This window comes from Phalacrocorax carbo, chromosome 1 (genome assembly GCF_963921805.1).
Source record: "Phalacrocorax carbo chromosome 1, bPhaCar2.1, whole genome shotgun sequence".
Classification (NCBI taxonomy): Eukaryota; Metazoa; Chordata; class Aves; order Suliformes; family Phalacrocoracidae; genus Phalacrocorax; species Phalacrocorax carbo.
The window spans coordinates 77,034,201-77,178,379 of record NC_087513.1 but is presented as its reverse complement, the minus strand read 5'-3'; the positions used below and the strand labels follow the sequence as shown (position 1 = coordinate 77,178,379).

Genomic DNA, 144,179 nt, shown 5'->3' with positions numbered 1-144,179 from the left:
GGATTTATGAAAGAAGACATGTCAAAACTAAATCTGGTAATTCTTAGGAGGCAATGTTAATTTGGACATAGCACAGCCTATGTGGAACTCAACTTGGTACCCTGGCCTAGAGGTCAGAAACCAAGTTCTGATCCCAGCTCAATCTCTGACCCTGAGGGATCACACATGTCAAACCTCTGCTCTTTGTCTTGTTTCGTTTATTTCCCAGAAAACTCTTCAGGACCAGTGGTGTTCCTCACATATCACAGAGAGCACACCTCCATTATGGATCCAGAACATAACTCACTCAGTTGTGTCACATAAAAGCGGTGAAATCCAAAGACAATAAGGCATAAAATAAAGCGGCAGATGACTTAGTGACTAGTGGAAAATCCTAGAAACACTTTTTATTGAAGGGCAAGAACAAGAGTAAGAGCTGCAGAAGGACAACCACAGAAGAAAGTAACAAATGATCTAGAGGTTATCACAACACATTCGGTCTTGACAGTGAGCTGTAGTAAATTACTTGGAGAGTACAGAAGACAGAAGAAATCTAATTCAGAAGAGCATAGGAAGACTAGCAACACCGGCAGATACAGGCTGCATGATGTACAGCCTGATGTACATGAATATTCACAGGTTCCTGTTGGAGGAAATGCCAGACATGTTTTAGGCTGTCCGTCTGCTTTCAGAAGAAATTCGCTGAATCCTTCTTGTCCTGGATAAGTATTTCATGCAAACTTTCCACACTGTTGTGCCAGTGGGTGCAAAGTTCTTAAACGGCATTTTCCTTTGCCAGCCAGATAAACACAGCCCTTAAGCAAGTTTCCCCTGTCAACAGGTATTCCCCAAACTTTCTTTTAAATTATGCACTTTCAATTAGTTTCCTTCTAGAAATCTTTCTAGAAAAGACCATGAACATGACATGAGCAAACAAAGCAGAACAAATGCACTTCAAAACATGTGAGTATTAGTAAAATGATTTTCATTTAGGTAGGGGAAAAAAAAGGCAGGCAGGTGACATATTTTATGTATTTATGCTGTAAGCTGCAACACTGTACGGAGCCATCCAAGCTCACTACAACGGCATTATCTTAGGTCTTGCAAGCCCTCCACCAGCCTGGTGCACAGCATGGGGTAATTCCCCTGCCAGCAGCAGAAGTGGAACCAGCCTGCTTTGAGATCCCTGTTACTTCATTCAGGCTGCGAGCCCATGAACTGCTTAGCTGCCAGTGGTCTGAGTTGACACCAGGTTAAACAATATTGGTTTTTTTTCTTTTTTTTGCTTTTAGTATGAACACTGATAGGTGAGCAGTTGAGCAAGTGATGAGATAATCCACCAAGTCAGTGGAAGCAAGAGGCTGTTAATCCCCACTTGTGTTGAGGAGGAGTTTCCTTGCTGTTTACAAGCAGTGAGAAAAGTTTTCCCCCAGCTCAGCATCAGCTGGAGCCCTCCTGGCCCATCTCTCAGTGAAAGCTTGTCATCTCTGGGTTACATCACACAGGATGTGACAGACATGCCCCAACTCTCCATTGTGCAAAGCCTTAAGTACTTTCAAAAGCAAGAGGTGGCTTGCAATATTTCTTGAGCATTAACCTTTGTTAAAATAGAGCCTTTAACCTAAACCTGCATTTTTCCTTTCAGGTCCATGCTAAGGCCTTGTGAGGGTGGTAACCTTGTGCTTCCTCTCATCTCCGGTGGGCTGAGTGCTCACCCTTTCATGGCCCCACTGACACAGACCGAAGATTGCACTCAGCCCACGGGGGTGGGAGCGTGCGCAGGTCAGACCACACTTACTCTATCACACCCACACAGAATCTCTGTTCCAGGCTGAACTATCAAAACCTTCTTTTTTCTTACAGAAAATTTGTGAAACTGTTTTCCCAGTAGCTTTAAAAGCCCTGCGTTCCTTAGGAGGGCCCAAAGTGTATTCAGTCACCCCTGGCATACCTTAACCAGTATATACACATTAGAATAATGTCCTATTTAAAATAAAAAATGGCCATAACCTGCAGGTGTAGCTCAGAATGAATAAGAATAGTGCTGAAACCATCATTACAGGATAGCATGTTGGCTAACGCTATAAAATGTCATTGTCACATTTTGAAGTGTTTGCTCATCCCTGACTGTCCTATTAAGGATGAGAAACCAAGAAGTCAGGGAAAAATCTAGTGAAAGCTGCTGATTTAGAAAGCTTAGCTGTACAGGAAGTCCTAACAGCTCTAGTCCCTATATCATCTCCTCATGAGGAAGCAAAACAGTGACCTTGTAATGACACGCAGTGTTCGGAAAAGAGTAAAAAAATCCGTACAGACAAGAATTTATGTCATGGACAAGAGGATGAAAAGGGTCAGGTTGTCAAGGAAGCTCAGTAAAATATTCTTTTGTGGAGACCAGCTAATCTCCTGTGCTAGTAAATTTGGAAAGGCTGATAGGTAATTTTGGTAGGCGAGGATGAAGTGGGTGCACTACTGCCAAGGCGAAGACCAGAGGTCTCACCTAATGTTCGTATGTCTTCTACCTTTTCTAGTTATCATGATTTTAGATCTCATGTCTTTAGTTCACAGAAGCTGAGGGATGTCTCTTTTTTATTTTTTCCTCTTTTTTAAAAAAATTTCTTTTTAGAAAATTTTAATTCTACCTAGTTGCAACCAGTTTTAATACCATGATCAGATGTTAAGTCCTTCAGGGGGAGGTTTCTGTATTAAACAAGCTAGTCTAATGCTCAAATGAATAAGCACAGAGAATCAATCCAAGGTGTCAATATTTAAGAGGCTTGATGGACTGCACTTTTGGTTATTAACTCTGCCTGACTGTGGAACAAGTTGTTTTTGTTTAAGAAATTAGCACATGGCTTTCAGCTTCTCACACATCTCAGTATATTTTTTTTTCCCCAAAAAAACATTATTTCCTTTCTATACTGACGAGGTGGAAATTCCCCCTCATCATTCCCATAAATCTCTGAAATTATGACAATATTGTAGTACAATGGCATGTAGAAATCAAAGCTTCAACCAGGGCCTCGTTGCAACAATCCCAGAGTATTCACAAAGTTAAAAATATTCCGTTAAAGCCTAAGTATAGGAAAGAAGGAAAAAGGAGAAATAAATCACCTCATTTTGTAGCCAAGGAATCAAAGCTCCAGGACATTCAGAAGCAGCCTCCTGGAGCCAGTTGACATTTGTAACATTCTTCAAACAAGATTCAGTCTTATGTGACAAAATATCCAAAAAATGCAGTTCAATTTTTAGGCATTTCCATCCCACCTAAACCAAAGCCACTCACTGAGTCCCTGAGCTGAACACCTTTTCTGTCCCTCAACCCTATCCAGTATATTAGCTTCAAAGTGGTTTCCCAAATATATTTCCAGTGTGCCACGAGCAATTACTGGAAGACATACTAAAGTTTTTTAAAAATCTCTACCTCAAATCTTTTTCCTTCTGCTTTTTCCTTCTCATTTTCAACAGGTCTGTCAACTTGCCCAGGCTCATCTATCAGTCCTTTGATCCTCAAACCAGCAAAATGCCCAAGTTTGTATCTATCCCTGTTCAACCAAGCAAAGCTGTACACATTTCACATTAATGTTTTGCTTAAATTCTGTAGGTCTCAATATCTTCAGAATGTGTTAGACAAGCAATAAAAGCTTGACCTTTTCCTTATTAATGACAGATAGTTGAAAAAAGATTATGACTAGTAAATAAATGCATTACAAGGATTCCTCCTGTTTTTATCAATAGTAGAGGTGATGATGCCTGACTGTCCTTATTAAAAGGTGTTCCCTGACACACAAATTCATTGAACATTAAGCACTGGAGAGTAAGCTCCTGGACTGCTTTTTGAATGCAACAAGAATAATGATGTTCTTTAGCATACGTTGGGGCCGGGGGGGGAGCATTGCTTTGCCACTTAAAGTTTTTCAAAACTGTTTTACTGAGAAATCGCTGAGACCCCATGATATCACACATAGTTTGAAGGATGATATTAAGAATTTTCAGAGGTTATTCCAGTATTTGGCAATGCCTTTGCCACTCTGGCAAAACATTATATTAACTTAGCTAATAGCACATCACTGAATACAATAACTTAGACATATATAGAGAGTTTGGCACCCACATTCCATAAGTATATAATTTATTCTTGGCTTACTCTGTTATAGGCTTGCAAAGGAAAAGCCAGCTTTCCTACCTGCACTTCTTTTCCAAAGCACAAAGTGTTGCATAGTCACATAAGGAGCTGAGACGGCATGACTAGGGACACAGGCATGTAAGGATGCTGGAAGGGTCTCCAGCATCATCAAGACTGTTGCTGCCAATGTTATACGTAGTTTTATAGCTGACCAACCTCCATCTCAAGAATAGCTTTTCCTCCACTACCCTCACAGGAAGGTTACTTCAAAGTCTTATTTTTCTGGCAGCTGGACAGCTTCTAATTTTCAGCCACAGTACATGTATAGCTAACAAACACCTATTACTTTTTGCATTACTCCTCTATTAGCACAAACAGCTCTTTTCCATCCTGCTACTCCTCCATCCCCAGACAGATAAATGCTCCCAACTTTGTGCCAGCAACTTTGTTCCATTAATGCATTTTTACTTTTTCTGCCTATATCACTAAATAAAGGGTTAAATAAAAATAATTACAAAAGCAACAAAGGAAGTCTAGTTTGCCTGTTTTCTTTCAAAACACCCTATCACCTCCTCACTCCTGCTCTCTCCAGGACAACACCACAAGAACATACCCAGATTACCTTCCTCCTTGTGCACCAATCTTTAAGGCCCATTTACACCCTGGGGTTCCTCCTCAACAATGACATCACACAACATTGCTTATACAAATATTTTGAGCAACATTGCACAATTTTGCTGATAAACTGGAATGGCTTTGGAAAAGCACTGCAAGATATCTTTTCTCAAGCCCAAACCATTCCTTAGAGATAAATAGTTGTGTGTGACTGCATACATTCCTTCCACAGGCCAAGAAATCAAAGACTCCTCCAAGTGTCACTGATTACATACACATCCATTGGGCAGAGGTATATTCATCACATTATAGTTTCAGGAATGTCATCAACTAGCTGCCTTAGCAACCATGAAAATCACAGGGTCAGATAATTTGTGCTGATCAGACACCCAATCAGTTGATTAGCTCCAATTAATTTGGAGTTTGATTTCTTAATTTTTCAGCCACCTGTTCTCAGGGAGATTTTAACACTCCTCATGTTCCTCAACAAGAAGTAGCTCATCTAATACCACAGAATTTTGCATAAATCTCTTCCTCTCGGGAATTAAGATCTGCACTGCTTATTACATATACAGGAGGAAGAAAAAATAAGAAAACGCATGTGCAAGGGTCCTTGGGCGCAGCAAATCCTCTTGGAGGAACTACAATATAGTGAATGCTGCAGCAGCACATGAAGTTCCTGGGCACACTGAGTAGAAAATGTTTAACAGTATATTTTTTTAACCAGTAATTTTTCATCCTCTGCTCTTGACCAATTAAAAAAAACCCGAAGAGCTCTATGTATTTATTAATTTGACCAAATGCTGTTTTGCCATGCTTTGCATTCAGAAACGAACTCTGGTTGAGCTTTGTTGGAACTTTCCTTATCCTCACCTGTCTTTCCAGTGGAAACAATATATGATTTCTGCAGGCAAAATTTCAAAGCTACAGCAGAGAAGTAAAAACAAGCAAAGAAGCCAGAGAAGTATTAGAAGGTTGACATTTTTTGTCCTCTTCTTCAAACACTTCAAAATAAGCTTAATCAGTTCAAACTCTGCATGGTCCAATAAACTGCCAATGATCAAATAGTCACAAACTCCTACAATGACGATTCTAAATCTTGCATGATTCCCTCTGTAATATGTTACAGTCCTACAATAAAAGGAGATCATCCAGGAGAGGTTCATTTTTGGCTCATGTCTGTACACATTTCTTAAGATCATTACATTGAAAGTGATGAAGCTGTTTCAGGCATATACACAGCTGCCATATACCAACTCTTGGCAGCACTGCTCATTCTTGTGGGGTTTAAAAAAAAAAAAAAAAAACAACACAAAACTACTATGGGTATTTCAGCAAGTTTTAAACACTAATTTGTAGAGAAAGTAGCAATGATTCATAGGTCATTAGAGAGAAATGCTCTCAGATGCAACCTGGCATGGGGAATATAAGGTGAAGCTAACCTTGGAAATGCACAGCTAGCTGGGCTACGATTGCTTATCTGTGAGGTCTGGATGGTGGTTCCTCAGCTCGTGGTGGTGAAGAACCACTTGCACAGGCTCCCACTGAGTCCAGTATTGCCTTTTGTCAGCAAGTCACATGAGTGAGGAAGGAGGTATGTTTTAATGCACTGAATTCACTCAGGACTGAGAGAATTCAGCTGGCAAACGCTGATTAGCCTCTGCTGGTAACGTACAGACTGCAGCAGAGCTAGGACAAGCTCAGAGTACAGCCTTGGTACAGCACTTTTCTCACCATTAAATGTTAAACCATCACTTCACACTGGGTGAGGCAGAATGTCTCGAGCAAACAGATGTTAAGGGGTTTACCATGGGCAAAAGCTAGACATTCTCCTTTTTCTCCATGCTTGAGAACAGCAAAACCCTTTTTGCTAAAGCTTTCCCACAGGGCTTAGAGAGGGGCTGACACCAGGTTTGGGAAATATCCCCGCCAGCAGCTGCAGCCTCACCAGGCTGTGACCAGCTTAACGCAGCGCCCACACAGAGACACACTGACAGCTTTATACGCAGGTGGCACTACCTGCTTTAGCTAATACATGTACCTAATAGTTAATTGAAGCTGTTTATAATAAAGTGAATACACTGGGAAGGAGGCTTTGCCAACAGAGCCCCAGTGGTGAAAGTTTCTAAGACAGAATAAGAATCCAGGTAATTTTTCTCAGGATTGTGCCTCACTCAGTAGTTAATGCAACTGGCTTGTTGTCTTTCTAACAGCAACCCTCTGCTAACACCTAAGCTTTCCATATCACATGATCCACTGCCTTCCAGTTTGTCACCCAGCACAAAAGCAGAGACCCTTCAACTTTCCACTTGCTGTCAGAGAAGTCAAAACATGGCTGCAGATCCCACGAGAAGAAAAAGAGTAGGAAAAATTAGACATACTACTGTCAACATTGCCCCCTCTTGTGAGGAGACACCACTCAAAGCTTCTGCTACTTGCAGTCAACAAAAGTTGTTTTTAAAAGTTATATGAGAAAATGGATGGACACTTATTTCATTTATTTCATTCTCAGAGTGGCAGAAGGGTACATGATGCCCAGTAAAAGGCATGGGTATTAAGGGAATGAAGACCATACTCACATAGAATACCAGTGTTTAGGTACCTCTATAAAAATCATTCATTTATATGATTTTGCTTTGGGTCATGGTAAATTTTGAGTTTGACAGAGGCTGGAAGCTACTGTCTCTCACAGGTGTGAGATGCCACCAATTTCCTGCCTGGCTGTATCCTGCTTCATTTCTCTTGCTACATTCCCAAAATCAGCCCTTAGTCTTTTTCTTTTTTAGCTGAAACAGTTAGGAGTATTCTGATGTTCATGGCATACCTCCATGGAACATCCTATTTTCAGCTGCATCTACATACAGATGCAGATAGAAATAATTCAGGAGGGCAGAGTGACCAAAAGTTTCCTTAAAGAGAATCCACAAAAACTTTTTTTTTTTAAAATGACGTAATGTACAAGTTTAGCATACAACTTAAGCACTGTAGTCATAAATACATGCATATGCCAAAACACCACCTACACATGAAGACCACTGGCTGCATGCTGTTAACAGACCCTTGATAATATATACATCTGAAAACAGATAACTTGTTCCTGCTATCTCAGGGACAAGAAAAGCCTTTCATTATCAGTGAGAGGCCTGCCTGTGCTCGCTGCTCAGGCAAGTGCATGCCAGAGCATCTTTGTGGAGCTGACTCCGTGTTATTCCCATAATATTGAGTTTTCCCTGCCTGCTCGCTATCAGAGATGTGACGATGGCCCTACCATATAATGTTTTCAATTGTGCCATGTGTAATAAGGGTTATGTAGTAACTGTCCTCTGCAAGAAATATTGTCCTAATTAATGTGTAAACCATATAATAATTTTAAATAATATTCTAGTGTGATGTTCTTGATTTTTAAAATACATTAATGCATTATGCAAAATACATTATGTCCAAGCACTAACTTCTCCCAGTAAATAACGAACACACACACACAAAAAAAAGCCCACATTTATGATATCTTTAGGACCAAAGTACACTGGACCTTGAAATAGCTGTGATATTTACATGGAAAAGTCAAGAAAAGCATATACGGTTTTGAAAGGATCTGTCATTTGACCCAGAAAGAAGTGATGCACTCTGAGAAAAACTCACAATAAGAGCTCCCAACTGTAAGGGCTTCTGTATGAAAAAATAATGAGACCCCAATTCCTCCTTCAAATACCCCGTCAAGCTGTACAGCACCATAGTGACAGGAGCTGCTTTCATGCCATAGTCACAGGCAGTGTGTGTGCAGTGGCTTGTGTGAACAGAAGGCTGAGTCAGGATTTTAGAGGAACCACTCACACTTAAAACCCCCGTTCATGCTGCTAACTGGAAGGAAAAAGCATCCATCTCCCCTCTAACACCACACATACTCTTCAGACACAAACCGAAGCTTGTTGGGGGCAGATACCCTCTTGGGACACACCTCACTTTCAGCTCTCCAAAGTCCCTGAGCAAAGCCATAAAAGCAGATGGTTCCTAAGCTTATGACAGCATAGAATTGAACATTACTATTTGTGAAGTGCTTTTAGGTGTCTGAGGGAATCACCCAGCCAATGTTGGATTATGTATAAGATGGAGGTACCACCACCACCACCACAGGTAACCTCCTGCCTATTTGCAATTCCATTAGAAAGGAAGTTAGGAAAGATATATAGAAATACAAATATTTTCTGACTTCCTGCCAGTTAAATGCATGAGGATGTTTCAAATAAATTTTTGGACAAGAATTCCTGCAATATTGTGGGAGGACTTGAAGGAAGATGACTGCTACTCTTGATTTAATTTCAGGAAAAACATATGCTAAATTGTAGGAATTAATTTTCCCAGCTAATATTTTGACATTTCTACAATATGGCCAAATTAAAATGATAATAACTGTGTTTGGCTTGTTTATCCTGCATGTCTGAATGTATACTGGTGGGAGGAGTGTTTGTATGTTAATTAGTGCTAATTTGCATGAGATGAAAGCATCGGTTCTGTAGAAGCCATGAGATACAGATTAGAATCTTCTTACCAGCCTGATTTTTAATTCATCCAGATTAATTAATAGTTGTGTTTGTCACTAAGACCCTGACTGAAAGCATAATAGCTCCATCTGCATCCAGAGTTACATGAACTCACTTTGGTGTTGATGTACACAAACGTGCATCAGATGAGGAAACACGGACCAACACCTGATGGCATCTAGAGCTCAGTAAAGGGTGTTAGTACTTAAAGGGAGGCTCTGCTCTGAAGACATGGCCATTTTACCCCCTTGTTCAGCAATATCCACATCATTTCATCAAAGGAAGCCTATTTTCTTCTAATTACGAGGCCTGCACATGCAGGCTTGGGTATGAAAAACAAACAGTACTCCTTCCTTTTCAAATTTATTTATACAGTAGCCCATGTGGCAAATTAGAGGCTATTTTATGCCTGCATACAACCATCAGTTTAAATCTCTAGCTTTGACCCAAGCAGAATGGTGCAACAGCTCCAGGCCAGGGTTCAGGTTGGTACTAACGCTGGTCTTTCCTACGGGTTTGTTTCAAATTATTACTCCAGCTATTTTGCCCTCCTTGATATATTGATTCAGCAGGTGTGACCTCTATTAAGACTATACTCCCTCATCTTTACTCATGCAAATAACACATGATTTCAGTCGCTTAACTAAAAATAAGATCACAGATTAGAAAAGAAAAATGGTAACAGGACAAAATAACTGCCAAAAATACCGCCACAAGCACTGGTCTGGTTCCTTCTGAAGCCCACAGAAATGCTGGCATGTATACTCAAAGCTAACTCAAACATTCCAGAGCAACAGTCTGTCAGTCATGTACCCTAGTTCGAGAGAAGCTGCTCAGCTTCTCTAGAGGGTTGCTGAAGCGGCATGACTGAAGTGGCATGCTTTTGACTTTACATCCTACGGATCTGACTGGCACAAGGATCTGTTGACTCCCACACAGAAATCTGTACAATGTCTTGAAGGGATTATCACCTTTTCTTAGGAAACTGTCAGGCCTGGCTGCCCAGGTTCACTTTGGGTTTTTCTTTATTTGATACATTTATAAAGTTATTTTTAAAAGTAACAGACATAATTGAGGTCCATCCCATCATCTTCCAAATTAGCAACCCTACCCCTAGCCAGCACAGTCTGTTTTCTATCTAGTCTTACCCAATAGCCAAAATATTGTGTGTTAGCACTACTGGATAAAGGTAATAATCTGATGCCCACTCAGTTTGTTTTTAAAGATTAAACCACTTATAAAACTAATTCTACCCTATAACCAATAATAATTAGGTCAAGATTAAAACTCATACATATATCATACAACTCACTTTCTTCAACCGGTCCCACAAGGCCCAAAGAAATACACAGCAAGGAAATGTAAGTAACAAAAAAATGAGTTTCCATCACTGACACGAGAAGACACACCGCCAACAACACAACATCCATTGCCGAAGGGAATTGTCATATTCTGCCGTGAAGTCTGTAGAACTTTTAAAGACTATGCAGATGCCAGACTAAACCAAAAGAAGCAGCAGAAATCAAATTCTGCAAGTATTGAATTATATCTCGTGACTGCCAGCCAGCTGCTGCTTGTTTTCAGATTAATAGGCAGTATGGCAACGCTCAGGCATCCAACCGCGTGTGAAAACCAAAGGAAACAAAGTTTGTACAGCAGGTGACTGAAGGAAGCGTGCATGCTGTGAGTTCTAATTCACTTTTTTTGCAAGTGGCTTAAAGATATTATACTCTTCGCTCATGATTTTAGACAATGCATACATTTTCAGCCATCATCCCACACCCTTTCAAACCATACAAAGAGCTGCAGCATGTTATAACCACTCTTTAAGTTAGACATACACTGAGAAGCAAAGGATAGTTCACATCATCACAGCATGTTGCAAATAAGATTCTAAACTGGCAGCTGTTTAGAATGTGGCAATGAACAATTCATATAACACATGTTAATATACAATCTGCTCGACCTAAATGGTCCACAAGGTCCTGGAAGCGTGCTAACTGCAATGTTTTATCCCATTTTAAATATGCCCTATTTTTTTTCATAATTTAGGCCCAAACCTTTTTTAAAAATTACCAAAACACCACATGAGGGCATGACCGTTGACGGGTGCATGTCAAGGTTTACTCTTTCTAAAACTTCTGGCAAGAGTATCTCTTGCGAACGGCAAACTTTTCATTCTTTAGCAGATCATGTAGCAACATCCTGGCACAGAACTAACCATACCCAGGACAGTAAATTATCATTTTTTGCACCCCATGAAGTTAAAAGCAAGTATTAAATCCAGGTCACTCCTGTAAAAACTCTTCTTTAAGTTCACTACCACCTCTGATTTGATGTCTCAGGTAGATTCTCCCTGACTGAACACAGTCTAAGTTCATTTTAATTTGAAAATGGCTTTAAATATTTTCTATATTTCCTCAAGCTAACACTTTCCTACCTTAATGATAGTCTTATGTCTAATGCGTGAAAGAAATATCAGGAGATACACACCTTCTCCTTTGTTGTGTCTGGGTAGTGTGACTTTTAAGTGACTCCAACCCATTTTAAAAGCTGTGCTACCTACAGACAGCTGGGGTGAAGGAGGCTTTTAAACTTGATCAGAGCCTTCTAAAAGTCATTATCCCAAATCACTGAAGAGCTGGCTGAGGCACGTTTTAGGTCAGCATCTTAATGCTGTAACTCCTGCCAGAACTCTTGAAAAACTTACTTTAACTCTGATATTTGAAATCCCACCAAACCAGTGCCCTGTCCCAGTCCTGGGGGGGGCTGAGGGGCAGGGTTCATGCTTTCTTCCCTGGAACTGTGCTCTCTGGGGCTCCCACTTCTTAGGGGCAGCTCAGGGGCATGCAGCCCCATCCCTGGGCTCGCCAGCTCCTAGCACCAAAGGACGGAGGAGTAGCTGGCAGGAACCCAGCCAGCTCTGAGTAACCAGGCACAGGATTTATATGACAGGTGTTAGCATTAGGATCAGAGAAAGCAGAGGCAGAAGAAATGAAAGAACCATCACACAACTCTCTGAGGGGTAATGAAACAAACCGATTCCTCTGGGAAAGTGGCTGAGTGTTTGTGCCAGCACGTAATCCTCTACAGCTGCCAGACCAGAACCAAAGGCTCCAGACATGGGGGAGAGATGTTGTGCAGCAGGCTCACAGGGGGTCATCCACTGCCAGCACGCCAGGTAAACCTGGCCACAGATAGCAGAACAGGGTAGAAAAATGTTCAAAGGAAGATAGGAGAGCTGAGGAAAACGCGCTAACATCTAAAGCATATTTTTTTTCCTCATGAGATGCAGTATGAGCAGCAGCCAACACATTATTTGTTTTAAAACTAGTAGCATAAGGAAGCAGACTCTGCTACCCTCAACTTGGTTGAGTAGTCCTTATGCCTATGTAGTCCCAGTGAAATTAATTATTCTTTTCAGAGAGCAAGATGTTACTTTGCATAGGAAAGCCAGAATCAAAACCTTGGTAATTTTCAAACATTGTACAGTGACACACACTATCTGCCCTGGTATTAGAAGAAAAAAAAAAAATGGATTAACAGTGATATTCATGAGAAAATGTATTTGCTTGCCATGGACAACATAATCAGAGGAGAGGGAAGAAGGCAACCGCTGACACTTCTTAGCTGCTTTACGAGGTAAAAAATGCCTGGCAGCAGAATACTGCACTGTGACAGTCAAAGCAGCAATTCTCTTTATCTAGCTCCCAGGAAAAATCCATTTGCCCTAAGGAATGCGGCAAACAGAAAATTATGATATGATAACGATAAGGCGAGAATTACTGAGAAGGCAGACCAACCTGCAGACAAAGTTAATACTTTGTCTTTAATTGAAAGGCTAGAGACTATTAGATAGTCATGAAGCTCTGCAATTTAAATAAAGCTGCACGTTGTGAATGTTATCTGATATCAGTTGTTGACAAAGGGGCAGCAGAGGTTCATAGAAGCAAAAACTTTCTCTGTGTTAGGTGCATTTCAGCGTGGAAAATTAGACAAGTCAATATCTAATTTGGTATTTAATATACCATTTGAACATTATAAATGTAAGCGAATGTTGGCATTCAGGGATGATAGTGGCAAATGAAAGCAAAAATTACTTGTAGCGGAATGCTGCTAATTTGCACATCATTAATCTTCATGCCCCGTAATTCAAATGCATAATAACAGTATTCTCTCTACATGTCTCAGCAACAGATGAATAATGGTGCTGTACTGTAATCTCACATTATGCATTCAATTCTCTTGGAGGCAGGGCTGATAATACCAACTATTATTGAAATTGCTTAGCATTGCCTGCATAGTGCCATGCTTGTGGTTGCTTACAGAACTGTGCCTCGCATTACCATCTAGATGGATGTTGAGTGTCTTCCTTAAGGAGATTTTTTTTTTTCAGATTAAAAGCATGACAAGATAATTTACTTTCTTCTGAAAATGTGGGCTTGTGAATGGGAGATGTGTTTTTCTCTGCTGATCTTTTTGGAAAACTGCTACTTTCTGCGTTAGGGTGGCAGCTTGAACAGGGCAGTAGGTGCTTCTTCATGATTCCATATTGTTCTTGCCATCAGCAGAACAGCTACGATGTGAGAGCTAAAAAGTTACCAAAGTCTCTGCCTCATCGTGTCTCACGGAGTTTCCAGGTCTGAGCAACCAACACGTGCACCATCTGCTTGGTGCCACCAAGCGCGTTCCCACCTCGGGAAGGCTTTACGCCTTTTGGCGGAGGACAGCTGGGCCCAAATGTGAAGTCTGAGATCTGGAGCCTAGGGTGGGCTAGGTAGGAATGAGATTGTCAGCAGGAAGGCAGAGATGGACCAAAAGAGGGACAAGGGGGAGGCAACAGCAGAGAGGAGTCAACCACTGGGGAAGACCCAAGCGCGGGTACACTTTAAACCATGATTCCCTCCAGCACAAGGGGTGGAAGCATAAGTCCCAGGCTTGCCGTTTTCTAGTGAGCATATCTCATCCCTCACCGCTTTTGATTCACATGAAGCGTAACCACCCACCACTGCTACTGTTTGTTACCATTGCATCGTTAGCCCTAGAGCTCTCTGTGGTGGACCCTTAGCCCTGCTGCTGGTCTGCATCAGCATCATGCTGAGGCTGGATGAAGGAAACAGCTTCATTTTGTTTTCCACAACTTCAGATAATACACACAAACTTACTAAAAATGATTTTATAAAAGTCAAAGAAGAAGGTGGCCCGCAGCTGGAATGTGTAAAACTCAGGGCATAGAGGAATCTGAATTCAACTCCCTTACACATATACATGAAGACACAGTCTTTAAATATCTGATCGCATGGAGGTTTTCCACAGGGTGCCTCCAAAGGCTTCTGCATGCAGGAGGCCCCGCACAGGCAGCCCTCCTGCTTCCTCTGCCACTGCCCCAGCTCCATTTACTACCTGCTGCTCGCAGTTTCTTCTGAAACCAGAGCAATTAGCTTTCATATGGGGTCTCTATGACATTATTGCCAATGGTACTGTATCTATTTTAAAATAAACAGCCTCTACCCAGTGAATGAATAAAAAAATTAATATACACACAGAGTAGCCTGACTCCAGCTGTGCTCAGTGTATCTGCAAATCCAGATACCAGGGTCTCACATGAGGACACAATCAGTGATCACCTCTGAAAAGCCATCTTTACCTGACCAAGTATCAGGCAGGAACAGACCTGAGCAAGAAGCATATTTTCGTTCTTACTATTATTATCGTCATCATCGTCGTCGTCATCGTTATTATAATCATCATCATTATTATTATTACTACTACTACTATTATTATTATGCCTTAGTGGCCAGAGCTAGGTTTTCTATACATAAAGCAATATTATTTGCTTTATCCAAAAAAGATATACAAATTTTTTCAACAAGCAAACTGAACTTCTGGTCAAACTGCACTATTTCTTCCCAACCTATTCAATTTTCTGTCAGGATAATTATTTTACAGGCCTTCTTAATGTAATTTAGTAAATGACAATTTTTAAATGAAAATACCATTTAATACTAAGAAGTCAGTATTTCATTTCAGAAATTATGGAAACCAAGCTCATACAGAGTTTTGCCATGAGAAAGGCGAGAAGCCGTATCTCCAGGACTGTCCTGCTTAGGCAATCACCTGTTCATTCACTACCCAACAAATGCACCAGCGACATGTGGACAGTAACTTCTGTTGCTGAAGTTCTACAGCAGGGGGAAAAAAGGCTTATGTGATAGTGACAGCCTTTCTGTTGTTTGTATGCAAAAACCAGCATGTTGATTGAGCAAGCTTTATAAGCAGCGGCACTCTCTGACTTCGAAATCTTAAGAGTTTTTGTTCTTAAACCCAGTTTGGTTGCAGCTTTCTAATGAACTCTGCTATTTCTCATAAAGAGTCTTGGCTAGTTCTATTCTGAAGCAATTTTTTATCTTATGGGTAATATTTAAATATTAGACTCTCAGAATGGAGGTAAAAAATGTTATCACAGTTCCCAACAAAGCCACAGCACAAGAACGAAGCATGGCTTGATGTCTCCATCAAAGGATGCTCCGCAACCTTCAGCAACAGCACAGGTTTCTGATACTCAGACTCTCTTCTGTGCCTCAGGTGACCACAGGCTCAGTGTGAAGGCAGCCAGGGAAAAGAACAATTAGATGCAACTATAAAAACTGAAGTCAAAAGACTCTTACATTCCTACCAGGCTGAATATCACTGCCTCTTTTTCAACCTCTGTAACCTAACACACCACACCTGTTCCAAAATCTCGCTACTTTCACAGATTTTTTTTCAGAAAAATTCATATTGATCTTGTATATAAAATATCACTTCTATGTATTTGTACACACATATGTATACTATATATGTACGAAATACAAGCATGCATAAATAAATAAATAAATATGAATCCATGTTTGGTCACACACAAACTGCATAAAGGGCATGCCATGGATTGTCATGTTCACCCTTAATCTCTAGATTAGGGGCATGATCATCTGAATGACCATCAGGATTCACTGAACAGACTGTCACGCTGACCATGAGTGCCTGAGATTTCTACTGATCATTACAGTGGTGAGGAGACCCGGAGAATTCAGGGTGTGAAATGACCCAGAGCCATCTTTTGATGCCTGAGGCTCCCAGTTTAGAGTTTGTAAGATTGTCATGATATCTGTCAGTATTCAAAAATTTCATTCCTCCTTCCAAGACATTTCTACAGAAAACTGAATCAGAATAGAGAACTAAACCAAGGTATTATTTCTGTGGCACATTTATAAATACTCAATTCCATAAGACAGCAGATTCAGAAAGCACTCCAAAGGATTGTCCTCATTAAGACATAAAACATCATCATGGAAATATGCCTTTTGCTGTTGAAGTGATTTCCCTGGATTACAACAGAGCGTACGCCAACGAGTTGGAAGGGTTCCCATAGCATGGGAGTGAAGTGTTTGAGGCATGCAAAGTTATGCTTTAGCACATGTTCCTGCCTAAATATACTCAAAAGGGAGTCCTTCTAGAGATGCAGAGCGAGTGTTATTGATAGTACTGCAGTGGTAGTAAGTAATCATCATTTGTTGAATACCAGCAATACTTTTCACTTTTATCCAAGTTATATGAAAATTAGAAACTATAGACAAAAAGTGAGTTGCATGTAAATAGTTTCTGATGTTTCCTGAAAAAATCTCAAAAAAAATAAAAGTCAGAAGTAGCTCGAACTGCTAACACCATCCTGAAGGTCTATCAGTTCATTCATTTTACAAGATAAGCAAATTGAAGTACCTGGGGTTTTTTCCCACTAATTTACTGCAATTTAGCAAAAGAACTGGACAGAACACAGTCCCTAAACCCTTGAGAGTGAACAGGCTTTGAGAAAAGCCTTTTATTATATCTTTTTCACTACAGAAGCTGAGCACCGGAGAAAACAGGACCAGACAGGCAGACTCCTCGGGTCATTGGCTTTGATTAGGTTTAGATCGTTTTTTACTTTTGCCTCTGCTAATGCTGTAGTCAATAAGGGTAGAAGTCTGTTTTAAACAGATATTGGAGAAAATAGCTATTTGCATGAGAAATTTGATGAAGTATCATGATTAACTCAGCTGTAATAAGTGATTGCAATTCCAGGCACATTTCAGCCTCACTGCCAAGGTGATTTCTCTCTGTAGAACAGATTTATTCTTCTGTTGCACTAACAACAACAAAAAAAACCAGAAAAAAATTAGTAAAGGATTAAGGCACTGTAAGGCCTTAAGGTGTCTTACAGCAATCCACTTCAAAATCCTATTTCCAGCTAAATTAGCTGTAATTTCATAATTAAATAGTCAATCACAGACTTTCATTAAAAAGAAACAGTCCCCTAACCTCTTTTTTTTTTCCTTTCTTTTTAACACTCCCAGTTATTTCTCTCTCATTTATGAATTCCTCGCCATCAGTTGGCAGGTGACAATAACACATGCAGAATTAAAATTTTTTCCCGCTGTGCAAAGTCTTTAGCACCACGTCTGTGTGCAAACTCAGCCCACCCAACTACCTTGTGTACCGTAAGGTGCTGTTTCTCTTCCATTAGACAAACCAAACCCCTCTCATGGGTATCAGTGGGTGCCACACATAAATATTCAACAGGTTACTTGCAGCTCCCTCAGATCTATATTGCAACATGCCACCAATGACCTTTCCAGCAGGTGTTCAGCGCAATTCTTGTCCTGTTATGTAATTTAATATCTCTAGTTACCCTTCGCTATTCTGAGAATACATCTTTTATAGCTCCCCACCTCTTAGACATCACACTTGAAGTACAAAGTCTCCAATGAAATATCAATAAAATCACAGCAAGAAAGTTTTGGAGAAAGGGGCAATAGCAAGTTAAAGTCCTCATGGGGCTGGTTTCTTAAGGAAAATTAAGGTAGCTAAATGTGTTGGTCTTGCCCAAGAAAAACTAAAAAGCATGGAAAGTAACTTTAAAGATAAACATTGGAGAACTGCAAAGAGGAATATCACTAGAGGAAGTGGAATGGAACAGAGCAAAAGAAAATTTTGGTAAAATACCAGATTAAAAACAGAACAAGAACAATGGTGCAGTTTCCCCCATGAAATGGCTCTGCTGCCTTGCCTCAAACATCTAGCACAGGGCAGCTCAACAGACTCTGTCAGGGGACAATTCTGTCATGGTAAGGTAAAACATATATAGGTATGTGTATATACATGTCAGGGGAGGGGTGTATATAAATTTAATCTATGAGGAAGTTCTCTAAGCAAGCCACATTCAGAGGTGAAAAGCCCTGGAATAAGCTCAGTGAGTAGAAGATAGGTGTTCCAAGCATCTCTACTTAAAAAAAAGTTGTGTAGGGTACAAAAGCAGTGTAACTTGAATAAAAGGTAGAGGGAGAAGTAGGTACAATAATAGTCTGTCTTTAATGGGTTGCTAACAAATTCCATGGACATAATATTCATGACCTACCTTATGGAAAAAACCGTGCAGATCAGTTAACCAACATTTCTGAAGCACTTTAGGGGCCTCAGAAAAATGGGATTTATTATGTAAAATGCTTGTGTTTGGGAATTACTAAACAAATATAAATTATAATGGGGAGCCTGGCAGTGGTTAGCCGCTCCAGGGAGTCCTCCATCCTTGCCATTTGGATACTGAAAACAAGGACTCTAAATGGGAGCAAATGAACACACTTGTAATAGAAGAGGAAAACGCATATGCTAATGAGCCAGCAAAGCCTCAGCAAAGCCAAGGGGAGCAGTGATGTGTGGCTCAGTGACTGCCACAGCATGGCAGGGGCTCGCTGGAGAAACTGGCCTTGTACTATGCCAGGAAGAACCAACTCTGAAGAGCTGCCATGGGCCCTAGAAAAAGGAGAGCATTGCTCAGTAATTAATAGAGATAGCTCTCATTCTACATGGAGGATTTGGACTGATGGGGGAAGCTCTTTGAGTCCCCAGCAGTCCTCTGGCAATAAAATGTGCCAAAAGATCTTCTACAATTCCTTGCTGGAGGCAACTTGTTCTCTGGGATTTTTCCTCTGTTCTGCAAGGTAGCAGGCCATATTCCATGTCCTTTGTCCACATGGGCTTGGGAACCTGACTCTGAAGTAGGTATGCAGAGTGAAATGGCCTTTTCTGTTGCTTTTTAATAAGGTAATGACGGAAAACCAGCGGGAGACAGGCACCATCCGATGATGATCATCAAGTCTCGTTTATTGGCAATTAGCAAATATCTTTTATACCGTTCGTTAATTAGCTCATACATATTGCAAAAGCACAGCTCATCATTGGCTGGGAGGTAGATGCCAACTCCTCCCATGCTTATCTCTTGTGTTCAGCCTTGCAATTAGCAGTTACTTGTTTCTCACACTCCTTTACCGGTCAACAACAGCTGGGCTCAAGGTCGCTCCGACCCTGAGCCTGTCCTTCTACTTCAATGCCCGCTTTCTGCTAGCCATTCCCGGGCTAGAGTCTCCCACATTTCCCCCTTTTTCTTTTGTTCCTTGAGAAAGGAACACGGCACTCATACTTCTTTCCATCATTTGTTGCATACATTGCGATATACAAGGGACACACATTAATATAATAATAAACAGTATAAATATTATTAATCCCATCTGCAAAATACTCTTGATCCCATTGCCAATGCCCCATCCATTAAACAAGCTGTTAAACCAATGCCATGGATCATCCTGTCTTACAGAGTCTACATCTAGTAATAAGTCAGATAATGCCTTTGATGTGGCATTTGTTTGCTTAGCTAGCCAACACCCTAGCTTGTTTAATGTCGTGAGGCTTTGAGCAACACCAACTCCAGGAGCCAAGAAGGAAACAGCTATGATCTTTGTAGGATTCCAAGATTCAGCTGTAGAGTCACAGTTATCCTCAAACTTATGAGTGCTCCTTTCGCTTCTCATCTTTCTATGATGTTGATAAATCATTGAAGTGTTAGGGGTAAGAAACGTTAGGCGACCTATAGAGCAAGGCCCTCCCTTTATATGTGACGGGATGCCAGGCCAAGCCCGATCTCCACAAATTAAAAACAAACCTGCAGGTAGCGCAATAGGCATATTGTTAGAGCGTGATATATTTACAGAGGTATAGTTACACCAAGCAGTAGCATTAAGAGAGCCCGCAAGGGCAAGCTCTTGTGGTTCTGGGCCTACGGGGAGTACATCATCCCAGATATCATACTCAACAAACACCGAAGGGGCGTCACGCCACTTAAAGGGAAGCTTCCGAGTTATATTATGCTGCTGTTGCAGCTCCGCTACGGACTGAGTAAAAGTCATAAAGGTTGCATTACTTAAAGGCACCCCAATAAGACATGTGATAAATGGGGAGTCGGGCGTTGCTAGGCTGGCACAAAAGCTAGTTGTATTCAATGATCTAGCTAGCGTGACCCAGATATTTTCTCGTGGGTCAAAAACGTTAGGCACAAGGGCAGTGTTACATACACTTAAAAGGGCTAATACCCATAATTTCTGTTCAGCAGAGCTCATTATCAGTCCGCCTTGTATTCTCGGTCGAAACCAGACCAAACCTCGGGCGCTATGCACCCTCTGGGACCTTTGTTCCTCCTGGACCATGGTTATTCACTGGTGAGTGCTACACAGCGCTCCTCTGGGTTCCTTCCGCTGATCCCAACCGTTCAGGTGCCGCTTCGGCTGGTGCCGCGGTGGGCAACTGTTCTGCGTCGCGCTGTGTGGGGGAGGTGGCGGGTCTGGCACATCTAGCTGGAATCCATTGCGGCCCTGTAGGGGTAGAAACACAGAGATACCCCCTCCCCCAATATAAAACCTCCACAGGCCCTAACCATACACCCGTACGCGGGTCTTTGTATTTGACCCAAACTCGGGGTAGCTCCCGTTCGTCTTTATTCTGTCTATAGTGAACGATGACAGCAGGCACTCCCTCAGAGCCAAATACACACAAATAGTTTAACACAAACAGTGCTTTTACCAGCCGCTCTTGCGGGTCTTTTATATCTGCATACTTTTGAACATAGGTTTTCAGCAACCCATTAGCTCGTTCCACTATTGCTTGACCCGTTGGGTTGTGAGGGATACCTGCAATGTGTTGTACTGACGCACCCACGCAGGAGGGTTATCGTGTTCTGCAAATATGCGTAAGTGATTTAATACAAACAAAATTTCTGCACAAACAGAACTTTTGCCATTCCAACACCCTTATCTTCCCCCCCTTTTTCTTTTTGCACTGAGTAAGTGCACCCAAAATGTGAGTAGAACCATGGAGTATGGGGAGATCGATGGGGAGATCGGGGTCCAGGCGGTCTACTGCTCTCTGGACGATCTCGGAGCTAAGACGTTGTATCATAGTGTGTTGTTCAGCAGTCGGTCGGACCGGCGCGGCAGGGTCAGTGCCCTTTAACATTGGGCGAAGAATTGAGAGTCACTGATGCACCACCCAAGGTATTCCCATACCGGTGAACGTTGAACCTTCTCTGCTGCTATTACTAGGTCGTGTAGCTGGAGCTGTTGCTGTAAATATAATTCTTGCTGTGCTGAGAAAGGCTGTACTTGCGCAAACAAGATGTCATCCATGTAATGGTAAATTATAGTGTCCGGCCATTGCTGCCTCACTTCTTTCAATGCAGCATCTACGAAGAGTTGACACAGAGTAGGGCTATTCTTCATGCCTTGTGGCAATACTGTCCACTCGAAGCGTAAGTCAGGACCCTCTCTGTTGATTGCCGGTAATGTAAATGCAAACCGCTGGGTATCCTGAGGATGCAGCTTTGTAGTAAAAAAGCAGTCCTTTAAGTCGATAATTAGTAAATGCCAGTCAGTTGGTAGCATGGCTGGATTTGGAAGGCTAGGCTGTAAAGCCCCCATCGCTTGCATTTGCTGATTCACTGCCCGTAGATCATGTAACAGCTTGAGATGTCCTTGATCTAATTGTTGTTTTATTAATATACAGGCTTGTTGTAGACTTTCCCGTTTGAGCGGTCACTGCCCGACCCATACTGGCTCTGCTGTGAGCCATGTCAGTGGGATTGGGAAAGTCCATGTGGCAGTGACCCTCTTTGGTTACTGTTGAGAGTTTTTGGCTGGACCCAATGGGGCGAGAGCGGCACAAACTTGTTGCTGAACGTGTACCATTCCCTGCCCAACTTCCCTCAATGCTTCAACTAACATAGCTCGGGGGCCGGGAGGTACCCAACTCATGCGTTCAAGCATCACCTCAATGCCTGCGTCTAGGGGAAGTGTAATTAAAATGCTTTTAGTAGTATGGTTGGAGTTTTCCATAACACATTGACGCAGCAATGGGCCCTTCATAAAAATTTTCCAATCAAGAGGATTATGGTGTGCTAATAAATTTTGATTGTTAGCAGGGTCCGGTTGATAGATGACAGGGAAAGCCTGAGCTAACAAATCGGCGGTCTCTAGGTCCCCGTTCTGTAATGCCTCTAACCCGATTTTTCGCCAGTTAACCTGGCTGCGCACAGCAGGCACAAAACAGTGACTAGACAGCGTGCTCGGCTTATTTTCCTTCACTGGAGAGACTACATCACATAAATTTTCAATATCTTCACCTCCCTTTCCCAAGCTTATTCCTCCTCCGCTAGTTTCTACAGATGTAGATTTATCAGGGGCGGGAGGAGGGGGAATAAGGGGTTTTCGAGGTACGACAACTGGGATCCCCGAGAAGGGAGGTGAGAGATTGTCTAAGCCAATTCCAATCTTCCCAGCACTGGGGTCACAGTTGTCTAGCCGATCAGAGGCGGCTGTTGCTAATCTTTTTTCAGTTTTATATTTTTTCATACAGTTAATCACTTCCCGCCAAGGTTTCATTAACTTTTTCGCTGTCTTATCGTCATCTATCACCAAATCCCACAAACAATCACCATAGGCTCTCCACTCCTCTACTTCAAAAATCGACTCCGGTTCTTTAAAAAACCCTTTCGCTTTACCCACTCCAACTAATCCTGACAAGTCTTTTAACTGACTTACTCCCCGCTTTTCTAAAAAGCGCTTTAATAATTCGAAAGCTACCTTGACCTCCATCGCCCGATGTGAGGAAAATCAGCGTCTTTGTACGGCTCTCGCTCCCGGGTTAGCTTCAACTGCGGAAAGCGGATCCCCTCTTGAATCCTGAGGTTGGATCCAGGCCGGAGGGTCGGGACGTATCAGAAATGATGCATAAATCGACTCCTTTTTGCCCCCTGGCCGCCGTCTGCCAGTGCATCTCCGTCTCTCGCTGATGTATCCGAAATAATCCTTTTCAGGTGTGGGTTACTAAAGTGTCCCTTCTCGCATCCCCAGCTTATCAGCAACGGTAGTTCTTTGCGTAGATCTATACCCTTAATGCTACGCCTTTCTAAGAGGGATGTAAAGAAATCATATGCTGCTTGCCTCTGCTTTGTGCTCGTCGGCGCCGTTGCAGCTCCCAAGGTCTCGGCAGCACGTATCGGCTGAGCCCACCTATGTGGTCGCCCAGGGCACGCAGACTGAGCCCACCTATGTGGTCGCCCAGGGTACGCAGACCAGCTGCGCTGTCTGTTTTGCCGTCCCTCTGCTTGCAGGACCCGAACCCTACGCTGGACCGTCCGTGGTATCACGTCGGGGTCACCATTTGACGGAAAACCAGCGGGAGACAGGCACCATCCGATGATGATCATCAAGTCTCGTTTATTGGCAATTAGCAAATATCTTTTATACCGTTCGTTAATTAGCTCATACATATTGCAAAAGCACAGCTCATCATTGGCTGGGAGGTAGATGCCAACTCCTCCCATGCTTATCTCTTGTGTTCAGCCTTGCAATTAGCAGTTACTTGTTTCTCACACTCCTTTACCGGTCAACAACAGCTGGGCTCAAGGTCGCTCCGACCCTGAGCCTGTCCTTCTACTTCAATGCCCGCTTTCTGCTAGCCATTCCCGGGCTAGAGTCTCCCACAAGGTAAGGCAAGCAAACATAAGAAAGGCTTACATAAACAAACAAAGCTACCAGACTGCACCTCCCTTGCACCTCATTATAACTATGTTCACTTCATGTAGCCACTGCTTAGCATCAGCTGTCCCTCAGCCCCACACACTGACTGTGGCCTACCACTTTACCATGACTTGCCTGGGCAGGCAGTCGTTGCTGACCACCCTTGCTCTGGTGGGGATGCTCCAGCAGCCATGGAAGCACCACCTTTCTCAGGATGTGTTGCAGACCATTCTGATGATTCACTTGTTGATAAAAACCACACTCGCTCGGAAAAGCCCCTAAAGTATGGCTTTAGCAAGCTGTGGGTAAAAATTAGTTTGCAGCATACAGTCATTTGCTTTCCAGCCCAGGAGACCTTGGGCCACCCAGTACACCACTCACCAGATAACAGAAGGTCAACTCCCATGTTTCCGCTCGCTTGTTTCCACTCCACGCTACACAGGTATATCAGCAGTCAGCTTACCCACGGTCACAGAGGGTGACACTGGTGCAGCTGAGGTGGCCCTAGTTCTCTGAGTGGTGCAATTAGCTTTTATGCCTCAGTCCTATATAAGAACAAGGAAATGAAGAACACTAATGGGTGCTTGCTATAGTACCTTGCCCAAAGTATAGTCTTTCAGGAGCATTAATTCATCTAGAAAGCAGTTCAGCTTCCAGGCTGCAGGCGAGGCTCAGAACAAGCACCCCAGCACTGCCCAAGCTTCAACACCAAATGGTCAATCTGGGGACTATGGACACACATGAGGGAAAATCAGGACTTTGCGTATTACCTGGCTCTTCTGCATTCCCTGTGTTACCACAGGGCCTGCTTTTCACGTGTGCACAGTGTGAAAGAAGTTGGAGTCTCCACCACACAACTGTTTTTCACCAGAAGCTTATGTTTTTTAATGAACAGTCACAACTGAGCCACGTTCTTCCTGCCTGTTCTTCTCCTAAGACCCTTATCTTCTGCAGAGGTAGGTTTTCATATTTCCAAGCCGCAACACCCCACACACCTGAGCCTCTGCCTCCTTTCCCTGCTTTAAAGCCTCATTCTGCAATGGCATGCTCCACCATCCTGGACCACTCAGTTCAGATATGTGCACCCAGACGAGACCCTTGTTCTCGTTTCCTCGGAGCTACAGCCCTCTTTCCCTCTCCTGTTTTTTTGCTTCATCAGCAAAGAACAACTATGTGTTTACTGGCTGTCTGCATCATTTCCTCCAGGAGCAGCAGCCTTCCAGCACCTTCCTCAGGTATCACCAGCCGTCACTGATATTTCTGCTCCCCCTTAATACTTGTCAGCTGCCAAGTCCCTTCAGAGATGCTGAGAAATCAAATATGCCCCCTCCACGTTGCCCTTTTGCTACTGGAACTGGCCCAGAAATCTTTATTTTCCCCACAAAAATCCCCTTTAGAAAAATATTTGACCAAGAGTTTAAGAGCAACTTAAAAAGAAATACTTAATTTTCTTTAGAACTCCTCCTTTCATGGAGGAGAGGGGGTTGCAAAACGAAAAACTTCAATTCCCTTTATTGAACGCCTAGGTAGTGAAAGAAGGGTCGTTATTTGTCTCCAGGGAAAGAAAGTGGAGGAGAAGGAGGATGGAGACAAGTCACCAAAGGTAAAAATAAAGCTATTTTGCATTACTTCACATTAATTTTCTTTTACTAGGCAAACACAGCATTTCAAAGCAAGTTTTCCTTCAGAAACCTTTCATTAAGAAGATTCACATTTCTGTGACACTACTTGTAAACAGTTTTTTTCTCTCCCAATGATTTATAGCTAGTTTATTTATTTGTGATATAACAGTTTAGTTTGCTATGCTCAATTAAACTGGCTTATGGCTTTGTTCTTTTGGTTTTTATAGCTCTAGCATCAACTGATCTAGAAAGCAATTTGCAATGGGAGGGCAAAAGAAGGAAGTTACAGCCTAAAAAGAAGCCAAATAAACCATTTAATGTCCACCCAAATATGAGAACATTGAAATGGCAATATTCCTTACTACCAGCTATTGACCATAAAAGGTGCACTTTGAGTTCAGGCTTCCTGCTCTTCCTAAATATTCACATGACAGCATCCTTTTGCTTTACCACATCCACTTGTGTACCAGATCTCGGGCAGAGCAGTCATTTCCCTGATTCAGAAACAATTTTCCAGCATAATTACAAGATGTTTTCCATTAGAAAGATATATGCGTATGACCAGTTCCAGATACATTGGCTTTTCTTTACATGTATAAACAAGAACAGCTATACAAATTCCAATGATAAGTCACCTTGTGGCCAGCCATCCTCTGAAGCCTGCTGCACAAAGCATTACTCACCACTACTTTTTAAAGAGACACAGGCAGATGTTTTAGACTTCAGCCAGCTTGAAGAAAACTGAAGGCACATGGGAAGAGGGCTGCTAGATCAGTGCATGCTAGGCTGCTTCTGTTGTAGCTGAAATTTTGATATCTACTTCTTTCCTTTACAGAGAGACTGGCACTTTCCTATCATGCAATGTTAATCCCCTGTTGATCTAGCTCTTGCAGGGTTTTATTCTGTGGGGCAATGTTGCGATCCGCGTGCTTCCCAGAAAGAAGTCACTAGCAATAAGCAAGGCCTCTAGTGCAGTCTACAGAATATCAGGCACTGCCCTGCCCTCCTGTCTGTGTGTTGTCAGGGCTGGGGCAAAGGAAATAACCTTAATATGAATTCCTCCTTGAAAAGACCGCTTCATCATAAGATGTCTTTGCCGATTTTAATTGATTACAGTTTTGCAGAAGAAAGGGATATCAATGCTGACATCCTTTTGACCTCATGGCAAGGAGGTCAGGAAGGACAGTCATACATCTTGTGTATTTAATGCAGTGGAAATATACCTGTAGGATGTGAATTGCACCAGAAAAAAAAAACCGCTGTGCTTTGGCAACACCTGGCTAACATGGTTAAATTATTTTTTAATTAAATAGTTGGTTACTGGAAGGAACTACTGAAAACAGGGTCCACCTCAAGGAAGTGAGTATGTTTAGGAGTCTTTAAATAAGACAATAACTCTATTAAGCTATAACTGCTTCTGTCCTTTCTGAGTAATAAAATGCAAATCTCTTCCAGCTGAATCTTCTCTCTCCTTCAGCTCCAGGGAAGAAAAGTTGCAGTGCATCTTGCAGTAGTCTGAAGAAGAAAAATATTTGTGGAAAAAAAAAATAATAACGCACATCCCTGCCCTAAAACTAGGGATAAGTCAAAAAAGGCCAGTTCTAGCCAAACCACCTGTTGCTGACCCAAGGCACAAATCGATAGGTAGCAAAATCTTGGGCCTTTTATGGCATTGGTACCAACACAGAACCCACCCGTACAGAACAGCCATGTAATGGACTTGTGATGAGACCCTCAGCTGAGGCTGTAGGCTGTCCTGTTCCTCTGCCACATAAGCAGTGCCAGAGGCCAGGGTGAATTCACTTGGAGGATGTACACCAGATCGGTACAGCTTTGGTTGCTGTGCTCTTGCAAAGACTGGTGCACACACAGGTCCAGGGCTAAACTCAAGCACCTGAGACTGGACCCTATGCCAATATGGATACCAACACAACTACATCCTTCCACCAAGTTACTTTATGCATCATTACCAGAGGACTTTATGCATCATTACCAGAGTACTTTCACATCTTCCATCTTGTTTGAGCACTTACAGCTCCTATAGAGGTTTCCAGTACTGGGAAGTTTGAATTATCGTACTGTAACTAAACTTTGCATCCATAACTTGCACAGAGCATATCAAGCTGGGTTGCTGGACTACAAAAAAATTAACTAAGCCCTCACTGGTGCTCTTCCTGATTTATGGAATATTTCTATGTTACTTCACTCCCCAGTGTGAGTGCTAAAACATAGCAGTTTGTTTCAGTATTTTAAATCTTAGCTGCTCAATACTGACAAGACATAAAACTTCAGCCTTTCATCTGTAAAGACTTCCTCAGCAAAGCTGCAAGCTACCATTGTCCATCTTAACCATTCTCTCACATGATTTTTTGATGATTAACTATCTTCAGATTATTTATAAAGCCTTTTCATTTACCAAGTCCATTTCCCCAAGCAAAGAAATGTTAAGAGAGAGCCCGGATGAAAGCAGAGGAACAGAAACCCTTGTTCTAGTGGCTCCACAGCACTTGGGGTTGAAACAGCTCTGAGGGAGGGATAATTCTCCGTCTAAAATACTGACGCCTCTCTTTGGCCCCACAAAAGCTCTGTGAGACGTTCAAGATGACAGCAGCAATGTGGAGATCCCTCTTTTAGCATCCCCACTTCTTTCTCTTCCCCTGACCCCAGCCCTGCCCCTAGTACCAAAGAGGGAAGGACAAGGCAAAGCCAGGCAAAATTTAAAAATCTGTATCTGAAATTTGCATCTTAGTGTATTTATTGACATGATCTAGGATTAGGTGCAAAGCTCAAAGTGGCAGGGAGAACAGAAAAAAAGGGGGGGGAACCACACACAAATAACTTTGTAATGGCATTAAACACTGGGTGGGAAGGAAAGGTTAGCAGCTTTTGTTCCCTCCACACCTTTTTTAAATAGCAAACCAGTGGAACATCCTTTGAAAGCAGGTAAGACTGGATATTTCTTTTCAGAATTACTGGGAGCAAGTTGCTAATGCTAATATTTTTCTAGACCCATTATCTGAGATTTGCTCTCACTTTCCCCCCACCTACTTGAAGAAATCATTGAAGAATTTTATTGAAAAAACCAGAATTCAGTCACTACTTCAAAGGCTTTTTCTTAATTTGTTTTCGGTGTTGTTTTTTTTTCCCTTTTTAAGAGAATACTAAGGTTCCACTACCACTATCGCTCTCCCCCTGGTAATGATCACAAATATACCCCAGACACTGGAATGTAGAAAACAGAAGAAAGGCTGGAAGTGTGACCACTGTGCCTTAAAAAAATAGTCTTCATGTAGTAACTGTCTCAATTGGCTTGCTTAGACTGCACAGTATTTCCAGCCTTATGAATTTCCCAGGCTTGAAAACATTTATCTCAGCAGGTTGCAGAGCTTTCCGCTTCTGTCTTTATTATGTGTAGTTGGACTGTCTTCATTTCTTGTTTGCAGGGGGTTGTTTTCATAGACAGCCACTGTTTGTTTTGAAAGATTCATGATCTTTCATGTGCCAGTGCACAAGCCATCGCATCACTGAAGGGCAGAAGGAGATTTTACCCAAATATAGCTGTCCTCCAAGAGTCTAACACGGAATCGCTTCAAAGCAACTCTGTAAGACATATTGTTTTACATTAACACTTTTTTTCTTTTTCTTTGCAAATAAAAAGGGTATATCTGCCCTGACTTGTAATCATGGAGAAATGGGGATTTGTAACTAAAGATAATCTTTACGGCAAACTTGGTATCTCTCCTCCACCCTCAACAAATATTCTTTAATTTAGCATGCATTTGTTCAGAGTCTTCATGTATCAGAAAATGATTACTGAAATGTCTTTCTTACTGGATTATTCATAATTTAGTCATTATTTTCATTTAGGCACTTTGAAATGGAATTTCATAGAGAATTTAGCATGCAGAAAGCCAGATGAGCATACACACACACACACACACACACACACACACACCCCCGTACACAGCACAAGACACTCAGATACCCAGTGAAAGAATATTTTTAAAATGCAAAAAAAAGCAGAGCCTAAAAAATTCTGAATAGGAAGTTATTTGACCTGATTCTGTGTGCACCCATCACGACTCCCACGCTGGTGGATGTTCCCCACCCTGTGTATCAGGAAAACTCATGTCCCTCCTGGATAAACCCCCCAGGCCAGCTCCCCAGAGACCCACAGCAGCTCTGCCTAGGAGATCTGGTTATGTTTTGAAACTGCTTTACATTCAGTGAGCTCCAGTGGCTTTATAATAGATGTCTTTACCCCGGCTGAGCCTCAAGAAATGTCCCTGCCTTGGCAGCCGCTTGCTGCAGAGCAAAAAAAAGCATGCTGACTTGTGTGCTGAAGGTAGAGATTTTTGGAAAAGACAGAATTAAAAAAAAAAACCAACAAACCAAAACAACCAAAAAGAACAACCAAGGAGAAAAGAAGAAGCAATAACTTTAGGAATGGTTTCAGCAGAGCTGGAGGGGGAAGGAGTTGTGAGGGTTTTATTCCAGGTCTCTGAAGCAGCGGAGAGGCTCCCCTGGCATAGACAGGTGTTGTGGAGCAGCAGGCTGACCCTGGCGTCTTCCCTGCAAGCAGATCCAACAACATTAATCACACGGCTCCGTGAACGTGCGCTCCCACTTAGAAAGAATGCTGCTTTCATGAGGAAGATATGGAAGGCCACTCAGGGAGGTGGCTGGTAAGGGCAGGGGGGCGGGAGGGCTGCTTCCCAGGCTGCTTCTGCCTGTCCCCCATGAACACGCCCATCAATCAGTTCCTGAGCCAGGAAGCCACAACAGGTCATCCTGGCCAAGGATCCAGGTAAGGATTTGGGCAGCACAGTGCCCAAGGGACATGCTAACCATGCTCACCCCTCTCCAGCTGCTCTCACCCCAGCGCCCCTCCTCTTCCTCCATCCCCTTGCACATCCAGGCACACAGGGACCCCCATAGCAGCAGCATCTTCCCAGAGACACCTTCCCCCCTGCAGGAGTGGTGCCTGGCCCGTGCTGTGGGGCTGTGAGGGCACGCTTTCCTGTGGAGACCACCATCAGCTGTACCCTCTTGCAGCACATGGCAGTTCCCTGCCACCATCACCTGGCAGGGCACAAGGATCACCTCATCCAGAAACAGCGGGTTTCCTTGCTATGAAATTAATCTAGTTTGCAAAGCATCTTCTTTAAAAAAAATAAATAAAAATCCTTATTAAAGGGCAGCAAGCCAAAGCAACTGTTAAAACACATCCTCACAGAGAGATAAATATGAAATTAAACTCACAGCAATTGGCTTACTAGAGCTGTCAAATCACAGAAAGATTAATCTCAGAGAGAAGCATACTTCAAGCTATTAGTTAATTTTCCAGTACACTAAGTCAAGCTATTTGCTGATGGATTTTGCCATGTTTGATTATCAATCAGTTAAAAAACACTCCCCTTCCTTGGGAAGTACTGGTTGTCCATAGTCATTTCTCCAAAGATAATGAGAGCTGGATTTCCATAAACAGTTTGCTTCAGCTCCCCAATAGCAATTAATTCTTAAACCACTAATACTGAATTTGCTTCTGCGCTTGGATGAGAGGAAATCTGAGATATTGGAAAGTATTAAGGAAATATCCTTGTTCATGCCCAAATACCCTTTACTACATGCAAATATGGCTAAGTATGCGAAGAGGCTGCTGCTGAAAAGTCAGCACAAATGTCTGCAGTTAATCAAAAATAGCTTATGAGCAAAATTGAAGTGAACATTTCATGCTGCTACTAGGATTGCAAATGAGGGATTCTTGATTGGACTGGCTCCAGGCCAGCCACAAATGGATTCTCTAGAGCCACCAAGTTTATAATAGCTTTTGTTCCAGTGGAAAGTTGTGAGCAGGAGGCGGGATCACCTCCAACATGCATGTCCGTAGCTCTACCTGTAGCAGGTCAGCACCCAGGTGCCCACACTCATCCCACCCTTGCTTCTGTTTGCATCTCATGGGTGGGGACTGTCACTTTCACAAGCACTCAGCGATGATCCTGCTAGGCCTGGGAACTGCTCTGGAAGGCATCCAGGCAAGAGACCCTCGAATGGCAGGCTACATATTTTGAAAAGTATTTTCCAAAATGCTCTAAAAGTTGGCTTAACTCCCACTGAATTCACAGTTAAGTCAATGGTGGGCGACTTGAAAAAAAACCATCCAAGGGACCCAGAAAGTACAAATTTTGGACAGTGACAATGCTTCTTCTGGGCAGAGGGGGAGGAGGGAAGGAGTTGTCTACTCCAGCACGTGTTCAACCTCTCCTCACACACACACACCTCTGAGAGACCTTCTCTTATGACCTCAATACAGCGTGGTCACTTACTCCTGTGCAAAGCTGCCTGTGTAGTAACACCATTATGTGCTGGCAGCACTTCATACCCACTTTTTGTAGGAAAAAACTCACAAGGGGCAAAACAGTGAGAAGTCAGAGAATAGATAGTTTTCCAGTACGCTCAGTAAGGTTATTAGCTGATGGATTTTGACATGCTTGATTACCATCCTGTTAAAAGATTTCTTTGGAAGTGCTTGTTGCCCACCATCGTTTCCCCAAATGATGCTGTCATGAGAACATTGTGTTAAGTGCCAGCTTATGTACGGTAGGACCCCAGAAAAGACTCAGGTCTGAGACCATCTTTCTCAGGCTCTGCAGCAGCAGAAGCAGTACAAGATTTGGACCTTAGTAACTGGCATAAATAGCCAGTAACCTGCTGCTCACTAAACCAGCTTTAAGAGACCCAAACCTGAAGGTTCCCAAGCACCCAGTTTGCTTCTCTTGGGTCGAGGTTTGGCTGGGTTTCTTGCCTGTACTACTACCTGCAGTCACCATCTCCTTTGAAGGTAAGACATGAAGAACTGTGACACTGGTGAGAAAATACAAATATTCCCTGTGTACCTTCCATCTTTCCCCTTCAGTCCCAGCTGCATCTCTTCCTCCTCCAGGCTACGCTTACTCTCCTCCTCCAGGTAACACATTCCACTGTGATGCCTTGCAGCCAAGTCCACTTCCCTCATTGCCCTGCCATGACTCATGTCTCTCAGAGGGTCTTTGCTGCTCCTCACAGGTCATATCCTCACAGGGATGCTGATCATCTCCCCTCATCCTCAGAGTTGTAGTCCCTGGGCAGGTTTCACTCTCCCTGCCTAAGAGATGGTAATGACCGTGGCAAAGAGGTACAGAAGATGGCAGTTCTCTCGCCCCACTGGTGGGACTGGCAGGTCCACTGGTCGTAATGAGAAATGGCAGTCAGACTGATCTAGAGAAAACTGGCAAATCATGATTAATAACAAAATCATAATAAAACCATGCCAGCTGGCGACAGCATCGTCTGTTTGTGGGCTGGATTTCCAGGGAGGGAACCTGCTGTCGTCTGTGTCTTGAAAAACATAGGGCTGTAGGAATTGTGTATAGTGAGGATGCCAGCACACCTCCTCCTTTCCCCACCCTTGTCCTTGTCAACAAAAGTCTTACCTTGCACCTACAGGCAAGTCACAGCATCTGACAGCATGCTGGCCACCACTTTGGCCAAGGTGGTGACTAAACTAGTGGTCTGCAGAAGAAAAAATATGAGTTTTTCAGGCTCACATTGAAGAATTCAGTAATATTATTGACTGTCATCCTCTGAGAGTTTGGCACAGATGGGTTACAGAGAAGACACACCTTGGCAAATGGATTTCACATGCAAGATGTGCAACAAGGGAATGAAATGTGAAACATGCATAGTGATTCACAGCTACAGATACGATATTTAAAGAAAAAGTCAATTTTAAAGATATTTCCACCACTTGGAGTCACATACAACAACAGTTTGCAGAACTTTAAGCTCCTCAGATATCATCTGTAAATACTATACTGTGACTTGGTCTTTGGGATACTCAATATATTGGCTCAGCTTAATAGCAAGTGGGCAATTTGAGAGTAGTTTCATTTCAGATTGTCACCCATCCAACAAAACTAGAAGAGGACTGCAAAAGTCACTTCGATGTAAAGCCTCAAACTCCTTGCTAGGCATACCAGACCAGTCCAGGTGGCAGACAGCTCAACTAAGTATTTTTGCCTGGATTACACTACAGGGTTTTTGAGAAACTGTTTCAGAGAAAAGAAAAATATGCAGTGACACGCAGAGACCTGCAGAGAACAGCCCTTCCTAGGACCCCTTTGCAATATGATCATGCTCAACATGATCAAGCTGTACACAGATTTTCTTATTATTAATTTAACGTTCGTGTTCATGTTTGCTTAGTTCTTATTGTTAAGATTAAACACTGCTTTGGTTCATTGAATCTGCCTGAACCTAGCTGGTACTGTATCTAATAGACTATTCCGTGTGGATGTTCAAAATTCGTATAAAGTGTATTTTTTGCATTAACTTCTGAGATTTTGTGTTTCTTCTATTCCAAAATAATGGGAGGAATTACTTCAGAAAGTATACAAAAAGCGAATGAAAATATAATATTGTACCAACTGGAAGGAGATTGTGGCTTTGGAACATGAATCAATTTCATGGATTTCAGATTGCTTTTTCTACTCACACACTGAAGATTTCTTTCCCCACCTCCGCTCAAGAGAACAAGTAGGGATACAACTTCTAACATTTTTTTTATTATTTAAGAAACTTTTGGTATAGCAGATGACATAAAATGTGTTAGCTGCCTACTTTTGCAGAGATGCACAGTGAACTTCAGTAACATACTATGAGCTGAATTAAATTGTCTGCCAAAAGCAAGCAAACTTTTCTAGACAATCTGTTATTTGACACACTGCAACCAGTAAAACCTGTTGTACCATCTGTTCTGTATAAAGTGCATGGTACTTGTTTTACATGGTTTCTAAACTTAGCAGTGAGCCAGAGTCAACATTTCTACAGTGGGGATCCCCTATATGAAAGCCTATCAACACCTCTTGCCCTTTCAGCTTCAAGTACAAGACCCTAGAAAATCCCTTTCCCTATAGACCTCATTGCCCTTCCAGACAGACCCTACACCATCAAGAGAACCAAAAGCCTTTTCAAAGCATATCTTGCTGGTGATTTCATGAGTAACTTTAAGGACTAAGAAAGCACTGAGATCAAACCTGTGACTCTTCAAGTCCTATAACACTACTAGGATGGAAGTTTTACAGGTATTTGCGTATAGAAATTAGATGCTTAAATTTCTCTTACCTAATACGCAGTCATTTGGAAGAGTCTTGGTGTGACAGCTGTATTCCTCTTGTGCTGTAATTGTCCCCAAAAAAGCCTCCAATCTTCACCTTAGGAGATGCCCAGCCTCGTGTCACTGTTTTCTATTGGTGAATGCCATCCATCATCATGACAAGATTTCTTATACAGAAGTACGTGCACAAAGAGCAAACCTAAGGTGTCACAGCCTTGAGGTATGTCCTATGCTTATCTAATTCTACTTGCACACCGCAAACCTGGCACTTCTAGGAGAAGTTACAGTGCTACACACAACAATACAGCAGAGGGTACATCCCCACCAGTGCCAACTGGGAGACTGATATCCGGAAATCACACACACAACCACAAAAAAGTCCCAGTGTACAACTGCGACAGAGGAGTCTGATCTGCTGGAGTTCTCAAACATCCAGAAATGTTCAAAATCTCTCTAGTCAACATTTTCCTGCCAAAAAGAGAACACATCCAGGAAAAACACACACACATGCACACCCCCACACACCCTCAGCTGCCTTGCATCAGAAGGTAAAAATGGGAATGGGAAATTAGCTCAGCAGTGTGATTTGGATGTACTTCTGCATCCCTAACATACTGGGTCAGTCAAAACACTCTTCTCTCTGATTTTTTTTATGCTGCAGGAAGGACAAAGGAATTCTCGCATACCATTGAGAAACATTTTAAATTCTTATACACAGCAGCCAGCTGGTGTTTCCAGATTTTTTTCACAGCTTTTTTGCATTGCAAATGTGACTTCTCTAGAAGACACCTTCCCAGTGACACCCTGGCAGCTCTGAGCACGGACTGGGGAAGGAGCAGGCACTGTGGAAAGGCAGCTGTTTGACCACCTGGGCCAGCAGCACAAGGCAGGCACAAGAGGGAGGAAAATTGGCGGGGCAAGGAGTCAGAATGCCAAAGTACTGAAATATGCAGTGGGAAGAACACACAGAAAAGTTGGATCCTAGAAGGAGGCTGTAAATTGAGGCTGATTCTTTTTTTGCAAAATTTTAGTTGGTGTGTCTGTAGAACAACCTGACAAAATACTTAGATCTGATTCTACTAAGACTTCTTCATACTACTATGACAGTATCATAACTTAATGTTATCCAAAGTATCTAAACTCTTTTCTATTTCCTAATATAAATTAATTCTTTAGATGCATTTAGGGTCATATCATATCCTTGCAATCGTATTTCTAGTAAAGCATCCACAACAAGAACTACTTTGAAACTTGTGGCTTTTTCACTCTATCCATTTTATTTTTCCTGGCTTTTGGTCCCTAAAAGTCTGACTAACACTGTGCTTACAGACTTTACAATATTTATTATGTTCTCTGGGCTGGGGATAGCAACTGGATTATGCAACAGGCAATCCTGAAAGACATCCAGGCCCAGGGACAACCCAGCCCCCGTCACTCCCCTGGACATTTCACTGAAAGTATGCTCTGCAGTTTAGGATCACGAGGCACAGACTGCCATGGTATGAAAGTGATGACTGAATGTGATGGTCGACATTTTTCATTAAAATAAAACACTTCCTCAATGGAAAATTGGGCTTTAGATGGAAAAAAGGGGTGGATGCAGAGTTAAGTGGGGAAAAGATGAAAAAAAATAAAGGAAAAAGGACAAATTCACATTACACCATAGGTGCTTCAGTCCATATATTTCAACTTTCCATTTACCATCATGGGCACAACTCTGCAGTCAGGCTCCATTTCCCAAAAGAAACTACACCACCCACTGCCATGGAGCACATGCTCCCTACAGCATAAGGAAGGGCCCAGCACAGACTACAGCCCTCTACAGGAGATAAAGCCTGATGGTCATCTGGAATACAGGTGAAGGGGACAGCATGAAGCACCTGAACTGCAATTCCCCAGCATTTCATGACAGCAAGATTTTAGGACCTAAATTTAGAGTTCTCATCCAGGCAGCCAGCCACTGTTCTACAGACAAAATTAATCAGTTTTTGACCAACCTCTTCCCTTCTCTTATAACATTTATCTGTTATTTCATTAGCTTTGTGCCAAGGCATGTGAAATTTGCTAAGTACAGCCTGAGAAAGGACATCAGTGGATAAAGCGCTTAAAAACAGTAATTCTAGCCAGTGGCTGGAGCAGAATGCCTTAGCAGACTCCAGCTGTAATGGAACGACATGTAGGGGGAAAGGTTTAGAAATCTGGAGGCACAAAGGGGAAAAGTCAATGGCAAAGGTGCCCTGATGCACTTTGTTCAAATCAAAATGCCAAAGAAATAGAGGTGGTTTGTTGTGGGGTTTTTCATTTTAATATTCCTGAAAGTGCAGCTGGCTGATGGAGAGGATGGGGGGAGCGGCAGGGACGTTCCAGTCTACAGTACCGCCCTCTTGATTTCATTATCTCTAGTCTCAAAACTCACCTCTCCATATATTACTCTCTGTGTCCTGCTCACCTCGTCACCATCCTAGAAAATTTCAAGTAGCACAGGAGGCCAATCCATCCCCACAGCAAGTAGAAGGGCTCATATACAGAATTTTGTTTTCTCCAAAGTAACACTTTAATTTATTCTTTATTACAATATTAATTGACTAGAAAGAAAAAATCACTTGTGTAAGAACTGACAATGGCTTTTATTCTTTGGGGAAATTTTAGAAGCCTGAAAGAGAAAGAACAGCAAGATCACTTCACACAGACACAAACACACACATGCCCTTCAAGCTCATGGAGGGGAAGAATTTGAATTATCTGCTTTCATGGTTTGAAAGCCTAATTGCCAAAGAGACTTTCGGAAGCGACTGTTGCAAGAAGCAACACAATAGAAACCATAGGAAAAGAAGGGGGGAAAAAGAAGAAAGAAAGGACAGGCACTAAGAACAGGCTCCGCCTCAGATAAGTGGAGGTGCTGCCCCCACCCACCAAGTGCATTTGGGGACTGCCAGCATTTTCCCTCTGGAATTTAACGGGCCAGTTCCCAGAGAGGCACATCAGCAAGGTCCCGCTCAGAGGGCTGTATCCAAATGAGGGCATGAAAAAAATGGCAATGTAATCCTCCTTCCAAGGAGGAGAAGGGGGTTTGACAGCAGGGACAGATCCCTAGTTTGCTTTCCCAGGCTTTACAGCCAGTACCTGTCTCAGTCCCATGATCCCATTAACAAAAACTTCTGTGCACTTTCCCCTAAAAATCATCATGGTAACTGTGCCCTCTCCACCTGCGCTTCTCTCCACAGACCCTTGCCCCTCCGCCTCTGGGAAGACATCTTTATAGTTATGAGGCCGCGTATTTTGGAAAGACAGGACAACAGAAAGATGACAGCAAGCAGGAGTCAGAAACACTTCAGATCTGTTTCATGTCCTGGCCGTTGCCCTGCTGCCAAGCCACGGCACCACTTATCTTTGAGACAAGGATAACAACAGAAGCTCCTGTAGGGCTCTTCTCTGGCTTAGAAATTCTTGGACCATTTACCGGTTATTTAAAAGGTAAACAGACTGCATGTTCTTCCTTGGAAACAGAGTAAGACACAGCCAGTCAACGACTCTGTTGGAAAACTGAACAGTCACTGCAGTTAAATTTGCAGACCGAGCTACACAGCACGATAAAAAAAACCCCAACACCTTAATAGTCCACCACGCTTTTCCATCACAAACAGCTTACTATCTAGGGTTTAAACATGAGAATTGTAAACTTAATTATGTGTCAATGAACAGGCTCGCATAGAGAGAGCTTAGTTTATTCAAAATATCATAGTTAACTTGCCAGCTTAAACAGTAAGCAGCTTTGGTTTTCATTAACTTATAAATATAAGAGAAAAGGGAAACAGGTTACCTTGATGTAAGGCAAAAGTAACATCTAAGAACAATAACATATATTTCTTTTTTCCCCAGTTTCGTACTGTCGGAATATTCTTTTTAGCTCTGTCACTTTATAGTTACTATTAAAACTATGCCAAGTCTGTGACTACATCTCAAATGTAAATAGTGCACTTGCATATTCTACACCAATTTATGGAGTGGGTGCCTGTATGATGGATTAGTAAAATTCTCTAGCATGTTTTAGGAATCAAACACAGGCTCTTTATCAAAGTGTTCAGAGATGTCAAGCGTGTTATAAATTGGCTGGCAGCATAAAAAACAGATTAAAACATTCATATTTGGTCTCGCTATATTTTTGATTCAAGTACATTAGCTGTCATTTTTCCCCCTGTATGTTTTCAAAAGAATGACTTGTTCATAAAAGGTTTAGGCAAGCTGGTGTTGGAAGGGGAATATGATCCTTTCATTTATTAAATACCAAGAACTAGACTTCCCCTGCCAGAAATCTGCAGAAGTACAAGCACCAGATTTACTCATGCCAGAGGAGTGGACCGCAAAACTCAGAACACACAGAGAAAAATCCAACTGTTTCCTTGAGTAGCAATAACCATCAGACGAGGGCAGCACCAGCTAACCCCCACCACTGACTTTTTCATACCCTCTAGGTCATGCCTGGAAACGACATATGGTCACCAGCACCAGGGAAGAGATTCATATTGGCTTCCTTGGCGGAAAAGGCCATGCTGCCACTGTATCACCACCAAATGCCCTCCTGCTCGCTTGCCCCAAGCCACATCCCAGTTTTATCTGCTCGATTACGATTTCTTCTACAATCCGCTTGCCATGTTACCGCAACAGCAGCAGGGATCTGTGAAGCAAGAACAAACTTCTGAGGTTTCCCATTCGATTGCTTGAAGCCCGTTAAGGAATAAAGCAAGATACCTACAGAGACTTGCACATGAAAAAAAAAAAAACAAAAAACCCAAGTATTTTTTACTTAAATCATTCAAAACAGCACACACAACTAATTTTCTAAGGAAGTAAGTTGATATTCTTGTAGCTCATCGGCACCACACATTGGATTTTCCTCTGTAAAAACAACAAGGTAATTATTGGTGCAAAAAGGATTAGGCTCAGGGCAGTTTGCAGAATTCGTTCCTCCAGCAGCTGTGCAGTATTACCATTTTCAAACACAGGACTCGAAGACTTATCAGCATTGCTATCTAAGGATCTTTCTTAGCCTGTGTGATCCAGAACTAGACACAACAAATTCTCATCTGTAAATGTCAGCACCCACGCTAGGCGAGTTTTGGTTTCCCGTTAACACACAGATGGAGGATCAAAACAGAGATCAAATGTCAGTCACTGACGACAGGATATTAAATCAGTTTAAATGGAAGCCAAAATAATACCAAAACATCTTTTTTTTTTTTCTTAATTACATCTCCAGCTTTATCCAACATAAACATGACATAATTTTAAGGTCAAGAAAGTAGATGGTGGATTTAAAGGAATTCCTGTTTAAGATGCCCCAGAAAGACCAAGGGTGACAGCTAACATAAATTGTGGCTAGCCTCGCTGCATTCAGAGGGGGCTCTGGGATGCTTGGGGATGTCGCTGGACAAATTAATCTAAGAGAGTCTCAGAGGGGTTTGAGAGCCCCCACAGCATGAGTATGCTGTCAGAAGTGCCAGCAGCTGAGAGTTTCACTACTGTCCATGATGGCCTTGACCAGCTGCAGAGGAAACCAGAATCTATCCACCTCTCACCGGAGAGAAAGTGCCATTGCGTTAGACACTCCTATAACCTGCTCGACACAGGAATTGGCATTCCCCCTAGTCAGACATTACATTAGGGCTGCAAGAGGCTGGAGCTGGCCACAGTTTGGCATTTGCTTAGCAAGAAAATAAGGGCAACTTTCCACAGCTGTGCAGGAGACCCCTCTGTTACTGCATGGTCTCACACCAGCATGTTATTCTGGGTCCCCTTTCCATGTTTGAGCAGGCAAATGGTGAAACTTTTATCAAACACTTGGTAAGTTCTGATTTCATTTCAGCAACCTACTCATTTGGTGCCCAGTCCACGTCTTCTTATGTGACAACAGCTGGCCACCTGTGTAAAAAAGGTTTTGAACTTGAGCTTCAAGCATGTCTGCAATCTTCCCAGAGATGCCATGGTGGGTCTTTCACTCTGGAAACTAGAGAGGTGAATCAGAAGCATGGAAGTGGGGAGGTGGCAATAACAGCTTCCAAATTCATCTCCAGAGGCAAAGAATCCACAGTCCAGAATAAACACACATTGCACTTCTTTGCAGCATTAGTGGGACTCAGAGAGAACAAGAGACAGGGCTGGAGTAAGAGCTACACCACAGAATTACACAGTACACTGGCTCTGGACACACACATACTTACAGTTATTCAGGTGATATATGTGAAACATTGAATGAATACATACTTGTATATACAGTGTTAATATGGCAAGTGTCAAACACAAGTGCATACACATAAACAGTGGCAAACAGAGCTGGGAATCCAAAAATGAGACCATGATATGCTATGAAAACAAGAAAAAAGGCCAAGCTCTTGGCCTTGCTCTTCATGTTTCTTTGGTCTTGTATTTAGAGTACAAGCAATACAGAATCCGCATTATAGTCTTCATATCTCCATTGACAATATCTGTGGATACACAAGCAAGAAAACCAGATGGGAAGTATTAGCAATTCCTGGAATAGAAAGAGACTGCAACTGCCAAAGACAATCTTCCACCTTTCTCCAATTATAACATGAACTTAGACAATCTAATTGTAACAAGCAGCAACACAGGAACTACAGAGCCAGCAAATTATTTATTTATTAAATGACCTTAAGGAAAAGGGACCTTCACTGCACTATCTTGCTGGAAGATGGGATAAATAATGCATAGTAAGAAATAATTCTTCACTAGCAGAGAACAGAGTAGATAATTTAATAGGACTTTACAGCTTTAGGTTTTTATGATTCTTATGGCAGAAATCATGTTGGGAATTACCTGACACTTTATTTTTCAGTTGTAATGTTTCCATCCTGTTGTGCTGCTGTTAGCTGTTTCTTTTTTTTCATTTAGTTTTCAGCTTCCCTGTTCTTGGCTAAACAAACTGCCCTTGGATTTAATGGAAGAGGCTAACTGATTTAGAGGGTTTACTGTTGTTCTTACAGTGCTGTAAATCACCGGGAGAAAGACTAATAATGAAACACTAGTAAATGAGATCCTTTAACAGTCTAAATAGTGTAGCTGTAATAAGTATCCCTAAATCATATTAAATTCAATCACTAGCTGAGGATCCTCCCAGTGAAGCTAAAGGACCTGCAGATGTTGGCACCAATATTTCTTATACTGATCAACTCTGTATTTGAGGCAGTGCAGAATAACCAGAGGGAAGGAAAGAAAGCATGGGTTTAACTCCTTTCATACAAAAGGTGGATCTCAGCATGGAGACCTGAGCTCACACAGATTACTCTTTTCAAAGCTAACATACCTTTCCAAACTCCTAGCTCTATGCAATGTGGCAAAAAGCCCACAATTTGTGCATGCCCATCATACAAACTGACAAAATCACCAAAGCATTAGTGGGAAAAGAAAACAAAACAAAACCCAACGAAAGTCCTAAATTCTATCTTGCCCGCTCCATGATGCCGTCGGTTACTTACTAAACACATGCGCCCACTTGCTTATGAATAACAGGGGAAGAGATAATACTTGCTATTTTAAATAAAGATTTTATTTCCTTATTCAACAACAAGCTCTTGAGCTTGATGCAGGAATGATGGGGTGAGGTTACGTGCCCCACAAGAGGTCAGGGTAAACAGTCACAGCACCATCCATTAATGTAGCCACATCCTTCATCCCACCAGGAGCTGGTCAAAAATTTTTCTGTGGAGAATTTTTTTTATTGGAAAATTGGACTCATCCAAAGGAAACTTTCTCTTTTTTTGGTAGTGTGGCAAGAGAGAGGAACATGTGTGTACATTGACTCAGAAATGGAAGCATTCACTTGGATGTAGGATACCAAGATTCAACTCCCAGGTCTGAACTAGGCGGAACAGCAACTTAAAACATATGAATTTCACTTTCAGGAGACAGACCCGCCAGCTCTTCTGGGTTTGAATAGAGCAGTCAGCATCTCTGATTTTCAGGACATATTCTGCAAGGTGTTCCCCCACACAAAACAAGCTTGTTTTTAATGCACTAAAACTTTTTATGAGATAGGAAGAAAGCTTTCCCTCTAGCTCAGCTGCTGTAATTTCCCTAGGAGCTGCCACTGGTTTAAATCTTTAACAAGTACTGACTTATTAAACAGTTTAAGTTTAAAGTTACTAAACTTATAACATTTTTAGTATAGTATAGAAATGAAGATTGTTCAAAACCATTCTCAGCTTTACTATTATTCATTCTGAATGAGCAGCTATGGGGCAACCATATAATGAAGCGTGTGTGTTTGTCATGCTGCAGAACTTACTTTTTTCAATTAGCCTAACTTTTGCTAAGGCAGGATATTAGCAGTTCTATTCCAGACAAGTGCTGTGACTCACCTTCAGAGTTCACAGAAAAATTCAGAAGACCTCCATCTGTCAGCAAGTCCAATGCAAGGTTAACATTGTGAAGCTGTTGATGAGAGAGAGATCAATATAACAAAAAGTATTTTCCACCCAACAGTGCAGTGGCCAGGAGGTTTGAAAAAGTATTTCCCTAGTAGCTGAATTAAGATACTGATTCATAATTATGTACTCATATTCATCTCCTTAGTTTTGATGGAGTGCTCTTCAGAATTTCTACCAATTATCATATAAAATTGGATGTAAAATCCATCTCCAACAAAACATATACCATGAGGTGGGCAGAAGAATCCATTTATTTAAAAATAGACCTTACGTGTGAAAGTCTTGTGTTAATGGATGTTTCGAGGGGGAAAACAGGCTAGCTTCATGCCTGGATCTAATAGATGTATGGAATTTATTTCTATTTTTTTTAGCAGTGCCCATATGCTTACCACATTTGGAACAAACAAAAAATACATAAGGAAAAAGTTCTCTATATTTCACTCAGAATTATGAAGATTGGAAATCTTCCCATCAGCTATATTTGTGAGACAGAAGTTTATGCTTTAACATATAAAGATGTCTATACACCATAGCAATAGTGATGATATCCTTAATATTACTCATGAGAAATTAAGCACACGTCTATGAATGAAGGCTGGGTTGGTTTTTTTCTGATTTTTCCTCACTTGTTTTTTTCTCCCTTCTCCACATAAAAGCAACATCACATGCATATGCAGTAGTCATGAATGATTTTTAAAGTAATATAACATCCTATTACTAGCTTCTTACAGCTTAAGGGCAGTTGTTTACTTGGCTGGTAATTAGCAAGCTCCCTCCCTCTAATGAAGTAACAAGACCTGAATGAACTTCAAGTTGTCTTTTAATACATTCCTTAGGCTACTGAGCAATTTATCCTTCAGGAGGCACATCACAGATGCTGCCGTGCTCAAAATAAGCACAGGGGTCGCCCACGCATAAGCCAAGCACAAACTTTGTGCTCTGAAGTGAAGCAATAAGTTTATGTTCTACCTGGTTCTCTCATTTGCAGGTAGCAGAGATTGACAGTTCGGATTCGTGCTCGTTTTCTTCCTCTGACAGTCAGCAGCCAGAAGAGATTAAGCTCATACAGATCTACACAATTTTCTGATCAGAATGAATAAATCAAATGTTTTCTTAATGAACCAACATAGGTAAAAGGGGCACATTTCTTTCTCTGTAATGCATATGAAATTTGCAGGGAACAATAACATGCAGATTTCAAAAAAAATCTTCAGACAGAAATGCTGATAAGTACCAAAGAAAGGCAACATAGGAAAATAAGTCATTTCATCCAGCTGTGCTTCCAGACTCAAAAGAGCTGGGCAATTCTCTAGGATTTACAACAGGACAGAGGTCGGGACATTTGGGGTACTTCATCTCTGGGCCTGTTTTGGCAAAAGTACTGAGTTCACATGGTTTTGGTAAGCACAAGGGCCCTCCTTCACCTTCTTCATCTCCTGGCTGCACAAAGTTCACCCCTAATTTCAGCCTATTTTGTGATTATATTCTTTGTCTCAGAATGCACACCTTTCTATACACATGATCGCCCAGTGCTGGCCTTTCTTTATGGTTACCTGTAAACCTCATTTTTTGGTAATAAACACAAAAAAAATCCTGCAAGAGGCCTACCACACGCAGTGTTGTCTTCTTGCACATGGAGCAGGTCACCTCCCAAATTTCTGCTCCGGCTTTGCTCACCCCTCCTGTCCCTTTAACAGGGGCTCCTGCCATCCCTGCATTTTATACTTTGTTTCTGTTTCCTCCTCACTATCACTGCTTCCATTCCAGTCTCCGCTCCTTGTGATTCACAAGGTGCACGTACCAGCTTCAAACCTCAAGCTTTCAGCTTGAATGAAAGTCAATGCACCACGTTGATCGTAACCGCGCGTGTGGTTGTCACTACTTTTAAAACGCAAATGACATGTTTTAAATCTCAGCAGAGGTTACATTTTCATACTTTACTGTACCAATTAATGTCTAAAATGACAGGCAGTTAGAAAGCACAGGGGAATTGGAAGACATATTTTATGTACAAATGACAGTTGAACTATGGTCGCTCAATATTTTTAGTTGTATTGTCACCCTGCTCTTCATCTTGTAACAAACATCAGAGGAGAAACAAACAGTAAATACCACTTTGGCAGACTGTTCAACAGTAAGTCCAGTACTTGGAAGTAACTTTGCTAAAATGAAATTGCTAGCATGTAGAGAATTGTACTGAACCGGTACCCAACCCCATTACATTCTTCTCTGAGGCCAGTGAGCAGTGCACGCAGGGTAAGAACTAGAAAGTCTAAGCTACGATTTGTACCTAAAATGTAGGGGTATCTCATTTCTTGAAAGAGATCTCTGAGGCTTGAACAGGGCTTATCCAAAAAGAAAAAGTTACTTACGAAATTTTCAATAAAAAACCATATTAATTGACTTCCTCTGAATAAATTAATAAATTAATAAATAAATTACTGGAAATGTTAAAAATTTATTTCCAAGTCAATGGACCACTGCAAACAATTTTGAAAACTGAGTGGAGGAGGAGAAAGGGAAGAAAAACAAATGCAGGGAAATGCTTTGATTCTCATTTGATTCAACCCTTCAAAATCTATTTTCCAGTTCAGAATCATCTTAGGTAAAAAAATAATCTGAATTTTCCTAATACTTTTAACAGTCATCAACTGACAGCAATGAACTTTTCACAAAATTTGAACCTAGGTCTCCAACAACTGTGCTTTTAAATGTTTTGATGAAAAGCTCCACAGGAGCATTTATTAAATAACACAGGATCTCTGAGATTTTCATTAAATTAAATAAATTTTCAGATAAATACTGCCCAGGGACATTAACTGTGGTGAGGTTAGGAATCAGACAAAAGACTCATCTGTGCAGGGAAGCTGGAATGCAAATTCCAGAGGGATTCCCTACTCAGACAGCTCTCAAGCGAAAAGGATCTGACACATTTCACATTCAGAGATCTAACTGAATATAACCCAGGAAAAATAGCTATGGTTTCAAGATTTTCAGAGCAATTCAGTGACCCAAATGAAAAATCTCTATCCTACCATAGACCATTCAAAAATATCTCAAATATCTCAAAATATTTCAATATCCTAGATCTGTGGAGGAGGCATTTACACCGGCAGCCCACCATGTGCTACCTTCTGGCTGATGCCACCTTTTTCTTTTAAAACGCTGATGAAGTCTGCATGGTAGAGGTTGAAAAAGGAGTCAAGCAAGTCTGGCTGGGTAGATTAAAGCTCCCTTCCTCGAGGGGAGGAAAGATGTAAATTCTCAACAGCTTCCTAAGCACAGAGGGGGCCTTCAACATGTTCTGGTCATGTTTTGACTAAGGTATATTTTTACAGCAGTATAAGGAAAACCATAGGGATCCCGTTCTGCTATGTAAAAGGTGTCATCCTCTTGCATAGATGTTTTTTGCAGGACAGACTCGCAGGAGATAGCATATCAATTCCCTGCCACATGGAGCCTCTGGAAGGCCACTGGAAGGCTTCAGAAGTATTTATCTGCCTAACAAATTCAAGTAACAATAGTTTGCCTCCTGTGAGAAAATTAATTTTGAATAAGACACCAACCTATTCCAAGGTATTTTCACAGCACCAAGTGTGTGCACTTGTACTGTCCCAAACCACCATCCTGCAAACACTGTGCATGCATATGACTACACAGGCAGCGGCAGCAGCAGTTAAAGCAAGAGGCAGAGCTCTTCACTGACATACGGAAGCATTAAATACCCAAGACGTCTGAAGCATCAAACTCTAAGTAATTAAATAACAAACATACCATCTCTGTGGTGCTGGATGGAGTCAGGAAGAAATCCCTTAAATTCAGAAAGTAACCCTCCAGTTGTCCAATTAACAGAAGTAAGATAACTCCATCTGCAAACTGGATGAAGAATGATCTGAATATTATTTATTACATTGGCTTTTAGTAAATTACTCCAATAAATGCCATTCTAGCGATAAAGGAATTTAAATGATACTCTGGCAAGCAGACAGCCTAATGACTCAGCTGCCTCAACCCCTTCTACAGTGAATTTCGTATTTAGTTACATAAGGCTCTCAAGTTCATATTCATAAAAATATAACCTTGTAAAAGAACAGCTATTAAAACAAACTATTCCAGATGTGAAGAGACTTCAGACAACCACAAGTGACAAACACATAACTATAAATAAAAGCAAATTGTGCCTAGTGCCTGAGATTTACGACAAAACACTTGCAAGACTCACAGTTGCCCACCAGGAAAACCCAAAAGAGCACTGGAGCATGACTCCACTTTTTATCCATGTGGCATAAGTCGCAGGGACTGCCACTCACCAAGGTTTGGATGTCTGGAGCAAAGCAAGAGGTGTGGGCTGACTTCTCCCACAGTTATTGTGTGCGTGTCTGCAGAAACAGGGTAACAAAAACCCACGAGGGACATCCCCAAGCTCATTTCCCATCACTTGCTCGCTCCCTGGAGAGGCGCCGGGAGGATGCTATGGCTCCCCAGCTCTGCACAAGCCATCATCCGCCCAAAGGCAGCGGCAGTGGAAGAGGACAGTGGAGTTGTAGTTGTGCCTCTCTTCACCGGTGCCCAGGGAGGTGATCCTGAGGTGCCTAACAAGCACTCCTCTTGCAATTTCACTGACTCTAAAGAAGCTCGACATTCAGAGGGTGGGACTTTGAAATGTGATAAAAATCAGGCCTTTCTACTGCGAAGCAAATCCAGCATTAAAACTCACTAAGCACCAACAATCAGCTTGGCTTTCACTTTAATTGTCAGAACAACTTTAATTCCATCCTGAAAAACCGACCATCCACAGGAGTCGGGCAGGATCCAAAAATTACTCCCTGTAGCGTTACAAGGGCAGCATTCAATACAACGCTGTATTTTTTTTTCATTACCTGTTAGCTTCAGAAACTTCAGAGACTGAAGCCTGGTATCTTAACCTAAAGCTAGAAATAATTGTTATGTTGCCATGTTTCAAATTACTACAACAAAAAGGAGGAATCCTAATGGTGAGAGGAAACACTCAAATGGCTGACGAGACACAGTTAACATGCAGCTTAGAGCAGGCTACCTGAGATTCGATGTCTTTCACATTTAATCCTAATTTTGCAACATGCTGGTTGACAAATTGCAAAAACACCTGAAGAAAACAGAAGGGGAGGAGAGGGTGGAAGAAAAGATAACATTTCTCAGCAAAGTCATGAATTATGTTTTACCTTACAAATTTTTGTTTTCTATTAAAAAAAATTAAATTACCTTTTTTACAGCATCCAGTTTATCTGGAGCATGGCTAAATAATTCATCAAAGGCATCATTTTCTGTAGCAAAACAACATTATTGTTATTATTTGGAATAACTGTCAGATTAGAGGTTTAAACCGGCTCCAGAAGGAGAAAGGTGTTCACACCTTATAAGTCAAGGAGGAAAAGAGTCGTAGGGAGGTGGGGAAAGATTCTGCTTTTGTATTTATCAGAGGTGGCAGGCTTTCCCTTCAGCCTGACTACATCAGAAAAAACAATTTACTTCATTCAGCTCTGTAATATTCGCCTGCAGAGGTTCTCAAGATTTGTGCTGCCACCAGTCTGAGCAATGGCTAAGTTTCACATCTCTACAGTTTATCTCTTTTCAGTTATGTTTTTTTAACCCTGAAACTCTGGGATAAAATATTGTTAGCAGAGAAGAAGAGCTATGCACTTTACCGCTCTCCCCCAACAGAAAAGTCAGTTACATCAAATTTGCAGGAAAACAGCCCCCTTCCTTGAAAAAAACACAAACTAGATACTGGGTTTGGAGACACTGTGCTTCCTCTGAAAAATCACAGCCATCAAAAATGACCAGTGCTGCCATCCAGTTTAAAGGCAGGCACCAAACCAGTGCCAGCAGTGCTGCACCAGGGAACTAGCACAAGTTTAAAGATTTCCAAGGAAATGAGATTCATCGAAGTCCCTGTGAATGCCCACCCTCACCTCTAGTTTCTGCCCAGGTTTAGTGAGAGCAGGACACATATCCTCATGGTGACCTGGCCACAACACTGCTCTAGTTCAAGCATAAACAAAGCATTTGAAGCATCCTTAAAAATCAAGGGCACTCTGGCAGCATAACTAAATGGAGAACCAGTTTCTATAGTGCAGGAAAGCAATGGCAGCTTTGCTTAAGGGAGATTCCTCCCAAAAGCCAAAACAGAGAAGCCTCTGCTTCTAAAGGGTTTCCTCAGGTTTCTCCATTCTCCCTGTTAGGGGGTTGCTGCAGGAGCAACGTCAGGGAATAGGTGAATCCATCAAACAAATCACTGAGCAACAGTCTGAAACCTGCAACAGTCTTGCACACTAGAGAGCCCTCTTCTGGAGCCACGCTTCGGGATTTCTTTCTTTGTTAAGCAAGCTGTGGTAAAAATAGACAGAGGCAGCGTTTTGAAGAGTGAATTGCAGATTTCTCATTCCAGCAGAATCAGCCCACTGGATGAAACACCTATTAGAGGTTGGTTTTTTCCTCCCCAATTTCAGCCCACACAAGAGGCCACTCAGTGGAATAAGTGATAAATATGTATTAAATGATATAATTTGCACCTCTGTAAAGGATGAAAACATAAAGGACACAGCAGAGAATTAAAACAATTGCCTTGATTCACTGGGGATGAAACGTGCTCCTTTGCAGCGCGGACGAGCAGCTCACACTGAAGCCTAAGCGGTACTCAGGCCTTCTGCAGGCTCTGTGCACGTGGACTTTTTTCACCTCAAGTGTTTCACAGCTCTCAAAAACTCGAAGGGTAAAATCTCAGGGGACATTGGTTTTACTGAGCTGCCATCCATAATCGAGCACCAGTAGATTTCAAAATCTTACTTGCAAACTGCAGGAAGGAAACTACATTGAAACTGGTAGCAACAAGAAGCCCAGTTCTCAAGCCATTTTGCTCATAAATAGCCACAACAGTGAATGAGGTCAATGCATAAACCCAAGACATATTTTGTCCCCCAGCAAGGTCTTCTCTATTAGATTATCAACCCACTGTAGCATTTCTTGTCTTACCTCCCTTTTGCTGCCTGCAGTCCATGGGCAAAGTGACCACCCAATTTCCAAACTACATTGTGTTGATACAAGCACACATTAACAGAAGACATTTGAAGAAAAACACTAGGGGATATCCATGAATCTCCATTAATTCTGGGAGGGAGCATACTGATTTTATCATGAGGTAAAAATTGATCAGAATGTGGTGTTTAACAGCACGTAATAGTGAAACGCTGAACTTGTACTTACTTGTCTGCGCTTCTAAATTGTCTCTAAAAGTGCAATAAAAAAAAGAATTAGAAAAAGCATTCAGCAGAACTAATCTTATTCATAAGCAAAGCTTATCTGGGCCATCAGCTGCCTTGTAAAGCAGGAGACACAGTACAAAGTGCCATTAACTTCATGTCAGAGTAACTCTCCAATAGACATTTTTAAGTACATTGTATATCTGTATAGGCTCTTGGAAGTATATGAGATTTTAACTGGCCCGCAGACCGATGAACATTTCTTTTATGAGCACAATCCACAATACCCTTTTCCAATAAGCTGCTCATGTTATTAGAATTTGAAGATGCTCTAGCATATAAAAGATGATAGCAGGAAAACCTCTACCTCGTGCTTGGGATTATGTCCATATTTTCCTAGTTTATAAATGGCATCCTACTACTTAAGTCCTTTAATAATGACAGTCCCTCACAAATTCAGCAAGGTTAAACTGAAGAACTACCTCCTTTCTCTTTATTTAATGACACAAGAGCAATACATTAATAGTAGATATAAGCCACTACGGCTTTACAAAATTTCCAGTTCAGTCTGGGACAGGTAAATTTACAGTACTGGATTTTTATTGTTATATTTGTTATTATACTCCATGGCAATTACAAACACTAAGCCTCAAAAATTGTTATACACATTATTTTAGAGAAGTTTATATAAAGAATAAAGCAGAAGGTTATTATACCGTAATACCGGGGGGGGGGGGGGGGGGGAATAAAAAAAAGGAAGGAAATCAGAGAAATAGTTCACATGCATATGCATGGCTGGGTTTACGCTTTTTGTCATCACCATGATCCCAGTTATTTTTTCTAAGGGGGATAACACCCACAATATTTCCTTTCTGATTGACAGTGTAAAAAGCAGATATATCCTCTCTTACTTATTTTCTGTGATATATTCCACTGCACTTGCTGTCTTTAATCCTCTGGAGGTGTTCTGTTAAAAAGACAATAAATATTTTTGGTTTGGTCACACACACACAAAAAAGCTGACAGCATTAATGAGGCTTTCATGAACCATTTGCTGCCTGAAATGATTACGAGAGGGCATTTATTCAAGAAGTGCAGTACAATTAGTACAGGCACTTTCAGAGGTTGCTGTTCCCTTCTGCTCTCTTCACTCTTCAACCAGAAATTACCTACTTCCCCATTAGAGGAAGCCAAAGGAGAAGCATGTAGTTCCTCAGCTGGTAAAGTCCAGAGGCTGGCATGCTCACCTGGAGACTTGATGAATGCATCAAGCTGTTTTGGGCAGGCAGCAATTTTCTTGTGCACCTCACTGCATCAAGGACTCTAGCTTTACAGTGCTGGAGGTGGTCACCTCTGCCTTATAATAACCTCATGGCATGGCCTGCCACCCATCGATGAATCCTCCTTGCAGGGGACTTAGTTTTGGTAGGTTGCTTAGATTTAGTTTGGCAATTCTTACTATTTCTGAAGCCACTTGGGATGTTTGCTTATGTCCTTGAACATTTTTCCTCTATATAGCTCTTAGTACTCCACATAGCATAAAAAAAAAACCCCAGTGCTTTGATCCAACTGGCAGTCTGGAGAGACAGGAGAGCTGCTTTATTCAGGCACCTGGCAACCATCTCTTATCACAGAGAAGTCTTTACTGCTCTCCCCTTTTAGGCAGTGAAAAACACCCTCTCTTTACACACTGAGTCAACTCCTTTGGGTCAACTCATTGCTGAAGAGGAGCACACCCAGCCCCACTGGGCAAAGGCAGGTCCTTCCTGCAGGCACGTGCTGCAGAAGGGCCAGGCCTTCTCTGGTCTCCTTTGGACTTCCTCAACATTTCCCCCTTTCTGTTCACAGGCCCTCTTCTGAGCCTGTGCCTTCACAGGTTTTCCTTACTTTTGAGCTAATAACTGATGTTCCCGTCAGGGGCATTAATTTCTCCTACAGTGAATCAGCTCACTACCACAACCCCATTATCTCCATTGCCGCTCCTCTCTCTTTCAGGGTTAACAACCCTTTCCAATGCTGTGGTTTCACAGATAATCCCTCCTGATTTCTGCGTGGCTGAAGCACTCACAGCCCATAAGGCACTAGACAGGGGGCTGCTTTCCTCAGAGTCTGGGCTGTCACTGATGAGACCCACACAACAGGAGCGTCTGGCTGTGGGCAGCAAGGCACAATTTGGACTCCCATTAAATAGCGGAGGGATCACTCTGCTGAAGTGCTCGGCAGGGATGGGGCCACAACAGGTACCTTGGCAGAACCAAGCCCCAGAAGAAGCTGTCCCTCCAGGACACTTTTAAACCTCCTAAAGTGACATACGTAGCTCAAGGGCATGCTTCGTTTCAGTTCCAGTTATGATCATTCAGAGGGAAGATTGATAGGTCACGCCATACAGACCGTGTGCTGGAGTCCCAACACCACTGAATTGAAACACCTCTTAAAACTGTAACACAGTGGTGCTGATTTTTGCAGTTATATCCCAAATTGTTGGATTTTTTATGTTCTACTAAAGTCCCGGAGTTGGCTTTAAAAAAAAAAAAAATGGAGGAAGAAAACTGAGGAGGATCTCAGCTTGTAGAGAAAAATACCAAAATGTGACCCAATGGAGGGGGAGCAAAAACTCCCTTCCCCTAAAAAAATAAATCCTCAGCATTAATCCAGTACCACAATTTATGAGTGCAGGCTTCTATTTTAAAACACTTAGAGATAGTAACAGCAGTATTTCTTCTTTTTCTTCTTTACAGAGATCAACAGCTGTTTTCAGTTTGGACCATTCCTTTTTTTGATCAAGGAGAAAAAACAGCATAGGCTTTCTACCCTTTTAAAGATACAACATGTGAACTAAGCCCAAAATGATAGTCCAGTCCAGCAAACTCAGAAACTGTTCACAGAAAATACAGTCATCTCTTTCACAGCTGCACACACGCTTCTCCTTAATTCTAACCAAACTAAGTCTTGTGAAACGTCTCTAGGATCTACTGTAAGAAATATTAAAACTATGATTACCTCAATGGTGATTGTTTCCACTTGAACATTTGGAGGCATGGCCAGGGTGGGTTGGAAGTGCTTTGCTATTGCAACCAGAAGATGCAGTGTGCTCAGTAAGTCCTTTGTCAGGATAGCTATTTCATGTAAAGAAAGAAAACAATGTTTAGTGTGCAAAACAAGTAAGCCTCGCTCTAATATCCTAAATTCTCCCTGTGCAGAGGATGCCAAAGTCACGGAGGGCCATAACACAGGTGGGACATCAGATCGGGGTTTATATAATATCACAGTTCAGCAATACCACACCTTAAAAGTCCTTTTTGTGAGACCTACACACAATTGCTGAGGGCTGCTAAGTGGTCCATAAGCTGCACACTTAGCGGATGCAGCTTGCGTGGCCCAGTCAGGGTCAGATATTCCTGTCTCACTTGTGATTCAACTAGTAATTGAAAACAGGTTGTTTAATTACTGTTCTGGCACCCCTTTGCCTCATAGCAGCCTTATAACAGAGGAAGCCCCGTGATGAATAATTTTCTCCGATTTCACTTCTGCACCTACATTCCACACTCCACTTCAGCTGACTTTCTTCCAGTTGCAAACACTTAGCCACAGCTTCCAGAATCACAGAGAGTTTCTGTCGCTGTTTTTTTTCTGTTAATGCGAGCTTGTCAACATCCAGCTTGAGAGATCCTAGGTTTTCTTTGACAGAGAGCCCATATGAAGAAGAAGGATGTGTTTTAACACCACCATAGGAAAAAAAAAATCAGAAACATAAAATGACAGTAAAGCACACAGTCTTGTTTTAAACGTTCAATACCACTTAATAGCTTCCACAGACCCACATCCCACAGCTGTATGCCTTGTTAAACTCCTGCACCCTCTGAAAGGCTCAGTAAAATTGCTGAAGCTCTGCAAAAGGTAGAGGACTCAAGTCATTCCTTGCAGCATCATTCCCCAACCTAAGCACTCCCCATTCCTTCTTTTCCTACTGGAAGCTACAGGAATCCAATGAGTTAATCTTTCCTGCAGACAGTGCACAAAGGTGATATCAACTCACATATATAGAAGAAATCACGGCTTGTTACTCAGGCAAGTAAACTGTATTAGCCAATCCTATTCACACTGCTCTCCTCAGCCTTGGTGAAAAGCAGGTATGATGTGAAAGGCATCCCCCAAAGAGAGTGAAAGGGGAAAGAAAAATGAAGTAGGGACAGCAGAGGTGGAGAAACAGAAATGGACCAACAGGCTGTTTCAAGAGGTCACGTCTTTATAAAAGCACCTTGCAGTGCAAAGCGCCTCTCAGATTTTCACTAGTTCCGGTTCCAGCCCAGTGCTTTAGACCTAGAACTTTTTTTTTTTTTTTAAAGCAGGAAAACATATAAATTATAGTGCTGATTCCATTCAGTATTTCTGGTAGCATCACAAGTCACCTTTGTGCTCCTGGCTTATGAAGTCCTCCCTCCCTTCAGAGGCACTGTAATTTCACACTTCAAAGTTAACCTTTTTATTATGTTAACCAGCAGCTAAAAAGACTTTCTTAGGAAAAAACCTAATTATATAAAACAATAGCAGATCATCAGGCATTTGTTCAGAATTTCAGTTATCGCAGATGGTTCACAGTGCCCTGCCTTCTCTGTCAGTGAGAAGACTCCAGCGGATCACTGCTATTGTGATTTGTGAGGTTCATTCTACGATCTGGAAGTTCCTCCATGATGTGTTTGTGAGCTAAACTCAAAGCAGCAGCTTACCCAAAAGATGATGAAGTACCAGCCCATCATACAGATCTTCTTCCAGACTTTTAACTACTATGTGTTCCTCTTTCAGAGTTGTGTTAATCCAGTCAATCAATAACTGTAGAGGAAAACAAAGCAGCTGGCAATTATACTCTTGTTTAGACAGTATAGTGCTCAGTGCTATATTGTGTTTCACCTTTCTCTTTAGTCCCTTATCTTGCATCTTGGTTTGCTTTCAACCTCCACTTCCTTTGTGCTTTTCGGTTGTTTTTTTAAAGGGAAGTTAAGTATCAGTTATTTCTCCCAAATAATACAAGGCTCAGTTGGCCAATTCAGGGCAAATTTTCAAGTGAAACAGATGACTCAAGTCATTCCTACGAATTTTGTAGAAATAGTTATACAGGTGGAGACACAGACCCTATTCCCACTTCCATCGGGGAAAAGGCTGCAAAGTACACTTCCCAAGCCCTGCCTTTATTAGACATCAGAGAATTCACACACCAATTGAACCATTGGCCAAAAGTTTGTAAGAAAAAAGGCTTCACTTATCCTGTTGGACATTTCTTGTAGTCATCCATGTCACTACCACTCCTCCCTTTGCTCCCCTATTTTTGTTTTCTTTTTCTTTCTGCGATTTTATACTAATCTGTCTCCAAATACCATTTTGGGGCGAGGGGGGAAGCGTTTGGTTTCTTTTGCTTTCTTACATGGCAGTCCTTTCATTGCCCTTTCCAATAGCCTTCCTGCCTTTGCAGGGCTGATGCTGACCAGGAAGCCAAGGGCTGGCTACGGTTGGAAAAGAACCACCTTCCCAGTTACACTCCTTGGGCCTTGCAGCCCATACCTTGCGCACTGAGCTCCTACAGATGAGACCAAAGGAGCTCTGCAGTGTTTCCCCAAGCATGTGCTTTATTCACATATGTTAATAAAAAGGAAAGATGACCTGCTGAAGCAGAACTGAAGAGCAGTAGCCCCAGCTGGCTGTTAACAAGAACCTCTCAAAAGAGGGATGGGTATTGCCTGCCTTGCTATTAATGCTACACGTGAGTGTCTGGAGTTTGCTGTGTGGATAATATCCTTCTCACTCACTGTAAACAGGAGAGGAAATTCATAGAAGATCCCTGCATTTTAGCCAACATTAACAAAAATGTGAGAAGTAGTTAAAAAAAAAATCAAAATCTCTGAGATGCTTGAAAACACACAGGAAACAAAAATGCCTGGCTCCAGCACTCGCCTGAACTGAGAAGTTGTCAAAGTATTTGTAATATACTTACTTCCTCAGCTAAGAATTAACAATAATTTTCTACAGCAGAAAGCTGTGCTTCTCAGCTAATGCTTGCAGTTTAAAACTTAGCAATGCTTTAGATGTGCGAGGGAAAGAGTGGTACCTCAGATGTAATGGCACAACTAGATGGGAGGTCAGAAAAGCAGAAAGTACTGCTGAGTACGGATCTATGAGATCCCTTGTTTGCTATCTCAGCTCTAAAGAGCCACCTCCACAGGCTGGACCTCACACAACTCCGCTTTCAGTCCAGTTGTGGGGGCCTCACTCAGCTGCAGAGCAGAGCGTTGTGTCTAAAAATGAATGAACAGGGAAAGGAGAAAAAGAGTACTTAAAGAAGTTTGCTCCTGGCTTCCAAACATAACCATCTTCTGTTCTACATGCAGTTCGGTATTTATAGCAACTGCAGTGAGCTGTTTCACATTCCCTAGTTCCCCAAAGCCACCTCAAAATTAAAATGCAGTGGAACAGAATCTTTCTCCCAAGCAAGTTTCTTTGCTTCGTGTCCTTTGTTATTCCCTTGAATATACCTCCCTGTGCCCCTCTCCACCCCAACGTCTTCTCTAGATGAGCCATGAACTCCTTGATAAAGGCAGCAACCAGTGGCACCAATGGGCACCCAGAGGATTGCCTCCCTTGGGACCCAATTTCCACCTCCCCACCATCCAAAGAAAAGAGATTAGACAGTGAAGAACAGTTTCAGGAGTTTTTGATGGGAAATGGATTAAGCACTGAAGCTCACAGAAATCTTCATAAACAGAGGAAAGCTCTTCATTTTTGGCAGACTGGAAAGAACAAATTCAGTGTCTCTAGACAACATAATTGCATTTTGCAGCACCACCTTTCAGATTTTCTCTTTTGTATAAAAACTTTATGAAAGCCTGACACAAAAATTAAATCTTTTTGATCAAATGTGAAAGAATGTTTAAGAAAACATAATATAGAAACACATATATTTATGGATTTATGAATGCCATATAATACGCACATCAGCACATAGCCTAAGATGGTTTTCAAAATATTTATAACAGTTTTAGTATCTCTGTAATGCAAGAAGTGCTGGTCTCAGAAGAGACAGTACGCTAGCCTTCCCCTGGGCAGTGCCATTAGAGAAACATGGTGATTGAACGCACAAGCGCGATTTTCAAAATTACTTGGAAATAAAGTACTTGTCCGTGAAATAGGATTCATCCTCACAGTTACCTCAAGCAGACAATGTACCATGCAACAATGTGAAAACTTTTCTCCTGACTTCCAGCAGTGACTTGCACACCCTTCATCCCTTCTCCCTCTGCTCTATGTTATCCTCAGCAGGCTGCATCACAGCTGAGCCAGCTGCCACTGGTGACTGGCAGACAGGAGGTAGAAGACCAGACAGAAGACTGCTACAAACCAGCACAACAATCCTAAATCTTGTTATCATGGGATCAGGACAGCAAATTTGCGTGTATCTGAAAATCTCCCTTTAGCCACAGCAAACACTGATGTGGGTTTGCTTTCAGTCAGGGTCCGCTGTTCCAGATGGATTCTCTTTGCTATTACAAATGAAGTAGCAACTGGGTACTTCTGATATGACTTATCCACATGTCCCAAGTTAGGAGATGTATCATACAAGAAGAAATTCAGTTTTTAAATCTATGCTCAACTTTACACACAGCACTGTGTAAGTGTAAGTGTGTAAGTGACCACTCTTGGGTGATGCAGGCAACTGAAGCTCTGTCCTGTACAACCCCAGCCACTCTGGCACTGTGCTTAAGCAAAAGCATTTGTTTACTTGTGTGGAGCCCAAGTGCCAAAAGCAGAGCTCATCCCCACCCATAGAGAGTGGGGGACTGAGGCCAAAGAGCTGGGTAACTTACAGGGCTGAGCACTAACACTAGAGATTAAAGCAACCTGAGGTGAGGGTTAAACAACATAGTAAAATAAATGGTACCAGTTTTAATTCTTCCAATTTGGCATTGTTGCTTGAGGTCGGTTTTATGAGTTTCCTCCTCTCACCTATGAAAGGAAGCAAACAAGATCCATCACAATTATCAGATATGACTAATGCAAGTTTGCTGTAAAATCTGCTATCAATTTAATATTACCTAATATTGATAATTGCTATATATAGAAACACTGTCCTTTTTTTATTGTAACTGATTCCTTATGAGTAAGAAAATGGTATAGCAGACTATTAAGACTGCTGTTGGAAATTATGTTTCAGTGTAATTGAAATCAGTAAGATCTAGACAGACAGTTCTGGACAGAGGAAAACAAACATGGTCAGATCCTTATGTGTGAAATTTAAATTTCAGTTAAAGAATCAGCTAGAATTTGTGTGGCTTCTTCACGATCTGCTTCTAGACAGTCAGCAGCCAAATTACACACACAGACCTTACGTACTGCTGATAAAACCATGGGACCACTGCTGAAAAATACACTATTAATTTGAACTGCACATTTTCTGCTTAGTTCTTCATGTAATTCCTTGGACCTTTTTCTGTCCTTGTTCATAAAGTACATACCTTGAGCGATGACATTCTCAGCTAGGAATTCATTAAGTGCAGCAGGTTGTGTAAATATATTTAAAAAGTCTGGATCCATTGTCTTTTCTCACTCCTGGTAAACTGGTAAAAAATATGGGTGGAAAAGATCATGAGCAAAGGCGTGTAAAGATCAAAATTAGTGCTAAGAAGAAAGTGAACAAACTGAACGGTTTATTCAGTTACTATTTCATGACGGGTGGATTGCTTTTTAAAACAAATCTGAGAATGTATTTAAATGTGTGTAAAGAGAAAGAAGTTAAAAATAACTTTCCTTTTTTTTTGTTAACCATCAAAACGTAGGAAAAAAAGCCCTGAAGTGCTAAAATTTGCCATAATTCCACCTAATTCTGTTTCATCTGAATTGGATTAGTAAAACTCTATTTCAGTTGAAACGAAAAAACTTTCAGCTCCTGGGTATCAATGAACACCTGCTATAAAAAATGACCAATACTTAGGAAGAATTAAATCAAGAATACCATAGTTAAATTACCGGGACAAGCTTATAAATATAAGCTGTTTCCTTTATTAGACCAGCTGGCATAGCTGTGCAGAAACAATGACATGTCTGGATAGACAATCCCATCTTCATGTTAGATTAAGTTGCACGGCTTCTCAAAGATTTTTTATTTTAAATACAGATCGGAGAATGACTTTCCTTCCCAACCCAGATGTCCTCAAATGAAAGCAGAATGACAATACACAATACAGAGGTGAAAATACCACGTCAACAAACACAGAACTATGGGCAAGTTTTTCCAAAACAGCTAGGAGTCCTGTTGGAGAACAGCAGAAGTCAGAGAAAGGAATTGAGTTGTTGGAGCTGGGTGGAGAGGCTGCATAGCCATCCATACACATCGTCCTATCAAACACCCAGATGAAGTTCATCATTACCAGCAACTATCTATCAATAAGAGGCTGGCGATGTATCTCCCACTCTTCTAGAAGCCATGACTCAAACCACAGTGCAAGCAGAGGCAAGGTGGATTTTTTAACCATGGGTGTGTAAGGCTGTGCCCTGCTGCCTACACAGATGACACAAAAGATCGAGCCAGGCTCTACAGGCAGCTTTACATGGTAGGAAATGTTCAGTTTTAAGTGCTTGCTTTTGCAATCTTAATGTTTTTGTAAAGGTTTTTCAGCCAAGTCCACAAGACTAAGACAACAAGAATGCTTTAGCTTGGCAAAGACTAAAAGTCAATAAGAAATCACAGAGACTGGAATCTGAATAGTCGCTTTTACAAATGGTATTATGATGCGAAAAGTAGGATGGCTTGTTATTAAACCAAATGTACGTTGATTTAAGTGCAAGAAATCAGAGTTATATACTGCAACTGTACAAATAAATGCTTCCCTGCAGAGGTGAAGGGAACTACAGAAGGATCATGGCTGAGCCCTGGGCAATCATGGCAGTGTATGGTTTGTGTCACGGCAGCATCTGTGAGTAAGAGATCTAATTTTACCTGACAGTCCTAAAACCTATGAAAGCCAGAGCAGAGAATGCAACAACATGATGACCAGGAAGACTTTTGACACTCCTCTGAATCATCAAATCCCAGCTGCTGCTGGATGCAGGGTACCCAGCAGGATGGTCTGCTGCTCCGCTCTCTAACTGGGAGTACTACCTGCCTGCGGACAGGAAACGCTCTCCCTTCTCTCTGAATTTCAGTGCTGCAGGGCAGCACTGAAGAAGAGGGAAAGCTGACCCTTTTTGTTCTTTCTTAACAAAAAGTGAGATGTCCCATGTTAGAGGTTCACACAGGAGAGGGTTCCTACTGTCTACCTGAGACATGTGTGTTAGGAGCCCTGCCTCTCAAGGCTCCCTCTGTAATCAGCAGACATGGACAAGCACCTTTAAAGAGCAATCAGAGCATTTAAATGAAGGTCTTGCCCTGGCTTGTGTTTTTCAGTCACCTCCTTCATTCTGTTACCAAAAAGACAGTCTTGGCTGCTACCTTGCCTGCAGCGAGGTGCTATGATGACCCAGCCCTACACACACAGTAGAGCGAGAGAGCTGCTGCAAGTGCTGTCGCATACTGCCCATAGAAGACCTCCAAAGTGACACTTCTTTCTTCAATAGCTTTGTACACCAAACACCCTGGTGCCGCTCTGCAGGGTCTCTCTCACATATTTATTAAAGGGTCCAGTCAAAGTGCATTGTGAACATGTATTTTAACATGGATTTTGCCAAGCCAAGCATATTGATAGAAAATAGCGATTGCATGCTTTTGCACATCAGTCCGGTAAAACAAATTAGGTACAAAATTCCCAGCAAGCCACTAGAGGAAAGGGTCACAAGAGAACTAGTTTCATTATGGTGGCTGCAAAACTGAATGTTGTCTCTAAAACGGTGCTTGGTAAAATAAGATAGGAAAAATTGAGTCATTTAGTGCCTAAGAAACAACTCAAATATCTGAGATAAGACTTCCCAGATTAAATTAACAGAGAGAGAAAAGTTAATTAATACAGAGCAACCTAAGGACAACGTACTTTTAAATTAGGTTTCTGACAGCTGTTATGTCTTGGGAACTCCTGCTTGTAAGTCTTCTGTAATCGACTGTGTAAACCACAACTTATATTAACTCGGCTTTGCTGCAACACTCAACTTGTGTATCTCTTACTTCCTTTGACTATTTACACATCAAAGTGATGTGTACTGCCTGCCCCATCCTTAGCCTGTTTGGCCAAGGAACCCAAACAGCAGAAGCCACTCTTAAATTGGAAGCCCATAAGAAAAGGCCTGAAAGGAAGAATTTGCAATAGCATAAGTTAATATCCTCTAAGGCCTCAGTCCTGTGCGTCCTACCTAGTCAAGTGTGTTAAAACTGCTATACTTGCTATGCTTGCCTAGTATCCACTCCCTTACAGCACCCAAAAGCAGAAACTTAGGGTTAAAGAAACCATAAACAGAGCAAGCATATACAGATACTTCCCTAAAACACTTCAACAGTCTGCAGCTCAGCCATCCTAAATCACAACTGGGGTCCTGATAATTAGAAGCTGTCAACACATTTACTTCCCATTCATCCCTCAGATAAATGTATCTCCCAACATTCAGCAGCGAGGAGCCAAAAAGCGTGGCTTTACCTTGAATGAAGGACCGCCTCTTGCTGCTTGCTCTGACCTGCCACCTGCCAGCTTCCCCTGAAGCTCCCCACTATGCACAGCGCGACGGAGACCAACTGATTCACATTCCTCACGTCACTGTGTTGCCACTCCGTGTTACTACTGTATTACTATCCTACACCCTCAACAGTCACCTCTTTTGGAAACTGAGGAAGCACAGCCTACGCCTTAGCCATCCATCACAGGGAAACCACTCTGTAGTACCTTTGCTCATCCCCATTGCCCTTTTCTGAACTTTATTCAGCACGTTCTTGTTGAGGCGCTGGGAACCAGACCTGCACAGATTTAGGGAGCTGCACCAGTGTTCACTGCGCTGTTCTGCGTTCCTCTTCTCCTAACGCTTGTTGTTTTTTTGATTACTGCTGAGTGCTAAGCAGACACCTTAATGGAACTATCTATTATATCCCCAAGATCTTATTCCTAAATAGCAATGCTCAGAGCACATAATTTATCTGGAGGGCCGGTATTGTTTTTTCTCCCATGTGTTTCACCTCACATTTATCGACACTGATTTCCCACAGCCATTTCAGAGCCTGAGAACTGCAGTTCCTCAGCATTTAATAGACTCATTGCTTATTACTAATAATTAGCATTCATGAGCAGTCCCTCATGTGGCAAGCTGCATTTCTGTGAGGCTTGGTCCTAAACAGCAGTCTTTCTAAGAATAACATATTGCAAAACAACATAAAATGGAACATGACTGAGTTGGGAGGCCTTCTTCGGGTTAACTTTAATGAGAAATACAAAGGGATGGAAGACTTGATTCTCAAATACAGCCTTCCATGTTTGCTGCAACCAGCTTCTGCAGCCCATCATACAAATTTGCTATTCAGAGCTGTGACTGACATGCTGGGTTTCCATCCTCCATCCTCCTGCAAGGGTTATTTATCAGTACTTGGAGAAGAAGTCATTGTAGGAGACAACTGCTTGAATACTGCTTGTAGAGGCATTTCATGATGACATTTTAAAATAAAATTCAGGTTTAATTATTGACTATTCAAATGAAATGGCATAATTTGGTCCCTCATTTTCTGAGATTGTCATAGTTGTACAGGCTTGCCTGTTTCAAAGTCGAGAGGTGTTTTCTTTCTCCTGTGCCACCTGCTGAGGCAGCCAAAAAGTGAATTTTTCTCAGGCCAAGAGCTAGGCTATTGCACAACATTGCAATGCCAGAACTACCAATAAAACAACTGATTTTCTAGTTGGGTCAGATCAGCTCACTTTTCCTCCATGAGTCTTCACACAATCTGACTCCCAGATATCCCTCACATATGATATAAAGCATTAATGAGCTACCAGTGCTCTCTGGCATACAAACCAGCTGTAAAATATACACAAGGCACTTACCAATGTTACCAAATTGTTTCAACTGTTTTATTTCCTGTTTCAAAAGACCAATGCCCTACTCTGCATTAGCTCACACCCATTTCCTAGGAACAGTTGTCTAAACGGATCACACAAAGGAGGGAAGCAAAACCAAGTGGGAATGTTAATATTAATAGTATTTCTGCCTTCAGAAAACCAGAATTAAAAAATAAATAAGAAGAAAAGAGAATACGCATTGTGCGCCCCGTTTAAAACTTACTTTTACTTCCTTGTTCAGTACCAGACCTTTCAAGAGCCATTTTTGCTCATTTGCATCAGAAGAGGTGTTGTCTTAGCAAGAACAATCCATGTGGACACAGAAAGTCTTACAGTTTTAAAAAAAAAATTAAAAAGCACCCAAGAGAGTCCCCCTTCCCAAACTTACTCTTCTCCTCTCTAGTAAATCTCCAGAAGCTCTTCCAAGATCACAGCAAGCACGATGAAATTTATGGGGAGAGGGGACTGGCCCCCAGCTAGAAGCGTCCTACACCAAAGCTGCAGCCTCCCGTGCGGGGCAGCGCGAAGCACGCAGGGTATGCAGGAGGGAAGTTGCGCTACGTGGTACCGACTACGCTTAAAAACGAAACCAGTCGTATCCGGAACTTAATTGTCTATGTGCTTGGTCCCTGCTACAGGCTAAAATAAACAGAAATACAAATGCAGGAAACTCCACAACTCCTGAAATACCAGAAAGTATTAGAAAGATACGATCATTCTTCCATGGTACTGCACGGCACAGCTGTTTGCTAGTTTGCGTCTTTGGGGCGACTCACAGTGCACTTTTTCTTTGAATAATAAAAGACCCAACAACACAAAAAACCATCGTGTTGCAACGCACCTGTTACTCATGGCCTTTTGAGCATTTTATAAAGCAGATGAGCACTACTCTACCTACCTGGTAGAAGGAGAAACTTCAGCAGAAGGAGATAAACTCATTTGTCCTTACAGAGCTAGTTAGCCACACCAGGGCCCAAAGCACTCATCTGAGACAAGAGTTATCTCCACTAGGCAGTGCTGCTGTTCTTCCTTCCCTTTTCCATCACTGATCAAAGAGGGAAACCTCCCTACAGCAACCACTTTCCCATGACATTTCCTTCAGGTACTAGTTACATTCATTAACTCTTCCAGAAAGTAAAAGCAACTCTGCAGTCCTCCATGAAATTCCTGAATGAGACAATAGACAGCCACACTTATTAAGCTGGTCTGGTTTAACGCTGTTAAGGGACCGACTCCTGTGTTTAGCTCCACAGCACTGACAAGAATGGCTAGTTCGGCATGAGCTAAATGGGATAAAGGAGAATGGGTTGAAAACAGATTTCCAGCTGCCATGAATTCTCAGTAACTGAGAACGTAACCCAAAATCCTTAATCAAAGGGCAAACTTAACTATTTTCTAAGCAGCTAACAAGCACAACAATACATCAAATTAGCAAAGACACAGGGTACCTTCTTACCTATGCAGAAGTGTATGCTGCAGACTAGAAATGTAGTAAAAACAAAAAGAAGGAATAGTTAGAAATGCTATTGGCAACTTTGGACAAATCCAGTTTCATACCAGCAGCCAGAGGGAGCAGGGAGAATTAAATGTTGGGAAATCCACCTGTAATTACTAGATGTCTCCCTACTTCAACTCCAAGGACTTCTTTCCCTAAAGCCTCGTCCACAATACAGTGTGTCAGTACTAAAAGAACAAGTCTGAAACATGCATGATGGACAAGCATTTTTCCTCTAAAAACTGATGTTGCCACCAGTGCATGAAGTATCCCATCTTCTGTAGAACAGCGCTAGTAAATTCTGTATCAGAGTTGCATTCGATTTCACGCCCATCTCCCCCCGCCAGTCTTTCTGTGCATTCCCAAAGCACAACACACCTCATGCACGCGTGCACACATACACCGCCCTCCCCCCCCCTCCCCCCCACCGGCCCTCATGTAAAAATAGTCACTGAAGAACAATTCAAGGAATTTACAGCACTCCCACCAATAACAAGTTCTGATAATGCATTTTCCTGCTTCTCCACAAGGCCTTGCTTTAATGAAGAGCCACTCTATGCTTTCTCCATACCACAGCAAAGGGAAGCACACAGGCGTTTTCAACGTCACCTCAGACTTACTTGGGCTTCTGGCTTCCCAAGTGCTCTGTAGACACATGGAACTGGCTTCGGCATGCCAGGCTTCCCTCTTGTGCCACTGCAGAAGAACTGGGCCCTACATCTTCTAATGGTTCCAGCAAGTGTAATTCAATTACTTTTCTCTTGTGGAAGGAAAAATGTAAACAACTTGATCAGCTCCAGTAGCTAAGCCATATTAAAAAACAAAAAAAAAGCAGCTGAATAAACCTACAGAACAGCTTATCTGTGTCTGCCCACACAATCTCATCATCTGTACCAGGGCCAGAAACCCTGCTTTGCTAGGTCTGCATAGATCATCATATATCGAGAACCCTTTATGAAGACAACAGATGAAACCCACCTTTCAGAAGTTCTTCCCACAGACGTGTCCATTTAGCCAAAAAAAAATATAGAAAACCAAGCGATCATCATTTATTTATTTGAATAAATAGTACAACTGTCACAAACCATGCACAACACTCCTGCTGTGATTTTTAGCAAACATAGCATTGCATTGTAACTTGCTTACAGTACACAACTCCTGCCACAATGCTGGACGTCTCCAGCATATGACAAGTCCAGAATTTTATCTGCAAAGCTGGTTTTTAGTAGTTAGAAATCCAGAGTAAACACTGTTAAAAACAGTAGAAAAGAGTCTTAAAAAACACATTAATACTGAAAACAGTGGGGTGTGGGGAAGAGGGGTAAGAAGCCCTATGAAGTTTAAACTGACTAAAAAAAATCTGCCACTGTTGGTTTTTCATCTTGAGAAACAGCATGCAGCTGAGGCTGGGCTTCTTCTGTGGTAATATGGCTCACTGGAACTGAGTATATTAAGCAGATGCACCTAAAAGGCAGGTTGTATGGACTGGAAAAGACATTCATTAAGTACTTACAAATGTGGAAGCTTTAATGCTGCAGAGCATTAAGTGTTCCAGATGAACTCAACAGGATTCACATCAACCCCGCTGGCACCCAGGGAACATATCTAGAACTCCAGTAACGCAAAGAGCTCACAAATAATGTTTTTAACATTGACTTAACTTTTTGAGAGGGAAAAAAATAAGTATCATGTGTACGTAAAAGAAAGGCATGACAAAAAGAGGTGTTTAGAGAAGCTTTACGTACACTGCTCTTCCTGTAAACTGGACGGCTTGAAGCTCCAGTTGAGTTAAATCCACCCTGCTCCCAATCTGGTTAACAATAAATACAGCATCTACAGAAGAGTGACCTGGCTAAGGAGCCAAGGAACAAAAAATGTATTTTCCCTATGCAACATTTACTAACAGGCTTATAACAAAGCATGGTATGACCCCTGCCCCCAACCTGTCCAGGGCATCAAGCCTGCAGTCTTGACTGACAGGGATATTAATCAAAGGAATGTTAAAAGGGACCCATGCCTCAGGTTGTGGAGGAGGGACTCAGGTTTCTGCAGAGTGACCAGAAACACCTAATTTAAGAAAACAGAGACTGTCTTAAAACTTGATGGTATGTTCAATCTGCTCATGTGCAATGATGATGCCAGCTGTAAATCCCCGTCTCGGAAACAACCATCCCCCATCCCAAAGCCAAACTGCTGTTATCAATCTCCTCTTGTTACTTCCTGTTTGCTTTCGATATTAATATTACTTGCAATTTCAAAACCCAGATTTCTCTGGAGGTCTCTCCCAGCACCTCAGAGAATATAAACAGCATTGGCACTTCCACATCAGCTGAAGGGAAGTGGGTGGAATGACAGCTCTTTAACAGACTTGTTTCCCACAAATAACATTGCATTAAACTAAAAGTTTGAGAGACTTTTCAGTTCAATCACCTTTCAGCCTCATGATACCTCTATTTCACAGCACAGAAGTCAGAGCAATTTCATTAACTTGCCAGGAGAGCTGACCCACCAGGCCTTAGTGCCTCTGCAAGTCTCCTCTGTAATAATTGCTAGTGTCATGGTAGAGTCTAGTGGCCTCATCTGAAATTCAAGTCCAATTGTACCAGGCTCTGTATAAACAACGAGAGGTCAGCTCCCTCCTGAAGTACAGACAAGCAACGATTCCCCACAGAACCTTATAGGGTAGAGGAGATCTGAATTTTTAATGGAAAGAAAGGGCAATTTCCTTCCATCTTTGTTTTGGAGATATGAGAGGAGATGACCCAAATAAATCAAATATTAGAACTCAGAACCCCCAAAATATTAAATTAAGAAGTAGAAGCCCATTACTCTCCCTCTGAGGTTAAAAAACAATGTTTAAGGAGGGAAGGAGAAAATCCCAATTGTAAAATTATACCATGCAAATAGCAAGTTTCCTCTTAAACCCAGAAAGGTAAATAAAGTTTGGCATAAGAAATCCCCCTCTAGGGAAAAAGATACCTACTCCATAGGACTCAAGCGAGCCCATGGAGTAGAGCAATGCTACCCGGTTCCGCTTTGGGGCACTCAGGCTACTGTTTCACACAAAATCATGGTTGCCCATAAAAGAAAAGTTGCTGCTGTGATACATAAAAGCAGTAGTCAAATCTCTCCCCTATGCACTCCAAGGAAAGGAGTGCTATTACATGCATATTCCACAAGTAATTTACTCTGGAAATTAAATTCCCGTTTCCTTTGCACGGCTCACCTCAAAAATCCATGGCTCATGTTCCAGCACAGCCTCCATGTACACACCACTATACCTGCACATCACCAGCCAGGAACAGCTCCACAGGTGAAACCTGTTAAGTACTATGAGGTAACTAGACTCTACCAGGTAAATCTAGCAATCTTTTTAAAACAGAATCCCACTAAAACACAGAGCAGACTAAAAGACTACAGGACTAGGCCAGAGTATTTCTTGGGATGGCACAGGACAATTCGATGAAATTAGTTTAAAGCATAAATGATCACTGAAGAGCTTCACATTGGAGTGTAACCATTGGCTTGCACTATGTACACCGCGTCTTGCACAGCCCAGTGCAATCCACAAGTAAAGGCAAGCTCTTATTTACACAGGAATTCAGTTTTACTCATTAGGAAAGGAAATACATAAAACTGTTTATAAAAGCCTGACCCCCAGAACTGTACCGCTGGCAACAACTCCAACAGGAATGAATCTGACCCTTTAACTCAGCTACGTGAAATGAAGAGTCAGCCTTTGAACTGCCAAGCTCGTTATTCCCTATGTACGTTTCAGAAAGGACTAGAGGCAAAATGCATTAATCCATCCTGCACCTATTTGACCAGCTCCTGACCGACCTGCCTGAAGCTGCATGCTTAAAGGATGACAGTGGCTCTAGCAACCAAATTTATCCTAGAAAGGAGATGAAATAAAAATAGACATCAAAAGATTAGCTGGTCATCCCACTGCAAGACTTACTCTGTGTAAACACTGAATGGAAATAACACTGAGTAATATGAGGTTAACACAAAAACTGAAGTTTTTGCCATTAGCTTCAGGTAGTGCCTGTAATTCCCCTCAGTCCCACCCACCCAAGAGAACATAAAAAACCTCATTTAACGGAAAAGGCTCAGCTTCTAAATAAACTCCAATGCTGATTTCCTATTGCTAACACTTAAGCCTGGTAAATCATCAAATGCCAGCGGCAACCAAAGAGTATGCAAAAGAAAGTCTATTATAGAATCAAGGAGTCTCCAGCCATGAGGAAAGTCTCATGTTTTCCCTGCTTATTAGTTAGTGGTATATTTCCTTTATCAAAAGAACATTTGTTTATGATAACAAACAACAGACCCAACAGTATCTTCTGGTAAAAGTGTGAAATATCTACACATTTTCAAGTGACTAGAGAATACACATGCATTATTTTCAGTGGAATTGTCATACAAACAGCTACAGAGAGACCACATCAACTGTAGAAAGAATGCACAAAGTATAGCATAAGGCACAAAGGGAGCGTGCAGAGGGTGCGTTTATTGTAATTTCTGCCTAAGGAGTTTGGAAGGGTGAAGACCTCAGCAGCTCCCAGGATCATTCAACATTCTTGTACTTTGTGAACAGGTTGTACAGAACCCTGAGGGTAGACTTCAGATCCAAGTTGACAACATCTGTGGAAGAAAAGGAGAAATCCTTAATTTGCTTTCTATTATCCCTCGTTTGTCCTCAAAGGAACATAAGTCCCCACAGCTCTGAGCTGGTGGGATAAGCAACAAAAAACCCCCACAGAGTTTTGATCTCCCCAAGTCAAGCTTTTTAAATGTCCCATATGATGCAATTCAGAACACCTTCATGATAATACTGTCACAGCTACCTTCTCTGGGAAATGGAAGGAAGATAATTCCCTTCCTCATCTAAAACTGGTTACAGGGAAAAGTCTGCTTCTTTCTGAGACCTGGGATAAAGGCTTTGGGAAATACTACCAATGGCCACAGAAGCAGTGAACGAGTAGCCACAGACATCATATGAAATACTGAACCTCACACACCCACAAGTCTGCAATGATACAGTCGAGGAATAAACAAAGCTTGAATTCTCTTAGCAGACTCAAAACTTTCTATTATCCAATATCCCTTCTTACCACGCTAGGCCAGGAAACAGGTCTGGAACAGTTTTTTTAAAAAATGTTTTCTGCTAGCGCCTCCCAACCTATTACTATAATAAAATGCCAGGAAATACCACAGACATGTCATCCAGGGACTACAGAGGGAGGCATAGCACAGAGAAGGCTGAAGAGGTAGAAAGAAAGGTTGGATATAATATGTAAGGAGGGAGGAGGAGGAAGAAGCAAAAAATACACAGTGAACAATATATATGAAAGCAGAAGTCCAGAAGAACAGATAATTTAAAAATTATTCAAAGCATTAGGAAAACAGCAAACGGTTAACAGACTAAGTACATTTAATGTGAGGTCCAGGGGAAACACCTACTGCCTGTTTTGAAGAATCATTGCCAGGACCTCTCCACCCTTCCCTCCCACCCCATACTGGATAACACTCTAACCCCCACCCTTCATCTGGTATTTTCAGTAACCTCTCAACCTTTCTTTCTACCTCTTTCCTGTATTATTTTACATATTTCAATTATGGTTTTGTATTTTTCATTTGCACAAGAATCTTCTGCTGCCCCAAAGAAAGGGAAGGTCCTAACCCTGTGAAGTAATACACCCTGGAAAAAGAGATGTCTTACCTGGATAACTGAAATATGACATATTTCTAAGTTTTCCAGGTATCACTTACTACCATAGCATTCTCAGTAAGGTAACAGCCAGAATCAGCATTGGTTCCTCTGCACCTCCAGAGATGTATTTAACATGTAAATTTAGCCATGGGAAACAGCACTTTGCAACAACCATGCGTTTCTAAAGCTGGAAAATTAAGGTAAATAACTGGAGAAGAGACAACCACCAGCAGATTTGACCCACTGATGCTGGCAGCAACTTCTGCTTGCTAAACAATTAAACAAAATAGTACTAGCACTATAAAAATGCCAAAACACCTAGCCCAAGCAGCCAGCTCTGCAGTGGTCACAGATTTCTAGTGTATTTGCCCCATTCCATCCAGTTTTCTTCTCCACCTTCAGCCTTCCACTGAAAGTGTGATGGGTCCTCTCCCTGAAACACCATAACCTGCATCTCAGCTGCCACGGCATGAAGCAGTGTCATCAAGCCTTGCAGGGTTCAGCACCTGCCTCTGGCTGACGTCAGTTCAGAGGCATGAACTGTCCATGCTACAAACCAAGATCAAGGTGCCAGCAGAGAGAAACACAGATCTAGAGGGCAGAGCAGAAACATCACTGGAAGCTGAAGGACAGTTAGGAAACCAGGGCACATCTCAAGGAGAAAGCAGCTGGGAGTAAGAAGCAGCGAAGTGCCAGAGTAAGTGTTAAGGGCACCAGAAAGTGCACAAGCAGGAGCTGGAAGGGGGCCCAGGTCTGCAGCACTGGGCTGGGCAGGCACCAGCCATCTGCCCTCATGGAGGCATTTAAGGCCGACTCCTACTAATCTTCAATAGCAATTTGAGCTAGGTACCTGCTGCTGATCACCCTTGGTGATTACCCTGAGGAATGAGAGGTATGGGAGACCCCATCACTAAAAGAAGGAATGGATGCAGCTCTTTTATTTGGCAGTCCAATGGCATGTAAATTTAGGGTCAGAAGAAACTATAGTGGTCTTATAGTCTAACCTTATGTACAACACAGTCCTTAGAGAACTTTACCTTGGAAATCCTGTATTGAGCTTACTAACCAAGGTGTGGTTGAATTAAAAAAAATAAGCTTAACATTGCATGGGGTTTTGTTTTCTTTTTTCCTTTTTAAATCTTCCAGTGGTGGAAATTCCACCTCCATCCCCTGACAATTCAGGCTTATTGTTAATTACCTTCACTGCTGCAAAAGTTATACTGTAATTCTAGTTTGACATTTTCCTAACTTTCAGACCTTGTGATGCCTTTGTTTCCTGCATTAAAGAGTACGGTAGTGTGAGATGCATCCTCCCTGTGTGGGCGATTACAGTGCTCCTTATCGATCACTCTCTAACAGGCATTCCCATGAATAAGCATATTCTCAGCCTCCCATTTCTTCTTTTAAGAAGAAGCATGCACAGTCATTACATTACCAACAACAACTAACAAAATGTTAACTGAAAGTGGCCATAAACCGTCCAAATACTTTAAAATATTCCATTAATTTGAAACATTCACACTCCATAACAACCCTGTTAGAGGCTAATAAATTAACCCACTACAACATACTTTTGCTGCAATAACTCAGCATCAGGTTCTGCTGCTGGCTCAATCTACTGAACCGGACTGGAAGAACAGGGAAGAGGAGCTGTCCTGTATGCTCCTAGTTTTGTTTATCACCTGTACAAAGACACACTAAAATATTAAACAAGACCTCTTTCTTGCAAGCACTACAGAAAGTATGGACTATAGAAATAAAAATTGTGATATTCTGCTCTAGACAATGTTTTACATGAAAAACCTACAACTAATCTAAGTGGCATTTACTACCCAATTCCTGCTAAAGAATACGGATTCACCTAAAAGGGAATCCTACTCAGCCTATTTAGGAATAAACAATAGATCTGTATGGCATTAACAGAGTATACTGTACACAAAACTTTTTGCAGAGCATCAGATTCTAATACAAAATGAATTCTTGTTCTAAGAAACACGCGTTACGTGACTGTACTGACTGTCAAAATGCTATAGAGGATTTGATGAAACTACAGTGACAAGCAAAGCCCAAGATGTTACTATCCTCTCCACAGGAGCAGCTTTTCAAGACCAACAGTCAGTTTTATAGGCAATTCCAGCCACACAGACACCACACGAGCACACTCACTCCAACAGCTGTGAACTACTGCTGCCGGGAATGGGTGCACACACAGAAGAGGAAGGAATACACACAGAGACTGTACATCCTGCTGCAGCAAAAAGCAAAAAGGGATGTTCTATGAGCTAGTTTGGCTCTCTAACTTCTATTAATAATTAAATTTTCAATTAGTAAAACACTTAAATATATTCTGCTGCTCACTCTATCTACACACCTTGTCCAGAGCAAACAAAAGATCTGCTATAGTGTTCCACCACTCAGGATAGCGTAAGGATATGATAGCCTTATGGGAATAGATAATCTCCTCTGTTAGATCAACTGATGAAAACAAAACAAAAAAAGGACAAGCTTTCAACTAGAGAAGCCTTCTCCTAGGTTTTTAACATTCTCTCAAAACAGGCTTATCTAGCTTACCTGGTCTCCTACTGCAATCTCTTTAACCCTTCCACTCAAAAACCTGCCATTCCTCATTGAGCATTTGTGTTTCTCCAGTTTCCTTGTCCTCCTCATATACCCACCGACTCAGCTCCAATACACAGACCACTCCTTTACATTCCCAAGTCAGTGCCTTGTTTCACCAAATCCTTCAGAGGCACTTTTCATCCCCAAATTTAAAAGACCAGCACTAACAGGATAGATATGCATTTAATATTGTCTTTTGTCTCTTTTCCCCACTATGACCAGCTCCACCATTTGTTAATGTATTTACTATCATCTCTTTGTCTCATTTTAAGTCAGACTGAACATTTCTTGGGGGCTCCTCATTTTTCTTTGCTCTGCAGAAGCCTCTAACACATATGTAGTTTGTAATACCAGGAATAAAAATGGCTCATTTAGCAGTCATAAAGTTTGAATTCCTCTTTTTATCACAACAATGCAGACCTCATCATTATTTAATTTCAAGGTTCAGGGACTTTAAAGGAAAAATTCATTTTTTACACTCTTCAGTTCTGACTCCCAAGTCCACATAAATCAGGAAGAGAGTTTGCTACCAGCTCTCCTAAAAGAACAAATGCCTTTCAGTTATCTGTCACTGAAATCTGATCACAAGAGTCCAAACTAGTGCTAATTGTAAGAATTATGAGAATTAGACCATGAAAAGCTTCTTTCTTGGATTGTTATTGAGCATACCAACTGAATTTATAATATAGCACTGAAGAGCTCTTGGATCATTCATTAAAGCTAAACTTGTACACATCAGTGAATCAGTTTCACACAGGATCACAGGTAAGGATATACTCCAGACACAGACAATTAATCCTCTGGAAAACTGTCAAGGGCCGCATTTACAGCTCCACTTCGTCACATTACTGCTACTGCCTTCAAATGGAGTTGCACTTGAAATGCACCTGCTATTATGTCTTTACATCCAGTTTAAAGCCACATGGCATGTCCATACCTTCAGGGCGAGCTTTTGGTTTCTTCAGTCCTCCATCTTGCATCAGCTCAAAAGCAAAGGAAACATTATGGACCTGAAAGAGGTGAAGTGTTTAGAATCTTGAAGTTATATAGGCATTAAAAACCTTTAATAACATTTTAAAAATGCTTTATCGTCTCTATACTTGACATAAAGAATGATAATTCTATTTAAATAAATATTAAACATTTACATGTTTAAGCATGGCAGAAAGTACATATGAAAGACTAAGAAATGAAAGCTTGTATCATCATATGGCAAATATTTACTTTTTGATACAATGGAAGTAATTTAAGATTTCAAAATTTCTAGTGTAAAAATGTGACTGGGAGACACACGAAGGGGAAACCCCATTAAGCTCTGATCTCAGTCTCTTTGGCAGAGGCCCGAGAGCTTCCAGTAACAACTACAACAAAGCTGCATTCTGTTGAGTTCTTCCTGCCTGTACCCAAGACCAACATTTCCAACTACAAGGCAAGAGATCACTTGCCATCCACAAAAAACGGGATGTAATAGAAGTGACATAACTGAACAGAGATGAGAAAATACATATGGGTATGGAAAAATAGAAGAAACAAGGACACTAAATGGAATTATTTTCAAACAACATCAGGTTTTTTCTGCATTATTAGCAGCTGCATATCAAGCAACATCAACATCACATCATCAAGGAGCCAGGCTGCTTGTTGCATAACCTTGTGCTAATTCCTTAGTCTCCTGGGTGCTTTGGCTTCCTCTACTTGAAAACAGAGGTAAAAGTCAAATTAAGTTTCTCTAATGAAGGAAATGCTTCAAAAAAATGCTTGGTGGTGGCAGTTCCTATATAGACCGTGCAGTGAACTTGCAAAACAAGCTAGGCACAACTGTACAGAAAGAGCTTCCTGAACAAGCCACCAAGGATCACACATGAACAAAAAGTCAGAGGAAAGAAAATGGACAAAAAGGAAAAATGCAAGAAAGTAGGTGTCTTCTTTTAATCTCTCCTTTGAGGAGCAAACATTATGGTTTAAATATATGCTGCATAGCAGTTTTCTTGTCCATGCTTACTGAAATTTAAGCAAGGTAATTTCGATTATGAATTCTGTGCATTTTTGTTACTGCAAATGACAGTTCTGGAGATACAAAGCAAGGGGGAGAGATTTAATTAAAGCTACTCATCTTGAAAATCAGGGAGTTACGCATACAAAGCTCCCCTACAACAAGGAAGAAAGGCCCCTTTCACTGGCAGTTATTGCTTGGGACTTCATTAATCTTGTTTTATCTGCCACAGTTCCTCTTCATGCATTATGACAAAACCAATCAATTCCTAAATGAAAATATTTTCTCCTTTCCCAAAAACAGAGAGTCTACCTCTCCTTCACTGATTCAGAAATCCCATTTCCTCATTGCAGAGTCTACACAAAACCATTACTTCAGGAATACTGGATAATCTTTATGAATTTAAACCGTTAATGACAAAATCATAACTGAACAGGTGCTGTCTAGATCTCAGCATCCTGTATTTCTACAAGGGTGAAAATTCAAGATACTAGGATAAAAAAGCAAGATAAATCTATAAAGGAGAGCTTGTATAAGACATAACAGATAACCATCTTCCCACTGCTCTATCAAGTTCCTGTGCAATATACAACATTCAAAATGAACGAATCCCCATCCTATCCACAAACTTAACATCTAAAGAAGCCTCTCTTACCGGAGCCTGACTGCCTGCCTTCACGGAACCCCTTTAAGCTCCAAAATAGCAACTAGTCACCTCCTGAGGAAGTCAGCAAACCCTGTATAACCTATAACCAGCAGGCTCAGCATGCTAGCCTGGGTCTGTAACAGTGCTCATTTGGTACAGCTCAATTTCCTCCTGCAGTGCTGGTATGATCCACCCAGGTAAAGCTGGGTTATTCTACCGATGATGAACTCCACCCTTAGAAAACGCGTACCTTTGCTGAGGGGTGTTTGACAGCAACAATCTCCACTGAAGTCATTACGAAAACACCACCATTTTAAACAGCCCGAGCCTTACAAAGCATTTGATCTTTTAACTTTTGCCAGCGTCCACTCCTGACCTAACCATCTCCTGCTCCAGCTCAGCCAACACAATACTTGCATCCTCTCCACTGCAGAACTTGGCAGGAAAAAAAAGCAGGGAGCAGATGCATTACTCCAGCACAAACAGCTCAGAGTATCCTGAGACCAGGCACTGAATATAGAGAGATGTGTGCACATGTCCAGGAGCAACTACAGAAAGAGGCAAATTTTTGGTTATGGCTTCCCATTTCTCACCTTTTGTCTTTCTTGCCTATTTACGTAGTACATACTAGGCAAGGCCAGGCATCAGCTCTGCTGTCTAGGACAATAAGGCATCCTTGTTCACAGAAACAATTCAGGCAGTACTACAATTTAATAAATCACTTTGATTATGCTAAGTACTATACAGTACAAACCACCTATTACTGACTTATTAATTCTGGATATTCATGAGCTTTATGTGTTGTTTGATGCTAGTAACAGAATACCTTTATTCCTTAACTATGGGAATTTACCCATTCATTTCACAAGCAACTTTTAGTAGTATTAACTATCAAGTGTCACAGCCAATGCACCTTTGCTACAGCTTCTGAAAAGAAAAATATACCAGGTTCTGATTTACTGGGCACAAAGAGAAAGGACACAATGACTGGAAAATATCATGTGGTAACAAAGCAAAAAGAATATAATCTGGAGCTTCTACCCACCTTTTGATCAAAACTTTCAGGTGTTAAGTAGAAGTTGTGAAGTGGAACAAAATAGTCTTCAAGGAGACCCATAAGCAAAACCAAGTAAACACCATCTGCAAACTAAATAGAAATAAGGATTACATTCCTGCGTGAAAGCATCTGTTTTCAAATAAGTGTTCATAAACAAGCAGAACAAAGAATGCTTGGCCCAAATTATGTACTTTGATTTCTACCACTGTTGTTTGCTAGCACAGAAGTGTAAGATGGTTCAGGAGTCACAGACTGCTCCTTTCAGGCACAGCAAGGAACTGACAGCAAGTGTAACACGCATTTAGGACTTTGTTTCATCTGCTGCTTGGATTCACCTCTACCCTTGCAATCACCAGTGCAGCTGAGCAAGCTAAATCAGTCTTTTCTTAAGAGCCTGTTGATATAGCTGCTTTCTTGTCAGTTCTCAGAAGAAAAAACCACAGGATACAAGGCTTTCTCCCTACATCTGGCAGCGCTATTTCCCCTACTCTCACTTCCTGAGCAAAACAAGAAGGCCCATCAGCTATTGCTATAGCATTAAGCCATGCAAGATTATGTGCCAATGACTAAATTACTTATATACAGTAAATAGCTCTAAGCAGAAGAAATTAAAAGCAATTCACCTGGGAGTTATCTACGGTTTCTATGTATTTCAATATGTATTTCTAACAGACCTCTCACTTGTGACCCTGATACGGAGTATGTGACATCCTCTAACCTTTTCAAAAACAAATTGTTGGGTACTTCCAAGGCATTAAGCAACAATTTCTTGTGACGGATCAGATCCAGTCACCCATCTATTTCAGCAAAGCTATAAAACAGGAGTGAATGACTGGTATTAAACTAAGCCAGGCTCAAACCAATTACCTATACTCCTGGTATAATTCTCTAGATGCCATGCTTATTTTTTTGCCAGGACAATATGATAACCATCTCTCCACAGTTCAGTGAACTCTGAAAAGAACATCTGCTCCTGCTTAGCCAAGCCCATGCCTGAAAACTGCTTAATTTTATCTGTAAAGTGAGAACTACATTTACTTAAGGCTTCGAAGCATATTTGGTACCCAGTTCGGCGCTAGAGACAGAGAACTCCTCAGAGCAGATGGTGGTCACTGACAGTCACCTTTGCTAGCTTTAAACAAACTAACCTAGATACCACTGGCAGTCAAGCCACCGCAGTACAGGAGCTCTGAGTCACTAATCCACACTGCTGAGAAGCAAGCGCAGTGCATGTGCTCACAAGATAGCAGGGTAAAGAGAGGAATATGAAGGCCTTTGCTTCAACAGCAAAATTGTTTCCAGTCCCACTTTGATGTGATCAAAGCCAGCACTGATATGTCTATGATGAACTGCACACTGCAGTCCACATGCCTCCCGAGAGCCCCAGGCAGCCAGCTATTAAGAGCTTATACCAGTTCATCACGAACCCTCACAGCTAGAAAAGACACAACCCACCATCCACCCATAACTATAGCAACTGCTTTGCAGCACTCCACTTTGATCCGAGAGACAAGCTACCCTGAAATCTAGCCATATTCTACAGTCATTAATATGTCCCTATTAAATATCCAAGAATTTCACGTTATAATACAAATCAAGAGCAATATAAAGTACAGGTAAACATGAATAAAGGAAGCAAGCATCAGTGAATGTCATTGCTACTTAAAGCCAGAGCGCTGATCCCATAAATTAACATGCCCAAAGATAAACAGTTCCATAACAAGGTTTTATGGAGTGAGTGCCTAGATTTGCAGCCTAAACAGTTAGATTATATACAAAAAGCCAAAGTCTCCTACCTGGGTTTCTAACTCTGTTACTTCCAAATTCAGTTTATTCAAGTGTTTATTCACAAAGGTGATCAGAGACTACAAAAAACAGCAGAATGAGTGATGTTAGACACTACAGTCAGTGCCAATGTGAAAGGGTTAACATAATCTTTTAAGACTTTTCTTAAGCTTAATAAATCTGCATATGTGCTACTTGATTTTGTATAAATAAGTACATAAAACTGAAAACAACTCAGTCGTATAGTCATTTTTGTTGCACCATATTTCAGAAGTCACCAGATGGTGCTATTACATACAGTTTACTAGTTATTTTTCCTAGCACATAAAGCATCCTTTAGTGTCCTGGGAAAAAGCTGTGATGACATTGGTTTTCTTGTGGGTCCATTGTGAGGATGAAGCAAGCAGTAGGTGCATTTACTGTCCACACTAATCTCTTCAGGTTCTTGGAAAAGATCCACTGCCTGGGAGCATGGCATCAGCAGCACTGAGCTAAGAATCCCAAGAGAAGATGCCAACAGTACGCTGTTGTGCACGCACCTCTGTTTCTGGAGTGATGTGTACATATCAATTAGCAAATTACAGTCAGGATGTAACCCAAGTCTGGCCTTTCTATTCCCACAGGAAGCAGACATGCAAGATCCTGCTACTATGAGCCAGAGATGTGCCAATGTACTGAAGCAGAGAGATCTGCCAGCCTGCTTACAACACTTCAAAAGAGACACAGAGTTGGGTGTTAACACTTTTATTGTGTGGATAGAGTTAACTTAATTCTCTATCAACTTTTAAAACACTCTTCTAGAAGACATTCAGACTGGAAAGACAAAATCTTCCAGAGACTTCAAAGCATTATTTTAAAGGCATGCATCCTCTGTTTCATAGGAAGCGAAGGGACAAACTAGAACATCGATCTTTGCATAAGAGTGTTCTAAAAACTTAACAGCCATGTTGGAACTAGCCAAGGGAACAACGTGGAGTCTCTTCCTTGTGTGTGCTCTAAAACTAACAACAGCTGGCAGAGATCGACATCTTCTTTACCCCTCCGCTCTGTCTAGCACAAAGAGCCATGTCAAGAATATGTCTGGATAGGTGTGCTATACAGTGATGTTCAGCCTTGGAGGAGGCAACAGAGTGAGAGACTCTAATATGAATTAGTGTTAAGTAAGAGCACTGGGACAAAAGTAAGACTTCTGTAAAAGCGTTATATTTAGCAAACTTATTTATGGGTGAACCAAATTTCAGGGTACTGTGGAAAATATCTTCCACCTATGGAAGACAGAATCATAGAATCATTAAGGTTGGAAAAGACCTCTAGGATCATAAAGTCCAACAGTCAACCCAACACCACCTTGCCTCCTAAACAATGCCCTGAAGTACCACATCTACATGTTTTTTGAACACCTCCAGGGATGGTGACTCCACCACCTCTCTGGGCAGCCTCTTCCAATGCCTCACCGCTCTTTCAGTAAATAAATTTTTCCTAATATCCAACACAAACCTCCCCTGGCACAGCTTGAGGCCATCTCCTCTTGTCCTATCACTAGTAACTTGGGAAAAGAGACCAACACCCACCTCACTACAACCTCCTTTCAGGTAGAGCGATAAGGTCTCCCCTCAACCTCCTCTTCTCCAGGCTAAACAACCCCAGTTCCCTCAACCTCTCCTCATAAGACTTGTTCTCCAGACTGTTCACCAGCTCTGTAGCCCTTCTCTGGACACACTCCAGCAATTCAATGTCCTTCTTGCAGTGAGGGGCCCAAAACTGAACACAGTATTCGAGGTGCAGCCTCACCAGTGCCGAGTACAGGGTCACGATCACTTCCCTACTCCTGCTGGCCACAGTATTCCTGACAAAAGCTAGGATGCTGTTGGCCTTCTTGGCCACCTGGGCACACTGCTGGCTCATGTTCAGCCAGCTGCCAACCAACACCCCCAGATCCTGTTCTGCTAGGCAGCTCTCCAGCCACTCTTCCCTAAGCCTGTAGCATTGCATGGGTTGTTGTGAGCAATGTGCAAGATGCAACACTTGGCCTTGTTAAACCTCATACAATTGGCCTTGGCACATCGATCCACCCTGTCCAGGTCCCTTTGTAGAGCCTTCCTACCCTCAAGCAGATCGACACTCCCACCCAACTTGGTGTCGTCTGCAAAATTACTGAGGGCGCACTTGATCCCCTCATGTAGATCATTGATAAAGATATTAAACAAGACTGGCCCCAAAACTGAGCCCTGGGGAACAACACTTGTGACTGGCTGCCAACTGGATGTAGCTCCATTCACCACAACTCTCTGGGCTTGGCCATCCAGCCAATTTTTTACCCAATGAAGAGTACACCCATCCAAGCCATGAGGCACCAGCTTCTCTAGGAGGATGCTGTGGGAGACAGTGTCAAGGCTTTAATAAAGACCAGGTAGACAACATCCACAGCCTTTCCCTCAAACTACTAGGTGGGTCACCTGGTCATAGAAGGAGATCAGGTAAGTCAGGCAGGACCTACCTTTCATGAAGCCATGCTGGCTGGGCCTGATAACCTTGGTTGTCCTGCACATGCCTGGTGAGTGCACTCAGGATGATCTACTCCATGATCTTCCCCAGTACTGATGTCAGGCTGACAGGCCTGTAGTTCCCCAGATCCTGCTTCTGGCCCTTCTTGTAGATGGGCATCACATTGGCAAGCCTCCAGGGATCTAGGACCTCCCCTGTTAACCAGGACTGTTGATAAATGATAGAGAGTGGCTTGGCGAGCTCCCCTGCCAGCTCTCTCGGTACTCTTGGGTGGATCCTGTCTGACCCCATAGACTTGTGAGTCCAGGAGGCTCAGCAGGTTGTAAACTGCTTCCTCCTGGATTATTGGGGGGCTTGTTCTGTGATCCAACCCTGTCTTCCAGCTCACGAGGCTGAATACCCTGGGGATAACTGGTCTGTACTAAAGATCATCTTTAGTACAAGAATGACCTGAAAACCAAACAGGCAGCACTTCTTGGGGATACTGAGGCAGAAGACACACGCATAACTCTGGCTGCCATTGAGCCTAGTGAAGGGGTCACCACTGCCAGCCACTCATGAGCCTACTGCCCAGCCCCTCCCTGCTGGAGGGCAGCACCTGGGATATAAAAGCAGGTATGACTGTCCAGTCAGAATGTTCTGTACCACTGCAAATACTTTGCAGAATTGATTTTTCTAGCCTGCATCATTTTGACTGAATCTAGCACTGCTACCTAGAAAAGCCATGGCCAATAAATTGGAGTAATGAGACAAGCCTGACTGAAGTGAATGAATCCAGGTATCAACTGGCTTTGAAAGGGTGTTCTTTGGGTATAAACACCCTTTTCACTATTTCAGAATCCTCTTCTGCTATGTTCCAGGTCTTTCTGGATATCATTCCAAAAGCATAAGAATAAAAGCAATGTAGAAATAAAACTTGAATTTTATTTTTTACCTTTTTGACTACGCTGAGTTTGTCTGGTGCATGATCAAAAAGTGTGTCAAAGGCATCACGCTCTGGTTTTAGGGTGGGGGGGAGGAAAAAAAAAAAAAATCAATACACCTTCAACAGTCAAGTATGGGAAGATCATGTGTCCCAAGCTTAAAGGTCTTTCTCAGAAAGCCACGCAACAGAAACTCAAGCTAAAACTTAGCACCCTATTTTGATGTCTAACTAAATGCCAGAGCAAACTGCCCTGGGAATTCTAGAGATAACTGAAAATAAACGTATCATTCACTGATTTCCCTTTTCTGCCATTTATAAATGGTACACAAAATATGTAGGTGGAAGAAAAATGAAACAAATTCTGACTATGCCCCAATCCTAACTTAAAAAATGAGCCACTGAAACATCACCTGGTTTTGGTGTGGTACAGCTACAGCGATAGCTATGGTTGCATCCACCACTCAGCGTTAAAATCAGGTATTAATTTAGTTAATTTAAAATTACTGGTAGTACCTCTGACTTCAGTACAGCTTAAAACTGAAGACGAGTGAAATCTGATTCAGCACTGTATGAAGAGCAAAGCTTATGTACAGTATGAAGATTTAAATTATGTTTAGGCCTTCAAAGCATTGTATAACAACATCTAATCCAATCTAAAATCTACTATATTGACATTTTTTAGTGCAACATTTCACATTGTGGCAGCTTTGGGCTGACTGAAATTTTCCAAACACAGCTGTTTGGATGAAAACTGTCATCATCAGGTAAAACAAGAAAAAAATTAGAAATCTAGCCCATTGCAGTTACTTTTTTTTTAGAAAGCATAAAAAATGCTGGAAAAGTGTGTGGGTTTTAAGCTGTCAAAATTCTCAACAAAGTGTTTAACAGTTTTTCCAAGTTCAAATTCTTTCTATTTACAGAACTTATTTTAATTGCTCTCTATTGTTAAATAAATAAACACACTGATTATCCAAACTCCTTTGGTATCCAAAGATTTAGCTCCTATAGCCCCCTGACATTACTTATTTTCCGAGTACCTTATTAATTATTAATGGCAATACTCTGCAAGAGTATGTGTTCACATATTGTAACTGGGCAATACAGAAACTAAATGACTTGTTCTTTACCACACAGTCCTTTGCAGGAGCCCACATCTCTCCGCTGAGAAGTGACTTAATTCCACTAACAAAATTAAATGCAAAAAGAGAAGTCTTTCAGCAGCAACACCAAAAAAATTGGGTTTTGTTTAGAAGACCAGATCTACAGTTGCTAAGGTCTAAACCCTAAAATCTAATGAACGTGGAAGAGATAAGATACTCCATGCAAAGGAATTAGTGAGGGGTGACTGGTTGCTGAAAGCAGACAGATAAACAGAGCTTTCTTAGACCTCATACCATACATCTTTGCTTCAGTAATTATCATGTATTATTTATATATAAATTAAATGGTTGTATTATGAAGAAGGTGTAACTTTTATTGCTGGGGGTTGCAAAGATTTTTACTTGAAAACCACTAACAACAGTGCTACGAAATATTGTCCTGTGCAGCGTTTTTGCTATTAATTACTTACAAATGAAAACAAATCAACAGAGACCAGTCTAAAGAGCACAAGCAGTATACTGGATGATCTGGTCCTACCCATTATGCTCCACATCTGTGTAGAGTAACAAAACCTGCCCCCACAATACATTCCAACCCTGTGGAATTGCTCAATCCATCATCTTGATCTGCTGAAGGAAAACAGACAAGATTTCTGTGCCTAACATAAAAAAAAAAAAAATTCAGAGTCAACTTTGTTACTTACCAAATCTTCCCATCATCATCCTGCAAGTCAGAGCATTCAAAAATACTGGGTTAGTTCATGAATAACCACTTTGAAAAGACAAGACCATGGGCTTAATGGGCTTCTTCCTGCAAGATGCTGAGGGCTAACCACTCCTACCTAGTCAGGAGGCTGAGCACGTTGCAGACCAGACCCAACATGCTGCAGCAATGTACCAAGCAGACCACCAGTGATGTCAGGGGGATACATTTTAAATGAATGGAAGTGCGTAATTATGTTTTACACATAATTGTGATTTCTGATGCATAACTATTTTTATGATGAAGAGTGAATGAACAAATGTACTTCTGTGTAGAGTTTTCACAAATATAGTCATCAGACGCTACACCAACAGCTCAGGAGGAGCAAGGCTATCTATCTCACTTTAATCTGTTTTCTCTGAATAAAAAAACCCATACATCATATCTGGTTACTATGTAAATAAAACTGCCACATATGAATTATATACACAGCCAGTGACATCACCAGACATATGCAGATGCTTATCAGCTGAGAATCAGGCCCTGATTTGCACAGAGGAATTTGAAAGTATTCAATGAATGTTGAATTCTGCTGACTGTTGCATTTTCCATAGCTACACTTATATCTGGGTATGCAACACATTAAACAGTAAACCTCTTGATATTGTGTAATATTAAATAAGTTAATAAAATACATGTATAAACACACATGAAAATCTGTAAACATCTTTCTTGCTAAAAAATGTCTAAACCCCATTCCTCAGGTTACATCTTACAAACCACATCGGAAGGAGAGGACAAGCTAACTACATTGTTCAAGAGCATAAGAGTGAGGGGAGGAATTTTGGCCCACAAACCTGAGGCAGAGCTCTGATCCTACAAAAAACACTATGAGATCTTTAATGTCCACACAGAAATGTTATGATCTCATTTTTGAGCATTTCCATCTGAAAGATCTTCCCCACTGAGCTAGCCACATGGTACTTCATTTATCTTCAAAGTCATGGAAAGCTGAGCCAACTCTACAGGGAGCCAATACACTGATAAACTGAAGGAGGGCTCATGTAAGCCCCTCTTAGAAGAGCTGCCTTCAGGCCACACGAAGGAAAATCTCGGCTTTTATTTGCAGCCAAAGTGCATGTCTAGCCTTCTCCTTATAAAAAGGGCTGTAAAAACATAAAGCAAAGCAATCTGTTGCAAAAACTGGAGAGGGAAGAGGTTTGTTTATTTAGTTTCCTTTTGCTGAGCTCTAGTCCGGAGGTACTACTGAAAACAGAGATCATCTCTCCTTACAATTTTAACAAGGTATCACTTCAGTTTTGGGAGGCATTTCAAAGAATTTGTCTTTTGTCAAACTAATTCTTCCCCAAAGTATCTACTTTGGCCTTTCACTTACAAGAGGCAACAGCACTGGGCTGAAATTAGTTACATGTGGCTACCTCCAGAAGGCAGGGGAAAAAAACCAGGCCCACAAAGGTCACTTTCAGTGAACTATTGAGTTAAAAGCTTCTGCAACACAAGAATGTCAAGATCCTTTTCTTCTTTGTAATATATTTCCAGAGACCAAGTTATTTCTATATAGTTAAAAAAGCAGTACATTAAGGGGTTTTGTTAATTTAGCAGGGGCAGGGGGAAGATTAAGTTCCTCTTTCTTTTTTGCAAATGGTCTCACATCATGCACCACAGATGCACTCTGAAGATAAACTGTTTTGTGCTTACTCTGTTGTAGTCGTCAGCTCTTCTGTAACATGAGTGGTCTGAAGTAGGCCTTCGCGTTTCTGGAAAGGAAGACGGAGTTAGAAACTGAGATGGCATTAGCAAAGGAGAAGCTTATTAGGGGCTCTGCAGCATTCAGCATCTTTCAGAATCCCAGAGGAGAAAACTGGATAAAGCACGTTCGCTAAGTTTTGCAGAGGTAGAAGTGAAATAGCTGACACAGGAGGGCTCACTCGCAGAACAGTGGCATTTATGAGGCTGACAGCCAAATGGATGTTTGGGAAATGTGTGTGTATACATATATTTGCGGCCAACAAACTCACTAACAATTCTCCTCCTGAGACCAGAGTCAACATCATGCCTGGAACACAAATTAGAGGGAGTTTGTCAGCCTGTCTTAAATTGCCCAAGGGTAGTCATTCGTGTCCCAATGTCAACCAACAATTTGATACAATTGGCAGCCTGGCTCTCCAGAGAGGTCTGGGGCTGAAATAACACGGATGGCTGCACTCAGACCAGGGCTCAGGTGTGCCAGCAAAGCTCTCTGGGCATGAGGGCAGCTCTCCTAGAGCAGGCATGTTACTGAGGCCACCAGCCACATGCCTGTCAGGAATACATCCACCAAGGAAGGGTAGGGAACATAAAAAGCCCAACCAGTGATTTCACAACGAATAGTATTTCCTTGTTACTGGGTTTTCTCTCCTTGGGATAATTTTCTGCATGACTATGGAGTGTCCTACCCAACAGAGAGTTAGCATGTGGTGAGACTGAGTTTCAAAACAGCTTTATAACATTTTCCTCAGCTCTGTTCAGACACAGCCCCCTGGCACAGGTGGGGTCAAATGTTTCTGAGCCTCTCCAGAGTTCTGGGGACATGGCATGTGCCTCTCAGAAGCTGCAAATGCTTTTACTTGAGTCAAAAACTTTCTTAACATCTCTGTGGGTCCCTTCCAAAACTATGGGATATAGCCTAATGTCTGAATGGAGGAATTTCTCTCCTCCCTTCTCTGCGCTTAAAAAGCTGACACAAAGAGCTCAAATCTCAGCAGCCACCTAGGAACCAGGTCTGTCAGAATGACTTACAGCAGGATTAATAAAGCTGCTAGCTCACGTAAGCAGGGAAACCAGCCCCGCAGGCTCAAGCTCTGTACACATATGCCATCTCAATCATTTTCACCAGCTGAACCCCGAACAAGAACTTATTAGGGAGAACAGCTTTGAAAAGAAACACATCCTTCCCCAGAAGCAATCCAAGAAATTAAAATTGAAATCTAAAAAACAGTAGGAAGAACTTCTGCCCTTCCACTCCCTACTCAATGAATGAAGGCAGCATTGCTTTCTCAAGCCACCACCCAGGGAGCCTGGCTGAAAGCATGGTGGGAGCCGTGGTCTCCCATCGCTGTGCTGTTACAGCTCCGTGCCTGAGCTGGGCCCTGCACTGGATGCTGCCAGCTGGACATGTCTTCACAGCCCCTCGCTTCCCTATCATGCATACATCTCATCCTGTTTCCCCACGGGAGCCATGGGAGCAGCGCCAGAAGGTTTGGTGAAACAAGCCAGGATGACAGCATGGATGGAAAAATGAGGAAGCATCTGACAGGGCAATGTTTTCTTGCATACAAAACAATGTTGTCTTTATTCCATCCCACCACATCTCTGCTTTATTAAGACAGGTTTCTAGACCTTCCAGGCACCACATACCCCAGGGAGAAGATGCTATAAACTGTGAACAAAAACTCAGTAAGCAGTGACTAGTGAATAAGGCCTCCAAATGCCTGGTAAGGAAGAGGAATGGATGCCAACACTGACTCTGCAAAAGGTAGAAACAGCAGCATTTCTGCATAGCCCCCTCTGAGACAGCTGAGCATGCTGCTCGCACAGCAAGCCTAGGTCCCTTGGCCTTGCAGTCCAAAAGCAAATGTCATTCTTTGACAAAAGTTTGACTCCTTGCACCACTGCCACCAGACACATTTATTCTTTATCCTGCCTTGCCTCTGACCTTTCAGTCTGCAACTCAGACTACAAGGGAATTACTGTGAAAATACCTCAGATCTCCCAGCAGCACTAAGGTGGGACATGCTGCAATTTTAAAAATGAGGATGAGGAAAGCTAAGTGCAAAAGATGGCGATTCCTGAGCCTTGTAAAAATAACCAACACAGTGAGCCTGAAGAACAATTTTTACACTTATTTCTGAGAGCTTTTTTGTTTTCCTGAATTAGTGAGTTCATCATGTAAGTTTACATTTCAAATATCAGGCAGTGGAGTCAGCTGGAAGAAAAATCTCAGGATTTTCAGTTCTCACTGGAAGCACGCACTGAAACCACAAAGCCTCTCTCCTCCCTGCCCTCTCTGAGGAGGGCTGGAATGACAGGCCCATGCTGAGTGACACCAGTATTAAAACACTTATCATCTTAGACTCCTAACTCAGCACTTGGAGTAGCTATCAACAGGACCTTAACTAGAAGACCCACCCAAACCTTTGTTCTGCTAGGACATGTATAACTTGGACATATATTGCCATATTACAAAATTTTCTATTTCACACAAAAACCACCAAGAAAACCAATTCTGGAGGTTGATCTCAAAAAGGTTTGGAAGTAACTAGGTTTCAGGAACTCTACTCTTGAGAGGAGCTACCTCATGGTGCCCCTTATAAAATAATATAAACAAAAGGGTTTTTCTGCTGGGTTAGTCTTGTAGTTGTTCTGACAGACAGATAGATAGGTAAAGGTTCTTCCTGCCAAGGAAGGTAAAAAGTCCTCTCCAAAATGCTTGTGGTTTTCTGAGCAAACTATACAGTGCAGGACCAAAAAACAATAGTGTATTGTTTGACAGATACAGATCCAGCTACAGATCATTCTCAGACTCTAAATTAACTATTTTTAATTTTTAAAATACAGCACCTTAGGAAAGTCTCAGTCTGTCACCTTAAGATGCTAAAGGAAGGAAAGAATTTAAGGGAAGAGCAGAATCGCCACCAGTGTGTGATGATCTCGATACATACGTTCCATGTAGCACAGTGCTGTCATAATATTGGCTCATTTTATGGAGAAGGACACTAAAAATTAGATAAGAAAAAGCCCACAATACTAACACAAACTAGTAAGGTGTTCTGCATTGCTCTGGGATGGGCTATGGAAATTCACACAACTTGGCTAAGCAGTAACTTGCTAAACCAGTATGACTCCCCTATTTTCATAGTGTAAGCACAGCCCTTCCGGGCAAGAAGCACCTCATGCATCTGCACAGTGTGAGGATGGCTCAACAAAGTTGATAACAATAACCCTAAGTGCCAAAGTCACCCATGAAAGTGACACTTAACTAGCTTTGAAAATTTCAGTGTGGGTTCGCTCTTGCACAATACTCCCACAACATCTAGCAAGATTTTCTTGCTTTGGGGTCAACTCTGCAAAGCTTACAAAGAAGTCACTTAACAAACTGATGATTAATCTCCTTAAATGCATATTCAAGCAAGAAGAAGCATTTAAACTAAAACCTCTCAGAGCAGACATCTTATGATAATTGCGATCTAGTTTGACAGAACCCTAATCATTACTGGGATCTGCAATAAGAGACTAATTAACAATATATTAATAATTATTATAATAATAATAATCTTAATAATAGTTTTCTTACTTGGATTAGGAACAATACTAACCTCATTACTACCTTTCTTTCTGTCATCAGTCTAACAAAGGCTAAATAAAATCCATTTGAAGATATATGTGTTACTGAACCAGCATGTATTCTTAGACTAGATAACGGATGCTGAACTACAAAAATTCAATTTACCGAACTATAAGACAAAAGTTACTGTTCCAGAAAAAACATGCTTCAGTTTATACTGTGCCTTGCTTTCCATTTAAATAAACAAAGCTGAAGAGCTGCAAGCTTTGCCTAGCAGTGGGAGAGATAAGGGGACTGAAACAAGCCTCCTCTTGAACGGGGCCACCTGAGGTAGGCTCAGAGCTAGCAGTTGCCATAACCATCTCCAGGACTCCAGGCTCAAGGTCCAAGAGCAAGAGCTTACAGCCTCTTGAGCTTAAATTAACTCTCAATGTACCTTTGCTCTGACACCTTCATGCACTGCTCTGGGGACATAGGAGTTGCTCTTTCTCTCTTTCTTTCTTTCCCTAGTTTCTGTCAGCCTTTATCTTATCCTGTCTTCACCTCAGTCTTGTCTAGTCTCAAGATACAGGGACTCTGGTGAACCAGATGCTCTCAGTACGTGTCTTCTCTAGATCCCTTCAACAGGAAAGGATGTGAAAACACCTTCTCCACAGCCTTCCCTCTGCTACAGAGGTGATGGGTCCTGAAGCTTGAACTAAGGACAAGGAAAGGGAGGCTTTACTTCGTTACCCAAGAGGGTTTGTTTTCTGACTTATCAGTTACAGAATACACTTCACTATACTGGGCAGAAGGAGATTTCTAGCATTAGGGTGTAAAAGGTCTGTTGACCACCTTTTATTTACATTTTCCTCCTTACTTTTCCAAAACAGTCAAAATGAATTTAGAAAGAAATTAGTCTCCTATTTACATTCATGTTACGTTATATCTAACTCACCATTCTTAAAACGAAAGAACTACAGCACCCGAGAGCAGTTCAAAATCACCTCTTAAAGAGAATATATACATTTATTGTGAGCCAGGGAATATCCATCAATTACTCATTTATATCACACCCTGTACCTCTAAAGCATTCAGGCAGGCAGCCTAGAAAATGCCATTATTTAAATGTAAAGCAAAACGAGGCTTGTCTAATCAACCACCATGCAACCGCATCTTGTAAGGGGATCCACATTTGCCAAACAGAGTCCGAGACCACTTTATCTTCTTTATTCTTGAAAGGAAACCTACTACAGCCTGACAACTCAGGCAGTAAATGGCATGTACAGAAAGCGTTTCCACAGCCTGCTGCCAGCAGCTGAGCCTGCCTTGCAACAACAGCACTGAGCACCACAGCGAACAGTCACGGCATGAGCAGAGTGCCAGCTGGAATCGCTCTGCCTGGTGTTTCAACAGCTGTTGAGAAAAGCTGGGTTCACATGCTACAGACTGTACTGCCACAGCAGCATCAGTTGGGATAGAAGGCAAGATAAAAAGCAAGAGTACACACACTCTGATAGTAGAGTCTTTGTAGAGTGAAAAGAAATGATCAACACCAAGCAGAAAAAGGAATAACTACAGCAATATCTAGGGCAGGAGGGAAGAAGTCAGGGCTCCTCAGGTCAGACCTCTTCTCCATATCTAAGGAAAGCTAACAAAAACACAAGGCTGTGAAAGAAACGATGCACGCATGCCAAGGAAAACAACATGTCTAAGTCTGCATAACAAGTCAGTGGGGGAAAAACAACATCCCTAACAGGCTTCCCAGACTATGGAGATTCTACATGCTGAAATTCTTTTCTGTGCTGTTTGTGCTTCAGTGGCCTCTCCACAAAAAATCCATGGCAAAAACCATTTATTAAAGTGCCTGAAATTACAGACACAACTTTCTCATACAAAATCCCATCGCATGTTTTTTGTTTGATACTGCACTAGCATATGGTCATCCCAAACACATTAAAGGTATGATGTTCTTGGGATCACATTTAAGCACATCAAAAATGCATTCCCAGAACTCGGACTCACTAAAGAACCAGACAGGAATTTTCGAAATGACAAGAGATGGGGGGCAACGGATGGGAGCAGCCCAGTACTGCAAAATCAGAGTGGTAAACAATGATTGTTCTGATCAATTTCTCTTATGAGTTCATACTCACCCGTACAACTACCACTTGCACAGACACATGTTCAGGCAGTCGAATGGGAGCCCGGAAATGCATTGCCAAAGCTACCAGAAGGTGAAGAATGGAAATCAGATTCTTGCCATGGATTGCTGCAGAGAACAAGGAAAATGAAGCAAATAAAAGAATGCTGAGGCCTTATCTTAAATAAACAGCTCTGGCAAAAAGACAGGAAAAAGACAGTGAAAAATGCCTTTGGTGAACAGTCTTTTTTTTTTATCCTTCTTCCTCTTTTTCCTACATTAACAAGGCCTACAATATATTTTTACAGGTAGCAAAGCCTAGAGTCAACCCTCCCTTTACGTTACGTGCCTAACTTACAAGCCCAAACACTTCAGCTCCCTCTCTAGCAAATGAAGACAGGCAGACTCAATCACTTGCCTTCCACCGTACTGGAGAATACTGGAGAATTCTGCTTTTAGCAGACTTCCAAAGTGTTCACACAAGCTTTCCTGACTGTAAGAGATGAACCCCACTCACTACCTAGGTGAAAGGACTTCTCAAATTCCATTCTCACTTTCAGATTGTAACAGGCCATGCTTCAACAGAGGGCACTTTCTGCTTAGCCTGTCAAGCTTCATCTTCCAGCTGGATGCAGGATCCTTTTACCCTCACTGTGGTGGCCTGAAGGATTAGACCACCCTCTAGTACTTGAATGACTAACACATTTTTCATATCTGTAGGGATTCAAATTCAGGAAGCAAACAAAAAATTTCTAATGAAAGCATATCCTAAAAGGAACAAATCACTTCAGTTATCCCATAGCCATGTACATCTGTCCTTAAACAAAGACCACAGAAGTAGGTACCAGTTACAATCCATACATGGATGTGGTAACAGCCTCTACGCAAATAAATAGATAATTTTAAAACACACTGCATCACAGAGAACATGATCATCCTATTGATTATCATACTCTCTTTGCCTGTGAAGCTGAGACAGAAAGCATAACAGAGTCCTTACAGTCAACGTTCCACTTGATTGTCCAGCCATGGGGTCGGAGTAAATCATGGACAGCTTCCAGGACCGTCTGCAACTTTTGTTTCTGACCAATTTCAGACTGTGTCACTTCTGCTACATTCAGCTTACGGTCAGCCAACTTTTCTGTATTTGAAAAAAAGAGCAACAAAAAGAACAGGCAAAAGCAGATTAAACAAGGGCCTGGGTGGGAATAACAAAGACACAGCACTGGGCAGAGCTGGACTCTGCTAGAAATTTTCCAAGAGAATTATTTTCCTCAGAAAGCAAAATAGCTTAAAGCAAACCTTTCATCCAAGTGCGTCAATTCCAACAAAATCTGTGACAGAAAACTGGTAAGGTCTGGCAGAACATGCTCATCAATCAGGTGTCAAAATATATTACAACTTTCAGATAGGCACCAAGTTTGTAATAATATTATCGTACCTCCCATTTTCTTTCACTGCTGAAAAGCATTTGGCACAACACAGCCTTCACTACACAAGGAAGCTGCACAGGTTTAATGGACTTTTCTAATAACAAGTTTATTTAGGACAAAAAAGGGGAAATATTATGTGAACATTTACTTCAGCTTGATATGCTTTATTTCAGGTTAAGTCAAGGTATGAATTTAAGCTAAGGTGAACTTTGCCTCCCCAAACCATCAAGAGTATTTGACACATGACCAACAGATTTGTACTGGCTTAGTGGAACTAAGTGGAACTTAATGGAACTCTTTAAAGAAAGAAGTAAGTTGGTACAATTTTGTCATGTTGTTATGACAGTGTCACATCACGGTTGATTCCTTCCAAAAATGAACTAAGGCAGGAAATTTTGTAAAATACCGTTACTAAAATTTTAATTCTCTTTATGTAATATAATTATTTGTTGCCAAAGTCTTAGACAAGTCATTCTTCTCTTCCTCTGCATTGTGGCCCTTGCCAAAGACACAGGAGCTGAATTTCTCTAAAAAAGAAAAGAAGAAGAGAGCTGAAGAGGGTGCGGTAGAGTCCCCCCAGCCACCATAGCAATGAGAAGAGCTGATCTATTTTCTCCCTCCACCCTGGGGAAAAAAATGGTCAAACTCACTCTGCTGCTGGGACTAGGAGGTCAGGACTAGTTGAACATATCCCAATTATATATTATTATTCCAGTCTTTAAAACAAAAAAACATACTTTGCCAAAACTATTTTCACAAAATGAGTTGGGCTTCAACTATAAAGATTCTTTCAGAAACATCTCAGAGTTGCCAAAACCTATTATTCGAATAATGGAAGTATTTCTGCTCTCAAGCTCAAAAGTATGTTTCTTCTGGACATTTTACCTAGCTGAAGATATATCTATCTATCTTTATCTTTTTAAAAGTGACAAAATACAAAAGTACTTTAATAACCCAAACAGAAGAGACTTGCAGATTATCAACTCACAAATACTTTGAACATCTTGGCTGTTTCTATCAATCTACAGTAGGATATTTTTATCAATATCTGAATAATATTAAAAGGATAAATGTTCTTAAGCTAAGATGTCTCTGAGTCTTTTTTAAACTGACTACCAAAACATGCAAATATGATTTTAAAGCATTTTAGATGCTTTCTTTTTAAAATTATACTACATGATTAATTTTTTGGTCGCATGTTATGGCTCCTTTTTATTCTCAGCCCAGGTTAGCTGCCAGTCAGCGCACAGAAATTTATTTCCTTTCACCATGACACCATGTGTACCAAGCCACTCCAGCCTCTCTGAGTGGCACTACTTGGATCTTGATAAAATTAACTAAACAAGGAGCTCCACCTCAACCAGTCGGACAGCCATTTGTTAATCTCTTACTCCAAACTGCTTCAAAATAAGCCCACAATAATCTAAGTCTTGCTGAAGAAAACAAGACACCACTGCAGAACAACACAGTATTGGGGCTGAGTTGTGATAGCTTCAGGTCAGGAACGAAGTATTTGAGCTCCAGGCCCAACAGGAAGAAAATGAGGAAAAATCCAGTCCAGTTAGTCTCAGGCTGCAAGATGTACATGTCCACCTTTCCTCCTGTAAGATATGCTAAGTCCAACTGAGCTCCATATATATGTCTGTATGTACAACTAAGCCCTTTCTAAATGTCTGCAGGCCTGAGGGTAGAGCCATGGCCTCCACGGGGAGCATAAGAAAGCAGTGATACCTACAACAAATGGCCACAGTGAAATGCACTGCCACCTGCTGAAACAGCAGTGTCTATACATTAAGAAGTACAACTGTATTTGCTAAAATTACCTCTACACCCCTGCTCTCCACCATGCCTGCATGGTCCCAGCTGCAGTCTAACGAAGCAGTGTTAAAAGCACTCTTGGTTTATTCCTCAAGTTACTTTTGAGGAGTTTTAATTGCACACAAAGTTAATTGTTGCTAACTAATTCTAAAAGCTTGTGGATGTTCACCAAAACACTGCAGACTTGTTATTTAAGGGGCATATGCAGAAAATCAGTAAGCAGCATCCAGTAGCACCAGTGGAATTAGCACCACTAGGTCCTCTTGCCACACTCTGACACACACATCCCACATCCCAGCCCACTCTTGAAAACATGCATAGGTAAACTGAAAGAAGTCTGACTATCGGTCTCCAAGAAACAGTGCAGATTTACAATGGCACTTGAAGATTCAAGTCTCTCTGTTTGCTAAAAACATCCCCATAAATCACTGCATCATCATAAGGTTTTCTCCACTGTGCTTCTTGCGTGAACACACACATACAAAGATGTAAGGGGGATGCAAAATCACAGTGGCTCAACTGACTATATCCTTTCATGAATCATTTGCACATAAGTGCACATTACGAGTATGTGCCTGCTGCCGTACGTTCTCTTTTTCTCATTTTTTTCCCCTAAAAGTAATTTGACCAGGACCTCAGAAAAGCTCTCAGCCCAAAAGCTTTCGGAAGCAAACTATACAGAAAAAATTTTGGACCACATGGCTTCTGCTTGGTCCCCCACTGTAAACACGAACCTCTTCACCTTTTTTCTGCCACATCTTTCAGCTGTCTGGACTATACTTAGTCCGTGAAACAGATATCTAAGAATCATCTGGATTTCCTCCCCTTTCAGCAGACAGCCTGAGAAGAACAGATGGAGAAGCTGACACTGTAGCTATCAGAGAAACAAACGGTATCCCTGGTGAGATGGTGAGATGCTGCTGTCTGCAGCTTGGGAAGAGATTAACTTTGGGCTCCTTCCAGCCTTCGGGGCCGCCTTCTCTTGTGTGAACTCACCTAACAGCTTTTGCAGCACCTGCCCATCATAAAGGTCCTCTTCAAGCTGTTTGACAATAATTCTCTCCTCCACCAGCACATCATTAATCCAGTCAATTAGAACCTGAAAGTATAGAAAAAGGAGTCAAATGTCTAAAAACTACTGAAATATGTTCCTTCCATTCAAGGCAGTAATCAGGAATATAAAACAGGGCAAGAGTAACCATACTTATGTATTTCCAAGATACAGAGAAATAACAGACAAAGAAATGCTTTTGCTTTATTGTATTTAATTCAGGTCTTGCAACATGGCAATTTTTCCTCATTAAAATGTCTCCTTATTGCACCAATTCTAAAGCAAGCAGCAACTAGCAGCTCTGAAACAATAACCTTTGCTAGTATCTATGCTCTCCAGGTCCCAAAACTCATGTCTTACCTGTCTCCTGTGAACAGCAGACCTGACAATAGATTACAATAGTCCCACGCTCCCACCATGATCTCTGCCCTGAATAGGTATGAGTGGTGTACCAGAAAGAAGAGCTTCAGAGGGGAAAGACTGAATGCTCCAACTGACAGGAGCTAAACAGATCCACAGGCTAGATCCCTGCCGTTAGCAACAGAACAAAGAATTTCATTTTAAGATACTGCAGAATACAGAAGTCTGGAATTAAAATTTTGGTCAAAAGGGCCTGATAACCATTCTGCAACATAGATATAAATGTCCCCATATGCTGACTACCATAACTACAAAAAAATCATTCAATCACCTGCAAAACAGGAATGAACATAAAGAACCTTAAAAAGAAAAGGAACTGAGTTAAGTTTTCCAGGTGCCAAAGATAATAATTTCCAAACAGTTACAGGAAAAGCAGCCTTGACTGTTTGAAGTTGGCCATAGTGCTTTCCTCCAATTTATTATTTAGAAAATTAAATTACTTTTGCAAAAATAGTATAGTTCTGTGGGAGGAGACACAATGTTAGATCCTGCTAAATCCTTCATTCTATAAGAGGGAAAGAGTATTGCCAATCATAGACATGCAAAATGCATTAAATAGAGCCACCTAAAGCCATGAGACTCATTTAAAAATTCCGCAGTTTTAATTTGCTTCACACAAAATTGTCAGTTCTTTAAATTAACTTTCTGATTAGATCCCATACTTATGCCTCTTCTCTGCAGTCATTATGGCTAAAAAGTTTGGGGTTTTAATATACAAGAGATTGTGAAACAGAAGCAAAAATACCCAAAACACAGACAGGCTTCCACTGGAAAATACCCACCTTGCAATCCTAGGAAACAGGAACATTTGAACATGTTGGTCACAAGTACATTTAAGTAATTCAGCCTGGCTGCTCAGGTTCATTGAATCTACCAACCTCAAGTAAGTTTTGCTAGGCTTAGTGTCCACAAAGAAGTTTACAATCTAAACATGAAATACTCATGCTTTGTGTACCTCTATCTTTAGTATTTCCAAAACATGCTGAAAATGTGCAGGGCTGAAATTCAGCTCTAAAAATAGTGTAAGTGGCAAATTTTAGCTGGGTGAGATACGGCAACCAGTCAATTTGTGGGAAGCAAGGACCAGCATCAATGCTCACATACGTAAATCACTTTTGCCCTCTAAGCTGCCCAGAGGGATGAAAAATCTCAATAATAAAAATGACTCCTCTAAAGAGCTTTCTTTCAAAATAAAGCTTTTCTGATCAGTTATTCACTAGTGTATTGGGTTTGTGTGAGAAGCTGCTAGAAGCTTCCTGTGTCCAACGGAGCCAATGCCAGCTGGACCCAAGATGGACTGGCCAAGGCCAAGCCCATCAGCAATGGTGGTAGCGCCTCTGGGATAACTTGTTTAAGAAGGGAAAAAAACCCTGTGCAACACCAGCTGGAGAGAGGAGTGAGAATATGTGAGAGGAACAACCCTGCAGACACCAAGGTCAGTGAAGGAAGAGGGGGAGGAGGTGCTCCAGATGCTGGAGCAGAGACTCCCCTGCAGCCTGTGGTGACGACCATGGTGAGGCAGGCTGTCACCTTGCATCCCATGGAGGGTAACAGTGGAGCAGATATCCACCTGCAGCCTGTGGAGGACCCCACACTGGAGCAGCTGGACACCCAAAGATGACTGTGACCCCCTGGGAAGCCCTCGCTGGAGCAGGTTTGCTGGCAGGACTTGTGACCCCGTGGGGGACCCACACTGGAGCAGCCTGTTCCTGAAGGACTGCACCCTGTGGAAAGGACCCACACTCGAGCAGTTTGTGAAGAACTGCAGCCCATGGGAAAGACCCACGTTGGAGAAGTTCGTGAAGGACTGTCTCTCATGCGAGGGACCCCACGCTGGCGCAGGAGAAGAGTGTGAGGAGTCCTCTTGATGAGAAGGAAGGAGCAGCAGAGACAATGTGTGATGAACTGACCGCAACCCCCATTCCCTGTCCCCCTGCACTGCTCAGGGGAAGGAGGTAGAGAAACTGGGAGTAAAGTTAAGCCCGAGAAAAAGGGAGGTGTGGGGGAAGGTGTTTTAAGATTTAGTTTTCATTTTCTCATTACCCTACTCTGATTTGATTGGTAATAAATTAAAATAATTTCCCCAAGTTGAGTCTGTTTTGCCTGCGATTGTAACTGGTGAGTGGTCTCTACCTGTCCTCATCTCAACCCACGAGCCTTTCATTACATTTTCTCTGCCCTGACCAGTTGAGGAGGGAGTGATAGTGCAGCTTTGGTGGGCACCTGGTGTCCAGCCAGGGTCAACCCACTACAACTAGTCAATATCATCAACTTGCATCAAAAGTGGCTTTTTCTAGAGCAGGTAAAGGAAAAGTGGAGGTGATGTTTGAAGACAAATGTGGATATACAAGGATGTGGTCTGCACCAATGTTACTGACCCACTGCTCCCCTGTGACCCTGCAAGAACCTTTATCACTTGGGCCATTCCCTCTATCAGATGGCCTCCGCTGTGTGGTTACAGCTACCACCATCATTCCAACACATGCCACCAAGTTGTTCCACACTCTCACATCCACCCAATGCAATTTGTTGGGCAGGAGGATCATACAGTTTCTCCCTCTCCTTCCCCTGCTTCATGCCCCCCTCCTGCAACCCCTTCATGGCTTGCACTGCCAGTGAACTGACTACCACACTTCTGCTTGAGCAGCCCAGCCTGCTGGCACACCGGCTATCCCTGGCACTTGGGGTCCTGGACTGAAAGTGTTACGGCAGCACCATGCCCTGGCAGGTACAGTCATCCTCTCACTCGGGCTGTGCTCAAAGGAGCAATGCTGGGATGCCTGTCTCCTGACACATGCTCCAACATGCCCTGGAAACCATCTTGCTTCTATGTCACACAGCCTGATATATATATATATTTCACGTATGAGCAGAGAAAAATGTCAAGACAATTGCTCTTCCTGCGCTTCACCCTCTAGCATTTCTCAGGATGCCTCTTCGACAGCCTCTGGAGCAGGTAAATTCTCCCTGCCCAGTCCTTCTCCTCTAGGTTTAAAACTAGGTTTTTCAAAAAATCATAACATGCCAGGTATCATCTGGCATAGGGCATCAAACCTTTGGATCTCCTTTGAAAACCCCAATCAAATTTAGCTCATCAGAGATTACAGCCAGCAAAAGTTAAATGCAAGAAGATGCAGCCTAAATAAAACAGCAGAGCTCTGCTCTGCAGGTGGGGAACCATGCCCACATTTGGAGAGAAAACTCTTCAGCTATTCTTGCCTCTTTCCATTTTTTTCAGGGGATAGAAGGACATTTATGGTAAAGGGATAGAGAGAGACATCAGACAAGTTAGCAAAGTTTTACCACAGCTGGAAGACAATGAGAAAAGCAATACCATCTTACACCTCAAAAACTGTTTGCCAGTGATACAGAAAAGTGAGTCCCAAATAACAAGATACTTTCTCGTCCCAGATCATCTAGAAAGAGATTTTTGAAGCCTGTCAATAAGGTGACTGCCCAATTCCAAAATGATACAAGTTTGTCACACACAGACATCAACAGAAAAACAACTGAAGAAATCAAAGTCCATGAGATTTACAAAGCAGACTTTCAAAAACTATCTAAACTTCAGCTGTAATTATCATTTGATAATCAAATCCCATTACAGTCCCTCTAGGAAGAGGCCAGATTTCCAGAAGTCCTCAGAAGCTTTGTTAAAAGAAGACTCAGGATGCTAAACTATTTGAAACCATTAACAAACATTTTATTTTGTCTGTCCTGTGCTGAATGGTATTGAAGTCAGAATCTAGGAGATGACAAGGAATTAAGTATAGAAGTCTGGAAGTAGCTTCTAATGTAGGAGCCAACATCCCATTTCCAAGAGTGTAGGTAGTCAGGACCCACAAAGTGGCTTTGGGCAGAGGGTGCTAAAAAAGGGAAATGCTTACTATGTGCTACTTAAATGTTTCAGAGAAATTTTGCACTGAAAAGCTTTGGGCAAAAAAGAGATACAAACTAAACAAGGTCTAGCCATAGTTATTTTATTATTTCAGTAGTTCAGCACTTGAATGAAAGAAAAACTATCCCAAAGAACATTCTAACTTCTTTAGTATTCAGACTACAACTCCAGCTTTGCTAGAGAAAATGAATTTGCAATTTATATTTAAGAAAAAATATCCAAGTGTGTTTTTTAACAGCCCTTGAAGACTGGCAAGTCCTGTAATTAAAAACAAACAAACAAACCAACCTCAAATATCTACTGTCCCACCTCTGGGTTTCCTGGCTGTGTCTTAATTAGGAGCCTGGAAAAGTCTTTCTGCACATAATTTTTTTTTAACTTTTACAAGGGAGATAAAGCACCATACTGCTTATTGAAATGACAAACATGCAGAAATACTTTCTGACTCTGCTCACAGAAAGCCAGCTCTCCAGTTCTTTGTAGTTGCTCCTTCATGCAAAGACAGAAGCAGAAAATATCCAATAACCTGAATGTTGAAAAATTTAAACAGCTTGATACAGGCACAGAGTACTCGGTGGGAAGCAGACAGAAGGTGCAGAGAGCTCTTCCTTGTGCATGAAAATATGCTTAACTTCAATCTGTCTGGTCTCACACTTCTCTACCCATTCCTTCATTTCTGTGCCTGCCCTTCACACATCTGCAGTTCAATATTGCCTTTTAAGCTCAGGCTACATTTTCTGCATTAAATAATGGGTGTAAGAGAAACACTGCAGGACCAAGGAAGTGCTTCATTGCAAAGCCTGTTGTCCCAGCGTCAGCCCTAACACCGTGCCTCTCCTTACACGTAACAGCTGGTGAAGCTGCCACAAGATCCCACATGTACCTAGTGATCTTCAATGCACCCGAGACTCATCTTCTCGTTCAGTACTTGGAGACTCACAAAACAGCATGCAGGTACATGGAAATGTTTTTTACATCACTTAACTTGTCACACCTTCATAAAAAGCTGCTTTTCCCTAGTCTTCTACAGAATTCGGGATTAGCAGCGTGATTTTAAAATGTTTATACAATATCCCAATGTCTTCAAAACCATGCCTGACCTTTCATGCAAATCCATACTCATACAAAACGTCTCTGAACTGCCTCAAATGCTCAGGCACATGCATTTGTAGTTGTAAAATTTCCAGCAGTGCTTTAACTTCTGACACATCCATTTATCGCATCATTTTTAGGACAAATGCATATGTCTGGTTAAATGAGCCATGTTGCATTACTAAACACTGGGCTGAAAACTGAAACTCACCATGAGGCAGAGAGCTGAAACAAAAAAGTGCTAGAAATCTAGAGGAAAAATTAGTCTGCCTGGCCAATTTGGGTTTTTTGTTTGATTTGGTTTTTTTGGTTTTTTGTTTGCTTTTGTGGTGGTGGTTTGTTTTGTTATTTTTTTCTAGTTCACGCAATATGGGTTTTTTCCATCAAATTTCACCAGCTTGGTGAAGTATTTTTGTTCTGCAGGCTGGCTGCTCCCATGCAGCGAGGCATATTCAGAGTTAATCTGCAGAGTTCAAAGGCATAAGGACCCCACAGTCACCACTATACAGTAATGAAAAAAATGAAAAACAAGACGAAATACATCAACACATCTGCACAATGGGAAAACAGGAAGCCCAGTCACCAAAAACAGCAAAGAAAGAAATCCCTGATTTCAGTGACCCTTTTTCCCCCTCACCTCTGAGGGAGTTAGGAAGCAGAGATCAAGGGTACGAAAGCTTAACTGGCTTCAGGGTTCAGCATGGAAATTAATATTAAGAATTCATATTCAGGCCTGGAAACTATTGAGTAAGCACAAAGCACTGGCAGCCTGTAAACAAAGAGAAGGCTTCTTGTTTTCAACAGCAAACCACAGAGCATTTAGGAAGCATGGTTTCATCTGGTCATACCTGAAACCTTACCAAAAGTACAGTGGCTTAATTTTGGTCTTCTCTTCACCACAGTGAATTTTTAAAAGCCATAAAATTAGACATGGAAAAAGGTGATAATTTCTAGGAGAGTGAATTATTTACTACAAATGAGAATGCTTACTCATTTCAGGCAGTATCTAGAGGCTGTATCTAGAGCAGCAGTGTTTGGATCTGTATTAAGTTTAGACGAGTCTTTAAAGGCCAGAAGTCCTTGCAGTATCAGCCAATCTTACAGAATTCCCTGCAGGGAGGGAAGGTATCTTGCACTGTGACTTGCTGTCTTTTGTCAAGGCAAGGCGCTTTCAGGTGGGACACAATTCTTGCAAGCTGATGTTCTAAGACTTTGGATTCAATCAGTAGAAGCTCTTCTTCATACTTTTCTTACCAAAATACATGAGAAAACCCTAGGAAATCTGCCACTTATGTAAAATGTTAAAATATCTTTTCACAGTCTCTAACTCAATTCCTACAGCCTATTAACTCTACTTTTTTTTAGGATGAATGAAGCTTTTGAAACTTTTACCCTTCAGCCATACCTGAAACCAGAAGGGGGAAAAAAGATTCCTTCCACCTTTACACCCAATACACAAAGAAACACACATGAACAGCAGGGAAAGCACCCATAGATCAGCCTCCTTTTGTTTTTTTGGTTTGGGTTTTTTGTTTGTTTGTTTGTTTGTTTGTTTTTTTGTAAGTATTCAAAAGAGAGCTAGAAGAGCCCCCAAACACACTTTACAATTAGTGACGAGGACCACCTAAGGGAACTTTGTATACTAATGGAAACTGAATTTTAAACAGATGCACAAAAACATGGAGAGTAGAAACCCAGCTCTGAAGTATATAAGAAGAAACAATGTATCACAGGACACCTCTGTATGGGATCACAAAACAGCCCAAACTTATAATTCAAACGCTTACTTTAAGTTAGTTGTGCACTTATCAAATATTGGGAAATGAGTAAAACCTCACACATTTCAGACACCAGAAACAGAGTATTTTGTGAATACATTTTTTATACCTACACATAAATAAAATGATAACTCAGCTTTCTTTCCCTGATTTGAATTTTCAGCTTTAGGTCTGTTCAGCCACGTACCAAACTGTGTTTGATTACACACAGAGCAAATGAATTGAGGAAAAAAAGGCTGATTGCCACAGAGGGAACTTAGTTGAACATTTCATATTGACAAATTGTGGCCAACTATTTTTAGAATACTGTCAATGATGACAAACAACACTTCATGGCATAATTCTAGTCCCTGATGATGTTCATATGTGCAAGAGGGCTTAAAGCAGGTATTTTAGCATTCCCAACTAAGCAGCCTTCAACAAGGTGATTCACTGTATATTTGCTTTAATAAGAGTGAGGAATGAGGCTGTTTGTTGTTTTTGGTTTTTTTCTGTTGGTCTCTCCCTGTTACCACAATGCTATACAATCTGTCTCTCCAGAGTTAAAGTGGCTCTGTCAAATCACTTTCAAACGCTCACACAAGCTTGCACTGATCAATCCACTATGCATATAATCCCTATAGCATAAGGCCAGCAGGAATTAAAACAACATTTTGTGGAGACAAAGAGATATTAAAGCAGCGTCAGCAACTGGTATCTCTGCTGCTTCTTTGCACTGAGATCCATTTACCCAACTGCAAGTGACTGACAGAACAGAAACATTCAAAATCAATGATGGCAAACCATTGGCACGTCTAACTCTGGTGTTGAAAGAGATTTGGGCTGGCACCAAAGAAACTAAGTCACACTGCCAGATTTCAAAAGGCATGAGGCTCCATTGCTGCTATTGACACATTCCTCTCTGAGGGGAAAAGAGAGAGAATCACTTTGAAGTATAAAAACCTCAATGTATTCAACTCCTCACTCCTTGCTAGTCCACAGAGATCTTTCATTTAAAGCTCTGTGGCACAGGCAGTCTTTTCTGCTGGCTGCTGCTGAATAGCACTTAACATGGCTAATTCTCATCCAGCACTGGGGCTCTTGGAAAATGTCATTAACCACTGAAGAACAGAAAACAAGGAATGAATTGCTCTTTTTTTTTTTTGCATTATCCAAACTCTGTGGCATAAAATAGGTTTTGCCAATATAATTCAGACCTCTCCCTGCCTTACAAATTCACAACATAGTGTCAAATATTTCTCTAGCTGAACCTCTGTAAAAACTCTCAACTGCTGAGAGGTATGCAAATGATTAGCAATTACCTAATTTACATAATTTTCAAGTAGGCACTCTACAGGACACGTCTCCTTTGAGGAGGATCCCAAGGAAACAGTCTCCAGTTACATGCTGTTCCCTGCACCAGCTGCTCCAGTTCAATTGGTAATACGTTTCTCTCTCTTCATGCAAGTGTAAACTGGTGCAATGAACCAGAGCCTGATTCTGCAATGCACTGTAAGCACTCAACACACATTCTTGAGCACTGCTCTAGCCCTGATTTTCATTCCTCCTCAAAGTTTTCATGTTTTTAAACAGGAAGATATGACCTTGCTAGACTATGGCATCCAGGGAAGACTCACCAACTCATATTAAATTCAACACCAAAATTCCCAATTTAAAAGCAATTCTCATCTCAGTATCAAGTCTCCTGCATTATGGAGTGCACGTGGATCCTTGACCGCAACAAGTCTGGTTCAGCTAAATTATTCACGATAAGATCGCTGCTCCGCTAGCAAAGAAACCACAGTACATTGTGAAAGAGTGGTGCAAGGCGACTGTACCTTTTGAGAGAATTAATGGATTTAGGTACTAACAAAGAAAGAAATGTGCAAATTCACTTAATTTATAAACAGAGTATGTTCCAGGTGAATCAGAAGAACAGAGAAATTTGAGCACAGCTCCTTGCTAAACTCTGTTTGATGTGGTTTTGTAATCCTAAACATGTTATTGCAGTGTTAATAACAGGTCTCTGGGCTTGTTTTAAAGATGTACCAGGAGAGCAATTTGCTGCGGCATTCTGTGAAGCATATCTGTGCAGCCAGGATACATAGGTTTCCTGAAGGGAAGGTGCCACAGCTCAACTCCCTATCTGGGGACAGTATACACTACCCAAAGTTTTCAGAGCCACCCTGCTAGAGCTGCATTGTTCTTTCTAACAAAAAATATTTTTTTAAAATAATTTTAAAATCATAAAGAGGAAGTGTAGTGGGAAGTATAACACAAGCACAAATGCTTGTCAGAAAGAGATCACATTTGTTCAGAATTGCCATCCCTTCTCTTCTTGCTCAGGCTTTCACTATGTTAACCTCAAATCTCCTAAACACTAGTCCCTCAGGATTGAATCCTCCATCATACCTGGCAGAAACTAAAAGCACTGCTGAGGCACGAAGCCACTCCTCACATCAGCACAGCTGGAAACACCATTATCAACACCTTGGGCAGGTGTCTCCAGTGACAGTACAGATTCAGGACAACACGGCCCCTGCCCCAGCACACAGGTAAACTGAGGACTTTTCTTAAAAAAAAACCCAGAATATAGGGCAAGAAGAATCTCAGTTCCAACCTTCCTATAACACCAGAGTTCTCCTCATCGTCCCCTACCATTCCCTTGCTCATTTCAGTCCTTCTCTTTCTTCTCCTGAGATCTTGCTAATGCTTTGCAAAGCTCCTTCCCTGTTTTCATAAACAGAAGGAACCTAGGTTTATGTGCAGTGACTGCAGGTGTATTCAAGCTAAGCACTGATCCTTGCTGTGACAATCACAAGAATGTAAGTGGACAATGGAGTTTTACTCCATAACTACCATGAGCACTCTGACATTCAGCCTTTTCTTGTTTCTCTCGTTGCTGCTCTTAGCTTTACCTTGTTGATGACCTCAGTTTTCACAGATATACTTCAGTAACGAGTTGTTATTCCTCAACTCTGTTCTTGGTAACCAGCTTGTAAATGACTCCAGCTCACTAGTTAAAGACTTGAAGAAGAACAAAATAGTGATTTCTTACCTTGATCAGTTCTTTGAACTTGGGGTCTTCTTTTGAGTTAGGATCAATCATAGTGCGTTCCTCATTCTCCTCTGTCCAAGTAAAATGGGAAACTTTAGTGAGATCCACTTCAAATGTACACTGCTGAAATACTGCAACAATGCCTAATCATGAAGTGGCCTGTCAGCTGATCGAGAAATGACAGTGCCTACTCATCCTCTCAGCAAGGGAATATCCGATGATCAAAGTGCTAGGTATTTTTAGAGACATACAGAAAGATAACACTGCCCTAACTTCTGTAAAATAAGATTGTTTCTGCTAACCTTCCCCAGCTCAGACCTTGCTGTATGCAGAACACTTCAGGAAAATCACTGTCCTCTATACCCTGTGGGGCATGCTAATATTACCATGCCAAAAAGTGCAGTCAACTACTTTTCTCCCTCTCCTCAATTTGTATTTAATTTCCATTTGAAAACCTGTCCCAAGTTACACCATCTTGAAGACTATAGAAAGCTTATGGTACTACATTCAGCGCAACTGCTGAGACTTGGGCTGACAGTTTGTGCCTCCACTTTCTGGTTCCCTGATACCTGGCCACACATGCAGCCCTGCACGCATGAACTCCTTAACCTCTGATTAAGCTGGAGAATGAAAATTAGCCCAATTTATATCGGTTGTACTTGTGTATGGGGGAAGAACATAAAATAGATTTCTCAGGTGCAGTGTCTTCTATTTCTTTTGTTGCTGGGAGATGGAGAGATGTGAGAAATCCTCTCCAATGGCCAGCAGTAAAAACACAGGAGGTATTAATATAAAGATGAATTTTTAGAAGGGATGCTTTGTTACAGAAATGTTGGTAGTAAAATCAACTTGAGCTCCGTAAGGTTGACAATCAAGCAACCTTTGGCAGAATTATCTTCAAAACACCACACACAGACACCAGCATTATGTGCATGTTTATATGCTGATGTAGATATGAATACCAGTATTTGGGAAGCAGCTGGAGTAAGTATCGTATTTAAAATTCTGGTGCTTGCTTTCAAGTTGCAGACCTCTCCCTGTACCATTCACTTTAGCTTCTTTAGTAGTCAAGTGGTAGCTGTGATCCAGGTTATATCTGTTCCTTTCAGTGGAGAGCAAACCCTGGCTACTACACAACACGAACACAAGGATGGGTGACAGTGTCACAGCTACGCGAGGAGATCCACATCTCTTCAGCTACAGTAACTATTTATAAACCCTATGGATTTCTCTTTAGCCGAGTCTAGGCAGGCCATATGGAATCCTATTTTCCTACTGATTTCTCAATTCCTTCCAGCATGACAGCAAAGGAGGGGTTTCGGTATGACCATTGGTCAGGCCATTGCCACACTGCATAGAGGAACCCTTCAAAACCTGGCAATGACCAACCTACAGTGACTCCCTACTGCAGTGCTAGACTTCACTGTTCTCAGATGGGAAACATGACGCTTGCACATCCTAGACACAAGACAGACTATACCATTTAACTGGTTACCTTAGACTTCACCCAGACATTTGGGTTCAGTATTTTCCAGGGCCCCTTATCTATATTAAAAAAATAAGACCCTGTCATCTGAACATACTTAAATTGCCACAAACTTATGAAAAAACATTAATTCTTTTGCTGCTTTTTTTCCCCTGTTCCTTTACTTCCTCGTTACTGCCTAGGATGAGTCAGGGAGTCTAGTCGTAAGGAAGTGACACCCACTACACACCCAAAATACTACTAACTGAAACCCATACCCATAATGGTACAAAATTCACCACAGAACTTTGTTTAAGGTTCACCAGTGGTCATGTCGTTGCATGACAGGCCTTCAGAAGTGGTCCTGCATCTTCTAAAATCATACACACCTTTAGCGGTACCCAGAAGAAATCATTGGAGACACTCCTGATCCGTACATATACACAGAGCAATCAACATTCGGCCCACGTCTCAGAAGAACAGTACTTTGCATTTACTGCTACTCTTCTAATCAGAAAATCTAAATTACTAACACTTTTTTGGTTTTAATTTATTGTTTATTTGTCTCCATGACAGCTTACTTCAACTAATTCCATAGATTAAGAGACATATGGCCAGGAAAGAACAAAGTGTTTTATTCCAACAAGTTTTTTAACACTTTTTGCTATAAAATTATGCTGTTGCTCTTATAGGGAGTCAGGGAAGGGGGGGAACAAGAGGACAGGAATTTGAATATTTTTCTTTGTTTTACAAAGCATTGCTTATTTTACATAATTCTATCCTAATAACATTTAATTACTATTTTCAGCAGCCTAAATGTTCATCTGTTCATTCAGTATGAGGCCCCATTTTGTTGTACTGTCACTTGCAAAGTGGCAGCAGTAACCCAAGGAGGAACATGGCATCCACTAGTTAACAACAGTGTGGTATGTACGTTGACTCCTGGTTCCACGGGAACCATGGCACACACTTCTGCTACATGCTTTCTGTGGGTTGGTCCTTTTGCACTTCAGTTCCCTATATACATATATAAAGAGAGAGAAGATATCACTTCCTTACCAAAGAAGGATGTCTGAGATGCAGTAGGCCAATGGGTTAATGGAACTGAAATAAATCTAAAGCAGATGAATTCAGCAGTATTTTCCATCTAATTCTTTGCAAACCTCAACTTCATATCTAGCTTCAGGATGATCGCTGAAGAACTCAAGTTCTCTGCCAATTCACTGAACACGACAATTAAGTTTAGGTGTATCTGCATAGCTGGCATTGCTCTTGAAATTCCATTTTAGCCCTTCTAAATTTCTAGTCTACATGTGACATGCAACGGTTCTCAAGTCTCATGCCCAAATCTTTCAGTTTCAACTGTGCAATCTACATTCAACAGTAAAGCAATGGATATGGGGGTCACAGTGGCCACCTTCATTAATCATCACTTACTTGAAGTCTGTAGCACAAATACTTTACCTAATAGTGTGTCTTCTGGATGGATGTCCACAGTGCTTGGGTTCATTGGCGCATTGATAGCATTTTTACCTTCTTCTTGGAGGTCACTCACTGAATAGAGGGAAAAAACAGAAAGAAAGACTGCAATAAATGCAAAGTTTGCAGATATGTAGGGGTTGAAGAGGGTATTCTTAGTAAGAGAAAACATCTGGTAGATCCGTTTCAAAATGGGCCCACAGTTTATGGAACCAACTACAGCCGCAGTGGAAAATAAAATCAAAGTAACATCCTTTTATAGCTTATTAAGCTGAGCCACCACAGAACTGGCTGAAAATATTTTGCAAGAAACACAATTCTGTGGTAAGAGCAACCTCAGAGTGCTCTTTCTCCAGAAGGAAGGGGTGTGAGCTTTGTCTGCAGGATGACCCAGGTCTAGGGCAGACAGCAAACTGTAAACACAAACTCCTTTTCTGATAGCACGACCACCACTCGTCACCATCTCTTCCAGCTGCAGAACACCATGAACTGCAACCTGCTACTAGCCTTATTAAAAGCCTCAGAGAATCCCAGGGAGACCTACCAAATAAAGATGAAAATGTGTTTAATTCTAGCATTGCCACTGGCTAAAAATCAATGTAGCATGATCTGGTGGACACAGATCTGGAATTTGTTGTTTCAAGCTCTTGTCTTAAACTTACAACTCTCATTTGGGAAAGTCAGTAAAGTACCCTCTATCGATAAAACGGATATTAAAATACTTCCCTACATTCTTCCACATGGGAGGATGTCATGGTTTTAGCTGGGATAGAGTTAATTTTCTTCACTGCAGCTGGCACAGTGCTGTGCTTTGGACTTAGTATGAAAACAATGTCGATAACGCACCGATGTTTTAGTTGTTGCTGGGTAGTGCTTGTACTAGTCAAGGACTTTTTTAGCTTCCCATGCTCTGCCGGCTGCGCAAGAAGCCAGAGAGGAAGGGGCAGAGGTAAGAGAGCAGATTCAAACTGGCCAAAGGGATATTCTATATCACGTAATGTCATGCCCAGTGTATTAACTGGGAGGAGCTGACTGGGTGGGGATGGCAGCAATTGCAGCTCAGGGACCAGCAGTGTCAGTCGGCGGGTGGTGAGCGGTTGTATCACTTGTGGTTTTTTGTTTTCTTGCTTTTCCTTTTTATTATATTAGCATTATTATCATAATTATTATCATTACTATTTTATTTTAATTATTAAACTGTTCTTATCTCAACCCACAAGTTTTTTCCTTTTGCTTTTCTGATTCTCTCCCCCATCCCACAGCGGTGGGGGGAGTGAGTGAGCGGCTGCGTGGTGTTTAGTTGCCAACTGGGGCTGAACCATGACAGAGGAACTGAACTTGTGGACAATTACTGAATAGTTCTTTAGTATCTTCACAGAGCTTGACAGTAAGAAATGCACTAGCAACGCCGCAACACTTGTACACTCTCCAAGGCACATCTCCCCCTAAACTCAGATAATGACTATTTATTATAAGCCAAGCTACTGAAATACGTGCATCTGAAATAGGAGATACAAAGACACCATAACAGCCCCATCTATTCAGTGACAGTTCTGTGTTAGCATGGGCTAAGATAATTTGTGACAGCATTTGTGGTATTGCTTTGGGAGAGGTCCAAGTCCCATACTCTTTTCAGGGAAAAGCAAGGACTTCCAAATAAGTAAGGTCTGCTACCCAAACTTTTCTGGGGAAAGAAAAGAAGGAACAGTTAACTGTTAGTCACAGTATCCCAACAACACTTCCTTCAAGAACAGCCACTATTCCCCTTTCCCATTGTAAAACCAAATCACAGGCTAATCATTTGCATGCAGTCTGCAAAAGTTACAAGATCCTGCATCAGTACTTGCTTTTTTTCCTGCTTGATAAAAAGGGAAAACACAGAGATCCTACTGCCCCAGAAGAGCTCACGGAAGAATACACTACAATCTTCACTCCTCCTCTTACGGATACTTGGAACAGGTGCTTAAAACAAGTTAGAACATTTCTTAATTTGAGTTCCAAGATGTTAGTTAATTCTGGTTCACAGCATGATATTGAACATAACTAAAATCCTCAACTGTGAAATGCTGTTCTTATGTTCTGCAAGCCGCAAACACCAATCTCATATTTTGAGACCTTACGGCTTACGAATGCTGTTAGAGCAGCTGGTTAGAGCTAACATAGTACAAAGCCTGGGGGAAGTGGGGCTGCTGCTGGCAGTAAGCACGACTTGCTTTCTGTATTGTGTACCTTCTGCAAAGAGAAGGGAAGAGAAAGGTGTTCTTCACTGCAAACAGCATACAATGTCTGCAGGCTGAGACTTAACTCCCTGAATAAACGGCATTATTAAAGAAACTCTTAATTACCCCTTTTCTGCACTCATTCTCATTTTCTTGGAAAACTCTCCAAACAAAAGCCAGGGAAATAAGAGGCCTCATGCAACAGACCAAACCAGCTCTAACAGCATGCCTTACCCAGCCCCGCTTGCATTACACCCAACTAGAGCTTTCTCACCTGAGCAGTTCCTACATTGTGATGCCAATAGGAATACAGCCACCAGGAGGCACAAGAAAAATCACAGGGAAACTGGACACTACAAGTAAGATTTTTAAAACCCTGCTAGGACTACAAATGCCCAAGCTCCACTTAAATCTGACTCCTTTTGGAAGTACCAGCCTTGTTTCTAGATGTAACTCTCTTTTCATTATTATAGCATTGCTGTCATTCTGGGAATGTCAAGAGTTCAGTAAGGTCAGGGCACTGCTGTTCCTAATGCTCTGTGAATGCAGAAGAGAGCTGCTAAGTTCCTCTGGGCAGTGAATACATAGTACTGTCTTCAGTGTATCCTATATAAACAAAATGCTGCCTATGTTTCAAGCTAGAATACTTCTAAATGCAGCTAAGCTAGTTTTATTCCCCAAAGTTCAATTAAGATGATACACTTACTCTTTTTAATATAAAAATGACCTCCACTCTTCCTAACAAAAATACCTCGTTTCTGAGCAATTTACTAAACTGAAAGAAAACATTAATACAAATTTGTGTATGAAGCCCCCATCCCTCACGACACTAAGAGCCACATAAAACCCTTACATTTGCCTTCAGATCCAGTGCGGCTGGGCCAGATCCCACAGGACCAAAACATCCTCTCCTACTGCTACCGGCAAAGCACAGCTATGTCAGCAGAAAGCCTGCCAAAGCCTGCTGCCCAGGGAGAGCCCTGCTTACAGACAGCCTGTACACCAGGTCCTAGGCAGACAGCTTAGGAAGAGATTCTTGCTACAAACGTAATGCTTCCTACCTCCTTTTTTGCGCCTCTTACACAGGAGCCCTGCCATCCCAGCCCCAGCAGCACAAACAGGTTGCAGATGAGCCACATGGGTCGCCTGAATGCTGAAGGAGCCACAGCAACTGGATAAGGGGCTGCCACCTTGGGACTGCCAAACCTACGTTAATTTGGGCATGGTGACACAGGAGGAGGCACTAAGATAGCCTCCCAGCTGCTAGGTGGGGAGGAGCCAGGAGGGAGGACACAGCACTTGGCCATGGAGTCCCAGCCAGGAATCCCTCCCTATCCCTGTCGCTTCTGCAGATAGCCAAGTGCCTCCCTTGGCCTGCTGCTGGCCGCTTGAGAGCAGGCGCCTCAAAGATGGCATTTTCTCCGCAAGGAGCTTCCTGAGAAAGTCACCTCCACCCTCTGGCCAAAGCACAGTCGGGTTTCCCACCATGACAGCTTGCCCCAGGAACACACAGGTTCACAGAGCAACAGCCAGCATGCAGAGAAGCAATTGCACTTAGGAAACAAAATTTGCCAGGGTATTCCCAACACCTGCTGCACTCCGGAACCCTTCCACACTGCACTTGAACAAACGGTGAGGACATTTTCCCTGCACACTGCCCCCAGTATTCACTTATCACTGCGGAGCAAAGAAACAGAAGCCGGAAAAGGAAACTGAGCCACAACCCTGGAAAAGAACAGAGAACCCACAAACGAGCAAGTGGAGACAGTTAAAATAATACTCAGAAGTGTACCTGTTGCTCCATCCTGACAAGAACCTGATAGGTGTTTTAATGCAAATTTACAACAAAGAACATCTTTCAGCCCGTGCTTTCACAAACCCAAATGTATTGTAAAAGATTATGCATATTAATCGATTGGCAAACGTCAACCTCTTCGACTTTGTATCAGCAACAGTGGCTTTGCTCTAAGATTTATAGCAGATTCTTACGTCAAACAAGCCATTCACACAAGGGGGAATTTTACTGGTGGAGCAGAGCTGCACTTGCACAACAGGTTATAGTCATGGGAGTTCCCACACGAAGTATTACTGCTCCTTGCCTGCTCTCCACCTCCCCATTCACAGGTCTCCTTCTTTTCCCCTTCCCCTCCCCACGGGAAACATCTTCCCCTGCTGTGTTGGCATAGTTCTTTGCTCTCTAAATGAGATCTGTGTAAAACACCTTTCTGTAAAGCCTGATCATTTCATTTCATAGATCAGTCAGAGGAAACCTGCACCAGGGGAAGACAGGAAGGGTAGGAAATTGAGTACTGGATGGAGTAGCATCACTTAGTCCAGACTGGTCCCCAGCAGAACCTTCCCTGTACACGTTACCCCAGGCTGGTTTGTTTGCTCCCGCTGACATGCCACACCATGCCAGGGCCCAAGTCTCCCTCAGACTTGCCAGCAGAACTTGTACAAGCAGCCCCAGCATCCAGGGAATGCTCTTCAGCCCATGAAAAGAGTTTGGCCCCACCTTGACCCACAACACAGACTCTGCCAAATGGTTACAGCCTTAACATAAAACTTGCCAATGGTCTAAATGACTCAGCTGTGAACTTACACAGGACAAGTCAGGTGTAACTACAGGCACAGAAAGATGATGCCTTGGAAAGGTACCTGTCAGAGTTAGCCACAATTTCTCCTAGATGTCTGGTGTAGCCTCTTTCCCTTCTGGCTGGAGATCTCCTCTCTGAGCAGATCCTCAATTAACAGGCAACACTCTGAACCGCTTCAGCCAGCACTAGCAGAATCCAAATGTAAGAAGGGACGGGCAAGTGGCCAAGGCATTCAGCAAAAACCCTGAGTATTCCCCTAAACCAGAAATTTAAATTCACTACTAAAAGGTCACTTCTCTATCAGTCCCCAGGAAAGCAGCAAGGGTTCCTGGCAGCCCTCTGATGTTTTAACAATCTCCTGGCAATGTCAGCAATCAACATGATTTAGTCACATTGGAAGCTGTGCTGGCCTTTCAAACAAATTAATATAATGAGCTGATCGCATACACACATGCTATACAACGCTACATCTGTAAGCCAGGCAGGCTGTCTTGGTGCATGGGATTACACGCAAACTGCACAGAACAGGAGCAATTAGCTGCAGAAAGTTGGAAGCGCCACCATTGCTGTCAAGGATTTCTCACAAGTCAGAAAATAGACTTTAAAGTCAGCAGGAGCAATATAAAAAGAAGGAAAGTCCCCACTTCCTCCTTTTTATAAGAAAGAGCAAGCTGGTGTCAACAATTTGGTCCTTTCTACCTTCACTCTTAATAATTTCAGTGTAATTTTAAAAGCTATCAACAACACAGTTCACCTCTTAAGTCTTTACCATTCACTGCCTTGTTATTAAAAAATTGACCGCAAGCCTCTGCCTCTTACAAAAACAGATGGTAAATGCTACTTAATTTTAGCTCTAGTTATTTTTGACTGCAAAGCTGAATCCCTCCCCACAGAAAGCCGCAGCTGTCGTGACACTAATCACAGGTTTCTGGATATGGTGCTTTCCTTCGCATTCAACCAGTACCGAGCTGGCTCCGCAGCGCTGCCTGACCACAACTTTTACACAATGTACTTTCATCTTATGATTAAACCCTAACTTTGGAAGTTATTAGACTGATTTGTTACACTTGGCTTCATTACAGATGATCTGTTCAAGTAACTGTGTCATTCTCTTTCGTCTGAGCAGCACACAGAAGGGAAACGTGCAACAACCATGTAATGCAAACTGCACGGGAAGCACTTTTCCTGCCCCCAACATCTCACTGCTGCCCAAGTTTCCTTGCTCTTCCCAGAGACAAAAAACGCAAACAGCTGCACTTTTTGAGACAGTGACTCACCTGCCTGCCACTCATACCCAAAGAGTTCAGATAATCACACACAAAATAGAAAGTTCATATTCGAGGTCATTTCTGCCCCATTCAGAGCAGTAACATGACCCTCATTCACTCACACCTCAGGTGAGACGTGGCCATGAGACAAAACCCCCTGATGAAGCAGCCAACCCTTGCATAAAAGATCAAGTATCTGCTTGAGATCCCACTTCCCACATGAGGTGTCAGACCAGAAGGCATCAGGTCCCTGCTGGGTAAAGACCCTGCAGTGTCTCTCTCTTAAAGCTGCTCCTCTGTTTCCCTATCACATTCCAACAGAGGCAGAATTTCCTCCTGACACCTAAAACTCTCAGAAAAGGTAGTCTCCAAAACTGTAAGCTTTCTAGGAACATTAAAAAAGAAGTTTTATAAAAACTGGTATTTTCCAAGAAAAACTGTTGCACTGAAAGATTTCAAACCAGCCCCTAACATAGGGCACGCTGATACAGAATCACAAAGACACTGAGAGTCTCTGTCTCTTTTCGAGAGACAAACCACACATGCAACTCACCAGTCTGCTACTGCATTACTAATTGCTTCACATTTACAAAAGGCTCTGAGATCTTTTGATAGAGACTGCAGGAGAAAGACAAAGCCTCCATTAATTATGATAGAGAATTAATAATCACAGGCAGATCAAAGGCAAAGACTTGATCAAATCCACATAAAGGCAATGTATCAAGGGATTGCATTCAAAGCAGAACTGTGGTAATAAAGGAAATTATTTATATGCCTCAGCAGGCAGACAAGGCACTCAAAACGGCTGGGCTCTGTCATTTAAAGAAATGGAAAGACCTAAAAGAAGGGGGGAGAGAAGCTAAAGGCATATTTTAAGAAAGGGCTTTAATAATCCTTCAGTTTAGTTGCAAAGAGCAAGCCACGCTTCCTTGTATGATGGACGTGTTAAACTTACACAGATGGGTGGTCTATTCTGTGACTGCCAGAACAAAGATCTCCCTTGTATTTTTGCCAGGGGTAGAATATGTATCTCGCATGGTAGCAGCATATCCAATACTTGATCCAGTGAGAAACGTTTATGAGAACACGGGGTTTTGTTCTGTTTATGAGGGTGACATACTGTTTTCAGGTTTTCTCCCATTAAAATTCTTATATTTCTATCGAGTTGTTTGGTTTTTTTTTTAATTTTGGTTAAAAAAGGATTTGCATTTATTGGTGCGTGACACCTGCGTTGAGATAGCCAGTATTAACACTGCTAGAGCTATCCTGGCCAAGCCCTGCACACGTATCAGCCCTCCTGAAAAGAGGAAGGGTGCGTTGAGGCAGAACGGGAACAGGCAGAGGAGCAGCAGCTTGGGAAAGAGGAGCACTAAACAGACCGCAGTGGCTGTGAGTGGCTTTCGACATGACCAGCACTGGCAACTGAACACCAAATCAAACAAAATGAGACTCTGTAATTACTAAGCAGACAGATCTTTGGCCAGTTACGTGATCCACTTCAGTTCAGCAAGAAAGCTGAACCCTACAAAATTAAGTTGCTGTGTGCTGACCCAGTTTCCTGCTCCAGCTCCCTGCAGGGCCCTGTGAACACAGCGCGGGTGCTACCGAGGGTGAAGGAGGATTCTGCCCTCCCCCAGCCACTGCCTGTGTTGGGCAGCCGTGGATGACACAACAGCCAGTAAAGCAGGCCCAGCTACCACTCCTGTTACGCTGCTGACAAAACTGGACAGATAGATCTTCCCTCCAGTATTAACCTGGCTCTGATAACAACTGACAAAGCCGGAGCTGACCCACAACTGCCTGGGCATGAATAGGCAGTGATAAAAGCCAAGATGAGCCCACAGTACCAACACAGAGGCACTGTACTTAACATGCGGGTCTTCTTTCCAGCAGTTGTACTGATCCCATTCAAGCCTCACAGCTACCAAAGCCCAAGCCAGAATTCGTGTCAGCATTTGGCTCCCCGGCTGTTTTAGTCCCTTTCTGCTCAGCTCATGCAACAGGCCTAACACCCACTTAGTAAATACTTAAATAGGCATCCTTCAGAACGTGTTCTGCAAGGCAGAAAAGCAAAATGCAGACTTTGACAGAAACTGACAGAGAGCTACGGAGCTAAAACTAAAAGTCAAACTTGGGATTCATCGTTTTGCTCGAAGTCCCTGTTTCTTGCTTCTTTAACAATTATCTTAAGTTATGCAGCTGTCTTTTTCAGGCAGGCATTCATCCTGTCCGCAAAGGGGCATTTCAGACTTCACCCCTAGGCTGCCACTCACCACTTTCCTTTTGCTGGCACTAGTGGTTGCAGAAGCCACATTATGGCACAGGGCAGGGATGCAGCATGCCTGAAAACTAACCAGACAAGAAAGGAAAAAAAAATATAAAGCGAATTTGCACTGTGTAGACACACAAACACAAATGCTAGCCACAAAAAACCCCAAACCAAACAAAAAAAAAAAAACCAAAAAACCAGCAGAAATAAGAGCATGGACAAGAATGGTGTTTTAAAGTATTTACAAAATTGGACCTACAAAAGCAGGGTTTTCAAGTATGGAAAAAGCCACCCAGTAGGATACAGAGCTGACACACTGACCTTGTCAGCTCTGCTTCCGTCTCCCTACACTGACCTTACAGCAGCAATCCCACAGCTTTGAAAATGGCATATTTTTTTAATCACATTTCCTCATGCCTGAGAGGCACAAGTATATTTTTAAACAGCTCCCAGCAGACAGTTCTGACATTTTGGCCTCCCTGCCTAAAACAGAACAACACTCCCCTTCACGCAGATGAGCAAGGAGAGGTCCACAAGCCGCATTCGCTACTCATAATGTGCTGCAGTGTTCTCAGGATGCACACTGGCTGTTACGACTGCGTGTCGCTTAGGCCCTGCGCACGCTCTTGAGGTCTGGAACCAGCACCTGGCTCGGAGCAGGACCCTGTAACTTAACATCGTGTATCCATTCCTTTCACAGATGTGAGATTTTTCTCCCCCATTTCCTGCCCCTTGCACTAGCTTTTGCAGAGACTTGTTAATAAATGGGAAAATTTTTCCAGTAAAGAGGGTCCCATGCCCTCATATATGTATTTTATTTCTAAGGCAAAAATAAAACAATCTCTAAAGCATCTACCTCATACCCAGCTCTCCTAAGCACTTACATAATACACACCAAAACTATACAGCTTCTATACTCCAGAACATGAAGTGGGCATACATTTGGCACTTGTGTTGTCCTGAACTTGTAAATAGATAGCTTCACTCCCAGAGTTTTTTGACAGGGAAAAAGCCAGGCTGCTGCCTCAAATGTCACAGGCAATAACTGCAGCTTGGAAGGACCCTAAAAGCAACTAGGGAAAGCTACACTTCTCCCTCTGCACACAAATTCTGTTTGAAAACAGTGAAAACGTACTTCCTCAGCCTCTGCCGTTACAATTCCACCACAACATACAAAAGGTCATTTCTTCCTGTGAAGCATGGTGGAGGATTATGCTCACCCAAGCACACTGCATGAGCACCAGGACAACTTCCACCTGAAAGAAGGATGTGGAGTCAAATCCGCCTGATGAGAACACAGGGAAAGAACAAGTCTGATAAAAAGACTGAAAGAGGCTTCTGGCCTGATCCGCCCCCAGTAGAAAACCCACAAGGCATTTTAAATTTCCTGCCACGAGTTCTCCATAAAATGCTGTATGCTACTATATAGTGCTTAGTGCACTTCAAGGCTTCTGTGTGCACCTACAACCAAAGATGAACACAAGCAGGTAGGGAACAGCACGTCCACAGTCTAGGAACTCTGAGAGCCCAATGAAGCAGGTTGACTTCCACAAGATGCCAAGCACTGACAAGACTCCTTCAACCAAAAGCCACTCCAGAAACCAGAATCAGCTCACTACTTAAGGTATCCATGTCTGATGGGTTTGGCCAAAGCAAATCACCAAGGGAGAGACAGCAGAAGCTGTCAGAAGCAGAGCTAAAAGCATTACTCTGGAATAGAGATGCCTAGTCCATTCAATCAATTCTTGCCTTCTCCATCATGAAGAAATTGGGGAGAAAACAGTACTTCAGTTTACTGCCTCTATCTCTGACCCCACATACAAATCTAATTCTGCAAACTTTATCAAGCAGAACACTCAGCATCAAAAAAGTCACTACTGCAGCTCATGGTAACGCATTTCACAACCAAGGTGGTTTCCATCCCTCTGCCAAATCCTTTCCACTTCCTTCTCATGGTTTGATACTTCATCTGCAGGTACTCAGATGAAACCCCCTCAGTTAACAGCCAAAGCAGTTTTACCTGCTTCAGCTTACTGCTTTCCCTATATCACTCAACCCTCTTTCCAAAGGCATGAAAAGGTTAACAACCACCAGCAAAAGCAGTCTACTATGCAAATATGAAAACATTCAATGTTGCTTGTTCTGCTGAACATGTCAAGGGAAGTACAGAGAAACAGACTCACTTCTGAAGGCAGTGATGGCAGGTGAGCACAAGAAGTAACAGAAAGGCACCGTCTTCTCCAGCTGGTAGTACAGAGCTCAACGAACCAACTTCACACAAATGGAAAGGAGACTACAGCTATGACTTGCAATTCAAAAAAAGCAACTTTTTTACTTCTGCAACATTATTTTACAGGAAGAATAAGCTGAGATAAATGACCCTGCAAACCACAAAAAGTGCACATGCCTAGTCACTGGAGTTGCTCAAATGTCACCCAGAAAGACAAGGAAAACCCTGAAAAACACTCATATATAGCAACTATATTTGCAACACACACAGTGAGGGTTTTCTAGTAAATACTAGTTTTCAGTTCAATGGAGCACAGGACCAACAGAGGGATAGGCAGTGCTCCAGACTAGAAGCTTTAACCTCAACACTCAACACACAGCTTTCCCAGTACCATATACTGAGGTTACTCATGCCCAGCTCTACCTTTCCTGTGTCCTACCTGCATCCAGGGCAGTAAAGCACTGTATTGAAAATGAACTGAAATATCTCACTATACAAGCAGACATTGCAAAATACAAAGAAGTTTTTCTCAATGATTTCCAGACAAGTCATATGTGGAAAATTATTTTACTTGTTGCTTTGAGCACCAGAGAAGCCTGCCAAGGCAAGCACTTCAGTGATAAGCACTACAGACCTCACAGTAAAAGAAAGTCTGGAACACAGAGCCCATGGTCAGATAAAGGCCAGTCCCTGAGGGGAAGGTACAGTGAAGACAGCGGCTGCCATAAAAGCATTCAGATGTTTAACTCTGCCAGGTTTAAGTAAGAAATAGACACCACCATGCCCTAATGGAGCTGCTGAAGACGCTGTAGAAAGAGTGGAGCCCTGGCCTCCGACTGCCATTCCAGTCCAGTTTCCCAAACACAGCCCTCAAGGGATAACAAAATGTAATCATGAAACAACAGTCAGTCCAAGAATCAAATCAAAACAGGTCCAAAGCACAAGAAAATGTCACATTTCACCAACTATCAAAAAGACCTGCAGCTGTTGTTATTTTTTTACTTAGTCAGCACACCAAAGCTTTACACGATTTGCAGTTCTAGCTTTCTGTGGTGTCTTTAAAGCCTTTGCACTGATAATACCAGGTCCTATGAGACAGACAAGGTGGTGTTTGTTTCAGTGGGGCTAGACTCTTAAAGACTTTCAAGCTCAGCTACTGATCAGTCCCAAAATAGCCTTCTAACTACACAGCCTCTGACTCACCCTCACTAAAGAAGCAGCCAGAGCAGCAGTCCAATGGAACCTGTGCTTTCCTCCTCACTAAAAGGTTAGATGGGCAAAAAAAGACAGAAAAAAAGTTGTACTCTTACTAGTACCTCAGTGCAAAACCAGTAAAAGGACGCTGATGAGAAGCACAGTTCCAGGTCGACTGCACACGCTTGTACCATGAATCATTAATCCACAGACTTCACGCTGTTTAAGAAACATCCTTACTCCAGCCTCAGAAGGGTCTCAGCTGCCAGGAGCCACATAAGATCATTGGATAATTCAGGGTGGAAGGGACCCCAGGAGGTCTCTAGCTGAACCTCATCTTCAAAGCGGGGTCAGCTCTGAAATCAGACCAGGTTGCTCTGGGCTTTATCATGTCACATCTTAAAACCTCCAAGAACAGAGGCTGCACAAAGGCTCTTCGTGTCCTGTCCCACTGGTTCATAGTCCCCAGCATGAAAAAGTTTCTCCCTCTGTCTGGATTGAACCTCATTTGTTTCAGTTTATACCTGTTGCCTCTCTCCTCTGCTATGCACAACGGTGAAGAACCTGGCTCCATCTTCTCAATAATCTCCTCATAGGTATCAGCAGACTGCTTATCTAAGACGTCCCTGAAGCAGCCTCTTCCATAGGCTGAACAAGGCCAGCTCTCTCAGCTCTCCTCACAGGACAAGCGCTCCAGCCACCACCCTGGTGGCCCACTGCTGAAGGTGCTCCAGTTTAGCCATGTCTTTCCTGTATTGAGGAGCCCAAAACTGGACTCAGTATATCAGCTGGGGTCTAAGGAGTGCTGAGTAGAGGGGGATAATCACCTTGCTCAATCTACTGGCTGTGCTTCTGTTAATCCAGCCCAGGTTATTGTTGGTCTTCTTCACAGCAATGGCACACTGCTGGCCCATGGTCAGCTCGCTGCCCACCAGGGCCCCCAGGGCCTTTCCAGTAGAGCTGCCCCCAGGCAGGCAGTCTTCAGCCCATATCATTGCAGGGGGCTCTTCTTTCCCAAGCGCAGGACTTGCTCGCTTGCTCTTGTTGGATTTCAGAAGGGTCTATGTCTCCCTGAATGGCAGCCCTGCCCTCAAGTGTATCAGCTGGTCACCCAGTCTGGTGTCATCTGCAAACTGTACAAGCCTGCACTCCATCACCTCCTCCAGGTCATTGATGAAGATGTTATACACAACATAAGGGCAGTGCCACAGGCAGCCATGAGAATCTTTTTCCCCCTTTTCTTGCACCGGGGCTAGTTACTCTGTTTTCACCCTTCCAATATATTAGATATAAAATCTTTCACACTCCCAATATGGCTCCATAGAATCACCTGGTGTCCTCCTTTCAGCTGGGACAGAGTTAATTTTCTTGACAGTAACTAGCATGGGACTATGTTTTGGATTTGTGCTAAAAACAAGTGTTGATAATGTGGAGATGTTTTAGTTGTTGCTAAGTATTGCTCACACTAGTCAAGGACTATTTCAGCTCCCCAGGCTCTGCCTGGTGCACAAGAAGTTGGGAGAGGACACAGCCGGAACAACTGATCCCAACTGACCAAAGGGATATCCCATACCATATGACATCATGCTCAGCATATAAAGCTGGGGGAGATAAAAGGAAGGCAGGGATGTTCAGAGCGATGGTGTTTGTCTTCCCAAGTAATTGTTATGCGTGACAGAGCCCTGCTTTCCTGGAGATGGCTGAACACCTGCCTGCCCATGGGAAGTAGTGAATGAATGCCTTGTTTTGCTTTGCTTCCACGCACAGCTTTTACTTTACCTATTAAACTGGCTTTGTCTCAACCCATGAGTTTTCTCACTTTTACCTTCCCAATTCTCTCCCCCATCCCACCTCGGGGGGGGATGTGAGTGAGCGGCTGTGTAGGGCTTGGTTGCTGACTGGGGCTAAACCACAACACCTGGCCAGCTATGCTGTGATGCACCGAATTACTCAGCCTCCTTGGAAAAACAGTGCCCATCTCCTGTCCATTCCATAAAAAGCGGAATTCCCCAGCTCAGACACTTTCAAAGTAATGCTGTTTGCATTCTTAGAGAAACCTCTTACCAGCCACCAGATCAACAGCACATTGTTTAGCAAATGAAGGAACCCAGTGAGAATGCCTTTTACCAAGATTCTGGGCCGTATGGCATCTGCATGTAATGCCGTTCCTCAGAAGACAAGTCACTCACTAAAAGTTACAATTTGTTTTACCAATTTGTCCACAGAAAACAAAATCCATGCGTGTTCCCCATTGATTAAAGAGCTGACAGAGAAAGGCTTTTTATAAGGTGCTGAACTAGCTTGGCAAATGTTGGTACTTGTGATCCGTTTGTTAACATGTAAATGAGAGGAATTAAGGGATCAGAAATATACAGTTGGAAAGACAGCATAAAACAAACACACACCTTAGATGCCAGTCATGGCTTGGTCAAGCATAGCTCCCCAGCCTTCTTATTGTTCTTACTACTGATGTCAGCAGAGCAACAGCCACCACAGTTTAGTTTTTTAAACCAAATGATACGAAGCTAAATGATACTGAGGATCCAAGGTGATGATTTAAACTACGGCCCCTCACTGTGTTAATGCAGCTACAGCTGCAGTAAAAGTGGACGTTTTCAAGACACCAGTCTAATTAAGCACATCGTAAGCGGTCAAGAGGGAAACTATTAGTCTGAATCTGTGTGAGCAGTCAGCGGAAAAACTCACAAGCACCCAGTGATCCTGGACAAGTCATGGAAACAAATATATACCTTTCCCCTTCAACCATACAGAAGAGAGCGGATACTAAGGCCAGTCCCTCTTCCATTCCTATTACCATCTGTCTGTCTCCCTGTCGAGGCACCCTCAAAAAAACCAGCTCCACAGAATCAGAGAAGCGTTGCTTGGAAGGACCTGCCAAGGTCCAGCTTGAAGCTGGACTATTTGCCACATTAGGTGAGGTCAGTCATGACTTCTCCCCTACTAGTTTGTGTGGCAGACAGCAGATCTGGTTTGATCCTGGCACAGCAGGACCATTTGGAGCATGACATCCTGCACCCAATTAAAACACAGTTTCCCAATGATAGGGCTCCATTATACATGCTTATTTTATTATCTAATTAGAGAATCAAGATCCCTGTCAGACCAAATTCAGTACAGATCCAAGATATTTATAGCGTTAGCATTCCTGCAGCCTGCCTAATCCTCCAGTGGAACCAAATCACTGTTAACAATACTGGGATCCATACACAGAGAAGAAGGCAAAGAGCAATCCGAAGGGACAATTTTATAACCCTATTCCTGAGAAGGAATATTAAGGAGAAAATGGAAGCCTGGATGCCCTGGTACTTTCTCCTATTCTGCCACTTCTGAAGAAAATCTTGTCAATTTTGCAAAGCCTCTAAATTCATCTGCTGGACTAGTCAAGCCAGAGAAAAAAACAACACTATTCTATTTTAATATGACAGAAGTGTCTGCATCTGTTTAATAACACACATGCATACATCTGCCAAACAGACCTAGCAGAAAGACACTTTCTGAGGATTACACATTTTTCTATTTAAAGATAGTAAAAAAGACACCATGCCTCTATACAGACATCAAAATAGCTCTCCTCCTCATCCAGCTCTCACAGCCTCCTTCCTTACTCCAAATAAATTGTGTATGCAGCCACCTCAGCTAATTAAAAATTAGCAATAAGGCCATATGGCAGCTATAATGGAAAATACACTATTTCTTTTTTCAGTGGATTTCATTATGGTTCAACCACGCAATGAAAGAAGTACTAAAGACAGAACCAGAATTCCAGGAGCCAGAACAGCTTGCTTGTTTTATAACCAAAATGCAGCATACATTGAAAAGAGATTTTTATAAAAGTTTATATCTGATCGCCAGACAGGTCTCGGATTACAAAGAAGCCTTTTTCAACTTGGAGAAACAATCACTGAGAGGTAAAACTGAATTCCCAAAGATCCTGTTGCTCACCACTAGCAAAGCCAAAACCAGAATCCCATCCCATGGCCCCCACTCTCAGCCTAAGGGCTCCGGAGAAGGGTCTGCAGCGGGTGCCTGGAAACAAATCATTTGTACAGGATTTATAATTAGAAGCTTCATTGTGTGGATATATGTTCCTCCACAAGGAAGTGACAGTGATTTAACAGCCCGAAGAGTACGAAGCCAGTGCTCTCGGCCAGTACGTGCTGCCAGGTGTGCATGTTCTCCCCACATCTGGTTTTCAGAGCAAGACTTAACTGGATTCAAATTACAAAACCCTGAAACGACATATGTTAGCCATAATACTTTTCCAGCTAAACTAGACATACACAGCAGAAGCCACAAATTTTGGGTTGCAGCTTTCTACTTGGCCAACAGAAGAGCACAAATTAGGAAATCTATACCTGAGCAGAATATGCTACACCCTGGAGACATCACTTGGCCACTGACCTATTAGTTGTGCAACACAGAGGCTCCTATTCCCATTTCTTCTCCTCTCCATGCTCAGCCCACCCCCAAAGATAAACAGGGCTCACTGTCACGCACGCAAGAACCGCTGGTTTAGATCCCCCGCACACAGCCCCTCCTGCAATGGTGGGGAGAGCATGCACCACCACCAAACAGCCTGTCCTGCAGCAGGGGTCCCAGGATCCAGCACTCCTCCTGAGGGCAGTCTGGAAGAGCCCCTTGAAAAGCAGAGCTCTCCCACTGCTCACCCTGCCCCTCCTTCCCTTCCACTTCCCTCCTCCTCACCACGGCACATGCCAAGCTCACCACCACCACCCACCCCACAGCCCAGCGCGAAAAGTGCAGATGACAACAACCAGAGGCAGCTGCACCACAGCCGCCGGGGCGGCAGGTAAAGCAAGGGCCAGCACACGTATGCCACACAGACCCCGGGGAAAACCTGCCGCCAATGCCCATACTTTGCAAGTTAGAGTAAATAACTCCGACAACTGCATCAGTTGATTTTGCTGTGCCCTGAGGGAAAAAAACCCTAAGATTCCTCAGTGACAGTGCGCATATATAACACATTTCACAGAGCAGGCAGAGACCTACAGGGGAGGGGGTAAGCAACTACCAAAGTCACCACGCAGAAGAGCTCAGTTAGATGGCTGTGCAGAGTGAGGCATGTAGACATCACGAGAGCTGACCAGTACAGAGCCCGTGCCATCAGTCATGTCCAGACACTGGCACAGGTCAGATCTTTCTCTGGAGCTACCCAGTTGTTTTTCAAGTAGCTGGCTTCTGCAACAAGATACCCAGATCCCATTAGTTCTAAGAACCTGGAGGTTTGCTGAAGTCCTCATTGCTGTAACGAGCAGAGGTCAGCACGAGAAGCCTTTGAGAAACCAGGCTTCCCTTCCTTCTTTCTTGCAGGCCTCCAGGTCTCCTGAAACGACTGTGAGGATTTTGAGGGCTGGCCCTTAGCCTGCTGCTGCTGTAGTGAAGACCCTGCCCCACCAGCATAAGAACATGGACAGACTGAAAACACTGAAAAGGGAATAAGACTTCAGGGTTAAGAAGGCACACACGGAGCCTCCTGCATTACCAGCAGCAGCAAGAGTGACAAGTATCACAGACAGATGATGTTACAGGTGAGGCAGGAAACTCCTCCTCCTTATGACACATGTCAGCATCTCTGTACAGTCGTATGTCCCTGTCAAGACATCATGTCCCAGCAACCCTGACACAGGCAACCTCTCAGGTGCATATTTGCAGGCCAAGATTTCTAGTGGTGCCCAAGACCTTTTACACTCAACTCCCTTTGAAAACTAACAGCACTTTGGCATCCAAATCCCTCATGCGTGGCTTTGAAGTACCAGCTACACTGGTGCTTCCACACCTACAAACTTGAATCTCCTCGACTGTGCCCAGGACACTTGTATACACAAGATGCACACATTAAATTTCCTTCCCAGTTGAACAGCAAAGCTGTAACTGCTGAAACACCAGTTTCTGCAAACAGTGGACTCTGCCTCTCGCTGGTCTCGCCACAGACCACATAACCCTGGATCCCTTAGCAACAAGTTGTTCTGACATGCTTTCACGATGGAAAGAGCTTGCCAGCTCATCTTCCAAATCTCCTAACATCAAAGTACGATTCAAAGCTCAAAGCAGTGCATTGGAAAACACCAGCTTCATGTGTTTTTGGATCAGCTGACCTGTAACCATTCTTGAAGTACATAAAAAGACATTTAGCACTGTCGTGCATAACTGTACTAAATCCTCTGGACTCCTGTATTGCTGACGTGCAAATCAGTAAGATGCATTAATATTAATTATCACAACTCTTAAAAACACAAACACTTAAGTTAATATGATTAATGCATTTATGACAGTGCATGGCAGAACACACCTTGATCTCCCTGCACAGATCCACCAGTGGGACCAAGAATACCCCCTTCACACCGGCCAGCAGAGAGCATCTGCACAGACTTTACATGAAGTCCTGACTTGGCAGCTCCCCATCCCTATCAGGTCCACGTGCAGCCCTCCATACATCAAAGTCTCACAGGGCTCACCCCATGCTTATCGAAACAGAAACAGCCAGATGCCAGCTTCTAGATGTCTCTCCCAAGATGTTGGCGTTAATAAATCCTTTAGAAGAAATGAAAACAGGTATCATTGAACAACTGCTTTTAAGTAAGGGTAGACTTTAAGGAGAAAATAATTCCCTTTCCAAATCCCTGCATTAGTATTTTTAAGAAATTCAAGATCTGGTTTTGCAAAACCAGAAGTGTTGATAACCACCTTGCTATGGTTTTATGATAGAACATAACAGTGTTCTTACAACGAATCTTATTTTAATGATTGCAACTCTGAAAATAAAACAACTTTAAAATGTCTGTTTTTCTTAAATAAAAGCAGGCCACTTTCTTCAGTCCACTGCTGAAGAGCTACAGAGCTATTTCATGTATCTGGCTGCATCCTGTCTAGAAGAAAGCTTCCAGCTATAATTCAAAACTCTAGTGTCTCACCAAGAGACTGTGCCTAGAGCTGCGCTTGGCTAACCATCCTAGCCTAGCTGCAGTTACAGGAGAAAAATACAGGGTTTACGACACTATTAAAAGGATGATTCCTGTGCCTGTGAAGTTCATTTCAGTTGAAACACTGACACGAACTGTATCTACAGTACACCTTTTGCCAGAGTGCCAGAACCCAAACTGGCACTGCTCCAGCAAGACTGAAACCAGACCTGGTCAGAGGTACGCCTGAGCCCTACAGGAGAAACTCAGCAATTAATCTACACAGGTTCCAACTGGAAATCTCTCTGTTTAAATTATTAGTAGAAAGGATAATAAATTGAACCTGAATTTGCATATGTCTGCACAGTCTTTCTATGGATATATACACACATCTGGAACGGTATGCAGCTTCAATATAATTATATGCAAATTCCTCTCTTAAAAAGCAAGTAATTCTGCTTCACCAGCACCCAACTCATCTTCTGTTTGGATATTTCAGCAGCAGTAGCCCATTACCAGTTCATAAAGTAGGATACATGAGCACAGTCATCAGGGAACACAGTCTGCAACAGGCAGGAATGGTTGTGACAGGGACAAATCCTGGGCATGAATAATACCACCAACATGAGTGCCACCTGCAAGGTGAATGAAGACTGAGTTAAGCATGCCTTACAGCTTTACATCTTTTTAGCATCTAATGAACAGGCATCTTTCAGCAACATTTTAAAGCTAAACATATTTGTTAGAAGTCTCAAGCAGCCACTAGGCACTGGCTAAAGCAAAGGTGCAGCACACTGAGATGGAGAAGTTATATTTTTTTGCACTCTGCTTACATGGGTACATCTCTGGAGACGGCGTAATAGACAACATTAAAAAGAGATTTTAACTATATTCAGTATACCATATTCAAACGAAAGATGAGATCCGTTTTCTAAGCCAGTCCAATTCTCCTATCTTGTTGTGTTCAAGGGGATGCCTTACAGACTTGAGATGTGCTCATCAATACAAGGGCAATGAAGTAGATCTGGTTTTGAACCTCTCTCCCCTCCAGAGGGCAATTACCTGCACAAGCAGACCCATCCATTTCAAAGGAATGATAAAGAAACTGTTTCCTCCAATTTAATTTTGCTGTTGAGCTTATTTCCTCATGTTCTTCCCTCCAGAAAGCCAAAGTGGCTCAGGCAGTACGGACAGTCTCAACTGAACAATTTGGAGATGGGCTTTAGCACACATAGAGCTGTGGGAAACGGGCAGATTCTGCAGCGCCTTTGCCTAAGGATCAGGGCACCAGAGAGGATTCAGGAAACACAGTTTCTTTCCTTGGCTTTGTCACTGGCTTGCCAGATGACCTTGAGCAAATCACTTCACCTGCTCCAGCTTCTCTCCCTGCAAAACAGAGGCAACAACTGCCACCTTTCTCTGGGAAAAAAACCATTGCCATCTAGTGAAATGTGCATCTACCAAGATATTTACCAAATTGGTGTGCCTGAAGGCAAATGCAACAGCAAACTTTTCACAGCCATGCCATTTCACTGTTACACTGAGCCGTAGACCCCAAGAACAATACTTTAACGTCCCCTTGACATGCACAAAACCTTCATTTTTCAGTTGCTGTTGCAATAATTCTGCCCTCTGTAGCACTGTCATCTCTTGCCTTCCTCCCTCCACCCATGTTGATTTCATCAGGCACAATAAATTGCTCTTTTCTGGAACAGCTTCGTCACCCCTATGCCCACCCCCAATCGTGTGACTGGGAAATGACACTAGGCAATTAAGTCTGTTGTATTTCTCCCACTGACTCCTCCATATAGGCTATATATATACACATGCATACACAGATACAATAATGGAAGGTTTATTTAGCCAAACACCTGCTGCCCAAATCTTTCATGCAAAGAAAACAAAGCTTTGCAAGTAGGCGAGGAGCAAAGCTTCCAGCAAACCCCCTCCCTTATTTCAGTACAAAGACATCACTCTGACTGACAGGAAAGGGGAGATTTTGGGGGGTTTTTTTAAGTTCCTTTTGCAGATGGAGATGAAACACAGCACTATCTGAAACAGTATCTTTTACAGGGTCTGAAAAGAATCTAAGGGACCATCTAGTTTACAAACTGTATCCTGCTATGGGCCCTGCCAGCACCCCGATAGTTTCCTGAAGTATTTAAAGCAGATTTTGGAGCTCCTAAACAGATGCGCTGAAGTTTAGTAATCACATTACAGATGTGGCACATCTTGAAAGCCCAGGATACACCAAGACAGAACCATGTCACAGAAACATCAGGCAAACTTAGATATCTGCCGATTTCCACACAGCCTGGCATGGGGGGGTGTTTAGAAACCAAAGGGTCGCACGAGCACTGGCACAAACACATCCTGCTTTTTTAAGGATGTGTGTCATGACTGATTGTAGCATTTAAGAATGCAGCGCTCTTCCCATAGACACATCCCTTCTCCAGCTGCTTCCCTCCCACCTGGGCTCCCTACCAGCATGGAAGGCTTGAGCTCATCTGCAGGTTTTCCTGCAGCGGGACTCCACTGAGGTCTTTCAGTACTCATTGGTCACCCATTTTGACACAATCTGCAGTCATTTAATAATCCTTAAGACCGATAGTTTTGTCTCAGGGGCATTTTTAGCCAAACTATGGGTTAAAAATATTCCTGGGAAGGAAGAGGAAGGGAGGAGCCAAACAGACAGTGAGATCACCCACCCAGTACTTCCATAGGAAACCAGGGTAAAAACGGCTCCCCTGTGAACAACAGTGGGTCCTGTTTCTTTAAGGTCAGGGCTGCCTAATAAGTCAGTTCAGCCATAAAAATTCAGAAACGTAAATACAAGGTGCAATAGTGTAAAGCAGAGGTTCGAGGTAGAAACTCAACGGCTTCCTCAAACTGTTAAGCAACCTATAGAATTTTACTTAAAACACTGAAGAATTTGACCTGAAATCTTAACCCTACCTCACCTTAGCGGCACGCACTCACAAAGCACTACGTCACACCATACTGCTAAAGCAAGAGCGGCAACAAAGCTGTTTACATGCTATGGTAAATACTTCGGAGACTGACAGAGTGGCTATCACCAGCATACCTATGAACCGTTTTTATCCTCCTGTCATAAAGCAATGGTGTGAGATTATTTATACTGGACGTCTTGATAAGCCTAATGAACACTCCTCTCCCAATATAACCTGTCTAAAAATAGATCGCAGCACATTATAAAGTGGTTAGCCAAAGAAAATATTTAAATTTAGTTGCTTATGGGTTGGTAGCCACACATTATGGTAATTTATGACATGGCTGCCACCCATGATTAAAAAAAGAAAACTGCATAAATAACCAACAAAAACTTTTTCCGTATCATTGTAAGGATCTCTCAGCTGAGTGGCCCAAAAGTCGCGCACAAAGACAAAAAGGATTAATATAACTGGATTATAACGCTTGCACAGACCAGGTTAAAAGTCACTATATGAATACAGCTGAGATGGTGATAGCAGGCCTGTATTTACACCACAATACAAAAGACAGGCAGCGAACGCAAGAAGTACGTATAAAGAACTCTCTGGCTTGCTTGCTTTTCATGCTGTCACAGGGAGAGGAGGCAAGAACGATTTGTGGTTGTGGCAAGTCAGCAGCCAACATTTCGACTTGCTGTTGGTGGAGAGAGCAAGATTTCCTCTGGGAAGATCACTCTGACATCTGCTGGTCCCCTCAGAGAAAACCAGCAGAAACCACCTGGAGGGAGGGAGGGAGGGAGAGAGGGAAACCCCCAGGGCAGAGCCTGATCACACAGGGAAAGTTGCCCACATGCCTCCTCTATGGTCTATCGACTCATTCGAGGAACGCCACTCAGACAAGCTTCCAATTACCTTCTGCTTCATGCTCGCATACAAAGATTTAGTTTCTAGCCCTGAAATTTGTTCCTGTGGCTGCCCAGGTCCTACCACAAGCCATGGATCAGCCTCTCTCCCCCTGGTGCAGACCCTACCCCACCACCTCGTCACCGCTTAACCCTTGGCCCCCTCCAGTTCCACAGCTGTGGTCTGGACAGCCTGCATTTGAGAGCTACCCCACAAAAAAAAGTGCAAAACATAAAAGGGTAATAAGCTGTTTCCCCTTACAACGAAGGGCCTCAGCAGCCTGCAGCACCACAGCATGTCACACCCAATGGGTGGCTCCAGGGGCTTGCAGACAGTCTTTCCACCCTTCACATTTTCAGACTGGAAGGAATACTCAGACTAAAAGCTGTGTCACGTGTTTCAGTTTCCTCCCCATTGCACTGACAGAAGCGTGATCGCCGTGCTTTAGTTCCCCGCTAAGTACTGACGGCAGTAACTAAAACAGGCCCTTCCACCACCAAGAGGAGCTGCAGCCACAAGAGCAGCCAAAACAATGGACAAACTTGGTGAAATGAGCTGGTGGCTCCTGCTGAAAGTGGTTGTCTCAAAAACATCGCCTAGCAATGCCAAAATTTCTCATTTAAGAAGGAATGCTGCCAACCTGTTTAAGCTCAGAAGTCACCTTTGAATGAAATAAACTCTTTTGGAGCATGTGGTCAGCATCCCCCACTGGAGGTGAGTTTTCTCCATCTTCCTTCAGAAACAAATGAGATTATCAGGAAGGCAAGACCACTTTTGCTGCTCCTCAGCAGAACCACACTAGAGAACCTTGGTTAAAAATAGATAATAAAGGAAATACCAGTAAGCCACACCAACACAGCCAGAAGGAAGAGGAAGCAATTTCCTTGATCCAGGTTTTGAGGCCAAATATTTTATTTTTAAATATTAAAAAACTACCTTCTAAATGTTGCTGGCAATTAATAGACTCAATACGGGTAAAACATGTGCTCGTCCAACAGCCAGCTGAAAGGAGGCTGAAACTTGAATTACATCCCTACCCTACACCCATCAGAAACTAGAACAAAACCAAGGCCAGTTTTAACCATCCAGAAAAACAAAACTGCATTAAGCTATAAGGCAAGGACACCCAGATTTCCTGCTAGCAAACAGCATCAGTCTAGGGATAACCCAGAGTAAGAATTTCTCCGCAGAAGCCAATATTTGGTCTGTCGGGGAAGCAGAGGACAGAGTACACCATCCTCAAAGGACACAGCGCTCAGGAGAAAGGTATACATGTGTATACATGGCTGGACCATCTTTATCAAGCCTAGCAGCAAGACGCCACCTCCCTATCTACAAGAACAACCAAAAAGTTGTGCTGCTTGAGAACAAACAGCTCTATCTACGCACAGCCTCTGGTGTAAGTGGGCCTCTGTGAGAACGCTTCGCACGCGTGCCCACGCGAGGCTGTGCTGGGGGTGCAGCGCCAAGGCAGGTCGGGGCAGAGGCGTCCACCCCATGCGGCGGCAGGGGTGGGTGCCCAGCGGGGGCTGAGACACCCCGACATGGGTGCCGGTCCGCAGGCCCGGGTGGAGGGAGCTTCTTCTCTAGGCTCCCTGCACCAAAGGGGGAGGCTTATGCCTCCCTGCCCGGCTGTCACTGATGGCGACGACCCAAATCAACCCCAGTGTAAGTGTACTCATGCGAAATCCTGTTGCTCGAGGGCTAGGTGTTCTTGCTGAATAGATCTGGTTATGAAAAACACTGGGCAAGGTATCTCTGCCAACATAACGCCTATGGATGAAGCAGGCGTGGAACGAAACCCGGGTAGATTTAATCGGTCCCTCGTGGCTTCCCCAACTCTCAAGACTAGAAAAAACAACGCCCGCAGCCTCCTTGGTCACCAGAAGTTTATTTTACAGCAGAAAGTGGTTTCTGGGGTTCCCTTCCCAGCTGCGGGCGGACGTAGGAAGAGGGGAGCGGGGAAGCGGGGGTGCGGGCGGCCAAGCCGTCAGCCCCGAGGTGCGCCCGGGGAACGGCCACCCCACACCGGGCGCTCCCAGGAGCGGGCACCTCCCGGCAGCCCCCCGAGGCCGGCAGCCCCCCGAGGCCCGCCCGCAGCGCCTGGGGCCCCGCGGGGCGCACGAAGCGCCCTCCCGCCGCGCCCCCCCCCCCACCCCACCCGGAGCCAGGCTGAGGCGGGCGAGGCCCCGCTCCCCGCCGGGGCTGCAGCCGCTCCGCGGGCAGAGCAGGCACAGCGCCGGCACAGCGCCCCTCCCCGCGGCCCCCTCCCCGGGGGCTGGCGAACAAAGGGGGTTTCTCCCCCCCACTCCCCCCAAGCCTGCCGCCCGCCCCCACCGCAACCTTCCCGCGGAGGGACGGGACGGGACGGGACGGGACGGGGAAGCTGCTGCAAGTCACGCCGGTCGGGTGCATTTTCCTTCCTCCCCTCCGCGCGGGCGAACTCACCCTCCTTGGCTTTCTTCTTCCTCGCCAGCGTCCCGCCTAGCTTGCCCAGGAACGACTCGTCTTTCTTCATCCTGTGGGGCCGCAGCGTCGGGGATCGGACGGGCGCGGCGGACATCGGCTTTGCCGGGGGGTCGCCGGGGGAGCCTGCCCGAGTCCTGCCCGATCCCTGCCCTGCCCGGGAGCAGCCGGCAGAGCCGAACAAAGCCCGGGAGCGGGTGAATCACCCGGCCGGCCGCGACCGAGCGGGGAGAGCCGGCAGCGGGAGGCGGGGGGGTGTGCGAGCCGGAGCCGGAGCCGCACGGAGGGCAGGGGGCGGGCTGGGAGCCGCTGCCGGCGGCCACAGCGCCCTGCCACGGCCTGGAAGTCCGTGGGAGGCGGGGGCGGGCCGCCGCCCCGAGCCGGCCCCATCGCCCCGGAGGGGCCCCGCGTCCCTCGGCCTCATCCCGCGCCCGACGAGGGGCCGAGGGTCGCCCCGGAGGGGTCCCCGAGCCCAGCCCCGAGCCCGGGGGCGCCCAGCCGGCCTCAGGCACACGATGAAGTTTCGGCCGCAGAGAGCCGTGCCATTCCCTTTGCGGCTGGGCTGCGGGGCGGCCGAGAAAGGGGGCCGAGGGGTCGCAGCCCTGTGTGTGTGCTTGGAGTAGTGGGTAAAACACACTGCTGAAAAGCAAAGCCCCCTCACAGCCAGACCAGAGAACAAAATTGAGGGCAAACTCAGCGTGGGCCATTTGCCAGGGCTCTGCTTAGTTCCTTCCTGGCTACGTTCAGATTTCCCTCCTAATTTTGCAGTCCAGCACCTCTTCTGTCAGACTACCCTGCCTTCTTCTCCTGGCACATTGCCTGGTACGTTTGGCATCTCCCTTGTGGTGAGGTTGAGGGGACGGGGGCTGTAGGCTCCATCTTTGCCAAGCTCACATGAGCCGAGGCCCGCAGGCACCTCTGAGAGGGAAGCCCACACCTCCCAGGTCTCCAAGCGCTACCACCACCATAAGCGCAGTGTCTGCACAGAAAACCAGCCAAAACCAGAAAGTTGGTTTTCATACCACAGAGAGAATTTATTATTTATCGTTTTACAGCACCCGGGAGCATGATAAGGGCTTTGTGGAATACACATTAAAAACAGATCCTGAAGAGTTTATAGTGTTAGGCTCTGATCCTGCAAAGTCTTACACACACACTTAACTTTAAGCCCCTGAAGTGGTCCCACTGACTTTAATGAGACTTCTGGGTACCTAAAGTTATGCCTTTGACCTCTGGCCATGCTCCTGCAAGCAGTCCCCATCAGCAGCCCTTGCCCCAACAAAGAGCAGCATTCAAATCAACACGACCTGGCACAGGATCCACACACTCAGCTTACAGGTCAGATTTTCATGCTTGACCTGACAGAGAAGTAACACTACACAACCCATCCAGAGCATAAGATGGCAGAGATAATTTTCTTGAGTGTGTAGTTTCACAAGAGATTTAGCCCAAACTAATCCCCTCTGTCATGAAGACCTACTTTTGTCCCTCACCTCCAGCTGCTTGTTGGTTTTCTATATGCACTTAGACAACTCATCCAAAAAAAACCCTAACAAACCAAAACCAAAATTACCCTGCCCAGGTTTCCGGTGTGACTGAGCATGAAGTCACCCAAGGGCAAGTGCTCCAGCAAAAGGGAAGTGGGGAGAACGCAACTAGGGCTGGGAAGACCCTTTGGAACAGCAGCACAGACTTCTATGAATGGGAGGTTATCGTGAATTTGCAGCCTGATATATGATGGAATGATGACTTATTTCAAGTAGACATTAATTTGTTAGGGATTGAACTCTAAATACATTCAAGAGTGAACACTAACTTTTAAAATATTTTTTCAAGATGCTGCTTTCAGAAGAATGTGCCAGACTGGACTGACTCACTTTAATCCAGTTTTGCAATTACAAAGACACGACCAAAGAACAGGAGGTGTTGCTGCTGTCAGCAGCAGTGCAGTGGATACGGGAAGTTCAGATGCCCTTTAAGAACAACTACGCATTTCACAAGTAGGTAGTGCAGTCTACCAGCTGAGGCACAGCAAGGAACCTTAACCAAGAGCCTGTAACTGACCCTGGGGACACAGGCTGAAGGGACCCGCTGCAGCCAGCCACTGTCCCACCGTGTCTGTTGAGAATGTGATACTAGTCAAAACAGAGCAGGGCTGCCCTAAACTGCAAGAAAAGCAAAGCTGCACAACACTTGGCATTTCATGAAAATGTCTTTTCATTAAAAAAGAAGGCAGCCACAGAGGAACCTTCAGGATACAAACCCAAAACAGGACGGTCTTTGAGCTGGCATGTGAGGTTTTGTCCAAAGAGGAGCACAGCGCAGGACGCAGTTTGATTTTGCCTGAAAGCGTGTGTAAGAGACTGAGCGTTCTGCATTTCTCTCCTAAGTGCTGTTAGCAGAACATGGAACATTAAATATAAAGATACTGTTCATTTACCTACGTTGCAGTTTAAAATCCATATCCAAAAATCTGTAAATATTTATATAAAAATATTTTTCTTTTCCCTGACGAAAGTAACGTTTAACACAATAGTTAATTAAACATTCAAGAAAACAATGCTTGCTCACCTGCTTCTCTAATTAGTTTTCTTTCTGCATTTGAACCATAGGCTTGCCTTACAGGCTCTGTTTCTGTTGCAAAGGAGAGTGGCAAACAGACAAATACCATTTCAAAGCATAGAACTGAGGGGTAGTGACAGGTTTGAAGTAGGACCTGCAGCTACCTTAATCCATTAAAGGCAAATATTAAGATTTCAAGTTGGTAACGTTCCTCTACTCAAGCCACCTACTCCTCCAGCGCAGCGAGGTCCGAAGTCGCCCACAGCACCACTGTGCATCACTGGCAAAAGCAACCACGAGCCAGGAGTGCTGTTTCTGTGTCTCAGAAGTCCTGCGTTGCAGGCAGCTTGGACCAGGGGTTCCTCATCAGATTAATGAGCAGTATTTCCATATCGGTGATTTCCTCCAGCCCCATATTACCATTGCATTATGTGTTACCACATCATTTAAATATCTCACAAAATAATATGTACTGTGGATTTTAACACACTGGTCACTCTCACTGGCTGTGCAAGCAGCATGAGCTGTTCCTGCAAGCCATGTTTCCTGTGGTCTGCTCTGCCAGCCAGGCTGCTGAGCTGCAATCCTGCCCTGCTGAGCTTCTCCATTCCACAGCCCTGGTAATGCTGAGCCTCGGACCGGACTGGTGACAAAAGTCTCAGGAAATCCTGGAGAAAGCCTCTCTGAAGAAAGTATGACTTCTCTAAAAACATGCAAGGCAAGACCAAAATTGTAACCACACTATGCTTGAGGACTTCAGGGAACGCAGCAAGCCCCGGTGTAACTTAGGGCAGTCCCTCACATCTGGCCCAACCTGAGCGCAACATGGGTTCACTCTAACTGATCATAGAATCCATCACAGAAACTATTATAAAACTTCACTATTTTGTTTGCATGAAGAGCAGTGGGAATTATTATGAAGAACATACGAACGAGGCATACCCTGGCACCGTTGTATCAACGGTGCATTCCGCACATTTTCCAGCTTTCAGTAGGTCATCCCCAGACGAGACCAGAGGTGCCCACCTCTCCTTGCTGGGGTACTGTAGGCTACAACGAAGGCTCCAGGCACCTGAGGAAAACACTTTCGCTGACCAAACCACTCATTCAGCCCATGTGCTTGTCATGGACGGGTGCAAAGCAGTTTAATAATTATGATGACCCATATGCAGCCCTAGTATGTAAGTGGCCCTGCCCAGAACTAAAAGAACCACTTTGTCAAGTTTCGGAGCTGCAAACCAGAAGATGATGCCAAAAATCTTTAAGGCCTCATGTGATAAATTGGTGTCCAGATAATATGCCCTGTATTTGCAGTCTGATTTTTTTTTAAAGCACAATTTCTTGCTTTAAGCACTCAATAAGGTATCCTTGAAGCTTACACAAAATCTATTTCTCATTCCTTCCCAAAGTTTCTCTCTTGATTTCAGAAGTCAATTATAATAAGTGGAAATCCTGCTTAAGACATTGGTTATAACCTCAACTTCTCTTCCTGTTTCCTTGGCAAGTCCCAAACCTGCCAATGGCTTTCAACTCTGATCTGGCTTTATTGCAGGATATGAGAAAGCAGCCTGTGATCAGTGTTGCATGGAGCATACAGAAGGCATTTTATAAGGCTCTGTCTGCTCTAAATGTTTAATGCATAGCTGATGCAAGTTGCAGCGACCACACGGTCTTGTCCACATTGTCCCAGCTCCATGTTCCTGCACACCGAGCGCTGTGATGCTCTTATATGCTCACCTCTTCCCTAAGCAGCTCAGATTGTCTTTAAAGGCTACTGCTGCACCAGGACACTCGTATCTTGCTTTGGTACAGAAATGTTTGTCTTAGCTCATAGATTACACTGCCTTTAAAAAGCTGTGAACTTTATGCTATGCTGATTTTGGAATGTGTATGAAGCCTAAAACTTATAATGGAGCAGTTCGTTCTTAATTAGACAGCCCACTGCCCCAGCTTTAGTCAAATAACCTCCTCCCTGCATATACTTGATCTTTATACCTCACAGCAAGATAAGCTTGTCTTGTGTTTGCACATAAAGGCAATGATGATGATTATTTTTTATTGATGCTGCTTCTTTGGAAGAACAAATAAAATCTGTTTAGGCTTTTAGACTGTCAGTGAGAACGTACCAAGGCTGGGATCAATATCAGTTACAAATCCGCCTCTCGCTTAAATGATTTTGAGGTTTCAGGCTATACCTAATAAATCTTTTATGCTGATCTCCTGTGCAGGCAGGCAGCTCTTCCCTGTGCAGGCAGGCAGCTCTTCCCTGCGCTCTTGCTAGTGGAAAAAGCAGGTTAGCATACCAAAAACTTGAGCTATCCTACTTTCTTCAAATACCTACACTTCAGCTATTACACATTTCTCTAGTGAAGATTTCAACCCTTGGAGCTGCTAATGAGATGCACACCCAGTTTGCCGTCCAGATTCACATACAGTATGAATACATGCATTTTCACACAGTTCTGTGCCTACACATCCAAAAACACAGCTGCTGCACTCTTCAGTACCAGGTTTGCCAGTCACACATGTTGGTGCAGCGTTTTAACAGCAGTAGTGCCAGTACTGCGAGTGTTGAAAAGTCACATCATTTCTTAAATAACTTAATTCAAATACAGCTCCCTCCAGCTTTTTGGAGGAACGCTCTCAAAATCTTCATAGAGTGGAACTTATGACCTATGAGGCTTGTGTGTACAGTACAAACACTGATTGTAAAATCAACTCCCATATAGCAAATATGCCCAGATAAAGACCAGGCACACATGGCATACAGAGGAAACAACAGTCCCTGCAGTTCTTCCTACATTGTAAGTTAACATTACCACCAATACATCAGGAAAATAGGCAAAAGAAAAAAAAAAAGAGACTAAAAAAAGAGCAGCCTTAATTATGCTGAAGACATATATAGAAAGACATTCATTAGTTAAATTGCCCATTTCATTTAAGGCTATTATACATCTTTGCAAAATTAAATAATTAGCAAGGACATCAACTGCATTCTGCTGGCACGAGCCAAATGAGACACTTTACAAATGCAAGCTCCATTTTCCAATGCATCAGAAATAATCTGAATCCATAAGAAAAACACTAATAACACTAAAGTACACATAAATGTTGATCTGCAACACGACTAGCAGAATAGATCTTCTCATTTCATAGAATTTATACTGAAGTCTTAGATTACATTTAGCTTTAAGGCAGCATAAAAAGCATTTTATCCAACCTGGGGGGAGGGGGGATATAAAAATCAGTCAGTTCTCACACCTGCATTTTTTAAGACATTGTAATCAGAAAATCTGGGAGAACAAACTTAAAGCAAGAAAGCACACAGATTGGTTCACAAGCTATACGCACAGTCCAAACGGCATATAAAACTTCACTGACTCAAGTACAGCACTCGAGACGGAACAACTTTTAAGCAAGTATCTTTTAATAATCAAAATAAAACCACACAGACAGATCCGTTCACCTCCGACTTTTGATGTCCTATGTCTTTATAAAGAAATGCTTAAATTTGTAGCATAAGTAGAAAAAAGTACGTCACCCTATTGCAAAGGAGGCCAGGTTGTTTGAGACAAGGAGAGCCTATGGCAACAGAAAGTAAAATGACACTTCACAAAACCTGGAGTCTTTCTAAGTCACATCACAGTGGTTCAAACAAACAGTGCTCTTCCAAATAGGAAATTAAGAGCTTCTATCAGTACTTTCATCAAGTGTGTGTTAGTCTTTAACTGGCTGATGGCCATTAAAAGTGAAACAGCTGCTGCTGCATGGGTTGAATGGCCTTCAGTTTAAAGTGCACACTCTGTCTAAAGAGAAGTATGAAGGCGGCCAGCTACGTTACTTGTTTAAACCTTCCATACTGAATGAGATACCAGCACTCTACACCCCAGAAAATTCTCCCTGGTGCCCTACATCTCATCAGGGATTGGATTGCTGTGAGCATACATTCATTAAGAAAACTGCCAGAGCATAAACAGCTCTTTTCAGAAATAGAGAAATTACATTGGAAAGATTAACCTAGTTCAAAATCTGTTTTTAATTTCAGCCCTGAACTGTTAGTTTTGATATTTAGCTGATCATTTAAATGTCTGAATTCACATTTGCTCATTTTGACATTGTTCACCTTCTGCTTCATAGAGGTGTTCCATTTCCTCTACTTAAGCCTTTCAGCATTTCATACTGTTTTCAAAATCTTAGACTACATGAGATTACTGTAATTAGATGTACCCAAAAATAATGGTGTCTCATAGTTCTTCACGTATTGAACCACCTGCTTTTTAAACTAGAAAATCATTACATTCAGTCTTGTTCTATAATAATAATACCTGTACCCGTGATAGATACCTTATAGAAACGAGACACTGTTATAGTTAATTTTACTTCCTGTTCTTCCAGATGAGTGAAAATGTGTTTTGGGGGTGAGGGGTGGGGTGCTGGTGTTTGGGTTTGTAGGCTTTTGTTTTTGCTCTGGGTTTTTTTCTGGTTTCGGGGGGTGGTGGTGAGGGGTGGTGTGGTGTTTAATAACGTTATTTATCCAATACTGAGGTAGAAATGTACCACTTAACTGATGCTACTGATTTACTTCAGAATGATTTCTATTATGTATTCTATTTAACTGAAAGACTTTTACAAACACCTGTTATTCCATGCAGACGTTAGCTCTACCAGCTGCAGACCAGGCTGCATTTTTTTGCTTTACAACGGAAGAAAGGTGAATGCTCTGACTTGCACAGAATACACTCAGCATAAAGTCTTATCCCTATTAAGTTAAAATCACCAAGAGCACAGCAGTTGCTAACAGCAATTTAGCACTGCTGTCATGAAACATTCAATTACACAATTTCAAAAACCCTTCTGTGGTAGAGAAGCTGTGTAAAAATCCTCCTGAAAAGGATTGTTACTGCTCTGGCTGCCAGGCTCCAGCCCTTTTAAAGGCAAGGCAAGAGTGGTAGAATCTACAATCCTATACACTCAAATTCTGCAATTTTAGGATGGTTTTCTTATGTTATCCTGTACAAAGTTCAGGATTATCTCCCAGACATCTGACCAAATGCTTAATATTCCCCACAAAGGAGTAAGGTTCCCCCACCCCACCCATAGTATCACAGTAAAAGTTTATACTTTTTCATTTGAGTAACTGCTCCTGCACCCCAGAGAAGGGAGAGCCAACTTGCTCCCCGTTCACTTTTCTGTGGGCCGGTACGTTTTTCGCACACAGGAGAGGAAGATTCTGAATGCTTCACTCAAAGGGCACAACATGGACACCAATTTCTACGCAGATGCCTGACAAAACCAACAGATATTCTGGAAAGGTAGTAAGTATCAAACATTAGTTGCTACATCTTGGCAAAGATTTCCATTGCCAGCAAGTACGGACCCATATTAAAAAAAGGCACAGAGCAACAGCAAATGTATTTATGTTGAAACACACTTCTATATTACTGAGGTCAGCATCATATTTTAGTTTAAAGTTTATATTTTTAAATTAAGTACAGTTATGCTCTTAACAACATGGCAGCAAACCTGTCCTTTATGTTCTAACAACCTCCCAGTTTCCTCTCCCACATTCCCCCAAAGTCCCCTCGCAGCTTACTCATTAACAGTACCTAATACTACCAGATATTCCAAATATGAAGAGCATTTTCCACTTTTTTATGTAAGTGGAACAGCTCCAACAAATCACCCACTGTCTTAGAACTGGGGATACAAATACTAGCCCTGCTTCTGACCATTCTTACCACCTTCTCATTGGCTCAGAGCTGCCTCCAATACAGCAACAAGACTGTACAACCATCGTCCCAAAAAGCTCTCCTCTCCTCCCCAGGCCTCTTTTAGCCCTAGAAGGGACAGTAAGCAGTAAAGTAACACAGCTGAAGAAACCCCGCTTCAGATGCTATTTGTGACCTCAGCGCTGTTCTCAAAGTTAGAGAGCCCACAAGCACGTGGGCAGTCGTTTCAGGTGTACCACGTGGAGGCATTCGTCACCTTCTTACTGTCCCAAACACTGGGCACGGCTATAAAACCAAGAGCATCTCAGCTACTCAACAGGTAAAGCGATATCCAAAACTACACATTTAAGCAAATACTACGCTTCTGAATCACAGTTACAACCGTGGGCCTTCCTTACGCCTTTTGTCCTTTCACAGCCAAACTCTGTGGCCAGAAACATGGCCAGCCAAGAGAATTGCTTCAGGTCTGTCCACAGCCCTTCTACCACTGACTCTGCTTAGGACTACAGCAGCTTCTAGTGGGATTCTGATTTCTGTCTTATCCATCCTAGTTTAGAGCCTCTGCAACAAATTTCAAATGGGAATATTAATCATATCAATATTCTATAGAATAACAGTGTAATCCAGATGTTGCTTCCAGAGGAATACAGGCATACTTTATGTGCCTTCGTAGCTTTTGCACACTTGTTATATGCCATAAGAAAACGTTACCTTTCGATGTAGTGCAACACAGGTAGGGAAACAGTGACCCAGTTAAAGGCTCACGTAACATGATTTTTCTCCCTTTATTCTTACTGGACAATTCTATAGTGTGCAATATAGCATGATGTGTCACCAGATGTGCTTGAAAGGCCTCTTCAGCCTTCAACAAGGTTCCCCCCATTTATCCCTTATTTCTCATATCGCTCACAGTTCTCTCAAAACTTAATTGTGGACTAGCTGCTTCTTAGCGTGCAGGCTGAGGCTATTTCTATAGGCCTGCTGAGCTCAGGAGGGCTACTTCCCCCTCTAAAACAGCCAACTGATACTAGCTTAGTACTGCAGTAAACAAGAGAGTCCTACACTTGACCAGTCTTTAGTAAGTGTGCACAAAAAGGAGTTCTTAAGGCAACAGAATACATCAAATTTTATCAACAGGACCAAAATAAACTTTGAACTCCTTGGAGAAAATCCTAACAGTATTTTGGTTTCTAAACATTCCCTTTCTTCCCAATAAAAATATTTTTGTATGTCAAAATGTAGATAGTGCTGGTGAGAAACCAGTAATGTTTGTTGACATTCTTAACATACTGTCATATTTTATCTCATAACAACAGAAAATCATCAGAAATGTTTTGTTGAGTACATATTTGCTACAGTAGCTGCCAGATACACACACTGAAAAAAGGTTCTTTATATTAAATTTTGGTATTCAAAATAGACCTGACTTCTGTCATTCACACAATTTTCTGTTTTGAACATCTGTTATCCCGCTGCTGCAACTCTATAAAAATGGGAAGATGTTTAGTCACGCAGAGCTCTGCAAAACCAAGCAGATCAGTTTCTAGCCTTCATATTTTGAAAGAGAGTTATCAACATGAATGGATTTAATTACTGTATTACAGCAACAGCAATATATATCAATGCTAAAGCAATGTATTATACTGCGGTCTCTTTAAAGAGAGTGGAGTCTCAGTGATAACTTGACTGGGAACAAGACTTCATGGCAGTCCTGACATCATT

The 144,179-nt window shown here is 42.6% G+C and overlaps 2 protein-coding genes across 3 annotated transcripts; both read right to left on the bottom strand.

The window, feature by feature from the left end:
* Positions 1-37,447: 37,447 nt before the first annotated feature.
* PARVG (parvin gamma) lies at positions 37,448-64,322 on the bottom strand. Its single transcript, XM_009502709.2, has 13 exons — positions 64,036-64,322; positions 59,142-59,243; positions 58,568-58,632; positions 55,368-55,470; positions 54,178-54,318; positions 53,641-53,756; positions 51,552-51,607; positions 50,645-50,667; positions 48,644-48,705; positions 48,459-48,527; positions 47,177-47,278; positions 43,334-43,406; positions 37,448-41,440 (listed from the first exon to the last, which is right to left on the bottom strand). The coding sequence occupies exons 2-13, from the start codon at positions 59,218-59,220 to the stop codon at positions 41,361-41,363; spliced, it is 969 nt and encodes a 322-aa protein (XP_009501004.1). The 5' UTR covers positions 59,221-59,243; positions 64,036-64,322; the 3' UTR covers positions 37,448-41,360.
* A 1,845-nt stretch (positions 64,323-66,167) lies between these two features.
* PARVB (parvin beta) lies at positions 66,168-134,511 on the bottom strand. 2 transcript variants are annotated; one of them, XM_064461039.1, is made up of 13 exons: positions 134,149-134,511; positions 109,114-109,203; positions 106,185-106,255; positions 95,905-96,007; positions 92,658-92,798; positions 91,671-91,786; positions 85,911-85,969; positions 84,193-84,212; positions 82,398-82,459; positions 78,970-79,038; positions 77,162-77,263; positions 74,415-74,487; positions 66,168-69,789 (listed from the first exon to the last, which is right to left on the bottom strand). In XM_064461039.1, exons 1-13 carry the CDS (start codon positions 134,261-134,263, stop codon positions 69,713-69,715), a joined length of 1,098 nt encoding a protein of 365 aa, XP_064317109.1. In that variant the 5' UTR covers positions 134,264-134,511; the 3' UTR covers positions 66,168-69,712. The 2 variants fall into 2 exon arrangements, with proteins under 2 accessions (XP_064317109.1, XP_064317119.1); XM_064461049.1 differs by lacking the exon at positions 134,149-134,511 and adding an exon at positions 119,665-119,751.
* Between the last annotated feature and the right edge of the window lie 9,668 nt (positions 134,512-144,179).

Coding starts and splice junctions, on each gene's coding strand:
- PARVG (XM_009502709.2), bottom strand. CDS start 59,220: ATGGATCCAGACTTTTTAAATATATTTACACAACCTGCTGCACTTAAT. Junction 51,608..53,640: donor TGGAAACAATCACCATTGAG/GTAATCATAGTT, acceptor TCTTTTTAACAG/AACACCTCCAGAGGATTAAA. Junction 48,706..50,644: donor CAATTTAGAAGCGCAGACAA/GTAAGTACAAGT, acceptor GTTTTGCTACAG/AAAATGATGCCTTTGATGAA.
- PARVB (XM_064461039.1), bottom strand. CDS start 134,263: ATGTCCGCCGCGCCCGTCCGATCCCCGACGCTGCGGCCCCACAGGATG. Junction 79,039..82,397: donor AACTCAGCGTAGTCAAAAAG/GTAAAAAATAAA, acceptor TGTTTTTTGTAG/TCTCTGATCACCTTTGTGAA. Junction 74,488..77,161: donor CTGAAAGTTTTGATCAAAAG/GTGGGTAGAAGC, acceptor CACCTCTTTCAG/GTCCATAATGTTTCCTTTGC.